The sequence below is a fragment of the Lacerta agilis genome, chromosome 8 (genome assembly GCF_009819535.1).
Source record: "Lacerta agilis isolate rLacAgi1 chromosome 8, rLacAgi1.pri, whole genome shotgun sequence".
NCBI lineage: Eukaryota > Metazoa > Chordata > Lepidosauria > Squamata > Lacertidae > Lacerta > Lacerta agilis.
In genome coordinates, this window is record NC_046319.1 from 44,317,193 (window position 1) to 44,461,371 (window position 144,179).

Sequence of the window (144,179 nt, forward strand, 5' to 3'; positions counted from 1 at the left end):
AGTGGTTGGCCATGCCCTGGTATGGATTCCCCCCCCCCCCATAATTCCTTGTATGTTTTGCCTGGGGAGAAATTTCTGGATTTGCTTCAGATTCTGCTCAGTCAAATTTTTATTGGCACCTTGAAGATTCTATGGTCAGGTCTCTTTTTACAGTGAACACATGAGCCAACCTTTCCAAAGAATCATATTACCTTTACTGTGTACTTCAGAGGTAAATGTGATAGAACTCATAAATAATGGAAAGAAAGCCTGGACTGTAATAGCCATTAAATATTAATACAACACTTTTGTGGTAAACCTTCCTGGTAATAAAATTAGGTCATCAAGAACCCATTATACTTTTCATAAGTTCTTCCATCCCCCCCTTCAGGTTCTGATGGCTTTCTATGTCAAAATAAAATATTTTAATCAACAATATATACCCTGGATGTGCTTCTTAACATATGCAACTGGAATTCCTATTTATAATTAGCATTTCAAAGCCAGGGCATTCCAGAAGAGGCCAGCTGGACCACAGCTATTCACCTCCAGGTAATCTATTTACTGAGCATACATCATGAATTTGTTTGCTTATGTAGAGGTTCAACTATAGGCACTTCCAGACTGTTGCTAGTTTCATGGGGGATTCAATCACCTACTGGAAAATCCAGATTGCACAATTCTAGTAGATGACTAGAATTTTTATGACAGCAAAGATGGAAGCTAGATGTCCACACTGAAGGAGTATTTGCTATAGGTGGCATGTGGCGGGATGGAGGGATACATCTACTCAATCTGAGTTGGGTTGCTTTGTTAGATATTTTCAAAGGTGAAGAGACCTGTTTTGCTTTGCTATTTTTTTTAAAAAAAGCTACCTTGCAGTTTTGCATTTTAGTGTTGACCCTTATAACCCTTTATTACAAATATAAATAAAAGGTGGACTGTTTTTGGAGGGATTTATTGCAAAAACCACTCTGGTTTTAAAAATGTTTTTTTTCCTTTCTTAAAAATATTGAACAATGTGTATATACACTTTCTTTTATTTCTGCAGGGATCATTTCTCAAAAGTAACTTGTCCTAAAGCACAGGAAAAAAGAGGACTGCTCTCCACGCACTTATTTTAGTGCTTTAAAGTTTAACTTTGATCTGGCTGAGTGTCGGAGTAGCCTGCCCCCTTTTCTCTTTTTATCTCCCCAACCCACAACCCCCCACCAGCAGAAGTTATTACAGCATATCTCCATCCCCTTGTCTCTTTTAAAGAAAAAGACATATCAAGAGCAATAGGTGCAATTTGAGTGTTGTATGTCTGATTTCCTATAGATTTCCTAGGGATGGGGGAACTTGTGAGATTACAGCTGCTGTTTAACTGCAGCTCCTGTCATTCCCTGACCATGCTGGCTGAGGCAGATCTACTTGGAGTCTAACAACTCCTGGAATTAAATACAAGGGGGAGGGGGTTGATGCATTTTTGATGGGTGAATTTGTCCATTTTTGTTTCTCACAGTTTCTCATTTTCCCCAAGCTTAAGTTCAGGTTCCCACATTTCCATATCAGTTCACAATTTATTTATTTTTTAAAAGCCCTCATGAAAATTCACCAGCATTATAATGCACATTTCTTCTAATATGCATGTTTGTATGCAGTTTTGCCTAATATATACATTTTTCCAATGCCCAATATAATGCATTTTTGAAGGATGGCTAGGTTTCAATATGTGCATTGTTTTGGAATGTTGAAATCAGGTAGGTTCACCTTTAGATGCAACGTGAATAAGAATTTTGTGGCGCTGTGGGTTAAACCACAGAGCCTAGGGCTTGCTGATCAGAAGGTCAGCGGTTCAAATCCCCACGACGGGGTGAGCTCCCGTTGCTCAGTCCCAGCTCCTGCCCACCTAGCAGTTCGAAAGCATGTCAAAGTGCAAGTAGATAAATAGGTACCGCTCTGGCGGGAAGGTAAACGGCATCTCCATGCGCTGCTCTGGTTTGCCAGAAGCAGCTTTGTCATGCTGTCCACATGACCTGGAAGCTGTACGCCGGCTCCCTCGGCCAGTAACGCGAGATGAGCGCTGCAACCCCAGAGTCAGACACGACTGGACCTAATGGTCAGGAGTCCCTTTACCTTTACCTTTACATATAGTAAAAACACTGGGTAAGTAAAAGATTTTGAAATAGCTCATCCGAAGGAGTGTGTGTTTCTAGCATCATCAAATCATTGTGTGTGTTTTTTTCTTTCTTCAAAATTCATTGGGTGTTTCATCAGCACTTTCAGATTTTAGATGAAGTGGGATTTCTGTAGCAAATTGCAATGTGTTGCAAGAAGCCTTCTTCAACCTAGTGCAGGGGTCTGCAACCTTTAAGACAAAAAGAGCCACTTGGACCCGTTTCCAAAGAGGAAAAAAAAACTGGGAGCCGCAAAACCATTGCGGCCCACAAAAATATAAACACCCAGAAGCTCATAGCACAATTTAGACAGGTAATGAAGAGCAGGTAATGAAGGCAAAATGGCAAAATATCACGAAACGCTCCCCCCCAGCCAAACAACAAGCACTGTATTAAAGGAACCGTCCGAACGCCTGACGCTGCAGGGGCAAATCTAGAAGGGGAAATCCAACCCCCCAGAATACTTCCGCCCCATGAACAGCACAAAAACCTCTTTCCCCCTTCTCTCATTGCACACAATTTGAAAACCAAGAAAATCTTTTTTTTCTTTTAAACAATTTGGGAATCCAGTTGCGGTGAGGTAATAGCCCAGCTCTTAAAGAACAATGTAGCTAATTCCAAGGCAACTGAATAACAAAGAGGCCAGCGATTAAGCTACAGTGCCTGGGGGGGGGGGAAGTCAAAGGGCAATTCTAAAATGCAGCAGGGTGACTTTTAAAACACGAAGTTTTTTACCCACCAAAAATGGTGACCTCCAATATGTCCCCAAACCACTGCCCAACACGGATGCAAGTACAGGCTCCAAGCACTATAAACACCCAGAAGCTCATAGCACAATTTAGACAGGTAATGAAGAGCAGGTAATGAAGGCAAAATATCACGAAACGCCCCCCCCCAGCCAAACAACAAGCACTGTATTAAAGGAACCATCCGAACGCCTGACGCTGCAGGGGCAAATCTAGAAGGGGAAATCCAACCCCCCAGAATACTTCCGCCCCATGAACAGCACAAATGCAACCCTAAAAGTTTAGCAAACTTATGCAAAAGCACACAGCATGCACACTGCCCCAATCACTATTGGCCAGCAGAGGGGCTGGGCAAGGCAGCTGAGAGGGGCTGAAGCAGGGAGCTCATCACGTCCCCCCTACAGGCGTGGGGAAACATTCCTTCAGAATGGATAAAACCCTTCTTTCAGTCCATGGGACTCCCGCTTCTAGGGGGGCAGGGGGCTTCTAGGGGGGCCGCTGCCCCCTCCTGCCCCCCGTCAGTACGCCCATGCTTGGGCCCCTTTCGCCACGCTGCTTAAGGGAAGTCTCCTGCGCGCCCCCGAAACAGAGCCCGGGACCGGTCGTCTCCTGAGCTTTTTCCCGCGCCCATCTCATCCCGTTGGGCAGCCCTTAGCTGAGCAGCCGGGCTTCCTTTTCCTTCCCAGACTGCCACGTGTCCTGGAGCCGGGCCCTTTCACTTTTTTAAAAGAGGGCTTCCCCCTCGCCCACCGCCCGCCCCTGGCCCAGCCCGCAGCTGCCTCCTTACCTCGTCGAGTCGTCGCGCCTCGCCGAATCACAGCAGCTAGCAGCTCCACCGGCAGCAGCCAAACACAAGCGCTGGGACAGGCGCCAAGGAGGGAAGCTGCTGCGGTCTGCTGCTGCGCCTGCGCTGGCACAAAACGAGGCACACATGAGCAGCACAGCCGCCGGCAAGGTAGAGAAGTGGGTGGGTGCAGGCGGGCCAGCAGCGCGGCACAGCGCCCCCTACATTTCGCCGCTAAATACACCGGCCCTGCCCGGAGCCGCAGCAAAGGTGCAAAAGAGCCGCATGCGGCTCCGGAGCCGCGGGTTGCAGACCCCCGACCTAGTGCTTCTGCCAGCATGGCCAATGGTTAGGGGACTGCAGTCCAAAACATCAGGAGGGCACTCAATTCGGGAAGACTGATGTGTTGGATGCTAAGAAGAAGATGCCAGTCACAACTAAACCTACCTTTGTCATTGCTGGTTCCCTGCCACCCTATTCTAGACAGTTGAATAAAATGCATTGCAGAAAAGAACATTGGTTTGCTTGCTTTTTGCACCGCTCCTTTTACCCTTGTCTTCCACTTTCATCACCCCAAGGTAGGGATCGCAAAATTTGTCCATTTCAGATTCTCTCATTTTTTCTAATCTTAAGATCAATTCTCTACATTTCCACATCAGTTTGCATTTTTTTTAAAGTTCTCATTAAAATTCACCAGTATTTTAGCATGAATTTCTCTTAATATGCACATATGAATGCAATTTTGCCCGTTATATGCATTTTTCTAAACCTCTCTCCTCTAATATATGCATTTTAGGATAGTTATTTGTTGCAGGCTTTTGATGTGTGCTGTTCTTCATCATTATTCCATTGTGTGGGAGTGGCCTAACTACCTACTCCAGAAAAAAAAATTATTATAGAATTGCTCAGTGCCTCAATGTACAGTATGTGTGTGTGTGTTTAAAAGATGTAGAACAAATTTATCTGCCCCCCTTCTCTCCACAAACATTTTTAAATCCAGAAGCTTCCCTTTTGGGGCTTATCTGATAGGTTTCTGATCTGGAAAGGAAGAAGATTGAGTGATTACTAGCACATTGCTTTATTAGCAAAGTTATTTTGTATGCCTACACCTTTATGAGCTGTGTATGTGGTTATCTTATTGTGTAATATGAAGTTGAAGGAAAATTGGTGAGATGATAGCATTAAACTGGAGGTTCTTTTAATTTAAATTCCATTAGCATAACACATAATCAATTAGGGTTTTACACTTCACCAATTCTTGATTCCCTGAAGAAAATTGAGAATACATAATATAATTTGATTTAATTTTTGGTCTGTATTGAATCTAACCTGAAATAATGTTGTATCGTATCTTTGAGGGAATTGAATCACTTATATTTTGAGGTGCATACAAATACTTTTCAGTCTCATTTTATTGGAAAACATAGGGTTGGTTTTTTTTTTTTTAAAAAAAAAAACCCATGAATTAGCCTTTCCTCAGAACAGTATAAATATCTATGCTCACTGTGCTTCTTCTCTTACATGCAACAACTCTTTGATGCAGGCCTAGGTGCTGCATAGTTTGGCCAGACTTAGGGCTACTCTGCTGCTACATTCGTGGGTCTCCCAGCAGCTGAAAGGAGGGACTGTTGTCTGCCCGCTATTTTATCCTTGTGTGAAGGATAGGCGTGCCTGGGTGAAGGATAGGCGTGCCTGGCGTGCTCTGGTCCATGGGGTCACGAAGAGTCGGACACGACTGAACGACTGAACGACGACGAACGTAAAGGAGGGGTTCTGCAAGAGCCTGGATCCCTTTAACGGGATGCCCCATTTTTGGGAGGGGAAGGCAGATGCTACAGACTCCCCTCTGTCAAAGACTACTCCTACACAATGGCTAAACTGCTAAAGTTGTTGTGATTGCTATGAAGGTGGCAAAAACAACAACAACAACAAAAACAAACAAACAGATGGCTGGAGCCAATTTGCCAACTGGGAAAATTCCAACCTGGTCATGAATATGGCAGTCAACAATGCCATAGGAAGCACAGCAACACGTTCCAGCCAAATAGGGAAGGAGGGCTGGAGAGCCAATGAGGGGAGTAACTACCAAAGCAATTCTTTCTTATGTGCCCAGGGAGTGAATTGAGCCTACCCCCAGGGAGTTACTTGCCCCCTTGCCTGCTCATGACTGAGCAAGCAGGCAGGATATGTTTCCCAGGCAGCAAGCTTGGCCCAGTAACCTCTTTTGTTGCCCGGTGTCAGGGACTGGGCAGAGGAGGGGGAGGAATGGTATATACCGCCTCCTCAGCCTGAACCTTCCAGAGAAGAGGAAGACAGTATAGATTTACAACAGTGATTTGTGGGAGGTCATAGCTCAGAGGCTGCAGAGGGGAGAAGCTGAGAAATATTGTGAGAGGAGTAAAAAGAAGAAGAAGCACCAGGGGAGAGACAGCTGACAGACTCAGTGTCTTTAGAAAGCATTCCAGACTTGCTCCCAGAACCCGGAGGGCATTGAAAGTAGGAGAATAGGAAGCTCAGAGGCAGAAAGCACAGATCAGCCAACGTGGGGATGACATATAATAGGAGAGACGGAGGGGGTGGGGCTTTACTCGGAGCAACGCCATTACTGTGAGAGGCACCTTTTCTAAGCCTCTCTCCATGAATATTGACTAAAAGACTTGGTAAGAACTCTCCTTGTTTATCTATGGCTGCCAACAGTGGAAGGGATCAGATTCCCTGAAGTCTAACACCTGGGAAGTGACCCAAGGGGCATCCTCATTGGATGGCAAAGGATGGAGGAGTGCCGGTCCACAAAAGCATCCACCAGGAAGGGTGAATGGACTTCTGTAATTCCCCCCCCCGACAATGGAACATAGGAAGCTGCCTTAAACAGAGGCTGGCCATTGATCCATGTAACTCGGGATTGTCCACAATGACTGGTAGCAGTTCTCTAGGGTTTCAGGCAGTGATATTCTGCAGCCCTATACATAGATGCTGGGACTAAAACTGGGACCTTCTGCATTCAAAGCAAATGCTTTACCAATGAGCTCTTTCCATTGAAGAGCTGATGCCAGTCAGAGCATACAGTACTGGCCTAGATAGGCAAACAGCCTCCCCTGGTATTTTATAGCCTTTCTATGTTCTCAGAACTTTAAGAATCACAGTGACCTCTAATCCCACATAATGTAAAGGCCCATTTGAGAAGAGCATGTTCTACAAGGCTTGTGTTTTCATTGTGGTTTTATTTCAGTGTCTGGTTATCTTAGGTAGCTTGATCAGCTATATTAGGAACTAATCCCTTAACAAAGGAAAAGAGAATTCAAGTCCCTCATTAAGGTGATTATATGAGAGAGAGAGAGAGAGAGAGAGAGAGAGAGAGAGAGAGAGAGAACAGTAATTCATCAGGTTTTTGAAAATATGATATTTTGGAAAATAGCTGTCAGGTAAATTATATTTTTTCCCTCCACAAGTTCAGCATAGTGAGTTAAAAATGTTCCCCTGTTATCATCTCATTTATAACAATTATGCCTCAAGACGACCACTCTTCTGAATGATAGACTTCCTGTCAACTCTCAATGCCAGGAGGACTAAGAGAAAAATGTATGACTAGCGGTCTGATCTTAAAAAGTGCTTTGCCTGCGGAAACTCCATTGAAAAGAATAATATGGTCTTTACAAGATGATGCAAAGATGGGAGTAAACGTTAGGCCATGACATGCCTGGGACATTGTCCCAGGGGCAAACTAGACAACATTCAGGAAATTAACCACTGCAGGGTTTGGATTGAGGTCACACATTTTTGCAAAGCAATTTCCCCTAATGTAATGCATTTTTAATGTTATTTTCACTGAAATATGCATTTTTCTGCACAATTTACCTTTGTATATCCATTTCTGTCCATATTCATTGATTGGAGAATTGCACTGCAGAGTTCAAGGAAATGTGAATTTTGAAGGTTGGCAATGTTTCAGTTTGCATGGCTTCAAAATGTGCAAATTAGGTAGGTTCCCCTTTAAATTTATTTATTTATTTCAGAAAATTTGCAGGCGACTCCCTGCTTATGTAGGGGTTATGCTCTGGACCCCCACGTGAGTAACTGACATCACATAAAATGTGGAGCACCATCTCTGCCACTCTCTCTTCAATCCATACTGTATCGAAAAAATATATACAACTAGAATTGATGCTCTGGGGCCAGAAGGATACCAGAGGACATGTGGGAAAGTGGCTGCTGCTGCTGCGCTACTCCACCTGTCAATTGTTAGGTAGGGAAGCTGAGCAGCCTAAACAAAGCCCTGCTGTGCCTCTCTTTGGTGATTCCTCCACCCTCACGGACATTCTCTTCAGGCTCCATGGAGGGTCTCCTCATGAGTCATGAGGACTCTCCAGCTCTCCCCCACCATTTCCAATGGCACATGAGTAGAACACACATAATGGGGGGGGGGGCTCTATATAGTTCTTGAATGTAGAAACTCAGGACTGTGACTTGAAATAAGGAAGTAGTCATTGAATTGTGTCATAAGTATAATGACTTAGGTAAATAAAATGAACATTCCATGCACAAAACACTTTTGTCCTAGCAACAGTTGTCCAGAAAATCATCAGTAATATTCAAGTAAGCCAATATTTGTACCCAAATGTCTGTTGAAATTCCATGACCTGGTTTTTCAACTGCATTTATTTTTTTAATGGGGTTTTGTCCTTGCCAACGAAACCCATTTCCTCCCCGGAGGCTTTTACATTTAGAACTCTTTATAAAGAGGAGTAAAATACTCAACACTTTATGTCAGAAAAATAAAATCCAATTTTCTAATTTATTGCTCTCATTTTTTAGATATGCATTTTTAAACTTGATTGAAATTGCTCTAATAAAAGATAATTTAATCACTCTGATTAAGCATTTTTATGTCATCCCTTCACTGTGGATCAGTGATCTTGCCAGATGAATAGCAAAGAATGAGTGATGAGAGGAAGAATAGATACAAATTCATCATTTTCTACTTGTGATCTCTCCCCAGATTTTGGGTGTCTGGAATTCTGTTACTATGGTCGCATCCACACCATCCATTTGGAGCATTCATATACCACTTTATAACTAGGATGGCTCCCCACACCACAAAGAATAATGAGAACTGTAGTTAGTGGGGTTATTTAAGGGAAGCCTTGAGGTGGTATAACTGTGCTTTAAATAGATGGTGCAGAGGTGCCCCTTGTTTGCAGAGAAGGAACAATCAGCAAACCACCATTTTTCCATCTAAAAACAATAATCTGGTCCTTTGTTCAGACTACTGTGTATGCACAGTCTGCTTAAGTTTAAAAGGATATTCGCTTTCTTACAAATAACTTCAGCACTATCAACTCACACAATTGTGTGTACACACTGTTTAATTCACATCACACACATGAAAAAAACGAAGACTTCATGTCATTATAAGTTTGCATGCACCAAATATGTCTGCAAACCTGACAAGATGGCTGGCAACATTTACCCCACTGTCTGGGAATCCCTTGCAGATAACAGCAATGCCTGGAAACAGCCATGTTGTATATCTGCAACAGTGATCAGAACAACACAGAAAGAAGAAATTCCATGGTACACCTGTATCAGCACAACCAGGCACCTTCATCAGCCCCAGCTGCAATAAAACATGCTCCTCCTGTATTGGTCTCAACAACCACAGCAGGCGCTGTAATTGTCCAATGGTTTGAGTTCACCCCTGGAGGCACATTCTTCCATTGTCCCCCCAAGACAGACAGATGCCAATCAACCAGCACCTTTAACATGCAGGGAGAGCGGGTGGATGTAAACTGAAAATTGTGAGAAACTACCCATGCACACATCCTAAAATTATAAATCTCATAGAAGAGAATGTGGGACAGAGTTAACGCATGTGAGGAATGAAATGGAAGAATGATCATCTGCTCATTTTAGGACTGAGCAACAATATTCCACAACCCCCACCATAGTAAATTCTTTCTGTTGTTCAACCTTAGATGTGATGTGTAGATGCATTCTGATCTTCAAACCCTGAAGAATTTATAATCCCTATGTTCTGTACCAACACTAGGGTAAGGAAACCCAGACCCACACTATCTATTATTAACAAATAATAGATAAACAAAATAAATAAAATGTGTGTGAGCACATGGTCATAAAGGTGGGATGTATCTGGGAGACCGAATTAAGTCTGTTATGACCTAAGCCAATGATGGCCAAACTTGGCCCTCCAGCTGTTTTGTGACTATAGCTCCTGTGGAGAACTAGCCTCATGCCAGGTAGGGGTTAATTTTTCTGACAGTTAGAACCCTCAGGGGCGGGCTTAGCCTGAGTATAAAACACCCCTCCCAGTGGGCAGTAAGGCAGTTAAGTGCGGGGAGTTAGAGTTGGAGTTGAGCAGTGTGAGTCACGAGCTAGAGCTGGGAGTTTAGAGTCTTAGGTGGATGTTAGCAGAGAGGATAATGAGATTGTGAAACGCGTTGTTATTGATATTTAGTTTACTATTAGAGGTATTAGGCCGGTAATATTTAGAGGTATTAGGCCGGTATAGGACAACTGTTTTAAGCTTATTGAACAACCTTTTATTTATCAGCAACCACAAGCTTTGTACGCAATAAACATCTTTTTAGTTCACAATATCCTCGTCTGTGGTGAATGAAGTAAGCAGGATCCAGCCAGTAGTCTGAAGGGCTGCATGCTGGGGACTGTTTGTCGTTGGTGCAGCACTCATAGACCGTAAAACGTCCGGGGGTGGGCTGTACAGGGCGAAGGGCCCGCGACATTAAAGTGGTGGCAGCGTCGGGACGAAAGATAGTCATAAAGTGGTGGTCACATTGAGATCAAAGATAGATCGAAAGTGTTGGCAAGTAGTGCCAAGGTACAAGAAGGATTTAAGGGTGACGCATTGTGTGAAGTGTGAGGCTTAAAGAGGATTTAAGCAAACTTCTGTGAGACTCTACAATCTAGTCAGGAAGGGGATCGCATACACCTGGAAAGGGAGAAGGGGAATTCAGAGAGGAATTACCTGGCCCTAGGGTGTGGTGTGATAGCGCCTAAGACTGTGAGATTGTGAGAGAATTACAAAGATACTTTGCGTTTGAAACTATTTCAGGCAGAAAGGTTTATAGTGAGAGGTCGGAAAAGTACGCTGGACAAAGTGCACTGAGGTAACTTTAGGCGTGACTTTGGACCTAAACTGTGGAAACTAAGCCTGAAGAAATAGTTTAACTGAAACATCCTTGATTTAAGTACAAATATAATACCACCAAATAACTAGAAAATGCCACCTAGAAAGACTAAAACAGCTCTTAGGGACTCACAAGTAGAAAGCTCTGAAGAAGAAAATGGGGTTTCCCAGATTGAGGAAACCAGTACTGAAACAGTTAACAAAAATCCTACTGAGGGGACGAGTTTTAAAGCCTCAGAGGAATTTGAAAAATGGAAACTTGAGAAGGAATTTAATTTGAAAATCGAACTAGCAAAGCTAGATATTGAAAGAGAAAGGGAGGCAATGGCACTAAAAGAGAGAGAATTAAAGTTACAAGCTGAAGCAAAAGAGAGAGAACTGAAAGAGAAAGAAATGACCTTAGCTATTGAGAGAGAAAGAGAACGGGAAGAAAGAGAATATTTACTAGAAATGAAAAGACTTGAATTATCAGCTGTAGAAAATAGAAACAACAACAATAGTTCCACACAAAATCCTAGCAGGGTGGATTTAAAAAGATTCCCTGACTTCAAAGATAAAGACGATCCTGAAGCGTTTATCATTTCTTTTGAGAGGGCTTGCGAAGATTTTGAAGTAAAAGATGAGGAGAAAATGCAAATACTGAGAGCGCGTATTAGTGGAACATTAACAGAGATTTATTCTCAAATGCCATCTGATCAATCTAAAGATTTTGAAGCATTTAAACAGTTGGTTTATGTTAGATTCGGAATTACTGCAGAACAACTGAGACAAAAGTTTAGAACAATAAAAAAGTGTGTGAGGAAACATTTGCTCAACTAGGAGCTAAAACTACAAATTATTTAAACAAGTGGCTAGAACAGGAGGGTGCCGATTCTGTGGCAAAAATAAAAGAGGTGATCGCATTGGAACAATTTTATGACACGATTAATAGTCATCTGAAGTATTTAATTAAAGAAAGACGCCCTAAAACCATCCTGGAAGCTGCTAATCTGGCAGATGAAATAAATGAAATCCGAGAACACGCTTATGATGCCCCAAAATATAAGGACAAACAGTGGGAAACAAATAAGTTTAAGAGAATGCAACAGCCCACAAAGTTTACCACAAAAACTGCCAAGAAAATTTTTCCCGCCAATGCAAATGTTCCCCATAACACGCCTATGACAACGGGGGGGACTGAGGGAAAAGTAAATAAATATAGTGAGGGTAAAAGGCCTGAATTAATCTGTTGGCAATGTGGGAAAAAAGGCCATAGACAACTGGACTGTAGAACTGAAATCAGAACTAGGAGTGCAAATACTATCCCTCAGAAGCAGACATATTGTGTCCAAACTGTGGAGACAGAGCCAACTGCCAACATGGTTGCCACGACAACCGAGGCCCAGTCAGAGGCTGATGAGTTACCAGTGGCCCAAGTTGTGAGGTGCTATATAATTCAACAAGATGACATGCTATTACACAAAACAGGAGAAGAAATTTGGGTGAATGGTAAACCATATAAAGGCTTAAAAGACACAGGGTCTCAGATTAGTATTGTACATCCTGATTTGTTAAAGCCAGAAGACTTTATTAAAGGCAAAACAATCAGTTTAAAAGGAATATCAAAACAGCCAGAAATCTTGCCAGTCGCATTAGTTAATCTGACATATAAACAATGGTCTGGAAAATGGCAAGTAGCAGTTTCACCAGAAATCCCAGCTCCAATGTTAATCGGGTGGGATCTCCTTGACCATGTACAGAGTGCATTTGTAATAACTAGGGCACAAAAACTGCGACAGTTACCTCAGGAGGAAAGGCCTGATACAATTGCTGAACTGACACAAGATACAAGTATAATGCCAGTTACAAATAGTCAAGCAGCTAGTTTTGCAGCCAAGCAGAAACTAGATACAGATTTACAGAAATATTTTCAAGCCACAGCCGTGAATACAGTATTAACCCCTGAAAGCCCGGAGCGGTTTATAGTCAACAATGGGTTGCTATACAGGGAGATTCTTTTAAAGCCTAATAGAGGGGGTAATGAGATCCACAGGCAACTGATAGTACCTACTGAATTTAGAACCAAGATAATACAACATGCACATGGCAGTATCTTTGGAGGTCACTTGGGAATCACCAGAACCAAACAAAGGGTGTCCCAAAATTTCTTTTGGCCTGGGATGGGCAAGCAAATAAAGTTATTTTGTCGAACGTGCCATACTTGCCAATTACAAGAACATTGCAAGGTTGCTCAACACAAACAGAAAGTTTGGTATGACACAAAAGCACATGAGAAATCTTTTGAGCCAGGACAAGACATTTTATTAATCAGACCAGTAAACAGTGACAAGTTACAACTGACATGGGAAGGTCCTTGTAAGATCATTTCAAAAATGAATGATATAAACAATATAATTCAGCATGGTGAAGGGAGGCGGGTCATGCATAAGAATATGATAAACCCAACCCAGTCACTAAACCATGAACCCAATCTAGACTACAGTAGTCACGTTGTTGAAAAAGCCTGTGATATTGGTAAAGGAGCGTCTACCTGCAATATGACCAGTGACCTATCTGTGAGGTCAGTTAGAACAACTAGTCATAGTTACGATAAACCAATCATCAGTTGGAAAGATAGAAAGAAAGACGTGCTAGAAGTTATAGCTGGCATGGGGTCCCATCGACTTTCTATGAAAGTGAAAGTGTTTCCTACACTAGAGATTGTGTGGTGGGAGGATGGGTACCCTGCTGCTCATGCAACACAAATAAATGTCCAAAATGAATGTGGTTACACAGCATTAACAGGACTACCACGTCAAAGGCAAACAAAAGTAATCTTAAAATTGCTCGAAGTGGGAACTGATAAATCAATACAGACCAAAGATGAACTGACAACAAGGGAGATTGCTATGAGCAATAAGCAATCAGAGCTTTTTAGCCTATTTTTATTAAGTGATCACGCTTGTCTAGAAAGCTTCAGCAAGCTGACTAAAAAAGAAGATATCCGCAAACTTCTGAAAATAGTTCCCAGTGCATTTAAAAGCCAGACAACCAGTGTTTATGCAGCTTATGATGACCTGGAGATGTGTGTACAAGTCTGCGAGCTTAAACATTTAACAGAGATCCTGAAGGAGGGAGAGGTTGAACTAAGAGAGCTTTTGACCCTGAGAAACAAGGACTCTACCCAGCTTGAGATCCACAATCGTTACAGACGCCTCGAGTGCAGGGATCGGAATGGGACTGTGTCATCTGGCCAGGGAAGACAGCTTACATCCCATCACGTTTGGCAGAGAAAAGACTGGTGCCCAGAGAAAGATACTTCTTGTGACGGGTAAGGACGATAAGGAGCGTGAGAGGATCCTAAACATCATCGCAGACGCCTTATCACGAAGACCCAAAGGCAAAGGTTAAAATGGACAGTTACGGGTTTTCTTGCAATAAAGACCTAATGCTGCATGAACTATTGTATATAATGTTCACAACTATATGTACTTTTACTGAAGATGTAATATTATGCCATAGTTAGGTAATATAGGTAAGAGTTATAAAATGTTTGTTTATGAAATGTCTATAGCGATGTTTAAAATGTTGTTTGTATCAGAGGGATACTTTGGCTAGTAACTCCTCTGATACAAACCTAAAAAGGAGGGAGGTATGTGGAGAACTAGCCTCATGCCAGGTAGGGGTTAATTTTTCTGACAGTTAGAACCCTCAGGGGCGGGCTTAGCCTGAGTATAAAACACCCCTCCCAGTGGGCAGTAAGGCAGTTAAGTGCGGGGAGTTAGAGTTGGAGTTGAGCAGTGTGAGTCACGAGATAGAGCTGGGAGTTTAGAGTCTTAGGTGGATGTTAGCAGAGAGGATAATGAGATTGTGAAACGCGTTGTTATTGATATTTAGTTTACTATTAGAGGTATTAGGCCGGTAATATTTAGAGGTATTAGGCCGGTATAGGACAACTGTTTTAAGCTTATTGAACAACCTTTTATTTATCAGCAACCACAAGCTTTGTACGCAATAAACATCTTTTTAGTTCACAATATCCTCGTCTGTGGTGAATGAAGTAAGCAGGATCCAGCCAGTAGTCTGAAGGGCTGCATGCTGGGGACTGTTTGTCGTTGGTGCAGCACTCATAGACCGTAAAACGTCCGGGGGTGGGCTGTACAGGGCGAAGGCCCGCGACAGCTCCCATCATCCCTAGCTAACAGGACCAGTGGTCATGGATGATGGGAATTGTAGTCCCAAAACAGCTGGGGGGGGCAAGTTTGGCCATCACTGACCTATGCCGTCAAAAGACCAATCTCCACTTTCTCACTTGTAAATTCCTGTTGGTCTACCGTCTACTGATGTCACAATGGTGAAAAAATGTCCTTGTTGATCTCTTCCTAGGTGCTCATCCTCCAGATTTTGTTGGACTCTGACTCTCATCAGCCCAATCTTATGGACAGGGATTATTAGAGTTGTGGCCTAACATCATTGAGACGTCCACATGTTTCGCACCCCTGCAGTGGAGAAAGGCAGATGTACTCACTCACAGACATCTGAAGCATTACAGGGTTTTTTTCATTGTACACATTTAAGTGAACTTAGGAGTTTTGTATTTATTCAACAAAAAATGAATTTCCATGACAGTAGATGGTCCTATCATGTATTCCTTGTTCTTGGGGTAACATGCTCCCTGACAGGCCAGGTTTACAGACTGAGCATATAGACTGAGAGGCAGTGCAGTGGAGTGGATAGTGGGTTATACTGGGATGGGGTGGGGGAGAGAAATAGACCCAAGTTCAGATCCCTACTCAGCCATGATGAGCCAGTCACTCACTCTTAGCCTAACCAACCTCACAGGGAAATTGCAATGATAAAGTGGATGTGAGACCAGACCATCTGCACTACTCTGCAATATTCAGAGGGCTGAATAAAAATGAATAAATTCAATAAACAAGCATGTTTGGATCCAGCTATTTTTGGGCAGAAGTGCTTTTTTAGTGTGTGTTTTTCTTCCTGATAGGCTGTGTGTGCCTATGCATATATTACAAAGTGAAGATGGGGGTATTGTGATTATTATTATTTGTATCTCATGATGTTGGGATACTTAAGGAAACTCACAGCAACAAATATCCCCAGCATTGTTTGAGGACCACCCATTTATCATTTATCCAAAAGATGTTTCTGTTGACCTGACAGATTCTATTTGTAAAAAGACAAAAAAAAAATCTCCCCAACAGAAAATTAGATTAACTAGGGGGGCGACTGAAGGCAACAGCCATTTGTGTTTATCTACTAAATATTTCAGCTTTAAATTAGCCCAGGATTGCCTGTCGGAATGCATAAAATATCATTGTTTGACAGGATGATACCCACCCCATCCCCAAATGATAGATCCAACCCAAATAAGATGGTTGCATTATTATGTCAACAGTTCATTTCATGATGCAGAACCTGATGGGAATCACATTGAGAGATGCTGACAATATAGGCTTTTTACTAATCCTGATAATACGCTAAAGCTAGTGAGAAAGACACCAAACACTTGCGCTTCTAATGCATTGCGGGGGGGGGGGTGTCAATACTAAAGGCTATGTAATAAATGACACTCCATTTGGACCTTTACTTTAGAAGAGGAATGGGAAAACTTTTTGAGACTGAGGTCTGAATTTCCTTCTGGCAACCTTCTGAGGGTGACATGCCAATGCAAATTCTTATTTAAAAAAATGGATGGAGCAATGAATTTAAATATTACCTTTGTAGAATAGGCTAGTGTATATAACACAGCCACAAACCTTGTTTTAACCTTCATCCAGAAAAGCAAAAGGCATTACCAGAGTTCAAGGGCACAACCCATCCAGACAAACACACTTCGGGAGGAGGCCACTTAGTAGGGGGTATGGTCTTCAGAGAACCCCAAGGGTCAGACAGAGATATCTGGGGGCTGGGTTTCCCCACCCCTGCTTTATAACATGATGCAGAAGAGAGATGGAAGAAGTCACACACTTCTTTTAGCACGTGGGATAATATTGAATGTGCCATTTTTAAAAAAATTCAGAGAATAGCCCCCGCCCTAAAAAAAAAAAAAAAGCAGAAGGGCAAAACCTTAGGCTCTGTATCAAATGCTGTGCAGAGCATGCAGTGAAATTCATTATTAATGGGTTGTCCTTTTTGGAGTGTTTGCTTAATTTGTATCATATACTGAAGGAGAAATGATAAGCAGCTAAAATACTTCTGAATGAATACAAGCATATCACCCACGGAATGCATTCATTCAGGGAAACATCACCAAGGACTGCAATTTAAACCCATGTATTTGAAGAACCACACCAAGTTAAACATTATTAGTAAGCAGTTTGCATGTGTTCATAACCTTGCAAAAATAGTACATGCAAAGTGCTTGCCATCCTGCCGCACATCCCAATGCCAACCTTGCCCTTGTCACTGTGTCTCCCTCTTCCCTGAGAGGGGAATGCAGTGACTATGACCCAACCTCCTTGAGTAATGGGCCAGCTGGTTAGCTCACAGCCGCTGTGTCTCCCTCTCTCAGGGAAAAGGGAGACACAGTGACAAGAGAGGGGGCTTGAGAGTTTGAGCACTTTCTCCATCAGCTGCTTCTCTGGCTCCCACTTCCCGGAGAGGAGCCAGCGGTAGCAGCACACAGTAGGCAGTGGCAGGCCCAGATCTGCCACCCCATGAGCTGTCCTGAAGCTGCTGCCCAAGGCTGCCACCTCACCTTGCCTCATGGGTGGGCTGGCCCTGTATAGCCCCTATATACAATGTCCATATATACAAACAGAACTTAGCTGTTTCTGCAGTACAACTGTACAAATAGCTAAAGGGGAAATAGGTTAGCAAAGGAGAAGGCCAACCAAGAGCCCATGAATCTTGACCCTACACCTGAGGAATATGACCTACTATCTAAGCTTGCCTGTCCTGCCAGGGTGCTCTTGGCCACACATCCCCCCACTCTCCCTAGTAGGGAGTGCCTACTCTGATCTTATAAACAGGCCAATAAAGCCTAAAACATGGATCCATTTGCCACTTAAATGTGGCTTACTAGACCTGTCTGCTCGGCTGGAGAGACACTCATTCCTGCACAATCCCAGGCCCTTCCAAACAACCTGGCTGTTATGTATTGAAGTTATCACCCTAGGCCACTAGGGGTGTTGTGTAGCCTATATAGTTTCAGTCTGCCTACTGTGGCTGCAGTTCTCACTCAGGTCTGCACAGGCAAATGAAGGATTGAGATTGCCGCTCACAGATTGGGTAGCTAGAGAGAGAGTCGTTACTGTTGCATGTTACTGAATACTATATAAGCAGGCTGGCTCAGCCCTTCAGTTCAGTTCTGTTCCAGCCTGAGAAGAAAGTGAGCTGCTTGAAAATCACTGTGTCGTCTGCTATGTCCACCCACGATTTAATATTGGCTGCTGGCCTAAAACTGTGTACAGCATCTCCAAGGCGTATTGGGCTCAAAATCATTGTTGCCTGTCCTGCTCTACACCACAAGGCCTAAAGAGGCCCTCCACCACCCTTCAATGATCCTGTCCATCTGCCAGTCAGAAGCTGAAGAGGATACATTGATAGGTAGAGCAGGTATTACACAGCCCACCTTGTTCCACCTCCTATTAGCACAGTGTGTGCCTGCATGCCATGTAGACACTGTCCTGCTAGTCTTCTGGACCCACCCAAAACTGTGTTCTTGCCTATTTCACAACTTGGTAACACAATGCAATTCTAAAATATTAATTTAGTGAAGCTAAAGAGTTTTGCTTCTTTGCTGCCCAGAATGAATGATTTCTGGCAAACCTTTTGCTTCTCCGGGAAACCATGACCTGTATCCCTGCTACTGTATGGAATTAAATCCAGGGTAAAATGCAGAATTTGCTTTTGCCTTCTGTGACTGTTGGATAACTGTTGGATAACACAGTAAATCTTACTGTGCTAGATTTACTTTGGTGCAACCTTGGTGTGCTGGACATTTTCCTTGTAATAAATTTAGGAACTTCATGAAGCTGCTAAAGCTGTAGGGTCCCTTTAAAGTGAAATTCCAGCAGAAAACAACAACCTGCACCTCAATATTTGACAGGACACTTTTTAAGAAGTTATGAAAGGAATATGTTAAATATAGCCTTTCCTTCTAACAGCAAGCAGCTGCAAATGGTTTATTTAAGGGTCAGTTACTGGTATTCTCAGGGTTTGGAATAAATGTATACACTTGTTTAACGAGCCAATCCATTCAAAGGCAGCTGATTAATTGAATAAAATTATTTGTATCTAGCTAGGGCTGCAGCTTCACAGCAACCCTGTGAGGGTGGGGAAGGTGAAGGATACCTATTCAACACAACAGGGGAAACTACACACACACAAAAAACAACCCACAAAAAACAGGGCAAACTCATCTTGGCATTGTTCAGAAGTAGACTCAGAAAGCTGAGCTGTTTCCCTAAAAAAATTCAGAAAATAGCTTCGCTTATTTTCATTTTTGTTCATTTTTTATTTTAGTTCAGTTTGTCCTATTTTTGTGTGAATCTTTTTAAAGTCAGTGCAAACTTTCCCACCCATTTTCATGCTCATGTCTCCTAATATACACATTTTTATTCACAATTCTGTCTAATAAACATATTTTTGCTAACAATTTTCCATAATGTAATGGAATTTCGCATGCTGTTTTCACAATGAACAGTTTGTGAAATTTCTCTTGTCCCCTCCAGATTAGTACAATTGCAAAGGCAGAACAGCCCCCTGTAAATGGTGAGGGAAATTCATCCCAGCTCTAGTCCACACAATGGACTTAGGCATCCTAAGATGACATCTCCCAGGAGCTCCTTGCACATAGAACAGAGTTATTATACCAGGGAGGAAAGGATTTGCAAATCTAAGCAGGGTCCTATATGGTTTCAAACTGGGTGTGGAACCATGTGTTGAGATTCCTGCATTGCAGCAGGTTGGACTAATGACCCTCAGATCCCTTTCAGCTCTACAATTCTATCATTCTACACAATATAGACCTTCACAGAGCTATTTTGTCATCACTACTTCTTTTCTATGGCTGCTGCCACCAAATTTCCACCAGGACTGTCTTGTAGGAAATTGAAGCAGATAAGCAGGTCCAAACTGAGAAAGTTCAGTTCAGCTCATTTGGGAGCGAGGCTTTTAAAACTGGGGTATTTTCTGTTTATTATTGAATGTTCCCAGTTTTGACCTCTCCCCTCCAAAAAAGAATTATCAAAGGAACATTTTGTGGGTATCACACTGGAGCAGTTTTTCACATCCAAAACCATGGTGCATGAGAAAGCATGGCACCTGAGTTCTTGCTTTTAAATACTGAAATGACAGTGGCTCATTGAGTGTATGGCTCAAGTTAGAGCCGATATCCCCAAATCATCATCTCCATCACAATAATGGGATTTCAACTACCTAAGCCCATGTTAAATTATTCAAGATATCATCATTAATAATGACTGCAGGAAGTATTACAATAGTGACTACGGTTTGATACCTTCAGATTTTTTTTCTTAGCAGGTTGTGTTATTGATTTATTTTTCAAGAATTGGAAACCCAAAAGGAGCAGGTTAGGCAATATCTGGAGAAGATTCATACCTATGAATAAATAATTCCATGTGGAATGAATAATGTTGCTTAAGAAATGATTCATGCACCTGAGTATGATGGAGTCTACTTGCTCCCAAGCTTGTGAAGAAAATGCTTCTGCAACAGGGTGTTTTTTAACATTGCCCTCAAGGAGGTCACCTCCATTCCATAGTTTTTTGTAGCTATACAACATTCTGGGAAATTCTGCTCTACAGAAGGGGAAGTGTCAGAGTTTAGAGGTGGGACATCTGTTTTGTATGCAAAAATCTCAGGTTCAGTCTCCAGCAACTCCAGGTAAGGCTGGTTATTCCCCCCCCCCCAAAAAAAAAAAAAACCTCTGGAAAGCCATTGCCAGCACTGTGCCACTTTACTCTGGCTTCTGAGATTTGAGGGTGCATGGGACCTACTTTATTTTTGTGGCTGTGGGTTGTTTTGAGCTGCTTTTAATATTGTGTTTTAATTTGTAACCTGTCCTGGGACCTAGGGTAAAAGGTGTGTAATAAAATAATAATAATAATAATAATAATAATAATAATAATAATAATAATAATCTGTCTTTTAATGTTATTGTAACATATATATTTTTTAAAAAGATCTTTGCAATATGTTTTTGCTAGCCGTTTTGTGAGATCTGCCTCAAAAGTGGTATATAAATACTTTAAGCAAACAAATGCCCCAAGGCCTGCTTGCCAGTGGTGGGCAGTGCCAGTAGTAGGCAAAAGTGGGTGGGGACTGAGGCAAATAGTAGGCAGAGCAACAGACATGACTCTTACCTTTGTATGGCAGGCTACATTCCAGCCATGCATAAGTCATAGGTTTGCAGTATGCATATACCTCTATCCTCCAATCTGAAAAGCCGGGAGCATTATTACAATCAAAGGATATAATTCCAGCAAGCAAAAGAACCTGAGGGTGCAAAGAGATATGATTTGGAGTAGAGGAGGTGACCTCAAAGGCTAGACAGAAAAGCCTGGAGGGCCTGCATTTAGACTCCAGGCCTAAAGTTCCACACCCATGGAGTAGATTCTAGATTGGGAGTGAGTGGCATTCCAGATTTTGTAGGACTACACTTTCCATCTTCCTCTGATATCTATCCATGCTGGCTGGGTTTCAAGGGAGTGAAGTCCAGCAACATCTAGATGTCCACAGGTTGCTCACCCTTACGATTAGATGTATCAATCATTTGACTGTAAATGGCACCGTCATCTGATTTTATGTTTAGGTTACACCCCATTCGTTTTTAAACAACAACCACCCTGCACACAGAATGACGGCTCAGCCCCGCTTCTCCCTGTCATGTTGCACCCACCCAATTTCAGCCACCATTTTGCTGAAAAGTGGGAGAAACCCTTTCATTTGCTCAGTGAGGTGGCCCTGCTATTTCAAAGCAGCGAAGCCATTATTCACTAGAAATCAGCGTAACAGCAAACTGACAAAAGCCAGAAAGGCAGTATAAGATAAACCTGGTGAGAGAAGATCTGAGGAATGGCACAGATTTAACTGTCTGATCTTCTCAGGTGTTCCTTGATACCACCTGCCAAAAAATATAATAACAGCAGAGGATAATCTGTTACTCTGCCCTGCCTTGATGAACAGTCCCTGAAATACTGTAGGTCAGGTATTCAAGGCTCCAAAATTACTAGAAAATTGATTGCCTGGAACTGAAGCGTGCATTGCCTCATCAGCATTCAGCAGCATTCCTCCGGCAGACAGAAGAAGAGAAACAAAACCCACACCACAATAAGGGCAGAGAAACAGAGGGCAACGTGCAGGGGAAAAATACATCTCCTAGCCCACCATGTTGGAGATTGTCTTGCTTTCCCCCTATTCATTGTTACTCTCCTGCCAGCCTTCTTTGTTGAAAGAACTGCTATATAGTGCATACTGTAAATGGATGAGAAGCGAGAAACAACACAAAGAGTTGTTTGTGTTCCACAGTTCTGCGCGAAGACAGGAAAACCATAGGCTGTGGTGTTGGGAGCAGAGTCCAGGTTTCCAAGAAGAGACAAGGAGAGAAATTTGTTTCGGATTGCATTTTAAATGCAAACCTATCTAATTAGCACTTCCTGAAACAATATGTAAAATGAAACACAGCTATCCTTCAAAATGTGTGCTTGGCTGAACGTTGTGGTATAGTTCCCCAGGCCAAAATTGTGCACAAACATGCATATATTATTGTGCATAAAAATACATAGGCATTTGTGAAGAGAGCATACAAAGTTGCATTATATTGAGGGGGGGGGAATAGTTTGAAAAAATAGTTATATCAAGCAAAAATGCATACAAAAATGTATACTTTTGCAAAATGTGCACTAAAATACTGTCTTTTTCCTGAGAAATTTGAAATTAATCATAAAATGAAGAAGAGATTTAACAAACCTAAATTGATTGGGTGAAGAATAAGAACCTGGGGAAAACAGAAATTTAGTGTTGTATCTATCCTAACACCAAGTCTCATTTTTATTCTTAAAAAAATGGTTTCTAGTCTTTATTGTTACAAAAATGTTTGTGTGTATGTGCTATCATGGAAATTTGGGGAATAAAATTGATCAGATTTCTGCCATCACAAATTGAGGTTTCAGTACCCATAATAATTTCCCCCTCCCCTATAATGATGGGCAAGGGACGCGGGTGGCGCTGTGGGTTAAACCACAGAGCCTAGGGCGGTTCGAATCCCGGTGACGGAGTGAGCTCCCGTCGCTCAGTCACAGCTCCTGCCTACCTAGCAGTTCGAAAGCACGTCAAAGTGCAAGTAGATAAATGGGTACCGCTCTGGCGACAAGGTAAACAGCGTTTCCAAACGCTGCTCTGGTTCGCCAGAAGCGGCTTTGTCATGCTGGCCACATGACCCGAAAGCTGTATGCCAGCTCCCTTGGCCAATAACGTAAGATGAGCGCCGCAACCCCAGAGTCGGACACGACTGGACCTAATGGTCTTGGGTCCTTTACCTTTATAATGATAGGCAGAATCAGGAAATAAATGAAACAAAATAAGAATATTCCATGAACTTGTATTTTATCTGCATAATTTATGCAGGATATAGAATCTACTTCTGAACTATGCAGAATTTTGTTACCTTGGTGCAGAATTCTGCATCAATAAATATTTCTGCAGAGAACATTCAAATAGGGATGCTGACATTTCCCCCTGCTGAATTTTGCTAGCCTTTTCAAAAATCTCTTTTGCTACCCTTGAAATTTGTTTGACATTTTATTCAAGCTGGAACTCCTGCATTTGTCTCAAGAGTACGGATGTGTGTGTTGGTTTGAGAGGGTTTGTTGTAATATTCAATAACAATTCCTGGGGACAGTGGTATAGTGGGGGAGGGAATCCCCCTGGCTTTCTGACTTTCCCTCCCCCCCCCCATTTTCCGCTTCCATTTCACCCCCCTGGCTTTCCTAGGCCCCAATTTTCTTTTGCTATATTGTCCCCTGGCTTTCCCCCCCCCCCCCGGTTTTCCTGCTCCATTCCATCCCCCTTACTTCAACACAGCATTTCTCCTCCATTTCACAGTGTCTTATTTTCTCTTCCTTTCCACACCTTTATCACTCCTCTAGCATGCTTTCACCCAGCACCCTTCATTAACTACAGTTCCCAGGGAGGAGCCATTTGGGGGGTTGACTCAGGCAGAAAAATGTCTTGGGCAAGCCCTATCTACCCCTGAGCTATGCTCCCACTTACATACATACATTTTAGCCTGTTCAAACGTGTTTTCATTTTCTTCTGAATCCCATGAATACTTTGCCTGGGCAGAAACTTTCAAATTCTCCTTGAAATTTCACTTTAGATGAAATTAGATGGCAGCTCTTTATAGTGTTCAAACATGGCAAACAGATTCAATGTGTAGCTTAAAGCTAACTGGCTGCCACAGTGCACATATATTTTGCAAACGGGGGGGGGGGATAGCCCACATAAGAAATGAGAGATTTGTAAATACTCTCTGACACTAGCTCTAATAACCTTTCTTCTCTGTATCAAGCTCAATAATTCAAGCTCACAATTCTCATCTATTTCCCCCCCCCCCTCCCGAGTCTCAGTGTCTCACAGATTTGGCTTTTGGACTTTTCTTCATTACAAGGGGATGTAAATTGCTTGGAATTTATTAATCCTGGCAAGAGTAGCAACACACAGCTGCCACGTGGGGTTTTCTCTTTAGCTCTTTGTGCAAAGCCGTACAACAGCCTTCCTTTTTGCCGACTGTCGTTTGCAGCTCATTAAATCAGGAGGATGAAAAGAATATTGATATTCATTTGTGGCAGGATAATAAACAAAACAAGCATCCCAAAATGCTACAAAGGCAGCTGAATCAAAAGGAGGCCACGGAAGGTAGTGCTGGAATGGAACAACTGCAGAGGAAACCTGAGGTTTTTAACTGAAATCCATACACACTGTGGCTGGACACATTGCGTCCTGTTGCAGCCACCACGCAAAAATAAAAATAGATAATTCCCTGTGGCTGGTGAAGGATTGGCTTCAACCAGTTCTGTAAGGTGCCTAATGCAGCTTGCTTCAGCTACAAGGAAAGATTACCCTGTTTGGATCTGTGACCAGGAGATAACATGCAGTCATTTTGCAGAGAAGCATTTCAAGTGTTGGAATGCAGTGAAAAATAGTTCGGTGCCATGACCTTCCTGTGTCCCTACATTTTATTGAGGAAGACTGATGCCAGAAGAATGCATCTGCAATGTTCCTTCCTACAATTTCTCCCCAGAGTTAACAGTTCCAAATAATTTGGTCTTATTTCTATAGTAGAACCAATGGCTCAGGAATCCTCAATCATTCCATTGTTTCTTCGGCATTTTGCACGTGAATGCTCTTATAGAAGTTTTGAGGTTGTACGTATCTTTCCCCTAGCTGGACATTAAAGACGCAGTACGAACATTGCAGAAAACAACAATCTTCATATAAATTGCATGTTCAACCCTAATAAAATTGACTGAACCGTGTACAAATTTGTCAATTTTAATTTCTCTCAGATTCTCATTTATCCAGTTTTAAATCTATTTTCTCATCACTTTAGATATATTTTCAACAATTTGCTTTAAAAAGTAAGCATTTCTGTACACACTTCTCCTAAGATAAACATTTTGTGCAGTTTAATATACACTTCGTATACACAGTTTTTGCAAGCAATTTCTCCTAATATTTATCTCTGTGTTATTTTCTGTTGGCATATTAGTATGTGAATTTGGTTGATTGGCTTTAAAATGTGAACTGAGTGCAGTACTCCCCCAACCTGGCTGAACACAAAACATCTGTATTCAGAAATTTATGTGTGTATGATGGCTAATTATGTTGTTTTGGTTTCCATTTTGCTTCTGGGAATGCATGGGGTCAAAACTGTCATACTGACATTATCAGCGTTGTGGGATTGGCTTCTGATCTGGATACAGGGAATGATGAAAAACCTGGAAAACCAAGTTTTACCTATACACAGGACCGCATATGTACATCAATAAATAGTTCCACACATTAAAAAATATTGATGCAGTCATGTGTATGACAAGCTCTGTCTGTCTGTCTCTCTGTCTGTCTATAGTTTTAACAATATGCCCACACATAGTCCTTTCGGTGATTGCAGCAAATATAAATCAATAGACCATAACATCTGTGAATATATCTAATATTTTTTTTTTAAAAATGTTCTTTTGGTGAGTGGTCAGCACTGCACAGCACTAGCAAATTTGGTAAGCTAATTGTTATGTGAATTCTTTTGTTTTGGCTGTCTTGCAGCTGTCGAAGGATGGGAGCATGTTCATATATAGCATGAGGAGACCACAAATACACCCTCCCCCATCAATGATCCTTCATCTGTTTGCTTCTATGGGCTGTGTGGCTAGGTAGTTGCCCTTTGATCAATAGGAGCCAACTCCTAGGGGCTGAGGTCCCTTGCCCTCCCCCTCCCCACAATAAATATAGTAAATCCTAAGCAGGGAAGTTATTAATCTGCGATATTTTAATGTATTTTAATCTTTGTTGGAAGCTGCCCAGAGTGGCTGGGGAGACCCAGCCAGATGGGTGGGGTACAAATATTATTATTATTATTATTATTATTATTATTATTATTATTATTATCCTTCTTTTCAACCATGCCTATCTTGAACTGGACTGAAAGGAGTCCCAGGCTGAAGGAAGGAACTCCCTCATACAGCTAAACAGACTAGGATGTCTCATCAGGTACACCCTGTCTAATGGAATTCCTTTTGAGTGGAATTGTTATACAAAAGGGGGTTGGACAGTAAAGAAAAGCCACACACCCAATCCATCATGCCAGTCCACAAGGCTTTAATGTGGAAAGGTGTAGCCATATATTGCATGTGCATCTTGCAAGTATGGAAGGTCCCTGTGTAATAATTAGGGTGGTATCATTGTGCTGTTTCTACCACAATCATATCTTGATCTGGTGCCTTCCATACATGGGTAATGTGATAGTGACAATAATTGCTGCTTCCTTCACTTTGTTATATAAGTGTATCTCCCCCACCCTTCACACCGATTTTGCAGCTGGGAATGCAAAGGACCACAATTATGTCATGCTAGCATTAGCCATAGTGTATTGTATCCATAGCCAGCCTCTGATCTGGACCCAGCTGGCCTCTGATCTGGACCAAAATAAAGTCAAAGAGCTATTTATAAAAAATAAAGTAAATAAAATCACATCTTCAGCATGTAAGCTTGACTTTCTATCATCAGTTCATGCAAGATATATATTTGTCTCTCTACAGCGTATGATGGTAGTGAGCAAAGCTATTTGTAAAGGTAATAAATTCATGCACAGCAATAAAAAAATAATTACAATATTCTTATGGGGCAGAATTGATTTTGGCTAGGTACATTAAGCTCATTTGTAACACTAGGCCGATCCTTCAAGTATGTGGGGATTCAGATATGTCTCTGCTATGTCTGTGAGAATTAACTATTTAATGAGTGTTTAAAAACAAACCAAAGGGCAGAGGGAAGGCAGAGGGTAAACACAATAAGAATACAAGAAGACATTTGAAGGATCAGGCCCATCTAGTCCAACAGCTGGTTCTTACAGTAGCCAACCAGATGCTTATGGGAAGCCTGAAACCAGGACTTGAGTGCAACAGCACCTTCCCCTCTTGTGATTCCCATCCAACACTTGATCACTCTCACTTCCCTACTTTACCACCTATTCTCTCATGCCTAACATTGAGTCAACTGGCATTGTCTGGGCAAGGGACAGAAGCAGACCTAGTATAGATATAGATATATGCCCCTTCTTATTTCCCAATTTGAATATAACAGGGATGTTTTTACATTCACTTGTCAATTAATAAATAATCAAAACCTCGGCTGGCACAAGCAGTTGGCGACAATGGCAAGAAGGCGGGCCCAGTCAGGGAGGAGGCATCCTTAAGTGCATATTGCCCAACTCCAATTCCCCTTCCCAAAAAATCTGGAGCTGACCCTGCTTGCCACTACTTGTTCATGCAGGGCTGATTCCCAGCAGTTCATAGAATCAAACTTAGCCTTGATCAACTTGGGACTGGGTTACCTGAAAAATGCACTGCTCTTGTGTAGACCTATAAGATCACTTCCCTCACCGGGGGTAATTTTTGGCACCATACCTTTCAGCATATCATGGAGTTGTGACCCTGAAAATGGGTATATTCTGCCGCTTCTTCTGCACTATGAAATTATTATTTGTTATTTATTAAATTTGTCAGTTGCTTTATCTTGAAGTGATTTTCAACCAAAGAAATAGACAATTAACCCTGCATTGAAACGAAGAGGAAAGGGAATGCCCTTCCCCCTGCCATAAAAAAAACATCATCATATCAAGAACAAATGACCAACACTGAAACAAATTAATTCTATAAAAATGCTTGGCTAAATAGAAATATTTTCACCAGGCAGCAAAGTACCAGAATTGTGGGTGTCTTTGATTTCCATCAGAAGTGTCCAAAGTATTGGTGCCACTATAATGAAAGCTTTTGTTCATGTATCTTTTTATATATGCTGTAAGCCGCCCAGAGTGCCTGGGGAAACCCAACCAGATGGGTGGGGTATACAGTAAATAATAAAATGATGATGATGATGTAGAAATTAAATGAATGCTAGATAACTGGGGGACAGTCAGGAGGGCTTCTCTAAATGATTACACCGATCTGGCCAGTGTATATAGGACAAAGCACTCCTTCATATATCAGTGACCTTCCATAATGTGGTAATTGTATGAACTAGGATCGAACTCTCCTGGAAAATCTAGATGTCTCTGCTTGCCCGTTACTGACTCCACCCCCCCTCAGTAAATTACCTAGAGGAAAACACAACAGAGGGGAAAGGTTGCTGTAAGATGATGTTCAGGAGTGAGTGGGCACTGCACCATGTGCTATCTTGCACAAGTGCCAATGTAGTTTAAATAATTGAGAGTGATATTTTGAACTGTTCCTCCCCCATCCCCTGAACCAGACAAATAATCTGTCACTCTAAGAATGGAAACCAGTCAGTAGTATAAATAATGCACAGATTTCAGCTTGGTAAAATATAGTCATTCATACCTAGCACAACTCTCTAACAATAATGCAGATATAACCCTAAGCTGCCCTTCCTGCTGATTCTACTTCTGCCTCTGATCCAAAGTCAGATCAGCAGTACTCTGGTGAATCAACTGTATTAAGGTTACTCACACTTTGTTATTTCTCAGACTTCAGAAATATAATTAGAGTTGGGCATAGGGGAGAGGGGTCAGACAATATAGCAGGGTATTCTGCACCAAGAATAAATAAAATATTTTGTTGTTAAGCAACCAGGAGTCGTGTGTGATCTTAATGATTAACATATTCCAGCTGAAACAGAGGAAGATGCCTTCTGTCAAAGCAGATCAGTTCCCCATCTAGCCCTGGACCACCTATCCTAGTTGGCAATACTTCTCCAGGCTTTCAGATGGGTTTCCTGCCCATAGCTACCTGGAGGTGTCAGAGACCTTTCACATCCAAAGCAAGCGCTCTACCACTGAGTTCAGTCCATTCATCATTACTGTGGCAAAAGCCAGGAGCACCATTTAGAGAGGGCAAAGGAGAACCATCTCTCCCACCTTTAGACCTCACATAGAATTGTAGGATTGGACGAGATCCCAAGGGTCCTCTCGTCCAACCCACTACAATGCAGGAATCATAGCTAAAGAATCCCTGACTGAATCCAACCTCTGTTTAAAAACATCCATTAAAGGAGAATGACTTCCATCCTTAAGAGCACTAATATACAGTGGAGGCTGGTTCATCGGTGTTACGGGCATACTGCACCAACAACCTTGATTTGCCTACACCCAGCCCACACTTGCCTGCCTTGTTGCTTATAGGGTGGTCTTGGCTGCCAACTTCCTCCTTATTCTCAGTTGGTGCCCTTGTACATCTCAGCAGGGAGAAGTTGCAGGGAGACTAGAATTAGTTGGTTCTGCATCCTATTGTCTCTGGCTCCACGTACTGCTGGCCTCTCTAATTTCTATTATACCTGCCCCAATGGGCACCAGCAACCACCACACACACACACACACACACACTCATTATATGCCATAAGTAAAGAACATTTTTTCATCCTGATGCCACATTCCATTCTGGGCAGCTTTTTGTGGCCGAAAAGCAATGGGAAGGTGGGGCCAGGGCAAAGGTGGGAAGAGCAGTTCATGGAAATTCTAACTTTGTATAGTACGTTAGTTTCCATGCACATTCACACAAACTACTCTATAGATGCAGCAGATGGTATATTCCTGAATGGTCCATGCCATTTCAGCCTGCAGGTTGCATGGTGTAATTTTTTTTAATGTTCCTCCATGAAACTCCACAAAAGCTCCTTTTAAAAAAAATCACATTGTGGTGGAAGATCCATGCCATACTCTGATGTTCTGGTTTTCTACTTGGAGAGAGATTTTCTACATGGGAATATTCAAAACTGTGATTTCTCCCACCTGCAGAGTCTCTTATATTGAATCTCAGCACTTAACAGCTGTCAAGAAACTAGGAGAAGGTTAGGCTGATTAGTTTCAGGACTACATTCAGCATTGCCTATGAATCAATAGGATGGAGTAATGCGTATGGCAGGACATTAACGCAGCAGGATGACACATATGGATTCGCACATTCACATCAGCAGCAAGGGCAGAGCAGTGGGATGCATGAAAGCATTCAATTTGTGAGACACCCCCTCCCACCATCTGATATAAGACAGCTGTAGCTGACGAAGCAAGGGAGTCTATTACAATGATAAAAAAGCATTATGTGGTGCAGCACTTCCTGGACTGTTCCATTTCAGGCTACAAATGGAAGAGCATATATCTGAATACTTCCACATGTAAAAACAAAAACAAAACAAAACAAAACAAAAAACCATTCAGCCCTTAAACATGGAAAGCTAACTAAGTGTGGAGAAACAATTAAAATGTCATTAAAAACATACAGCATCAAGACCATCAGCAATTTTCAAGTGGTCTGTTGTAGGGCGGTCAAAGTGGGGGACCACTGCTCTAGATCAAACTTTCCACAAGCCATGGGGAGGTAGCTTTCGAAAGAAGGAGTCCTACAAATTTATAATCCTCCACATGCAATCTCGATTGAAACAGTCCAATGAGGACTGGGACACATGATACTTTAGAATATGTACACTGGTTATTTTTTTAACTCATTACATTTATGTCCCACCTTTCCTCCAAGGAATTCATGATAATGTACATGGTTCTTCCCCATTAGAACCTATAGATGACCTTGTGAGGTAGGATAGTGACTGGTACAAGGTCACTCAGTGAACTTCACAAATTATTTGATCCCTGGGCTCCTTGGTCTTAGTTCAGTTCTCTAACCACTATAGTACTCTGTTATATATGTGACACAGCACTTCCAGGCTTGTCCCAATTTAGGCTTCAGAAAGTTAAAATTCTTCCCTTGGTAAAAACCAATCAGCCCTTAGACATGGAAAGCTAACAAACTGCAGAAAGTTAGGCTAGACAAGGGGTTCCCAAACTGAAACAATTTCTACTAAAATAAACCTGCCCCCCAAAAATCATTCTAATATAGCTGCAATACAAGAAGGCTCATTTTCATTTTCATTTTTTATTTTAGTACAGGGCTGATATAAACAGGCAAAGTAGTAGAGTGCTTTCTGAAACACATAATAAACAGCTTTTGATCAAATATTTTGGTCTTTGTAATTCCAAAAGCTGTTTCAAAAATAACTAGTCTACTGAAGTCCACCATGTATATGCATAGCTATTTGTTTCATTTACTATTATTTTCCAACTTTCCTCCAAGGAGCTCAATATGGCCTACAACACTAGACCACAGGGGCGGGGCTGAGCTGGCCCCTGTAGCCATTGGATCCCGAGTCAGTTCTACTGCCATCACAGGATAGTGTCAGGTCTGATCTTTGCATCTTGCCCTCAGCCATCATGTATGTTGGGCTGTGGGTGTGGTGTTGGCCCCCCTACTCTGTAAAGCCCTGCTGGATGGCATCTGGGATTTGGATAATCTATATGATTAATATTATGTGTGTACAAAGCTGAACATTAACCAGCTCAATGGTTTGTGCCAAACCCACCATTGATAGAAGAACGATTGCAGGTTGGAATTTAGCACTAACTATAGGTACATGCACAACATGAATTATAATTCCCTAAATAATGTGGAGGGTGGGGATTCCAGTGCAATAGGGACAAAGAGGTAGGGAACAGTGGTACAAGGTCACTCCTGATTGCTAGCCTAAGCATGGTTAGAATTTTATGTTTGATCTGGGCCACATAAGCTGCTGATAGTTAAAAGTGATTTGTCATTTCCTGTTGTTTTAAATAAGAACTAGCTGTTGTGTTTGTTTGCGGTCAGTTTTGTAAAGGGTATCAAAGTGAAGCTATCCATCTTGTCCTAAGTTCCTTCAGTTGTATGCTGAAATACCAGTTGCTGGGAAGTTTGTATTTAATCATCTGTTTATGGAGATATATAGCACCCTCTTCAGAAAATTGCACATGTCTACCTAGCCATGACAATCACACCAGCAAGCTGTCAGCTACAAGATACATTTCCTTTTCCTATCCATCTATTAACTCCAATGGAAAAGAAAATGATGACCAACTGTGTCCAGCACTATAGCAACAATTATTTATTATTATTATTATTATTAAAATAGTTTATGCTTATTATGATATGAACAATGTCCTGCCCCTGCAAATTTCCTAGCTGAGATGAAAAAGTCACTTGACAGTCTAAAGACTATTGGTCTCATCTGCTCAACCCAACAGAGCCTGAGTTCCCATGCAGGGCAAGTCCGTAACTCACCAAGGGCTTGAGACCCATCAGCTACCCTCACCTGGTTTAGCCAGCCAGCTGAAGCCATTCCTGGGATGCAGCCCCAGTTGCATCCTGACAGCTTCTAGGAGCCACAGGTAAGAGCTGAGTGCAGGGTGGGGACCAAAGGTGGGCAAACCACACCAGAAGGAGCATGGCATGCCCCTCAGCAGAGGTACTACCCCTCTTCTAACACCCCATACATTCCAGTTTAGAGATATACTGCACTTATCCATGGAAGTTCCATTGAAATACCATGGTTGAAAGACCTATCTTGGCTGTTCTTTTTTTTTTTTTTTTTTTTTGGCCATGTAAGCTCTAAATCTGCATGCTTGGTTAGTGATTCCAAACAGGAATCCATTCATGGAATGTCACTGCTACATGAAGATCTTCCTTGCTGTATCTGGGTGTTTCAGGAATTTAATGCAAGTCACTTAAAACTCAATCTTTGTTTTCTCCCCTCAGCTCTTTTTCAGTTAGATATTATCATGTACACATTATTTTACTTCACACTTTTCTTTTCTTCAAGCCTCTTATTATAACTTTCTCTAAATGCTTCTAGAGTCAGTGGTCTGTATCAGCATTTATAATCGCAAACCCTCATTTCCAAGGTTTATATCAGCTATAAACAATGGCAACTATACTGTATTTTAATCTATTTGGTAATGAAAGCAAAACCATTAAAACAACCAAAGATGTCTCCTAAGACAAAGGTCTTCTCAGTTTGGGTCTCATCTCCAAATGCACATTTAAGAAAGTTCAATTAAGAATGGATCTAATACCTTCTAGTTTCTCTGTAACTTTAATACAAACCTATATTGTCTGCAATTTGAAACTTGTTGCTGCAAAACAAAGTCAACAAAAAGTTACTATGAAGTGGGCTTTTGATATTTTGGGGAGTTTAAGAAGAGTATATACAGAATAATGCCGACTCTTACCTGGTCCGGAGCTGTATACGGCTACACATAACATATCTTGTGATGCTTATTCTGTCTGGTATATGGTGCAAATATTTTCCTTTCTATTGTATCTATTCATGACAGCTTGCAGCAATAGTGATTCACTTAACTCCAACAAAACAAGCTCTCCCCCTTTTTTGTAGAATAGTTATTAGGACTCTGCTTTATTCAGTTTTAATGCAGAATGGCTCAATGTTTTAAAGTAGGTATGTTCAATTGGTGACCCAAAAGGTGGATCCAGCCCTTGGAGAAATGGCAGGTGAACAATCGTACTGTTTGTTTGTTTGTTTGTTATTTAGTTTAGCAATATAATGCTGTTAGCAGTTAACAAAGTGTGGACGAAAGCTTGCCCATTCATGACCATTCCATTTCAATGCAATTCAGTCCTGATCATTTTCAAACTTAACCCCCTTCACTCCTGAGTCTCAAATTATTATGTTGTACCAGTTTCTTACTAAAAGCCACAGAACCTCCCCAACCTCAGAGTTCTTGTGATGGTGGAATGAGATTCAGTCAACTCACCTTTAACACAGGGTGACTGAGTAATTTCTCAACACTGACAAATTGCAAGATTCAAAAGTTCAGAATTATTTGGTCTGAAAGTTCAGTATCAAGATCTTTAAATTCACTGTAACTATGACTGCTGGTTATTTCCTGTTGTTGCTTTGGTTCACAGCTGGCAACCTTAGAAAAACTTCAAAAATCATATTGAAGAGAGATTTTTGTATGGCTTCTTGGTCAAAAAATAAATATTTTGGATGACAGATAATGATAGGGCTATTTTATTACATTACAGGAAATGAAAATTATATTTGCTTTACACAACTGAACTGGTAAGAAAATTCTCTGTGGAAAAAGGTAAATTATTCACATGCTTGTGAGTTTAATGAAAATGAAACTCAAGGCCTGATCTTACATCATTAATGGAAGTTGAAAAACAGGTTAAAGGGATATAATAAAGGTTATGCCAAAGTTCATTTTTGACTAGTTGTAACATGTAAGTCATCAGAGCACAAAGGGCAAAGGAACATTCTCAAGAATATTGTGGAAGGGTGAAATATTGTTTTCATAAAATAAATGCTCAGAGATGAATGCCATTGAGAAATATATTGCAGTAATAGTCAACGAACTTTCTCCAATGAGCCATAAAGACTTCAATGATCAATTATACATTAGAGAAGGGCTTCCAAGCAAATGAGGGGTGGATCCAGAAGTGGTCGCTCTTATATGGGTCAATTTGACATGTGGGAATACTGGCTCAGGTAGTGCAAATTAGGTAGTTGCTCATTAAAATGCTAAAATTTAAAAACAAACAAACCCAAAATCCATCACTGTTTGATGCAAAATGTGCTCCTGATTCTTCAACTGCAGCCAAAACTCACAGTTTTAAAAAATTTGGAGCCTTTTTCTGTCTCTGTATAGGGTGGCAGCAAATGGTGCCAAATTCAAATAATGTTGTATTTTGCTTGAGAAGGAACAATTGGGAGCAAACTCTTGATTCTTCTTCCTTTGCAGCCATGGCTTGAAGTTTTATTTCACAACTTGAACTTTCCCACACCTGATATATGCTGTGATGTCTGGGAAAGGTGGTGATGGTTCACCAAAAACAGCCTGGGAGGCGAACCTCCTGATTAGGCCTGTGGAAGTTCCCCAACACTGATGTAAAATATTGGTTCAAAAGTAGAGTCTGCTCCTATATTGATTCATTCAGGAAGAAAGCTCCCACTGTTCCTCTAACTCAGCTTTCCCTTCTAGAAAACCTCTGGATGCTATCCCTCCATGTTTGAAAAAGTGCCTTGTGTCATGCATGTCGGAGCCATTTGCACCATATTTTTTAAAGCAGTATCATGCCACCTTACACACTCATGGCTTCCTCCAAAGACTTCTGGGAACTGAGAGCTTTTAGGAGACCTATTCTCCTCAGAGAGCTACAATTCCCAGAGTTCCTAGGAAACTGACGGGTTGTGAAACCACTATCATCTCCTAACAACTCTAAGCACCCTTAACAAACCACAATTCCCAGGATTCTTTGGGATAAGCCATGACTTTTATATGATGCTACATTGATTGTATAGTGCAGGTGGGGTCTATGGCAGCCATGTATAACATTTTCTTCTATACCTTTCCTTTTGTGCTCTTGGGAAACAGCTTCTTGGCATACTTTTGAACATTTTGCAAAGTAGTAGGGCAGAGTTGGGGAACCTCATGCTTTGGGACCAAATGTAGGGCTCTTCATCTGGCCCTCAGGACTTCCCTTAGTCCACTTCCCAAATCACACTCCTCACTGACCTTGCTCTGTGGCCTACTGACAGGTAGGTAGCCGTGTTGGTCTGCCATAGTCGAAAAAAAATAAAAAATAAAAAACTTAGTTGGTCTTTAAGGTGCTACTGGAAGAATTTTTTATTTTTTTTTATTTTTTGTTTCGACTGTGGCCTACTGAGTGATTTTGCCTGACTGCAATATGCCCTTGAACTACAAACGTGGCTGAAATGTAGCTTACTGTGCAAGCATAAGCATCACATCAATTGCTCTGCAGATTTTTGCCTCTGATCCTAGCTACAATTGTAATGTAAATAATTCACATTAGAATTTTCTGTACATTTTCTGGGAAGGGTAGGAGTTGAAAGATATAATGGAGGAAAGAAAAGGATGCATCCAAGATGATGTCTTTACACTAATGTGATCAACTTAGGATATTAAGTGCATCACCAGCCCATAATGAAAAAGACACATGATCACTGGCATTCAGCACAAATGGCTTCAATAATGCATGGCAAAATACTATAGAAAATACATTATTCATGACATTTGCTTGCACACATTTGGAAACGGAATGGTTCATATTGCCTCAGGAATTTCTATCATGGTTTGCTACTTCATTCATAACTCACTGACCTGTAACCTTTTAAAAAAAAAGTTCTTTAGTGTAATGATACCCTTGTCCTAATCCTATTCCATCCTGAAGCAAATGTGTTAGAAGTTTGTAAACAAGGAATAGCCTCAGAGATCCTTCCTAAGTCCTCCTCAACATAAATAAATCCTCTTGCTACCCTTAGTAAGGTTTTAGGATGCTTCTCTAATTCTTCTCATCCCAATTTCTCCACTGATTCTAGTAGTCTGAATTATTAGTCCTTCTTATCTGAAATGGATCTGAGCCAGTAGGAACTCTCAACTGTTCCATTTTCTTTCCATTTTCAAACTTTTTTGTGCAAAGCATCTGGGTCTCAGTTTCTTCAGTCTTCTCTTCCCCACACTGCAGTGCACATGAATGTGCATCCCATGTGCACATTAGTACAACAATATCACAACAAACATGATATTATTGAGACACATGTGGGTATATAAAGATTAGGGCTACAGTGAGTTAGATTAATTGATTTTTTAAAAAAAAAATGACAAAAAGATGCCTCAAATTAGAATCACTGAATTGTTGAGCTGGAAGGAACCACAAAAGTAATCTTATCCAACCTCCTGCAGGATTTTTTTTTGTGCAACGTGGGGCTCGAACCCACGACCCTGAGATAAGAATCTTATTCTCATGCTCTACTGACTGAGCTACACCACAGGCATACTGTTGGCCTAATAAGAATTCTGATTTGGATGATGTATCAATCATCTCACTGGAAGAGGAACTCTGCATACCAGAGTCTGAGGATGATTCCTCATTCAACCTCTCCTGCTCCACCACCATGCTGGAGCATGCAACTGCTGAATTAGTTACAAAGTTACATATTGCAAAGACCTGTACCAGCAGGGTGGAGCTGCTGAAAGTTCAATCCCTGCCAGCATTTTTCAGGCTTCAGATGACTCTAAACCTTTACTGAGACACCATTTTACCAAACAGCTAGCAGGGGCCACTGGGTCCTCGCCTGGCAGAGGCTTTGGTATTTGTTATCACTTCCCCTGCAGCCCACAAGCTTCAACAAACAGCAAACAGTCAGAAGGCAGAACTGGCAAATCATCATTATCATCATCATCATCCATCCCTCCTCTTCTGCTGGTGGAGGTATCCAATGAAAGGAAAAGTTATGAGCATTATACCCCACCCTCTGATCTCTACTTTATTTGGATTATTCCAAGTATGGTACCTCATGTGGATGTACAGTGAGGCAGGTATTTCCTTAAACCAGGATGGAGAACCTATGTACCTCCAGATATTGCTGTACTAGAACCCTGACCACTGGCCATGCTGGCTGGGAGCTGAAATCTACCAATATAGTACCCCAGGATTCCCAACCTTGCTTTAAATAAACTCTAACATAGTGGCTTTGTCCTTTCATGGCTGCTGTTTCAGACATCTTGTGGTATTTTAATAGCATCTTCATGACATCTTCATGTTGAGAAAAGCTTCACCTGTTTAGTTTTCTGTCCATCATCCATCTGTTAAAAGGCACAGGAGGTCTGTTGCAGAAGAGGGGGAAAGTGACAACCATAGCGTTTTATTGTCTGGCCCAGAGCTCAGAAAATAAAGACACTGAGGATTAACGGAGTCTGTGCCAAGAGAAACAGACACATCTGATTAAAGGAATGATTTTAAACAAGCTCTATGGGCTTTTTACAGGTGACTGCTTTTAACAAGCACAACAGGACATGACACAGTGGAAAATAAAAAACAGCCGGCATTATAGGGGAGAATCTCTCCAACGGCTTTGAGGAGAATGGGTATGGTCGGCAGCCCAAGTTCCATTGTCACTGCCATCCTGTTGGATTTGTAATTGAAAGCCAATAACCTGGAAGACAGGGTAACAGAGCCACACAAACACATTTTTTTTAAAAAAAAGACTTATAAGTTAGACGAGTAGCTTTTACAAAGATGCTTTTGCTTTTGCTTGGGCAGATACTGACAATCAGCAAGAGGAATAAGGCTCAGCAGCAACTGTCACAGCAAAGAAAATATTTGAGAGTGCAGCTTTCAACAATATGGATCTGATTTTCCATGATTGCACACAATGGAGTAGTTCATAGGTTCAGTTCCCAATACACAGGAAGAATGCGCTTTGCAAAGAGGGAGCACAGTAGGGAAAGAAGTTGTGTCCTGGGTCAGACGAAACACCCTCTTCTCCAGGAGCAGCCAAGATGGTGCCCTCCAGATCTTGTGCACTACAGCTCCTATCAGCCCCAGCCAGAATGGCCAATGAGCAGGGATGGTGGGAATTGTAGTCCACAATGTTTGGAGAGCACCGTCAGGGCTACCACGCCTCTATTCCAGCATCCCCGTCCACAAAGTAGCCAACCAAAGGCTTGTAGAAAAACCTACACAATAGCTCTCTACCACCACTGTTCCTCACCACCACTCTCAGAAAATGGCATCCAGTGGCATATTCTCAACTTAGAATTAAAAGCATTGATAAGCAGAACAAGCCATAACTGGCTAGGTCTGCATTATCCTTATTTTTCCAGTACAGTTGCTAAAAATTCACTCCCTATAACCATGGTTTTGTAGGCAAAATGTGGCCACTGAGAAAAAAAGAACTGGCACATTTGAGGGGGACCATGAAGTTTTCAAAACTACAAAAATTGTTCCCAAAAAAACAACAACATAAAAGGATAAAAATCACCCCCCCCCCGCCACCACAAAAACCCCCACAGCCTTCGCAAAACCAACCTAATAAGGATTGAACATGATCAGCACTCGGAGAATGTTGGTTGTCGAGTGAGCAAGAAAGCTGGGAAACTGAGAGGTGGACAGACTGGAACATCTTTCAGCCTGACAGCCACATTCCTTCAGGGGCAAACCTCTAATGGCATCATGCCAGTGGAAGGTATGGTCAGTGGAAGGCCAAGAAGTAAGTCACTCGCCTGCACTTGAGCATTTCTTCACCTTAAGAGCAATTCCCTCCAGGCTCATTACCTGTGCTGATGGGTCGAGATAGGAATGCAGAACAAGATCAATGGTATGGAGGGGAAATAGTTCCTTTGGTTGTGTGGACTCCATATTAAGGTTACCGGGTTTTTTTCCAATTCATCTGGGAACACTTTTCAACTTCAATTGATTTTGTATGGGGACTGGTTTGTAAATCCAGGGACTGTCCCTGGGAAATGGGGACATCTGGTAACCTTGCTCTATATCCCCATGCCCAACAATCTGTAGCTCAAGAGCCTCTGAGCTGAGGGGTTGTCCTGATGCTATGGATTGGGTTAGTTCCCATCGTATTTCAGTCTGGTGCCACTGGTCCAGCAGCTCCTCATCTTAGAGTCAGAGCTTAGGTGTCTGCTCTGGGTCCTGACACCATTGTGCTGTGGCCTTGTGTGTCACAGCTGGAATGATATTGATGCAAGCCATGCCTCAGATGCTCACTTCCTGTTTCCTGTTGGTTCATAGCAGGTTCAGTAAATGCAGCTATGCTGCTAGCTGGCCAACAAGAAAAAATGTACAGAACACATCTTTAAGCATACACTGTTAAGACTTCAGAAAGCTGTCATTTCCTCAGCCTTGCAGGAGCCCCTTGGCATAAGACCCTAGCTGCTGCTGCTGCTGTTGTTTTTCCAAAGGATATAAACATTTAGATGCTTTTGAATGGCTCCCTCTCTCCCCACCCTTCGCTCTCTTTCACTCTTCCATCTCTGTTTGCTCCCTTGTCACAAGAGGGAGGGAAAAATCTGGCAGCTTTTTAAATGATTGCCTTTTGTTTTTCATGTATAAGACCCCACATGTCATTTTGTTTTCAAAAGATCTTATACAGCTCAACACTGCATCATCTCCAGTAGTAACAGATTCCATTTCTTCTCTCCCCCCCCCTTTCAGGTGCAAGCTTACTTCTGTATATATAATATCCTTTCAAATCTTTAACCATGCTGATGCCCTTCTGCTATATTCTTCAGTAATTCAACATCATTACTCTAGCTCCTTCCAGTGGTAAATCATAACACAGAACAGAGATGCCTCTATTCTTCTGAATCGTTCCATGTTATAGAAGCACTGGGCAAAGTAGTGGTTATAAGTCCATTTCTTCCTCCTTTCCAAGGTTTAAAACCCATGCCCAAATTGGAATTCTATGTAAAATTTCTTCACAACAGAAATGTAGTTGAATTTCTCAAACATCTATATTTGGAATCAGAGAACAAACAAACCACAAAACCTCTTTTTTGTGAACTCACCTCTTGAACCTTCCCTGAGCTTTGTTAAAATCCCAGCTGGGTACAAAAAATCTGATGGTATACCTATATATTTACCATCAGCATCAGCAACAAAAGACTTGATCTAAATGCAGACACAAACACAACAGTGCAGGTGGTTTTAACAATGAGAACCATGTGTATGCTTAAAGAAATCTAATGAGGTTATTTTATTCTCCTAATTTTTTTAAAGACAAAATTGGTTGGAAAGACAAAGTAATAAACAAACTATGTTGTTCAAATAGGCATTAAAAACAAATTATAGTCTTAAATTAGGTAATATTTAGCTTTGATACATAATAGAGAAACCCAGCAGGAGTTAATTGAAAAGGAAGTTTGTAATATCTCAGTAATAAAGAGAAGCTTTATTCTTTTTTATATTTTATATTCTAAAACTTATGGGTAATGCTTACAAATAGGAAATTTGTAAGTAAGTGTAAGTAATAGAAAGTGTAAGTAAAATAAGCTAGTATCCTTTAGGGAGCTTCATAGACATCTGTAAAATGGTACAAAGGGATTATTTTGGTCAGGACCATACGTATATCAAAGCTGTAACATAGCAGGAGCAAGAGGAACTTAAGTATAGAAGGCAAATCAAATCTATGGGAGAAACAATTCATTACAGAACCTTGCACACACATTAACAATCCTCGGCAGATCAGTAATCGCAGCAATAAAGTGTCAGCAGAGAACAAATGCGATCATTTATTTGATTATAAAGTGCCTAAGAGTGCTTTGCTGGCCAGATTCCTCAACAGGCTAAAGCTTCAAATGGCTCTTTTCAATCAGCGGGCATCGTTAGACCGTGGGATACTGTGGTGATGAGGGTCATAGAAGAGCCTTGTTGAAGAAAAGGAAGGTTCATGTGCATTTCAATACCACTCCATGCAGTGGCCCTTGCAGTTGAATTTTGCCCCTGGCTCTGGCACCCCCCTCCAGTCCCCTCCCAATAAATAAATAAACCACTCCATGCAAGGAGCACCTTTTAAAAACATTTTAGCATCTCTATAGTGAAACAAGTCAGAGGCCTCATTCATCAAACAGGATTGCTTTACAGGAAGTCATTAGACTGCACCTAAGATTCCTGCTGGAGGAGACTCTTGAGAGTCCCATGGACTGCAAAAAGATCAAACTTGTCCATCCTTAAAGAAATCAGCCCTGAGTGCTCACTGGAAGGGCAGATCCTGAAGTTGAGGCTCCAATACTTTGGCCACCTCATGAGAAGAGAAGACTCCCTGGAAAAGACCCTAATGTTGGGGAAAATGGAGGGCACAAGGAGAAGGGGACGACAGAGGATGAGGTGGTTGGACAGTGTTCTCGAAGCGACTGGCATGAGTTTGGCCAAACTGCGGGAGGCAGTGGAGGATAGGGGTGCTTGGCGTGTTCTGGTCCATGGGGTCACAAAGAGTCGGACACGACTGAACGACTGAACAACAACAACAAAGTGATGTTACAGCAGAGGTGGAGAGCATTGGGCCTAAGGGCCGGATGTGCCCCCTCATCAGAGCTCTCATTTTGGCAATGGGACTCTCAACAAGATTCCTGTGCATATTTGTTGATGACTTAGACTTGTTCTATTTACAAGAATCTGAATCTGTGTCTTCTAAATGCTATCTGTATAGAGTTGGGAAAACACTGGAAGTGCCCTGCAGTCTCATCATGGTACCAAGGTGTCCAAAATGAAGCAACCATAGGAAGTTCAAGGTAAGGGATAGCACAAATATGGAGCTATTAAATAGATTCAGCAAAGAGGGTTGCTACTGAATTTTGCCAGAATGACAAAGGGAGAACAACTTGAAGCATCCTGGTCAAGCAAAACTTCTGCAAGAGGTTCCAATTAAGTCTAAAGTATTAGAATAAGATTTGCTAGATTTGGACGGGAAGCAAACTATGGGTCAGGATTAGCCAAAATGGTGCACTCCAGGTGCTTTGAACTATAACTTCCGTTGTCTCTGTCCCTTGACCTGAACAAATTGACCTCAAATATTTCTCTGCAAGGTCAAAGTGGAAAACCTCCCCATTGTCTCTTTCCTCAGAAATCCTGTCCTCACAAATCCTGTCTTAAGGGCAGGGCCGTCTTAAAGGGATCGGCTGCCCTGGCGCGCCGATCCCTCGGCGCCCCCGGTGGGCCGCCTCTCCGCCCACCTCCCTCCCACGCTGACCGCCCCTCGGGAGGGGGGGTGGGCGAGCGGGAGATGAGGGGTGTGGTGCTGGAGCGGCACAGGGCTTTGCGCGCCCTTCCCAGCGCTCCAGCTGGGGCTCCGGAGGGCAGCCGGCTTGCAGCTCGCCCGCCCGCCCATGGGGGCGGGCGCGGGTTGGGGAGGGGGTGCCCGGTATGCCGACGGGCTCGCGGGGGCACCTCTAGGGGGCCTGGCGCCCTGGTGCACTGCGCCACCCAGCCCCTATGACGAGACGGCCCTGCTTAAGGGCACATTCAAGGTTTGAACAGTGTGTGAGCCTGTGACCTGTGACCTGGATTCAGGAACTAAGTAGTTATGATAACAAAAGAGTGGCCAAAACCCAGATAATGCAATGAGGTAACTTGCCAGACAGGAGATAAACAACACACTCGGATTTCTGTTGTAGACCGCCTTTTCTGTGATGTAGGTATGATGTATCTGGGGGGTGGTCTTGGGCTACGCCCCTTCTGTGATGTATGTATGATGTTTCTGGGGGTGGTCTTGGACTCCAGCGTGGGCAATTAAAAATGTCTATATAAGGGCTTGCACGCATGGCTCAGGGTCCTCCTCCTCCTCTCTCCTGCGTGTGGGGGAGCACCCTGTTGCAACAGTTAATAAAGATCAGGCTTACTTGCTGCTTTGCTTCTCAATATTCTCTGGTTGGTCTTTGTTATTTTCTCCTACCAATAGAGAACCTACAAAAGGACTCTGTATGGGCTCTTGGCTACCCCATAAGAGAAAAGGAGCAGTTTTTTATTTATTTATATCAGTTACCCCTACCATAGGATCAAACAACATCATAGAGAAGACTTGTGAAGAAACTACCAGATCAGAAATCAAGAACAATAGAAACCCAATAGCATGTGCTTTAATTCAAATATGAACCTACAGGATAGTCTGAAGGAACAACAGACAGAGCCAGAGCACATATTACAAGCATCACACTGAGACTTCTGGAAACAGTCTCTGCATGTTGATGACTTACCTCAAGCCATAGCATGTGGTGCCAGCCACCCCATCATTCTGGCACAGGATGCGGAGAGTTTCCATGCCAGTAACCTCCCAAATGTGGTAGTGCTGGCTTGGAAATTCTCTGCACCAGGTGCCAAAATGATGCAATGGCCAGCGCTGTGAGTAGGTCTCAGGGTTTGCATGATGATAATGTACAAATCATTGTGTGATGGCCTTTTCCAGCAGTTTCCGTGGTGTTTGTAATGTTTTCATTGGCTCATTGTCCTTTTCATGGGTGGTGTTCTATCAATCATCTGATGAACACATAGTTGGAAGGCATTTAAAAGAGAATCAGAATTCTGTACCTTGTCCCCTCTACATCAGCCCCAAATAAATCATTTATTTAAACTCTTCATTTTCCAAATTCTTATAATGGAACATTAAAAAAAAAATCAGAGAGGACAGCGATGTTGGGAACGCTCTCATGTGGGCTCAAAGGGCATATGAATTGGAGAGCATGCCTAGTAGTGGTGCTTTTGCACAGCTCTAGTACTGAAAAATGATGACAATTGTCAGTTAGAACTGTGAGCAGCAAATCAGAGATAAACAGAGCAAGCCTATGCATGCTTACTAAGGAATAAATTTCATTGGAGTAGCTATATAGTGTTAGCTATATTCAGAGTAGATCCATTGAAATTAATGGACATGACTAACTGAGGTCTAATCCAACGAGTCTACCCCAAGCATAACTTAGTTGGATACAAGCCATTGATTTCAATTGGGCTTACTCCCAGGTAAGTGTATATAGGATCGTGGTCTGACTTGGTGCATAACTGCAAATATGCAGCGAACAAACTTTTTCTTTTCTTTTTTAATTAATTCTTTATTTGAATTGTGTGTGTGTGTGTATTTGATATTACCCAATAAAACATTTCAGTTGTGCTATTAAACCAAACATCACAGCCTTTTCTAGTACAGTGGTACCTCAGTTTAAGAACAGTCCTGTTTACAAACTATTCAGTTTTAAAACTCTGCAAAACCAGAAGTAGTGTCCCGGTTTGTGAACTTTACCTTGGTCTAAGAATGGAATCCAAACGATGGAAGGGCACCAGTGGCAGGAGCCATCATGAGGGAAAGCATGTTTCAGTTTAAGAATGGTTTCACTTTAAGAACGGACTTCCGGAACAGATTAATTTCTTAAACCGAGGTACCACTGTACTAAAAAAAAACTTATCAAATGGGTCCATATGATCACCCTACTGGATCCAATAGTCAATTAATAAACCAATTCTGGGCAAATTTCTCAAGTTTCTGTCTTCCTTCTTTTAATCTTATATAGCTTATAAGCGTAACCATTTCTGCATATTCATACATTTTGGCCTCCCATTCTGTTATTGGTGGGATTTACATATTTCACAGTATTCTTATAATCATATTTACAGAACAATCCTACTGTTGTCTGCTCTGGAGAAAGTGCTATTGGATTAAATGGGACTTACTCCTAGGTAGGTTTTGGTGTAGGGTTGCAGCCTAAGCAAGTCCTATATCCAGTTCTACTTTTGTTATTTTCTCTACCACATTATTCATCTGATAGACTCCTCATATGAAATATGCTTAATATACACTCTGTTTGCACAACCACTAGATATGAAAGTAGTTTCCAACGTTTGATTCATATTTCCCGCATTTGTTATCTAAGGCTGCAATACTAATGAAACTGACCCAGAAGGGGTAAGCCCCATTGAATTCACTTTGGACTGTGCTGTAAGTTTCTATCTAACTCGGCATTATGCATCACCTGAACATATCCCATTTCTAAACCTTTATCCATGTGACAAGATATTTTAAAAATAATGCCAAGAATATGAAGGAGTTAAAGGGGGGGGATGTGATGGTTGTGGATCGGTATACCAATAGCCTCCCTGTACATCCTTCTTCATTCCTTTTGCTTCAGTGTGTTCCCTTGCTGGGTGTTTTCCAAAGAATATTTAATTGGCCTGTCAAGGGCAGCAGTGGCTTTTAACATTGCGATCCCAGTCCTCGTTTCCCCTTTATCAGAAAATCAGATGAAAGTAATTTGTGTGTTGAAGGAACCCCAACAACAGTAAAACTAAAAGTCTTTAAACACACACACACACACACACACCTGCCACACAGCTCTGCCTTAAAACTTGAAAACATTTCTTTCCCTTGGTTCAAAGCTTAGATCTGGCATAATATAACCCAGCCTGAATTTGAAAAGTTAATTACATTTTCAACCTCAACTGAAGATGTTTTGGGGGTTGGGGTTGTGGAGGAAGGAATGAGACAGTCTGTACTCAGAGCTCTGCCACAAGGTGTTCCATCTGGTATCCTTGAAAAGATGCCCACACAGGGGAAACAGTTGCTGGCAAATTGTAGAAGACTGGGAAGACCTGGCAGGCTTGGCTTGATATTCAGTGATTGGGCAGCTGAGGCACCAGTCAGGTTTATTCTGCATATCATTTTGGTAAAGGCAAGTGAGAACGGGGAGGACAGCTGGTCAGCAGAACAGCAAGGGGTAGTGGGTTGACAGAATCCCTCAGGGGTTGCTCACAGTGCAGCTACAAAGACAGAAAAGAATGGTTCAGTGCTTCATTCCTCCTCCTCTAGCTTTCCCATCATTCATTTTTCTCCCTGCTTCCCCAACAAAGGGCTACTTGGTGTCTTTTTGATTGCAGTGCTAAACTGTGGTGTAGTGCAGGAGTTGGCATCATAGGAAGCTGTCCTATAATAAGCCAACCCATTGGTCCACCTGGCTCATCACTATTCTGACACTTCAGGGTTCTAGGCAGCAGTTTTTCTTAACCCTGTCTGGAGACACCAGGGATTGATCCTGGGACCTTCTACACGTAAGGCTGATGCTCATCCACTAAGCTAAAGTCCTTTCCCACTTCCCAATATCCCCAGCCAACACAAACAGTGGCAGAGGATGATGGGAGTTGTAGTCCCAACAATCCCTGGAGGCCACATGCTAGTCTACCCGTACTTTAGCACTAGCTTCAGTGTCATATGTACTGCCATAATATCTGTGCCTTTGGCATGGCCATAATCAAAACTGATCACAAGCTGCCATAATGTCTAAACCAGTCATAGGCAAACTCGGCTCTCCAGAAGTTTTGGGACTACAATTCCCATCATCCCTGACCACTGGTCCTGTTAGCTAGGGATGATGGGAGTTGTAGTCCCAAAACATCTGGAGAGTCGAGTTTGCCTATGCCTGGTCTAAACTCAATGCAACTAGGGTAAGTTTAAATAATGGTTAGATCACACAAGCCAGGATCACTCTGATTTGTGATTCTGTATCATGGGTAGCTAGTATGGTGACCTCCAGATGTTGTTGGACAACTCCCATCATCAATCAGCACTGGCCATGCTAGCTGGGGATGATGGTTGCTGTAATCCAGGGTTTCCCAAACTTGAGTCTCCAGCTATTTTTGCACTACAATTTCCATCATCCCTGACCACTGGTCCTGCTAGCTAGTGATTATGGGAGCTGTAGTCCAACAACAGCGGGATACCCAAGTTTGAAAACCCCTGCTCTAGTCCAACATGTGGAGGGCACCACAGTGGCTACCTCTTTTCTAGATTGTTCATTAACCATAGCTAAACTATCTCAAATTGGGATGAGCCAAACCCTCCCATTAGTCACACCTCTTCAGGTGTTGAATCACTCTCATCTCAAGTTCAGTTATCCCCAATTCCTTGGGGAAGGAAACCTTAGACCTGAAGTGGCCATCCAGACCTCCATATATGGCCCTCAGGACTCTCCCTAGGCCCTGTCCCATTCCAAAGCCCCCACTCCTCACTAGCCCTTCCAAGTGCTTTTACTTGGCTGGAAAGTTCCCTTGAGCTGTGATAATGTATCTTGCTAGTCTGAGAGGAAAGAAATTATAACCTGTAGCTTTTTTGATTCTGCTTTATAGCATACTGTCCAAAAATAACAGTCACATCTAGTATTCTGTACACTTTTGACTGATATTTGCCACTATACCCATTGCCTTGCAGAATATCTTTGGAACCAGAAAATGCTCAGGAGTAAGCAATTCCAGAGTGGAGTCCCTAAGACAGTTGGATGGTGACTTATACACATGCTTCCGACAACTCCTGCAGCCAGACTAGTGCTAGATGTATTGCTCTGCTTTCCCTTGGATCACATCAATGAGGCCAAGGGGGGGGGGTCTTGTTGTCCGGGCAGCCTAGGACCTCCATACACAACACCCAAGCTTGCGCACCAGGGAGGAGGCACACTCCAGTTTTCTCAAGACAGGCAGATGTCAACAATAACAACTCCTTACTACTGCTATGTGGCCCCCAGAAGGGTTCATATGAAGGAACGTGGCCCTTGAATTGAAAAAAAGCTTTCCCATTCTTGCTATATCTAAACGAGACTGGTAGGCTCTAAGAAAATTCTATAACCCACATCAGATCCCACATTCTTGAAGGCCAAGTCTTTAGGAATCCCCAGTTACCTTAAAGGTGCCTCAGAGTGATCAACATACCTGTGTTGAAAATTTTGGACACCCCAAGCTGCTAACTGCCACATCCCAGCAACTGGGTAGTATAATAATAATAATAATAATAATAATAATAATAATAATAATAAACCCTGCCATTTTGTGCCATTCTGGTTGATAGGCCAGAAAACCTTATTTGGCCCATCAACAACCTCATAGTCTCGTCCTATGAACCAAAGAAGCGTGGATGGGACAGAAGCATAAGAGGGGCTAGCTAAGGGTGAATTGATCTTATTTAGCCTACCTTGGCTCCACTTTCAGTTGGCACTGGGGGAAGGATGTGGCCACATATACCTATATGGACTGCCCAGTATGTTTCCCCAACCTAACCCCTGTGGTTAGGTGCAAAGAGTGAAAAATTTGCTGGCAGCCAGGAATTGGGGTTAGATTTCTTCTGTTAACAACTGCATACAAATCTACCAAATCTACAAACCAAAACATAGCTCTCCTTCATAATCCCCAGTTCCCTGAAATTTGCAATACAGTTCTTAAAACAATAAATGTATACCAAAATGTGTATATTAGTGAAAAACACATGCAAAAATGCATATATTGGCAAAAGTGCATTCTATTAAGGGAAATTGCTTCAAAAATATGTATATAGGCAAAATTGTGTACAAATTTGCTTATACTGAGAGAAATGTGAATGGAAAGGCTTATTAATTTTTAGATGATATAAAAAAACACAACCTAAACATATGCAGAAAAGGAGTTACAATTGGAAAAATGGGAAACTGAGAGAAACCAAAATTGGCAAATTTGTCTGCCCCTACTAGTAACCCTTGTCAAAATATATAGGTAAATATTTAACAGGCCATTTGCTTTGGTGAATGTTATACATAGATGACAAAACAATTTATTGACACCTACACACACACGAAACAGGATGTCAGGGTGGTGTTCCTCTTATTCAGATTTGCTCGTGATTATTCCTGAGTTATGTAAATGCTACTCAGTTGACCCAGATGAAGTTGAAGAAATTTTCACAGGAGTGGCCAATAGAGATACTGCTATTTTCCAGTGAAGAGGTCATAGTCCCTGGGCTACTTGAAGACTCGTGGCCTTTTAGAAAGGCTAACTGACAATCCATTGGCCTTTGAAAGGGCAAGTTCCCCATTATATCTTTTGATCAGAATCCTGTCTTTGGTTCATAAAGATATATAACTCTTGGTGAACTCCATCACAGCAAATATGCTGAAACTCTGTTTTTTTATTGTATAATTACAATTACATATAAAATATTCAGTAAGGTCAAAGCTGTATTGGTTTAAAGTGTCCAGCACATAACACCTGAGCTGCTTTCACAGAACCATCTTGCTGTGCAATAGGTCTATAACCTAGTTTTGATATGCCCTGAATGAGTTCCCAGAAGCATTGTATTTTATTTTTTGGACTCATGACAGTCAAGACAATATTCTAAAGGAATCATATCACAAATATCAGTTGATATATATGCACACACACAAACAGAGTAAGATTTCCCCTTGTGTAACAGGGCGGAGCTCCCACATCTCTGATGTGAGTGAATGAGGTGTTGTTGTTGTTGTTGTTGTTGTTGTTGTTGTTTTGGGGGAGCTTTACACATGTGCCAGAACAATGCAGGCATCAGGAGTATGTGTGCAGACATATATTCAGATGCATAATGTGCTACATCAAGGAAGCAGACATGTGGATGTGCTTTGAATTTATGGAGTGGCTCTGCCCAAGCACCCTTCCTCTGCTCTTTTGCCTTCCACCGAATGCACTTCCTGCACTGGTGATCCAGTGAGGTACTATGAGAGGCCTCAGAGCAGGGGCGGAGGAAGGGGTGTGTGGTGGGGGTGGAACGCCTCGGTTGTCTTCGCTTAGTGGGGGTGACATTTGGCAGTGGCAGGTGGGCGGCGCGCCGAACGTCCACCATCGGCGTCTCACTCTGCCCCCGGCGCTCAGTGCACCTAAGCGGCTATCCTCCACGCCCCACACCCCTTGGGAGCATGCCTGCCCACCGCTGCTTTAGAGCAAAGAAATGGAAGGAATACTTGTGAACTGAAAAGTACACAGTGGCCACACCAGCTCACTGTTCACCCCAATGCCCATGCCAGGCCTAACGGACAGCCCCAATGACCCCATGCAAGGCAGTATAGAGTTACCCAATACTGCCTCAGATATTTAACCCACCATCTCTTGACTTGTGTTTCCTGTCCAGACTAACAGCCAATTAAACCAAACAAAACCCAATGCCACTCCAAAAACAAAACTCTAACAATATGAAGAATGTGAAAATGAAGTGTCTGAAGCCAGTGAGGGGTTCCTCCCAAAATTCCTTCTTAGTCCCCAAATGGGCAACAAGTCAAGGTCCATAGGAAGGGAAGGCTAGAGCATGTGGGGAGGAGCAAGGCTTAAACCCCTGCTGTCCCCTCTTCCATTACTGGCCCACACTGGCCCACCCACAACTCCTCCTCAGGGAGAGACCACCTGAGTCCCATTTCCCAGGGGAAACAGGGTATGGCAAAGGTAAAGGTAAAGGTACCCCCTGACCGTTAGGTCCAGTTGTGGATGACTCTGGGGTTGCGCTCCATAGGCCGAAGGAGCCGGCGTTTGTCTACAGACAGCTTCCAAGTCATGTGGCTAGCATGACTAAACCGTTTCTGGCGAACCAGAGCAGTGCACAGAAACACTGTTTACCCTCCCGCCAGAGTGGTACCTATTTATCTACCTGCACTTTGAGGTGCTTTCGAACTGCTAATAGCAAATGTACCCCCACTCAAATGTGGAAGCTGCATTCTCTGAGACGTTCTGAATGTCACCTATTCACAGCAAAATGAGATCCAAAGGGTACCTGGAAGTCCACCCCAGCACCAGATTTAGGGTAGTGTGGGCAGTTCACAGGCTGGTAGCCTGCCAGAGGACATTCTCTATGGCATCCCCTAAGCCTAGAAACACAAGAATCTTCCTTATAATGAGTCAGATAACTCACCCATCTACCTCAGTATTGTCCATGCTGACGGGCATTGACTCTCCGGGATTTGAGACATGGATCTTTCCCAGCCCTATCTGGAGATGCCAGAGATTGAACCCAGGACCTTCTACATGCAAAGCAGATGCTCTACCACTGAGTTATGGCCCATCTGTGAAAATTTTCCTTGACAGATATGCATTTGGCATCTTCTTTGTATAGCTTTTGTCATTTGCTGAAGATACACTACTTTGACAGTTGAGATACATATTTTTAGGACCCACCCTATGCTTCTGCTATAAATTGTTTTAACATATGTAAATATTGCATTATTACATTGCTGTAATCCAATCTGAGACAGTATGGTAAAAGGTGGGTGGGAAGTCAATCAATCAATCAATCAATCAATCAATTTTAATCATTCAAGACAAAGGACTACCCTTCTTGCGCTTCTTGTTGGCCACAAGCCAGCACTGAGTGTTACACAAAAAAGCCACCAACCAAACAGTAATGGGTTCATTTCATTTCATTCTTTCCAGATATCATTTAATGAGTTCCACTAGATACAATTTTCTGATTAAAATAAAGCTGATTAAAAAGTAAATTAAAAGTAAACCCCAGATTGATTGTTTGCTATTGTCGTGTTTTTAATCAGGCGTGTTGCATCAGTTTGAAATATGTTTGAGTTCAATTTTTATTTTAAGATCATGCCTGTCAAAGTACCTGATATTGTTGATTTCACTGCGGCAACTGGGAGCATGACAGAAATATTGGTGTCAGTATTCAGTATTCAGTTGTGGCCACAGAAATAGCATCTCCTATCTGGGGAATTGTGGGGAAAGAGACTTGTGTAAATCGACAATATGGCTTGGAATGTGTGATATTAATTAGAAGTTGATGTGGCTCCTTGTGCATTCGGTGCACAGTACATTTGAGGATTAGCAGAAAGCTGCTTTCATTCTTTCATTTTAAAAGCTTTGCAATGCAAATCTTTGTGCTTACTCAAAAGTAAATTGCTTTGAATTCAGTGAGACTTTCTCCCATGAAAATGTGAATGGGGTTGTAACCTTAGATTTTACCATGTGAAACAGCCTTTCATTTTTACTGGCAGCAAGTATGCTATTCCAGGTCAATGCCTTGAACAGGCAGCACACTTGAGATGTGTGGAGAGGTTAAATAGATCTGACCCATGTGTGGGTAATTAACAGAAAGAATCACCTGGTCGCTTCGATTCAAAATGTGGGGCTTTGCACACTGTTCGGTAGGAGAGAGCCCCCAGCAGAATTAAAAACACTCAGAGTTGACCAGCAGCATAGCATGGAATATAGGTTATTGAACCCTTTTGCATATCCTGTTTTGTCTGCCTTTAAATGTTTGACCCCTTACTATGCTCCTCTATATACCCTTGTGGTGTAGTGGTTAAGAGTGGTAGACTCATAATCTGGGGAACCGGGTTCGTGTCTCCACTCCCCCACATGCAGCTGCTGGGTGACCTTGGGCTAGTCACACTTCTCTGAAGTCTCTCAGCCCCACTCACCTCACAGAGTGTTTGTTGTGGGGGAGGAAGGGAAAGGAGAATGTTAGCCGCTTTGAGACTCCTTCGGGTAGTGATAAAGCGGGATATCAAATCCAAACTCCCCTTCTTCTTCTTCTTCTTCTTCTTCTTCTTCTTCTTCTTAACAGACCACACACTATTAAGTAAGTTTTAAATGCTTTACTGACTAAATCCAAAGGTCTGATTCATGTGTTGTTCCAGCAGCAGCAAGGAGAACACAGGTAGAATACTCTTGGGTGCAAAATACAGAACATAGTTTCAAGCATCCTGGTCAGTTTCATGGCGCAAAGAGGAGAGAGGAAAGAAAGAGATGCCGCTTCACTTCCTTACTGGAGGTGAAGGGGTATGACCTAACTGAGTCTAGGAACACAGCTCTGTGGTCTTAACCCTTTCATGTAGTAACTCGCATGCATAGTTATGTTTGACTGGAACTTCTCACAAAATGGCCAAATAATTTTAGAGTTAGAATGTACATTTTGTGGTGATCTAGTCCAACCTCCTGGCTCAGTACAAGAAACTGTAACTATGGCATCCCTGATAGATGGTCATCCAGCCTCTGCTTAAATACGTCTAGTGAATAAGTATTTTTAAGGCAGTCTGTTCTAGTATCACTCACCTCTTACCACTAGGAAGCTTCATGTAATGTTTAGCTGAAATCTGTTTCCCAGCAACTTCCATTCACTTGTCGCTTTGGAACAACAGCAAACAAGTTGCCTACAACTTCTGCATGATATGAATTCAGATAGATAGATAAATAGCTGTCTTTGACTATCAATTATATCTCACTCTTCCTCCTGAAGGAGACCAGCCACCATTCATCTGTCTTAATAATCTATTCTCCAGGCCCAACAGACCTAGCTCGTTCAATTATTTGTCCTAGATCTTGGCCTCCAGGTGCCTCAGCATTCTGGCTGCTTTCCTTTAAATCAGGGATGGGGAACTTGCAGCCCTCCAGTGTCAGGCTGTGCCAGCTGGGGAACGATGGAGTTCTGAAGGACTACAGGTTTTCCATACCTGCCCTAGGGACATTATGGTTTGTCAGTGTTACCACAGGCAATGAAAATACAGTATTTTAAAATCCAGAGCTGGGTCGGTACCTTTACCTACTTTTTCCTTATGGACCAACATGGCTACCTCTTTTTTTTAGGTGCAGTTTCATTTTACTGGGCCTACATACACAAGATGATTCATGTCCCCACCCCAACAGTACACATGGTGCAAAATAACAATTCATATTTGCATTCTTCTTCTTAGCGAGGTCTGGGCTTCAATTAGCCGAGAATGCGATGTGCAATTAAGTCTAATAACATGCAACAGTGACACAGATCAGCACTGTAAAAACAGCGTATCTGCTTGCGTCCCAACCATGCAACATGAAAATAATTGAATACATTTTACTCATACTCACTGTACTGCTTTGATGGTATTTAATGTTTTATTACACTTGCATATTTTGTTGTTCACAGCCTTGATATTTTATATGAGGGGGGTGGTCTATAAATATTTTAAATAAATAAATGTTATCACTGCTCTTGAGAAGGAGCAGTTAAATGGAGAGGGGTGGGGAGGTGGAGCACACAGACTCACTTTACCATTTTTCTTCTCTAGATTGCTATCAATAATTTAACAGAGCATATACTATGAAAAAGTGTGTGTCAGAATTAATTATTTCTTTGCCAGTTCCAGTGATTCAGAGAGCTGATTGTTATATGGTGGGGTGCAGTTATCTGAAACTTCTGACTGGGAGTACTCAAATGCTCTTTTGTCCAAATGAAACTTGTGTTAGGAACCTGAGCAGATTGCAGCTCTTGGAAGAAAGCCATAAACTCTGAAGGGGCTAGTTTTTCTTTTCCTTGCTGCGGTGCAACAATAGCTGAACAGAGCTGAAATAAACCACTTCAGTTCATGCTAGATGAAAATCTGGCAAATTTCATTACTGCATATGGAGAACAAACACACACATTTCTTTTTTTAGAACTTAACAGAAAGTTACCACCTGGGTGTCTAGAACTAGGTTCACAGAGTGTATACAGGCCTCTGTCCTCTCTTGCTGACTCCTACACATGAAACTCCCTTCTTGAACATGTCTGCGGTGCCACCTCTCTCCCTTGCTACCATAAACTCACTTTCTCCATGTGACCTTTGGCTAAGGAACATAGGAAGCTGAAGTCAGAGTATCTGTTAGATTTTATCATAGTTAACGTTGGTAACAACTGTAACAGCCCTGTTTAGGGAAGCTTGTAATCTTTAATGTATTATTGCATTTTAATATTCTGTTGGAAGCCACCCAGAGTGGCTGGGGAAACCCAGCCAGATGGGGGAATAAATAAATAAATAAATAAATAAATAAATAAATAAATAAATACAACAAAAAACACTTAATTGCAGCTAAAGAAGGGAGAAAATGGGGAAAGTATGTCAACTTGCAGCTCACTTACAATTTCTTAGCTGGAGTTAAGAAACACTGGAAGCTCCCTTGATCCATCATACATATTGTCCACACTGACAGGCAACAGTTTTCAGGGTTTGGGGAAACGTCTGCATGCAAAGCAGATGCTCTACCCCTCTCCTTAGGACCATAAAATGAAATGGGTTTAAAGATCTCTTAAACTCCAGATTAGGTTTGAGGGAGGAGATGCACATAATCTTTCTGTATGTCTCTTTCTCTTACCCACCCACCCCATGCTGCTAGACCCCCCCCCCCTTGGACTGCCTAGTTTGATCCAGGGCAGTCCAGAGCTGCCTCAACCTGATCAGTCAAATCCCAGGTTGAACTGAATCAGCCTGATTCATTTTGGGATCTGGGATTCAGACAGATTCCATGCACAGTCCTAGGTTTTTTGTGTGTCTGTGAATCACTTTTGGAAAAGGTGATTGATTGATTGATTGATTGATTGATTAGTAATAACAACCCTTTCCTGACATTCCTCAGAACCTAGATGCAGCACCCATTACAAACTCGGTTTGTATTAATGAGGCTAGATTTAGCACTGTGGAGAACTAGCCTCATGCCAGGTAGGGGTTAAATGTTCTGACAGTTAGAACCCTCAGGGGCGGGCTTAGCCTGAGTATAAAACACCCCTCCCAGTGGGCAGTAAGTCAGTTGAAGTGTGGGCAGGAGGAAGTTAGAGTGAGTTGAAGTTAAGTGCGGGGAGTTAGAGTTGGAGTTGAGCAGTGTGAGTCAAGAGATAGAGCTGGGAGTTTAGAGTCTTAGGTGGATGTTAGCAGAGAGGATAAAGAGATTGTGAAAAGCATTGTTATTGATATTTAGTTTACTATTAGAGGTATTAGGCCGGTAATATTTAGAGGTATTAGGCCGGTATAGGACAACTGTTATAAGCTTATTGAACAACCTTTTATTTATCAGCAACCACAAGCTTTGTACGCAATAAACATCTTTTTAGTTCAATATCCTCGTCTGTGGTGAATGGAGTAAGCAGGATCCAGCTAGTAGTCTGAAGGGCGGCAGCTGGGGACTGTTTGTCGTTGGTGCAGCACTCATAGACCGTAAAACGTCCGGGGGTGGGCTGTACAGGGCGAAGGGCCCGCGACATTAAAGTGGTGGCAGCGTCGGGACGAAAGATTGTCATAAAGTGGTGGTCACGTTGAGATCAAAGATCTAAAGTGTTGGCAAGAAGTGCCAAGGTACAAGAAGGATTTAAGAGTGACGCATTGTGTGAAGTGTGAGGCTTAAAGAGGATTTAAGCAAACTTCTGTGAGACTCTACAATCTAGTCAGGAAGGGGGATCGCATACACCTGGAAAGGGAGAAGGGGAATTCAGAGAGGAATTACCTGGCCCTAGGGTGTGGTGTGATAGCGCCTAAGACTGTGAGATTGTGAGAGAGTTACAAAGATACTTTGCGTTTGAAACTATTTCAGGCAGAAAGGTTTATAGTGAGAGGTCGGAAAAGTACGCTGGACAAAGTGCACTGAGGTAACTTTAGGCGTGACTTTGGACCTAAACTGTGGAAACTAAGCCTGGAGAAATAGTTTAACTGAAACATCCTTGATTTAAGTACAGAAATAATACCACCAAATAAATAGAAAATGCCACCTAGAAAGACTAAAACAGCTCTTAGGGACTCACAAGTAGAAAGCTCTGAAGAAGAAAATGGGGTTTCCCAGATTGAGGAAACCAGTACTGAAACAGTTAACAAAAATCCTACTGAGGGGACGAGTTTTAAAGCCTCAGAGGAATTTGAGAAATGGAAACTAGAACAAGAATATAAACTGAAGGAATTAGAATTAAAATTACAAGCTGAGAGAGAAAGAGAGGCAATGGCACTGAAAGAGAGAGAATTAAAGTTCCAAGCTGAGGCAAAAGAGAGAGAACTGAAAGAGAAAGAAATGACCTTAGCTATTGAGAGAGAAAGAGAACGGGAAGAAAGAGAATATTTACTAGAAATGAAAAGACTTGAATTATCAGCTGTAGATAATAGAAACAACAACAATAGTTCCACACAAAATCCTAGCAGGGTGGATTTAAAAAGATTCCCTGACTTCAGAGATAAAGACGACCCTGAAGCGTTTATCATTTCTTTTGAGAGGGCTTGCGAGGATTTTGAAGTAAAAGATGAGGAGAAAATGCAAATACTGAGAGCTCGTATTAGTGGAACATTAACAGAGATTTATTCTCAAATGCCATCAGATCAATCCAAAGATTTTGAAGCATTTAAACGGTTGGTTTATGTCAGATTCGGAATTACTGCAGAACAACTGAGACAAAAATTTAGAACAATAACAAAAGTGCGTGAGGAAACATTTGCTCAACTAGGAGCTAAAACAACAAATTATTTAAACAAGTGGCTAGAACAGGAGGGTGCCGATTCTGTGGCAAAAATAAAAGAGGTGATCGCATTGGAACAATTTTATGACACGATTAATAGTCATTTGAAGTATTTAATTAAAGAAAGACGCCCTAAAACCATCCTGGAAGCTGCTAATCTGGCAGATGAAATAAATGAAATCCGAGAACACGCTTATGATGCCCCAAAATATAAGGACAAACAGTGGGAAACAAATAAGTTTAAGAGAATGCAGCAGCCCACAAAGTTTACCACAGAAACTGCCAAGAAAATTTTTCCCGCCAATGCAAATGTTCCCCATAACACGACTATGACAACGGGGGGGACTGAGGGAAAAGTAAATAAATATAGTGAGGAGAAAAGGCCTGAATTAATCTGTTGGCAATGTGGGGAAAAGGGCCATAGACAACTGGACTGTAGAACTGAAATCAGAACTAGGAGTGCAAATACTATCCCTCAGAAGCAGACATATTGTGTCCAAACTGTGGAGACAGAGCCAACTGCCAACATGGTTGCCACGACAACCGAGGCCCAGTCAGAGGCTGATGAGTTACCAGTGGCCCAAGTTGTGAGGTGCTATATAATTCAACAAGATGACATGCTATTACACAAAACAGGAGAAGAAATTTGGGTGAATGGTAAACCATATAAAGGCTTAAAAGACACAGGGTCTCAGATTAGTATTGTACATCCTGATTTGTTAAAGCCAGAAGACTTTATTAAAGGCAAAACAATCAGTTTAAAAGGAATATCAAAACAGCCAGAAATCTTGCCAGTCGCATTAGTTAATCTGACATATAAACAATGGTCTGGAAAATGGCAAGTAGCAGTTTCACCAGAAATCCCAGCTCCAATGTTAATCGGGTGGGATCTCCTTGACCATGTACAGAGTGCATTTGTAATAACTAGGGCACAAAAACTGCGACAGTTACCTCAGGAGGAAAGGCCTGATACAATTGCTGAACTGACACAAGATACAAGTATAATGCCAGTTACAAATAGTCAAGCAGCTAGTTTTGCAGCCAAGCAGAAACTAGATACAGATTTACAGAAATATTTTCAAGCCACAGCCGTGAATACAGTATTAACCCCTGAAAGCCCGGAGCGGTTTATAGTCAACAATGGGTTGCTATACAGGGAGATTCTTTTAAAGCCTAATAGAGGGGGTAATGAGATCCACAGGCAACTGATAGTACCTACTGAGTTCAGAACCAAGATAATACAACATGCACATGGCAGTATCTTTGGAGGTCACTTGGGAATCACCAGAACCAAACAAAGGGTGTCCCAAAATTTCTTTTGGCCTGGGATGGGCAAGCAAATAAAGTTATTTTGTCGAACGTGCCATACTTGCCAATTACAAGGACATGGGCAAGATAAAACAAAAGCACATGAGAGATCTTTTGAGCCAGGACAAGATATTTTAGTAATCAGACCAATAAACAGTGACAAGTTACAACTGACAGGGGAAGGTCCTTGTAAGATCATTCCAAAAATGAATGATATAAACAATATAAGTCAGCATGGTGAAGGGAGGCGGGTCATGCAGGTGAATATGATAAACCCAACCCAGTCACTAAACCATGAACCCAATCTAGACTACAATAGTCACGTTGTTGAAAAAGCCTGTGATATTGGTAAAGGAGTGTCTACCTGCAATATGACCAGTGACCTATCTGTGAGATCAGTTAGAACAACTAGTCAAATTTATGATAAACCACTCATCAGTTGGAAAGATAGAAAGAAAGACGTACTGGAAGTTATAGCTGGCATGGGGTCCCATCGACTTTCTATGAAAGTGAAAGTGTTTCCTACACTAGAGATTGTGTGGTGGGAGGATGGGTACCCTGCTGCTCATGCAACGCAAATAAATGTCCAAAATGAATGTGGTTACACAGCATTAACAGGGCTACCACGTCAAAGGCATAAAAAAGTAGTCTTCAAATTGCTCGAAGTGGGAACTGATAAATCAATACAGACCAAAGATGAACTGACAACAAGGGAGATTGCTATGAGCAATAAGCAATCAGAGCTTTTTAGCCTATTTTTATTAGGTGATCACGCTTGTCTAGAAAGCTTCAGCAAGCTGACTAAAAAAGAAGATATACACAAACTTCTGAAAATAGTTCCCAGTGCATTTAAAAGCCAGACAACCAGTGTTTATGCAGCTTATGATGACCTGGAGATGTGTGTACAAGTCCGCGAGCTTAAACATTTAACAGAGATCCTGAAGGAGGGAGAGGTTGAACTAAGAGCGCTTTTGGCCCTGAGAAACAAGGACTCTACCCAGCTTGGGATCCACAATCGTTACAGACGCCTCGAGTGCAGAGATTGGAATGGGACTGTGTCATCTGGCCAGGGAAGACAGCTTACATCCCATCACGTTTGGCAGAGAAAAGACTGGTGCCCCGAGAAAGATACTTCTTGCGACGGTTAAGGACGATAAGGAGCGTGAAAGGATCCTAAACATCATCGCAGACGCCTTATAATGAAGACCCAAAGGCAAAGGTTAAAATGGACAGTTACGGTTTTTCTTGCAATAAAGACCTAATGCTGCATGAACTATTGTATATAATGTTCACAACTATATGTACTTTTACTGAAGATGTAATATTATGCTATAGTTAGGTAATATAGGTAAGAGTTATAAAATGTATTGTTTATGTTAATGTTTAAAAATGTTGTTTGTAACAGAGGGATACTTTGGCTAGTAACTCCTCTGATACAAACCTAAAAAGGAGGGAGGTATGTGGAGAACTAGCCTCATGCCAGGTAGGGGTTAAATGTTCTGACAGTTAGAACCCTCAGGGGCGGGCTTAGCCTGAGTATAAAACACCCCTCCCAGTGGGCAGTAAGTCAGTTGAAGTGTGGGCAGGAGGAAGTTAGAGTGAGTTGAAGTTAAGTGCGGGGAGTTAGAGTTGGAGTTGAGCAGTGTGAGTCAAGAGATAGAGCTGGGAGTTTAGAGTCTTAGGTGGATGTTAGCAGAGAGGATAAAGAGATTGTGAAAAGCATTGTTATTGATATTTAGTTTACTATTAGAGGTATTAGGCCGGTAATATTTAGAGGTATTAGGCCGGTATAGGACAACTGTTATAAGCTTATTGAACAACCTTTTATTTATCAGCAACCACAAGCTTTGTACGCAATAAACATCTTTTTAGTTCAATATCCTCGTCTGTGGTGAATGGAGTAAGCAGGATCCAGCTAGTAGTCTGAAGGGCAGCAGCTGGGGACTGTTTGTCGTTGGTGCAGCACTCATAGACCGTAAAACGTCCGGGGGTGGGCTGTACAGGGCGAAGGGCCCGCGACAAGCACAATGATGGCCAGTTGCCAGCCCCAGGCAAGAAAGACGGGAAGGCAAGTTTGCACGGTGGCATTGAAAAGGAAGCCAGTCGGATTGGGGCAAGAGCTTTTTGTTAGGTACGTGCAATAAATTATTCTTTTGTGTTAAAGTCAACTGAAATATGTACAGGCTTCTTAGTACTTTCAAATCTATAAACAAATAATCCCATTTTCCCCATTTTCTTTGCTATGAAAGAAAATAATAATAAAGGCTGTCACTTCCGTGTTTGATGCCTACAACGTACACAATGCTGGTACCAGACACCACAGAACTATCAAATAATATATACTTTGCTTTGCCGCTACCTTACTAATTTAAAGATGGGCCTTTGTTGTCAGTTTGTGACAAAGGGGAGGATTTAAAAATAGGATGATGCCTTTAGTCTTGTAAATTTATTTCATGGTAAAGGAGAGAAGGATGTGCTTTTGTGAAATCATCCAAGAGGCAATTCCCTTTGACGGTGAAAAATAAATGTATTGCTTTTGTTCAGAGGCAACAGGGAGGAAGAAAGAACTCTTTGCTAAAATAAACAGTGATAAGACTATAAGCCAATCTATGTGGAGTGTCCAGAGAACCCAGAAACTATCCTTCTGAAGCTAAAATGCAGTTGGAAGGAAGGTTCAGTCAGATGACCTGGAAAAAAGGGGCCATGTGCTGTCCTATTAGGCGAAAGATCTATTTCACCTCATGAAATGTCTATTGTCTATGATATAAATGTGTCCTTCATCAAATGAAACAGGATTAATTTTATTCATCCCCCAGCCTACTTTATCCCTACATGGGCAGAGGAAATCCCATACATGCGAGACATGTGCAGGCATTTGCCAGCACATGAAGGATTCAGCTGGGAGTGGTGCATGGGTGTGCAAGACCCACCCCACAACATCTCCAGGCCTGTCGGCAGCTGTTTAAATATTTGTGATTAGCATCAATGAGTTGTAGCCAATGTTACCCCTACTCAGACCCATTGAAGTTAGTGGACATTACTAATTTAGGTTCATTAATTTCAGTGGTTCTACTCTGGATACTGCTTAGTTGGATGGAACCCAGTGTTTGAAGGGTTTTGTTTTGCTCTTTATGAAAAGAAGGTTGCTTATCCCTGATCTTCAACTGTAATTGGTCAGATAAATATTTTTTCCCCAGTACTATTTATGCTATGCCAACTGTTCAAAGTTTAGAGGTAGTGCACTTCTGTTCATAGGCCTTACAAATATGCAGTGAGAAAGGTGGTGAGGATGAAAAGTAAGATATAGGTAGTATTTGATATTTATTTTATTTGATGGATTTCTAACTCACAATTTAGGATTTTGTGTGTCCACACACACACACACACACACACAGCTGCAGCCCTGCTCACTCTATTTGACAATCCACCACCCCTTCCCCACACAACTCCCTAGAGCTTCCACCTCCCATCCCATGCAACTACTAAGTTCATTTTTCACTTTCCCAACCCCATTTCTGAAGCCACTTCTCACTTCTGTTCTGCAACCCTGTTTTCACCTTCAGCACCATATCCATGCCTCCCCACCTCCTTTTTTTGCAACCCCACCTTGCACAAAACCGATCCCTGTGGTAACCTCCTGCATCTTTATCGTCTTACACATCACAACTACTAAGCACCCTTTTCACTTTCCACCCAGTTATGAAGACTCCTCCCTCCCAGTCACCTGCTGAAGGGGCGGAATGTAAATTTTTGTGGAGGTTTCCCTAATGGGCTTTTGGGTCCCCCCATTTTTTTGCCTACTCTGCACTTCTGGGATGAATTTGTTTGGCTTTATGGGAACAGCATGGCAAGGCAACCTGCGGCTGGCACTGCGTAGAGGAAGGTGATAACAGTAGGTAAACTGAAGCATTATTGGATTAAAGGGCACCCTTCAAAAATCCGACAATGCCTGGCATGCCTGGTGGGACTTGGGGTGCCCCCTTATGCCTGGCATGCACATTTTATGTGCACTCAACAATGGGGCCCAAGTGTGATTGCTGTGTTCATACTCAAGAGTCACCCAGCAACGAGGGTGTTATTTCCTCCTCATCCTTAGTTGGGAACACGTAGCATCTTGCTTCATCGCATGCCTAATGGCTGGAGGGATGTTTCCCTACCAGAGTCAGATAAATCCTCACCTGCTTCTACTTCTTTGAATTTGGTTAATTGTGTTAATGCTGGTTGGCAGTTCCTCTGACAAGTTCTATTTTAATAAAGAGAACCTCTATTCCAGATCTGTCTCATGAATCTTTTTGGGCAATTTTGAAGGATGCCTGTGGTCTTTTATTGTTTTAGAAAGTACAGCTTAGGATGGTGTAAAGTGAATCCCCTGCTAAGTGTGCATATATGAATGACTGAACTAATAAATAAATAAGTGGAGGATAGAGGGCTTCACGGAGACCTCTGCTAATCTCCTCTTTGATATATGCAGCTATGCCTGCAGAGGATGGACCACGCTTGAGCAATTCATTTCTCTACCCTCTTCTTGGCATCTGATCAGTCTCTATTCACAGCTTCCATTCATCATCATATTACAACAAACAAAAGGGTTCGTTCCTTATTAGTAGAGCCCCCCCCCTTTACATCAAAGGCTTTGTTTTGTGGGTTATATTTTCTATTCCTTTTTCCTCTGTACCCTCTGCTTTCATAATCTGTCATAATTAATGATGCTTCTGATAGGGAAACAAGGGTTCTGCTTATTATTAGCTTATGCAAAAAAAGATAGCTCGGTGTTTATGGTTCCTTTCTCACACCTATAATCTACTGCAACATTTTAAGATAGCTACTTGTTATGTGATGAGTTGGGTCAAGTTACCTGAAGACAAATGTTTCCTGTTCATTATCACCTAGCAGTAGATTCACTAACTGCCTGGCACTTCTTTGGTGGCAGCAGTGCTTCCCCTCCGCCCCCCTACAAATAAAGGTGCCGATACTCAGCATGAAGTTGTTGCACCAGCATCATTTAGGTCTGTGGCCTCCCGAGGCAAGAAAATGGTTTGCAAAACAAAAGTTACTCCAGAATAATTTTGATAGCAGCAAAGCAATCAGCCAGGAAGTGGGACAAAACCTTTAAAGTGGTAGGACATGCATAGGAGGTTTAAAAAGGAACACCACTCTGAGAAAAGAAGATACCTAGGCAGATACCTAGTGTGACTGGACATGCATCTGACCCCTCAGTGGGGTAGGGGGAAGACTGCAAACAGCAATGCCCTGCACGGCTTTAGTGGGGATACAACTCGGACCTTTCTCTGTCGCAGGAGTGAGGCAAGCCACTGCCTAGCTGTGCACAGGAGGAGATGTTGAACAGGTGGCCAGAGGCAATGGCTGGCACACCAGGACAGGACCAAGGTGAGCAATGAGCAAGCATGTGTACCCAGTTCAGGCAGCAGAGGCAGCCCGTCCCTCCTCCCTCCCACTGCCTGCCGCATGTAAATGGGGACCTGTGCCTCCACCTTCTCACAGCAATGAGACTCCACTGTCTTGGCAGCCACAGACCTCTCCAGCCGCCCACCCTTGGGCCGGACTCCCACTTGGTGCTGGTGTCTGGGTGTGGAAGCAGGGAAGTGCAAGGGGAGCAGGGATCACTTCCTCTTGCCTTTAGTTGTCTGCTGCTGCCTCTCCCTTCCCGCGCCCCAAGCTCTTGTATCCATCCCTGTTACTGATCCAGAAGGAAGAGAGGGTGAGTGAGAGAGTAGGTGAAGGAGACAGAGCACGGGTGGAAATGGAGAGCTTCCAAAGTTTGGGCTGGGTGAACATTGTGACTCTTTCCTTCTCTTTTGTTCTTCTTAGCTGAGATTTGTGGTTGATTGGTTGTTGTTTCCGGGGCGGGGAGTTGCTGGTACTGCAATGGTATATTGAGTACTGCCAGAAAAAAAAAGATATCATATAATGGCATCTGTTTTAATGCCTGATCCAATCTGTAACCTCTTTCTGTATCTGGAAGGCAGTCCATAAACAAAGGGTGGGAAACCTTGGCGGACCCTCCAAGTGTCCCTATTTTCCAGGGACATCCTTGATTTAGAAAAGCCGTCCTGCTTTCTGATTTGATCCAGAATATCCTACTTTTCCTTAGGATGTCCCTATTTTCATTGAAGAAATGTTGGAGGGTATGGAGTTATTTTTTAATGTTTAATGTTCCATTGTGTTTTTATAATAAGAAGTCGTTTTGGTAAGTAAGACAAGCTGCCCAGAGTGGCTGGGGCAACCCAGTAAGATGTGTGTGGTATAAATAGGAAAAGTACCATTGTGGATATTTGGCCCTTGAGGTCTTTATACCCGGTCGTGAGAATTCTCCCCAAGCCATACCTGAGTCTTTTCCAATTCTTAGGTTCTTGTAACCAGTGAGGGTCAGAATTTAAGAGAGGAGGTTGCTAACTAGTCAGCCACAATTGGGGTGAAGATTGGGGTAGTATGTAATAATACAATGCAGATAAAATCAGTTTAAAATTATAAAATCGGAGATCACTGAAAATGCCTACTGGAATAAAAAGGGGGTCTTTAGGGGGGTATTCAGGTCACTGAATACCTGAGCAGGGATCCAAGAGGTGAGATTAGGGAGTAATCCAGTCAAATTTAAGCATCTTGAATTCTCAATTATGTCAGCGGAGGAGCTAAACATGCTTAGCTTTGAGCAGGCTGTGCCTGTACTTCTAAACTCTTGTTAATGAATTTACCAAATTCTCTCCTGCTACAACCTTATACAGAATAAAATGAAAAGAAAAAACTTTCCTTAGTGGATTTGGGCATACATGCACTATTCATAACTGGGGGGAAAACACACAGAAATACCACACATACTGATGCTTGTCAAGATGTTGGCACTTTTTAAGGCTAAAAATTTATTTTGTTTGAAAGAGAGAAACTTAGGTCAGTCTCTCGCTAAGCAGAGAGTGCACATGGATCACAAAAAAAGAATAAATTTTGGTAAGCAAGAACTTGTCAGTCTCACCTTTAATGTGATAATTGTGCTTGGATAGTTCCCCTCCCCCTGTGAATTTCGATGGTCATTGAAAGTGCTAGACATCAGTGCGTTGACCTGTGAATCATCTGAGAAGGGCTGTTTTCTTTTAACAAGAAAGCATAACACCATTAAAAAAATAAATTAACATTTTCAATTGTCTGCATTATTCAGAGAATAAAGCAATGTGGTCTAAAAGAAGATTGTCCCTTCTTAGTATCCTCTTCTTTTCTATGAAAATATTTTGCAACTTTTGTACTTTATCTTTGAAATATATATTTAAAGAAAGCCTAGTTTCACAGCAATTGGTGGCAACTGAATTGAGAGCAAGGGGGTCAGCAATAAGCAAGTTCGGCTACTTTTGGTTCCTGAACATGGAGAACACACTTGCACAGATATTTTTCCTTAAATTCTGATCCAGATAAGACAGTCTGGATGAATAGAAGCTCAATTCATTATGCTCTGTGAATGAAAAAGAATTTCCTCCCTGTTTTTAAACGAACTGACCTAATTCACATGTCCCAGACTAAGATAGAGATCAGAACATAATTATAATTATATTTATATATTTTAATATATTTAACCCATTTTTGTACATTTTTAAACCCCTCAGATTATCATGGAAAGATAATTTATGAATGAGCATCAGAAACAATCTGATCTGTCCATCTGTATTCTATGATCAATCTTACGAGGTAGCCTGATTTGTAAAACCAGTCAGGTAATTCGTAATTTTGGCATCATCAGTAACAAGGATATGTTGCATGGAGGAATCCTTAAGTGAGCCTTTGCTTGTAAGCACCAGGTAATGCTATTTTGTCACATGTATGGGAAATACTTGAATCACTGCATGGTATCATTACACTGCTGAGTCTGCCATTACTAATTTTGCCTGCCACTTTGGGAAGAAAAGATTCACTGTGGGAGGCTTCAATGGGGAGTATCACTTACACACACAAATCTGCTTAGTCTTGACAACAGAGGCTGGCAAGGAAAAAAAACCCACTAGCATGCCTTGGATAAAAATAAATCAATTTAAGTTGAAAATCGCACAAATGTAATAGTTTATTTAATTGGCTTGGCAAATTGTCCCAGTTTGATGTAATTCTCTGTCACCCTTACATACTGACTTCCTAAGACCCTGCACAGGAGATTAAGCTACATTTGTAACCACATCTTTCTCAGTCAGGTTAATTATTTGGGAAGAAGAGACAACCTATCCTTTCCATTGCAGCCACCAGGCCAAAGATTTTATAAAGTGGAAGGAAACGCACTTATTTGCTTTAATTTTATGGAGTACACAAGTCCCCATTTAAAATGAAATGGGCCCATAAACTTAAGTCAGAGTAGTGAAAACTGCAAGATCAATAAGGGCAACCATTAAAATGTATCAATCTCGGCAAACAGCAGAAAGTGGATAGGGGAGAGAAGAGTCAATACTGCATGCACACATAGAGTCAGTCCTTCTGTAACAAGACTGTTCCTGCTATAGTGATATATATATATATATATATATATATATATATATATATATATATATATATATATATATATATATATATATCATATGGGTAAATTTTTATTACTCGGGGGAGGGGGAGGGGGTTATGTTTCTCTAGACTAGAAGCAGCAACTGGAACCATTTTATTTTCCCAGAATGCACAGGATGTAATGTTATTCCTGGAAATTTGAGAGGGGTGTGTGTGATGGCTCCCAAAAGTGAAGTGTGTGTTTATGTGTGTGTGCAGTGCTAGGGATGTTTGAATTTCACTTTCTCTCTGCTTCTCGTCCCCCCCCCCGCCAGAAATTCAGGTCTCCACATTTCCATATCAATTTGTTGTGTTTTAAAATCCTTATGAAAATTCATCCTCAGTTTTGTGGATTTCTCCTATCATAAACATATTTGTAGGCAATTTTTGCCTAAAACACACACCTTTGGAAAACAGCTTTCCCTAAAATTTTGCATTTCCCTATGTTGTTTTCACTACTCTTTAAGGACCCTTTACCCAAATATATGCATTTTTCCCCCCACATTACTTGGCTGGAGAACAGCATTATGAAATTTTGAAGAAAAGCTGTGTTTCCGTTCTCACATTGTTTCAGAAAGTGTGAAATAGGTAGTTTGACCTTTAGATGCAAACTGAATCAAATCCCCCCCCAAAAAAAATCCCTGGCTGTGGCTGGCATTTCCTACCCACCCACCCCACCCCACCCCAAAAATGTTCTGGAATGACACAACATAACAAGCATTCTGCAAAAATAAGTGGAAAGTCACTAGGAACAGCCACCCATACCCATGAATTTGTATAGAAGTGAGTTAAAGCTTATGACAAATCAAGTCAGTTTCCAAGATTTATAGGGTCCAGTGGGGCTGTAGTGGCTGCCTGACAGCTGCTTTGCTAGGTGCCTCATACTCTGACCAGTTGTATTGCTGCCACTTAAGTACAGGGGTGAGCAATTTCCCCTTTCTCAAAAACTCGCCAGGTAGCACAAAGACTAACATACCTGCTAGCGTCTCTATGCCAGAATCCCTGTTTGAATCTGCTACTTTGAATATTTTAGTGATGAATGGATCAGCATATTTCCATTCCATGTCATTTTCTCATGCACTCAGTCATAGATCCTGCTAGATTTTGTGCAGATTTCTTTTCTTTTGCACTTTTGCTCCCCTAAAAAAAACCATTTTTGAAAGTTTTGAAAAGCACTTATTTTTGTATGCATTGTTCCGTGTAAATGGAGATTCTTGGACATTTAACCTGGCATATTTCACCTGAGATTTCCCTGCTATTCTAGTTTATGCAACAAATAATCTCTAGGAGACTTGACTGTGGTTTATTGCAGTGGTAGTGCTAAATGTTTTTTAAAAAAATGTTTTTATGGTTATTGCTGTTTTTCCTTTTGTTCTCCGTGTGAACGATGCCATGGCCTTTGGCTAACGCAATAAAGTTTATGAATGAATGAAATGGAGATTCTGTGTGTGCATGTTTTGAACCAAAACTGCATCACGAAATTTCAAGAAGTGGAAATCTAATTGATAATTGTGTCATGATCTACATGTAAATCTAGGTGTGGTGAATTAGGTTGATTCACTTTATAATGCAGGCCAAATGAATTTCTCCTTCATAGTGTGTGTGTGTGTGTGTGTGTGTGTGTGTGTGTGTGTGTGTGTGTGAGAGAGAGAGAGAGAGAGAGAGAGAGAGAGAGAGAGAGAGAGATTATAAATACACACATACTTCAGGGCTATCTTTGTAAGATGCCAAAATGGTCCAGAGCAGGAGCTGGTATCCTTGCGCTTGATGAAACATTTGACGTTCTAGCAAGCAGCCATTTCCTGCAGAAGCATCAACAGCATACTGCAGCCTCTCTTAACGCATGGCAGGCTGACCTATATACTGAATAGGTCAAACTTCTAGGCAATCAAATGCTGTAACCTTCTGGGGCATCTCCTCAGCCTCTCCTTGTCACAATTCATCCTTGTTTCACTGTGTTCCTTTTATTATAAGGGCATGGAAATCCTTGCTTACCATCACATTGTCCCTCTTTTGTTGGTTCTCTTTGGGATAGGCACAGGAATCATTACTATTCCTATTACTAAATACAGTTTGTGTATAAAGTGCTTACATGGCTTTCTAAGAAGTCTAAAACAAACAACAAAAAAGAAACAAACATACATAGCACACCATCAAAATTATTAAAAATGATAATTTCTTGTTTGTACCACATCCATCTGACTGGGTTGCCCCAGCCACTCTGGGCAGCTTCCAATAGAATGTAAAAATACAATGAGGTTTGAGGTTTTATATGTAATTATATGTAATGACAGTGGTACCTCAGGTTAAGAACTTAATTCAATCTGGAGATCCGTTTTTAACCTGAAACTGTTCTTAACCTGAGGTACCACTTTAGCTAATGGGGCCTCCCGCTGCCACCACGCCGCTGCCACACAATTTCTGTTCTCATAATGAAGTAAAGTTCTTTACCCGAGGTACTATTTCTGGTTACAGGTGTTGGTCTGCCATTAGCTGTCTTAATACAAAGAAATTTCAGAAATAGACTGGAAAGAGAAGTGGCTGAATTGCAACTAATCACCAAACTTAAAACCATGGAGAAACCTGGTCTGAACAAAGACACTGGATTCTTATCTCATTATACATAACAAAGCTATCTTTAGCCATCTCACCCCTTGCCTTTCCCTGCAAGACTAATTGCAGCCGTTAAGAGTCGTCAACAGGTTTTCCACACCTATCAGCTGATCACCCATTCCCACCACCCTTCTGAGTAATACCCCTCCCCACTCCCTCACTATATTTAAGGATCTGGTGACTTCTGTTTCAGTGTATCTGAAGAAGTGTGCAGGCACACGAAAGCTCATACCAAGAACAAACTCAGTTGGTCTCTAAGGTGCTACTGGAAAGAATTTTCTATTTTGTTTCTACTATTTCTGGGTTAGCGGAGTCTGTAACCTGAAGCATCTGTAACCCAAGGTACCACTGTATCTTGGTGGTAAGTAGCGAAGGTCTGCAAGAGGCTTCTATTCACAGTTGCTTGTACGCAGTTAAAACCCTTCGTGTGACTAGGCAACCTGATAAAACAGGCTCCCTCATCAGATGAGGTGTCCTACCCATGTTCAAGTGAACACAAGTAAATACCTTCTCCACTCCACACTCTGCATGTTTACATCGTCAGGTGAACTAGGTGTGGGAATGTTCAGGGTGGCAGGACAGGATATATTGTTTATTAATATCCTTCCTAACTTGCGTTAGCAAGTTCCTTTACTTTCCCCTTTACACAGCAGAAGACTTGTTGCAAACTCGTGTGAGTTTCTTAAGACAATACGCAATTCAATCTGGTTTGTCCAGATTGAAATGTGTTCTAATATTTTCCTGGTAAGGCCCCTTGAATCCCTCCTAAAAGAATAAAGACACCACGGTCTTATTCATAAGTAACAAAAAGAAAGTTTACTCACGATCAGGCAGAGTACAGTGTGATCTCTGAGGGCAGGCTTTAGGCTTAAAGTTTCAAACATATACAAACAGGTTAACTCCACAAGGGGGATTTACCAAGTGACTGCAGGTTAGCAGTCCAGCATTTCACAGGATGAAAGGAAGATGGAAAAGAGAGAGAGAGTGGCAGCATGCCTTGTCCTTTTTCCAGGTCTAGACAGGTCACACCCACCCACTAGTCACATGCAAGGAAGGATGCTCCAGGCCAGGAGGACCAGGAAGTTTTGACTGCCTTGACCAAATATTCCCTTGCATGTCCACTCTAGGAAAACAAGCAATGTTGTACTTGACTGCTCCCAGTGGATTTCATCCCACACTAGGGGATTGTACACAGGCTTCACAGAATTGGTGTGCTTCAAGGAGGTATTTGGGATGGCATTGCACATATGTTCCTATTTTTAACCTTGGATCTCCAACCATTCCATGAGGAATAGTGTGGAGGGTTTATCCAAACTCTTACTGAATTCAAAACATAGCAGGCTCAGTTATATTACAAATTATTTGATTGACTACTTATCCAAATCTATGGTGAGGTCACACTTGGAATTATGTGTCCATTTCTGGTTCCCTCACCTCAAAAAGAATATTATAGAGCTGGAAAAGGTTCAGAAAAGGGCAACCAAAATAATGAAAGTGCAGAGCAACTCCTTTATGAGGAAAGCTTACAACTTTGGGGTCTTTTTAATTTGGGAAAAACTGTGAGTAAGAGAAGACGTGATAGAGGCATGTAGATTTATGCATGGTGTGAAGAAAGAAAATGATATTAGATCTTGGGGACATCTAGTGAAACTCAATGTTGGAATATTAAAGATTGACAAAGGGTTATACTTTTTCACACTGTGCATAGTAAACAATGGAATTCCTCTCACACGCAATGTGGTGTCAGCTACCAACTCCAAGCCCTGTATTTGGCTGGCCACTGTGAGAACAGGCTTTTGGACTAGATGGGCCATTGGTCTGATCCAGGAGGCTCTTATTGTGAGATAACTGTTTCTCTCTCTCTCTCTCTCTCTCTCTCTCTCTCTCTCTCTCTCTCTCTCTCTCTGTGTGTGTGTGTGTGTGTTTGTGTGTGTGTTTCTGTGTAGAGTAAAATGCAGTTAGGCTTTATGGTGCAAAAGAAAATACCATGAATAATATTGCATCACCAGTAGTAGTGGTAGTAGCAGTTTAGCATATTAGACTGATTCTGATGAGCTACTCGGGCAAGAGGTATTTCTCAAAGTATCTGGTGATTCTGCAGATTGCTTTGTAGCCTCACTGTGACAAGACTTCTAGTCTGTAGACAAAGGAAAATAAATTTTCTCAGCCAATTTCTTATGCTAACAGTGAGCTGTAAATCACAGCTAACATGAGAAAAGTGTATCTAAGTGTTCAATGGTTCTGAAAATATTTGCCTTTTGATGCTTTCTAAAGCAGACAGGAAGGGTGGGGAGACACCCTCAGCAGTACTTATAGTCTGTGTTATAGGCTAATCGAGCATTTGGACGATGGGTAATAATCAAGTTTGTTTCACTCTAACTTGGTGAATGAGCCAAACAGCCCCCCGTGGTTGTTCATTAAACTTTATTGATCTATGTGACAATTACCAAATTGCTTGAACAAACCTAGAGGTGTATTATCTTTTAGAAAGCCAGTGTCATCACCAAAACAGAGAATAAACCATTAAAAGTGATTTTTGTGGCTGAAAGTTCATTCAAAGTACTATTAGCTCTAAGTCCAATTTAGAACTGTCAGGGGGAATATTTACAATAGTAATTTCAGATCATTATCTTAGCATTCCAATGCAAATAGCCACAATTTAATTCATTACTGCTCACATTACATCTTTATTTTCCACCAACTGGTAGCTGACATTTTGCAAGCTACAAGGAAGAAATGCTAATTAGACCAGTGTGCACCCTTACCCTTTCCAAACATTATTTGTTTGCGTTTCAGTGCAGTTACAAAATATATCCCTAGCCCTGGGGTCACCTCCATTCCCTCTGTTCTTTCACCCCTAACCTTTCCCCAAACAGGTTGAACAGAGGCAGGTAGTGGAAGAGGAGGGCATTGATCAGATGCATCTCCCCCCCCTCATATTACTGGTCTTCCCCGTGATAGGTGTCTCAGGTTGATGTAGCTGGTGGAACAGAATGACCCCCTTTTCCATCAGCCCACCTACTTTAATTTAGAAAATCTAAAGAGATCTCTGGAGTGGAATAGGAGAGACATTAATATGTAAATGAACTGCCAAGAAAATTCAGATTTGCATTTAGACTGGACAAAGGAGGGAGGAAATGGCTTTCCCATGCTGTTCCCTCACACTGCCACAATTTTGCAAATTACTAATCCCAGAAATGATGCCAGGAGGGAATCTCTCATTACCGTTCATTCATTCGTTCTCAGATATGTTTGATTCACCTCACTATAACTAGTATTATATTGCAAACCTGCTTATTTTGAGTATAATAGGAGGCCAGTCTTGCCAAGAAAGAAATGATGACAGACGGATGGAAGGAAGGAAGGAAGGAAGGAAGGAAGGAAGGAAGGAAGGAAGGCAGGCAGGCAGGCAGGCGTTCCTTTATTTAAAGGACTTCTATGTCACCTGTCATCATTGACTCAAGGCTGCTACGCAACGTATTATGAAAAATGAAAAGCTATTCCCTTTTCCTGATGGAGAGAATTTGGAGCTCTGCATGAAAAAGCTCTGAAAATCATCCATCCTATTTAGGGTTGCCAGACCTTCATGTCTGGCCTGAAGTCTCCATGTCTGTCTGCCTCTCACCCCCTGGTGGCAAATGGAGGGCTTGAATCTTCAGGTGGGTGAGAATGCCTTTAATATTATATATGTGTGTGTGTGTGTGTGTGTGTGTGTGTGTGTGAAGAAGACTGCATGTAGCTTGCAAGCTTCAGCACCAGCAGGAACTGCCTGAAAATTATAGTATAGACAGTCTCCCCTCTCCCAGTTGACCTTCATTACAGGGCCTGTCTGTGACATCACTGGGAAATGCCACCATGACATCACATTTCCTCCCATGACATCACTGCCAGTGTTTTCTGTTGTTGTTGCTTTCAATCTGCAAAGAATAATTAATTGATTACATTTACCCCCAGAATTGTTTAGTAGACAACCCCTCTTCCCTGGGAACACTAGGAATTGTAGCTCTGTGAGGGGAATAGGAGTCTCCATACAACCCTTGGCACACTTAGTAAACTATACTTACTAGGATTCTTTGGGGGAAGCCTAAACTAGTTTGGCTTCCTAAACTAGTATGATACTGCTTTAGATGTATAGTGCAGATGGGGCCTAAGCAAGATCTGAAAAGGGACTACAAGTGCATTCGGTTGTTTTTCATTCTTTTTTTCCCTTTGCCCACGAAGCACTGAACAGTTGATTGCAATCAAAGCCTAAATTATGGGGAAAGAAATTTTTATGATTGATGAATAAACACAATGAGGTTAAGACACTTTAATTCCAGAGATTTACAGCAAATAGCAAAACAAATTTTAAAAATGATGGTGATGAAGTGGTTTTTATGACAAACAAGTTCTGCTAATGAATTCAGGACATTCTTCCACCTCTTTTCCTACAAATCTGTATGCTGCAGATGAGCTATGACTGAAGGACCTGTGAATGGATAGGAGTCTATTTAGCTAGAGGTCATGCAAATACAGAAAACTTCTCTGCTCAGTGAGAAATTGGGCTGACAGAGAAGTGATATGTGCAGCACTACCTTGCTGGGTCATTGTGAAGATAAAGTGAAGAGGAAATGAACCATGAACACCACACCACCATGAGCTCACTGGAGGATAGATGGCATATATGTACTACATAAATAAATGTAATAAAACAAATAATGCACATGCATAGTCCAGCTCACAAAACTGGGTGGTCATTTTTGGAACACAGAACAAGTAGCTAGATTCAGTCATGAGAAGAGAGAAAGGTGACCTAAAGGTGTACTGAGAACAGTGTCAAAACAAAACAAAAAATAAAAATAATTCCTTCCAGTAGCATCTTAGAGACCAATTAAGTTTGTTCTTGGTATGAGCTTTCATGTGCATTTTTATTTTTATTTTGTTTTGACTATGGCAGACCAACACGGCTACCTTCCTGTAACTGAGAACAGTGTGTTAAGTCCAGTGAATTTTGAGTTATTCTCATAGCATGCAACAAGGCTGGGAGCCACAGGTCTGAGGGCCAAGGGCAGGACATCTAAGAAAGAAAAGTCTGTGCTGAGAGAGATGATCCTGTTAATGCAACCTTGACTGCATTCATCTTATTGCATCACAACATCGCGCTGTCCAGGCTTGCCTACTATGACCCCTAAATCCTTCCCAATATACAATGCTTCGCACTGAAGAAATTTCAGATCTCAATCAATAAATTTAAAGGTGAGGACGGGGCGGACTTCAGTAGTAAGGCACCCTGAGTGAGGACAAATATTGGTGCACCCCCTTAATATTTCTTATTTTCACAATAATTCCTTTTGGTACAGTTGCTTTTTTCTGGACCTTCTCAAAAAAAGGATTTATATTATCATTATTGTTATTTTGCACCCCCTCAACTCATCACCCTTTGCAAGGGAACTGCAACACCACTCTAAATCCAGTGCTGGTGGGGGAGTGGCATGGGCTCAACTGAGGTAGCATATGCTCTGATTGGCTGTGTGATTCTGCAGTAGTTTTTCTTCTGTAAGTTTGGTTCAATATCTACCTGCTATGCACAAGGCCTGAAGTAAGAAGGACAAAGCCACTGTGTTCCTTTCTCTGCAGATTATACACTGGGTTTTGTTGGGTGTTCCCAGTAAAGTGTTATCAGGATTTTATTTCCTTTCTGGACTCCATCAGTGTTATTTTAGTGACTTTGCTAACACTTTATTTATACAAACACCAAAACAAAGCAAGAGCAGATTTGCCCAGGGACAGATAGGGGTAACCTGTGGCTATGCAAATGTTGTGGGAGTCCATTTCCCATCAGCCCCAACCAGCCATTAGTCGAATACCACTAGAATGTTCACAGCTTTCCCGTTTCTGCATTGAACCACAAGTGAATGCAAACATGAAAATGATTGCAGATGTAGAGTGCTTGAAACTAGAGTTTTCCCCAGCATCTAATCTCAGCACTGCCAATTAGAGGGGGGGGGGCTGATGTTTTAGTCTCTTTTTTCTTCTCTCAGTACTATCACCTGTGCCATCTGTGATGTTTATATTTCCTAGTTTTTCCAACAGCTTCCTACCTTATTTCATTTTTCTGTATGAGAGAGAGAGAATTCTCCAGGGAAAGCTGTCTGGCCATATGGCCATATGAAAAGCTACAATGTGGAAAGCAACATTTATTGTTGTCTGTCACATCAAAAATGCTTCCATTTGAGCATTTCCTCTCCACCAGCTTTCTCTTCATATTGTTCAAACTGACAAAAGTGATATAATTCAACTGTCTGTGGCTAGTCAACCATTGAAAGGGGGCACTATTATGGATAATGATGAACGGTGTTTGTACATTGAAACATGCAATGATTTTGAAAGAGCAAATGATGTGCGTAGATGTTGTAGGACAGGGGTAGCCAACATATTGCTCTCCAAATGTTTCTAACTAAAACCCCAGTCAGTTTGGCCAACATCCCTGTAGTAGGACATTCAGTCCTGCATGCTAGGAAGAAACTGGTCCAAAATCACATGACCCCTGTTCTAAACAGCTGCACTCCACCTTTTCTTTTTCTGGGCCCAAGTCAAGGCGCTCACATTAGTGTTTAAAGCCCTAAACAACTTAAGCCCCAAATATCTGAAAGGTTGTCCCTTCTCAGTTGTTATATTTGACAGAGGGGACCTTCTTGAATTTTCCACAGTGGCTCCTTCAAGTGGTCACTGGAAAATCTTTCCCCTTTCCTGATAAATACAACTTTATTTTGTTACCCAACATATGCCCATTCACAAAAGCAGCCCTCAAAAGTTTAATCTCTGCAACTAAGTTCATTTCCTTCACTGAATTCAAAGCCGGAGCATTTTTTAATCAAGCAGCATGAATGGAATATTTAATGAAAGAGCTTAACCTTAGATCAATGCAGCCGATGACCTGCTCTGTTTATTGTGCTCAAAAGAACAGGAACCTGAATCAAATTTGATAACGAAAATGAACAATAATATAAGGCCAAGCCATCAGCCTGCATAAATTGCTGCAGCCCCATTGAATTAATTGAAGTTCTATTGATTTAGCAGCCGAAGGTCCGGACCTTTTGTTCTGTAATTTCAGATTCCAAATATTGACAGAAATGGGGAGTGAGTCAGGGAGGGGAGGGGAGAGAGAATGTGCCCCTGCCAAATATTGACCCAAAGTCATTCACTAATTCTTACTGTTCTATCGGTGCCAGAGTTGTCTCCCGGCAGCAACTTCAACCTGTGAAAACAAGATTAGTTCCCAGAGAGGCTTCCTTGCATGGATTTTTCAGTGATTTGTTTCAGGCATTCAAGTGAAAAGAGAATATGGAAAAACTGGGAATGAGTGAAAACAATGTAAAGGCAGAGTTGCTTGTAAATCAATAAATATTACATCAGCTTTTCACAGTAAAGCTCCACCAAAGGGCATGGGATTAATGCAAGTTATCAGAAGGTTGAGTGGAGGGAGAGAATGAAGCTGAGAGAGAACACGTTCACCTGACCTGTAATGCAGGTATTGATTTTAAACTGTGAATCCTTTTTAATGGCATGTTGCTTGATGTTTACTAAATGAAGCTTTATTTCTACCCAGTATTCATTAAAAGGGGGTGGGGAGAATGAATTGAATCTATTTCGTGATCTTTTCAAAATAGTCATTAAGTATTAGAACCCATATGTACAGTAGCCTGTGGTGGCCTTGATGAAGAGTTACGGACCCTTTCAAAGCTTGAGTCATTTACTGTATGTCATTTTAAATACATTTTATTCTGACAATTGGCTCCAGAGAACCCCTCAGTATCTCAAACATGGAGAAAATATACATGATAAAATGCATCATGATAAAAGAACCAAACTTCACAAATGGTCTACAAGGAAGAATAAAGACATCTCAATTTGCAGCAGCTGACAGCTTAGTAAAAATTCAGCAATTCTCCCCACCACCTGATGGAATAGAGATGTTTTATCTGCCTATTCAATTGCATGTACAGTGGTACCTTGGTTCTCAAACGTCTTGGTACTCAAACAACTTGGAACCTAAACACTGCAAACCTGGTAAATGTTCCAGTTTGCAAACTTTTTTCAGATGCTGAACATGCTGCGTTTTGAGTGATACACTTCCATTTTGAGTGTTACACTGAGGTCTGTCTGTTTTTTGCTATTTATTTTGCGTTTTTGTTTTTGTGGCTTTTTTGTTTTGTTTTTGTGACTGTCTGGAACCCAGTTCAGCTACTGATTGATTGATTGATTGATTGATTGTGTGACTGCAGTACATTGTTTATTGCTTTCATTTTATGCATCAGTAGTCTCATTAGATAGTAAAATTCATGTTAAATTGCTGTTTTAGGGGTTCTTTTTAAAAGTCTGGAACGGATTAATCCATTTTGCAATACTTTCTATGGGAAAGCGTGTCTTGGTTTTGGAACGCTTTGGTTTTGGAACGGACTTCTGGAACGGATTAAGTTTGAGAACCAAGGTACCACTGTATGTGGAGATCAACACACAGATGGGCAAGTGCCTTCACACCCATTGGGCTTCCTCCTTATCTATATGCTCACCTGTAGAGGTTTGGAGCTTTTAGAGTTAACAAGCTCAACCAGATTGTCCCACCCACAGGAGGAAGAGCGTCACCGGATGCTCTGTGTACTGTTGTACTGTGTAATGTGATATTTTCTGTTTCTGTGTGTCCGGAGAACGGAGAGAAGGGAGAAGCCACCAACATGGCTTGCGACTCTCCCGGAATGTAATGATTTATGCCTTGTAAAATAAAGCTTCTAGATTAGAAAGAAGCCGGACTCTGTTGTCTGTAATATGCTGGCATACACAACCCCGCTGCGTGAGAGAAGATAAGAGAAGATAACTCTGCTGAATAGCACAGGAGACGGCAGCAAGGAGAACGTACAGGAGAGGTACGTGCGCTGAAGGAAGCGTGCCGGGCTCCAAGGTGTACTAAGGTTGGTTTGAAGTGTTTCCAACAATCAAAAACACTTCAGGTTATGGGCCCAAGCTTTTCCCCATTCTGGATTGATTCTGGAGCAGTTCCAAGGATCCAGAACGTGTGTGCCAAGCTGAGAAGTGCCTCCCTGGTTTGGACTGTGATGGAGCACCCAGGGAGTTTGCTTTGCCAGCAGGAGCATTCAGCAGTCTGCTGAATGGCTCAGGAGCCTAAAACCTGCTGCCAGACGTTGGAGGGCAGCAAGAAAGTCCAGATCGAGGTGTGCCCAAGCAGTGTACCCTCTCTGGTGAAACCCCCATCCGTGGAGCCGGGTGAGAAGCTACAGATTCGTAAGTACGCTACCCCTGGGCAAGATGGAGGGAGCCATAGCATTCCCAGCAAGGAGGAGGGAAGCTTTTGTTTGCAAGCACCCCCAGCCTCACAGCTTCAATGCAGAGGGCTGTTCCCTGAGAGCGTTGATGTTCTGGCCAACGCCTGTGAAGAGGAAGGTCTGGCCAGTGCTTGTGAAGCCTGGAAGAAGACCCTAGCCCAGTTTCACGGGGCTGAGGGACTGGCTGAAGTGGCTTTGGAAAGCTCGCCCCCAGCTCGGCTTATGGCTGTTGAGAAGCAACAGTGCCATTGAAAGCAGGAGGGGGGCCAGATCGCCGTGGGCTTTGCTCCCAGAAAGGGAGGGGCTGTTTCCAAGTCTGAAGCCAGTGTAAAAGCCTTGAATGTGGAGCTGTGTTTTGTCACGTAGCCTGCACCTGGTTTTTTGTTGACGTGCATGGCTGAAGATAAGGGCAAGGCCGTTTCTCACAGCCATCAGGTCACGTGCCCAGCTGAATGAGAAGGACGGAGCCGAGATAAGCCCTACTGTTGTGATGCAGTCACCGTGGCAACGAAGGCCAACCCTGGTGGGCTGCGTGTGATGGTTGCCGTCGTCATCGTCATCGTTCCTCCTGGTGGACATGTGAGGAACTGCGAGTCTCCTATAGAGCAGTTTGGAGAACTGACTGTTGGAGGCAAGAAAAGGCTTGACTTTTTGCTAACAGTCAAGGGACAGATCCAAGGGACAGAACTGGCGTTTTCTGTGGCTGTTGACATAACTGTGTATTTGTTTGTGTCAAACCTTCTGTCCAATGTTTTTGCTGTTTGTTTTGTGCTTATCACCTGTTCTGATTGCAGGGGCCAGAAGATGCTTCTACGCGTGAAAGGCAGCCAGGACGGGCTGTTTGCTGTCGAGGGGCCTCGAGCAAGAACAGGGGGAGGTGGCGCTGATGGAGTGTTTGCTCAGTGCACCAATGTGCCCGTGCACCACTTATGTTTGTGTCAGTGGTACCAAAGGCTGGCAAATCGCCACTGGGACAGTGTGCTGAAGCAGCCTGAGTTCTCTGAAGGGTGCAAGTTAAGGGCATGTAACAGCTTTCTTGATTGCAGGGTTTGCAAGGTCGAGGAGTCGACATCCTGCTACCCCGCGTCTGAAAGGGAAACCACGCGTCCCTTTTCCCTGGTTCATGTGGCTGTTTCTGAAGGGATGCCAGAAGCTAACCTGGGGGGAGCGTGTTGTTCTGAGTGTTTGGCTGATGCTTTCTCTCACCACATGTGGTCTGCGTTGCTCAAGGAGGCAACTGAAGCAGCACCACTGGTTGCAGTGGAACAGCAAGTTTCTACTGGAGTAGGCTGTTCCCAGGTCCTCAGTGAGAGGGGGAGTAAGCACAGTGTGACTAACCTGCTTTCTTCACAGGTATGTGGTCTTGCAGAGAGGCAGCAAAGGATGCTGCATGCTGCCACTGAAGACATGCTCTTGGATGCAGAGCTTCCACAAGGGTTCCGGGTGGAACTGGGTGATACCAAGGTTCTGAAAGTGTCTTTCTGTGGGTGCGAACCCAGCTTGCATAGCTGGAGGTTAGTTAACACAGATAGTGACCAGACCCAGGTTCTAGTCAGCAGGAGTGCTGAATTTTGTGAGCAGAATGGATTGGAACACATCCCTAGAAGCCCTGATGTTCTGGATGGTCCTGTCAGTGCTGGACAGGCCAATGCGCCACCTGCTGGTGGCAGTGGTCCAGGTGGATCAGCCCCAAGAGGGGGTATTGCTGTGGCTTTGGCAACTGCTGGTGGCTTGGGCCGAGTTCCCGGCCATCACCAGGGTGCAGCGCAGCTAGGGGCAACTCCAAGGCAGCAGCCTGGGAGTGCACCCGCAACTCCTATGTCACGGACTAGGAGGCAGGCCACGCTTGGCGACTCTTTGTGTGGCAACTCTTCTCCAGGAGAGCCTGACGCAGGTCTCGTCCCGGAGCAAGAGCAGGGTTCTTTGGCAGGGAAGCAGGAGCCCAAAGGCGCGCCAATGTCATCCTTGAGTGGTTCAGTTAGGATGCACAGGCGCAGTAAGTCTGTAGGTGAGATGCCTGATGTCAAGGACGTGCAGGTGGAGTCCAGTGCAACTGGAGCAGAGGGAGAATCTGAAGTGGTATCACAGCAGTATGCACGATCCACTGAAGAGATTCTGCCCGAAAGGTTCACGGCCACTAGCGTGAGTGCTTGTTTGGTTCAGTGTGAACCGGAGAGCCTTGTGAAGGTTCAATGGGTATCTCAAGGTGAGGCCCAGAAATGGCAGGATGCCATGGTAGAGCAGGTAAGCTCAATGAGGTCTTTGGGTGTGTGCACAACCACGACGCTGTCAGAAGGTCGTTGGGTGTGCAGACTCAAGACGGCAGCAACTGGCGAGTTGCAGTGCGAGGCTAGGTCAGTAGCCAGAGGTTTCACTCAGGAGGAGGGGGTCCATTGTTACGAGGTACTGGACGCGCCCTCTCTCAGAAGCGAAACCACGCGCATGCTGTTAGCGGTCGCAACTCAAAGCAGCTTTGAGGCAAGCCACTTTGGTTTGGATGCCTGTTTGGATTCCGACCTGGATGAGGAGAGGTACGAGGTACCTCCGCCAGGGTTCGAGGACAACGGGCCAAATCAGGTGTGGAGTTTGCACGAGGCAATCACTGGCTTGAAGGAGTCAGTCAGAGTTTGGTCCTCAGGCGTGCAAGAAGCTTTGAGAAAGCTAGGAGTCAGCCAGAGTTGTGCTGATAGCTGCCTGTTTCTGGCAGGAGTAAGTCCAGAGCAGGAGCTAGTTCTGCAGTCCGGTGCGGACATGCTTTACCTGGTGGAGACCAGGGGACAGGTGCAACGGTTCGCAGAGGAGCTTGGTCAGTCTTTCCAGCTCAGGAACCTAAGCCCTGTTGGTGTTTACCTAGGTGTGCAGGTAGACAGAGCCGAAGACGGTAGTGTCTTGCTCAATCAGACTGGCAAGGTAGTGCAGTCGTTGAAGAAGTTCAGAGTGTCTGAATGTGCTAATGTCAGAACACCCATGGAGACGTGTCTAGGTGAGGACAGTCAGACCGGGGAACGCTCCGAGTTCGAGAGCCCCGAGGTGTTTAGGTCAGCTCCTGGGAGGCTGTTGTTTCCTCCATGGTTGAGCAAACCTGACATAGCATTTGCTGTGGATCTGTTCAGCAAGGTGGCTGCAAATCCCAGCATGCATGCCTGGAATGGCATGGTGAGAGTGCTCCAGAGTTTGCAGGAGACTAAGGAGTTTTGCCCGGAGTTGTCAGCTACCGGTGAGCCCCAGCTCACGCGCTGGTGCGACGGCGGTTGGACAAATTCCGAGGACAGGAAATCTGTGTCTGAAATGGTTGTACAGTGTGGAGGAGCTCTAGGCGGGCTGAAGTCCCGGTGCCAGAGCCTCATTGCTCGTTCTCGTGCAGAAGCCAGGTACAGTGCGTTGTCAGTGCTTTGCAGGGAACTGGAGTTCTATAGGTGTTTGGTCCAAGAGATCTGCGTTCAGAGTTGCCTGCCCGTGACAGTTTGGGAGGACAACCAACTCTGTTTGTTGGTGGCAGAGTCTGGACAAGTCAAGGCCAGACCCAAACACCTAGACGTTCTCTTTCGAGACGTGTGCGTTCAGACCGGCTTGGAGAAGCTGAAGTACTGTCCTGGTCAGGTGAACCAGAGGGTTGGGTTCACGAAGCCCCGGAGCTTCCAACGTCATGGGGAGTTCTGTGAGGGTTTGTGTAGGGTAAGCTGCATGCTTACAACGCCCCTGTGTGCGGGACAAGAGGGGGTGTAGAGGTTTGGAGCTTTTAGAGTTAACAAGCTCAACCAGATTGTCCCACCCACAGGAGGAAGAGCGTCACCGGATGCTCTGTGTACTGTTGTACTGTGTAATGTGATATTTTCTGTTTCTGTGTGTCCGGAGAACGGAGAGAAGGGAGAAGCCACCAACATGGCTTGCGACTCTCCCGGAATGTAATGATTTATGCCTTGTAAAATAAAGCTTCTAGATTAGAAAGAAGCCGGACTCTGTTGTCTGTAATATGCTGGCATACACAACCCCGCTGCGTGAGAGAAGATAAGAGAAGATAACTCTGCTGAATAGCACAGGAGACGGCAGCAAGGAGAACGTACAGGAGAGGTACGTGCGCTGAAGGAAGCGTGCCGGGCTCCAAGGTGTACTAAGGTTGGTTTGAAGTGTTTCCAACAATCAAAAACACTTCATCACCCAACAGTGTGATCACACCTAATCATCAATTGTGCATAAACAGTCTGCACACACATAATTTGTAACACCCAGAACTGGTTTATGGTTCACTCAAGGAGCAGAAAGAGGAAATAACCATTGAAATGCCCCAATGAATGGGAAATCTAAAATAGTGTCCACCTGCTCAACAGAGATTTGAAGAGCTTTTTCAAGTCCATGCTAAATGATACTCCACAATGCGAATGATGAACGATGGTCTTACCCCCTTCTTCACCACCCAACTGTATCAGCTTCAACGTCAATCCCTTTTGAAGCCCGAGCCATCGCTAATATGAACTAGTATGGTCACACTGGACTTCTGTACTGTACACTCCCCTTGGGAGGCTGGTTGGAGGCAGCTGCCAAAGCACCATATGATGTCCTACCCTGCCATGAGTGGCAACTCCCTTCAGCACCAGCAGGCTTACCAGCAATGATGGTGACAATGAATAGTTGCAAGCCACCCATTCCCCACTCTGCACAGGCATGATTTTGCTTGTGGGGGTGTATTGTGGTAAATATTAAATATTAAAATGTGTGTGGCTTGCAGCCAATGAGTTAATGAGTTAATGAGTGTTCCTCAAATGGTAAGCTGAAACAGAATAGATATTCAAAGGAATAAGAAGATGACACTGTTATATATACTTTAACTGAATTCTATGTTGTGTCTTAACTGAAAATGATCTTACGCTTGCAAGCCTGGTTTGCTACTAAACAAACAAAACAAAACAAAAGTAAAAAGCCTTGCAAATCAATGACTAGTTTAGAGTTTTATGTAGTAGTTCCTAGCTTCTTAAATATAGTCTAAAAAGCCCAGCTACTGTAAGCCGGCAGAACTTATTAAAAGTCCTATTGTAAATCGTACCCTTAAAAACAACGTTTTTCCTCATTTTTACAGGATGAATCCTGTAAAGGGAGGGGGGGATAGTGAGTTAGAAGGGCCTTCAGAGAGTTTTCTCCTCTACATTTTCTTTTGAATGTAGTTTTTTCTACCAGAGAAAGGGTCTTTGTTGAAGTTGCATCCAATTTATCGAACTGTTCCTTTAAAACATGTTCACCCTGTTGCCATATTTATTGTATTTTAGGCATCAGAAAATGTTTCCGCCATCCTCCCATGCCGCAGTAGTCTTTTGGAATATTTTAATGTACTTTAGAGTCGGACACAACTAAACAACTAAACAACAACAACAAAATTGTCTTTTACTTTGCTGGTTGTTATTTTGAATTACGTTTCTATATGTTCAGAATATTTTTCTATTATTTTGTCATCATTGTTGTAAGCCACCTAAGGCTGCAATCCTAACCTCCCACACACCAACAGTGCCAGCAGAGTTTTATGTAATGGTGGAACCACTGCTGCATCTGCAACCCTGCAGTGCATGGTAGCCAGGGGGCAGTAAGATGTAGTACCAGTGTAGAGATGGTACAACCATCAACCTCAATTTTGACACACAAGGATAATGAGACTAGCCTGGAATGCAATGACTCATGGGCTGGCTCAACCCTTTTCCATCTCCATAATGTCTCATTTCAGGGCCTTTCATATGCTACCATTGTCAGGCATCACACCAACAGCAATCCCGCCAATGTATTCACAGGGTGGAAGGAGCAGAGCAACACTGGTGAAGTGACTTCTGCCTCACTCCTTCAGCAGTAGCCAACAGGAGGCCAGCTTAACCAAGAGAGCTTGGTAGAAGAACTCTTCCACCTGATCCACCAACACCCCCAACCAAATTAAAGGAATTATTGTTCAATGCTCTTTGCAACAAAGGACATAATACAAATGAATTAATACATGAAATCATTATGCAGTTCAGATTTATGGCTGAAATACTTGGTTTGGACACTCACGTAGCAAAGTTTGTCTGTTACACTTCAAACTGATAGGGGGGATTGTGTGGTTTTATACTTGTATCTTTTAATGTATTGTTGTGTTTCATGTGTTTTTGAATTTTGCAAGTTTTGATACTGATGGTGTTATGGTGTATTGTGTTGTATGGCAATACCACTGTTTACTGCCTTAGGTGGACAAGGTCCAGAAATGCAGTTAATAAACATTTAAAATAAATAAATGATTGCATCCTCACCTATGTGGAAGGAACTTATGATGGGCAGAACTTTTTTTTACTAAATTAGGGTGGATAATCATGGGCAACAGGAAATGGGATCTGAATATATGGAACTGTGTATGAATTAATGAATAGACAAGTAAAGAACTATGGATTATTATTCTAATAATGGATGTTGGAATTTCTTTGAGATAAAGTCATCATACTGGATTAGAAAAGACTATTCTGGACATTTAGCAACAACAACAATTGAAGAGCCCCTTTTGGATTTTGTGTGTGTGCGTGTGTGTGTGTGGAAAATAAAATAAATGAACTTGATGTGTCTGGTGTTGAAGATTGGAAAAATCTAGCAGATTGAAGTGTATTTTTCTGCCTTTTTCTCTTTTCTGTATTATTTATTTGTTTGCTTTTATTTACCTGCGATGACCATTGGGCATTGGGGTTCTGTTCCTGGCCCCTGCACACATCAGTGCAGCTCACATAAGCCCAGCCCACCCTGTTCCGCCCTCTTCCATGTCCAAAAGGACCTGTGTTTCAGTGCTAGCACATCAATTGGAGACTCACACAATGGTTGCTGCATGCAGATTCCTTTTTTTATTGTATTGTATGCTGAAAAGTTTCAAGAAAAAAGAAGAAATAAAAGTTCCATGCTGAACTTTCTTACCTTTATAATGGAAAATGCCAGTCTTCCATAGCACTTTTGTTTTGGAGGTCCCATTTATGAGAATGTTTTGTTAATGAATATCTCCTTCCTTTGTCTGTCCTCTCCCCCCCTTTCCTTTGTACTGTTGTAAAGTCATGTCAGCTGACACTCTTCAATAACGGAAGAGCTTTTAATTCCAACAGCAGCTGGCTAGGCACTTCTTCTAGTATATCTTGTACTCCTTTTGTATTCTACACTTCAGCTTTCTTTGTCTTATACTTTTTAAAATGACAAACAGCCAAGGGGTTTTTAATTAGGAAGAGAACTTAAGAAGGCATTTTTTGCTTTACCTTGGAAGGAAAAATTGAGCGTTGACATTTCCCATGAAATGCGCCAGAGTTATTTTCTGCTGTTTTGAAACTAGTCTGTTTCCTAGAACAATTCAAAGACACTGCTTTTGACCGTTAAGGTTCTGGGTGGCTTGGGAACTGCACACTTTATGGACCATCTTTTTGCTCACGATCCTGTGCAAGTACTAAGTTATTTCCTGAACCTTTTTCTGGGTCTAATCAGCTTCAGAGGTCGAGTGGGTAATGATTGAGGAGGGGCCTTTTCGGTTGTAGTTCCTCGTCTCTGGCCAATCTGGGGCCAAGTCTGGTGTCCTTTCAATGGCAGGAGTAGACCTTTCTTCCACCTAGGACTTAATGAGTTCTAATGCTCTGTATTGGCTCTATATGTACCCAAAGCAGTGAGGTGATACAGGACAGACTGTCATGTTCTGAGTCATATTGTGCCATTAAGGAGGCATGTTGAGATGGATCTGGGAACCCACGGTACTTGAGGTGGAACATAATGGATCAGGCAATCCTCAAGGTCCTTGGGGCTTTGTGAAGAACCTTGAAATCAGCTCTGCACCAAATCAGCAACCACTGAAGTGCTCTTGTTAAAGAATAATGTGTTGCCAGTAACATCCTCCTGTTACTGGCTGCTGCTTTCTTTGCTTGTTGCAGCTTGCAGACCAGATACAAGGGCAGCTTCATACAAAGTGTGCTACAGTAATCATTGAGGGCCACTGCAACTGACTAGTATCCCTACCAGCTACACCTCCCCTTGCAGAGTAAGGACTCCCAAGGCTGACTAAAGTTGTTGGGTGGAAGAAGGTGGCTGTTCAAATAACCTAGTCTCAAGCCATTAGGGCAGGGATGGAGAATCTGTAGCCTTCCAGATGTCATTGGACTCAAAAAATGGACTCAAAAAATGATAATTAGCATAGCTAATTATCAGGAATGCTGGAAGTTGTAGTCCATGTTCCCCACTCCTCCTTAATGGACTATATGCCTCTATTTTATGTTTAGTTGCTGGGACTATGCTGGCATAACAGTAATATGCTCAAAGACACTCAGTCTGCATTTGAATGCTTAAGTCCATTTTTTTATTATTTGCAGCTAAACCTTTGCATTAAAAAAAAAATGTTCAGAGATATCCGACACTTTAGTCTATAAAACACTGTATCAAGAAAGATTGGATTCGTTTCAGCCTGTCACTTTAATGAAATGGATCTCATTTCACTTTAATGACGCTAACCCAAGTTGAATATTTTGGCATGAAAAACTATTCCCCCTATCTCCATGCATGCAAGCGTAAGAAATGAATTGTGGGGATCTTCTTTTATGGAGCTGCTGAGCTATTCCGACCCTTTGTTTTGTTTCTAAGTGATTTTTCAAAAGGTCTGTGCAGGCAACTAAAATATGGAAACAATGCATGGAAGAGGAAGTGGGATAACATTTGCTTGCCCAGTTCCCAACCGTATCATAATATCATAGAACTGTAAAGTTGGAAGGGACCATGAGTATCATCTAGTCCAACCCCCTGCAATGCAGGAATCTTTTGCCCAACATTGGGCTCGAACATACTATCCTGAGATTTAATCTCATGCTTTAACGGCTGGGTTATCCCAGCTCAGAATCCAAAATGTTAATTACCAAGACCCTTTCATACCCTCCAATGTTCCTCAAATGAAAATAGGGATGCACTATTCTACGTCAGGAAGCTTCTTCCCCGTTTGATCGTACTGCATACATATACAGTACGTCATATAGACATAGACATCTGTCGTCTTGAGCCTATTACAACCTCTCAGCCTAACCTACCTCACAGGATCGTTATGACGAAAATAATGTGTGATGGAAGGGATTATGTACAACATCTTCAACAGATAAATGAAATGGGGGGGGGAATTAGCCGTAAACTGCCTTGAGTCCCTGTCAGGGAAAAATGTGGGGAATAACAATGACAACAACAGAAACTGTGAGAGTGATCAGGAACTTAATAGAGAGTAAATCTTTTTGAATACAGTGGGATTTACTTCTGAGTAAAAATGCTTTGGACTGCAGAGTAAGACTGCACAGTCTTCACCCAGTTACTGGTGCGCCAAGTTCCAAACGAGCAAAGCTTGTGGGTTGCCCCTCGTAGTCTCTGAGCCTTGTTTTAGGATGTTGCATTCCAGGACCTTTGCTCATATGAAAGTGTGCATAGGGTCTGCACTCATAGGAAATGTATAAATCTCCCAATTAACTCTTTAACTATAGATACATAGTGATATGTTTTGTCCTGCCCATGAAATGTAATTTAACAGAAAACAGTTACTGTAATTAATAAGGGAAGAGAAAATCAAGAAAGGCGGGAAAGAAAGGGGAGAAGGAGAAAGGGGGAAGATGAGAAAGAGAAGAAAGAAAAAAACAGGAAAGGGAGAATGGGAGAGAGACAGAGAGAGTGAAAAGTGAAGATGACGGAAAGAGGGAAATGAAGAAGAGAGGAATAAAGAAAGGGGAAATGGGAGAGGAAGAAAAGGAAGGAGGACTGGGGAAATGAGAACAGGAAGGAAAAAGGGGGAGAAAGAGAAAGAAAGGAGAAACTGGGGAGAAAAGAAGACTTGGGGAAAAGAAAAGGAAGGAGGCAACCCAAGGGAGGGAGAAATGGAATGGTGGGTGAGACGGGATAAGGACATTTTTTGGAAAAGGGGGAAAGAGGATCAGAATTGGTGATTGGGTGGGGAGCAAAGGAAAGAGGGGGGAGATGGGCTGGGAAAAGGTGTGTGGGGAGAAGTCGGTGCAGTTATCACAATGGGAAGGCATTTAGCCAAACAAAGTGAACAGTGAATGGTGCCTCCCCACTCTTAAAGGGGTCAAAATTACATCTTTGCTGAAGCTGCAAGCCAGCTGCAAGCCCACTGCCCCTTTAAGAGCAGTTTAAATTGAGACTCCTCATGGCAAAGGAAGAAGCTGTGATAGATTAATTGTTTTCATGGCAGTCCTGGAAAATTCAGGGCAGTTGGAGGGTATGCCCTTCTGACAATATGTTTGCCAAGACCTCTGTGCCTCTTTAATAGTGAGGCAGTTGAAACACAAAGTCTGAGCTTTGGATAAATCCACCGGACAGTGGTTTCCTGGATTAATACCATCTAGCAAGAAGGGAAGGTGCTAGATTTTGCCTTCCTGTAAACCTGAGTCTATCAGGATCCTATTTGATTGGATATTTGGTTTGCCCCTATCCAAGCCTGGCCCATTCCTAGCCCTGTCATTCCTGGTGTAGCCCAGGTTTTCCTCCCTACCCATAGTTAGCAAAGCAGCTGGTGCTGGAAGGCACTCCTGGTCACTGTAAAGTGACTTTGAGACACTTTTATAGTGAGCAACAAAATAATAAAAAATAAAGCAAGCAGTGGGTGGGGAACCACATTCAGCCCAAGGGAGGCATTCTTCTGTTTTTGATTTCTGAAGGCCACATATCAATGGTGGGGGTGGCCAAAGGTAAGAGTAGGTAGGACAATACATACCTTTATAGAGGAGTCAACATTCGAATCATGCAAAACATCAGAGGTCTCTACACATGCTCACCTCTCTCCAGGCAAACAACGGCAAATTCTAGCCAGGCAAAAGGGCATGTAGCAGAGGCAGTGAGGAGTGTGGTCTGAGATGAAGCATGGGCAGAATGGAGAGGTCTGGACAGCCACATACAATCCCTGGGTTTGAGGTTCCTCTCCCCTGCCATCAAGTCACCATTTCTCATCCTCCCTAACAGGGAATTTAAGGTAAGAAGACCTGGGTACAGTTTACCAATTCAGCAATGTGACTACTGTGGACATAAGTCCTGCAACTCTCTTGCCTCTGCAAAAGCTGCTGTCAATAGAGTCTAATTGCTCCAGATAGATCTTTTCCTTCCTTGAAAGAGAGAGGCAAGCTCATTTCACTATTCATGATGTACCCAAATGGATAAAAGCAATCTTTATTCCTCCAGTGCTTCTAGTCGAACAGCTCAGCCATATATATTGGATATGCATGACAATCATTTTTAACCTTGAAAGAGTGAGTTTCCAGCTGAGAGAAGCTTAACATACACTTAGCACCTGCTGGCATCCCTGGAGGATAGGTTCCTGTTTGGCTGCTTTACCAGATAGCCTGCCAAGGCACCTCATAGATCCAGTTCTGAGTGTCAGGTATGGCAATGCATAAAGCAATCGTACTGTGTGACCTGTATTAATTGGTCAACTCTCCTCAGTGACTCATCACCAATTTGGCAGACAACAGTTACTTTCCATATAGTACTCATTTTCTCTGCCAGAGAGAGGGGTGGTGGTTTGGTGGGGAGATGACTAGTGATTTTTCTCATGTCACGGCACCAATTTGCACTTGTTTCAGGGGCATACTGCCTCCAATATGACAGGAGAAAACTGAAATACAAGTCACTATTACAATCAGGATAATTTTATGTTGTGTGATCAACTGAATTCATCTATTCAGGAGTGCCTTCTAAGAGACTGTAGTGCCATGTTCAAGACAAAAAAAATCCCTTCAGAAAGTTGTCTGGGATGCCAGAGACCTGACTGTACCAACTCTTCTGCTTTCAGTGGGGACCTGATCTGACCCATCTCTGCCCACCTAGGATGGACCTAAGTTGGAGGGCCAAGAGAAATGTTAATTGTTATTCACATGGGAATTCCATTTCTTTGTCTAAGAAACAAATACATTTGAGAGCCAATTTCAAGACTGTTCTTACTGTTCTTTGAGTCAGAGTAACCTATCAAGAATTTTGCTGCTGTGCCACACTCATTGCAGGTAAAATTATTCCTTGGCTGTGCTGGCAGAAGTGTTATCTGGGATGGTGTTTGAGTGACCTCAGCCATTGATATTATGGGATTTCAGCTTTCACAGCATGCCTGCTTTTCTAGGTCAACTCTGGATTTAATGGCTGCCATGCCATGACTACCATGTGTCCATTTCAGTACATCATGGACCCAACATTCCTGACATGTCATAAGTTTGATCTGGTTTTTGTTACAGAGTAGTTTGGGAGTGAGTCAGTAGTGGGAGAAATGGCCCTTACCCCTTTGTCATGAATGGACCATGGTCTCCCAGATGCATATGGAAAACAGGGACTAGATAGATCTTTGCTCTTATCCAGCAGGACTATTGTGCATTTAACCATCTTGTAATATTATATATACATATATGTATAAATATAGAGAGTAGTTTTCAGTGATGACCATAATGGTTCATTCTTGTTTGGATTTCCTCATCCAAAAGGAAATGACTCTCAGCAAGCAACAGAGAGAATATGCAACGTTCTATAAATCCAGTAACAATGTGCCATTATTGAAATGTGTAATGTGTCATGACTATGTGCAAACATAATCTAGCAGGTTTAGACAATACTTTATTCCAACGTGGATTAGAATAATTTGGGTGACCATGGAATGATTCATGGGCCAATTTGAATGTACATTGGCAGATAACTGCAGAAGAAAAATCCTGTCATTCAAATGAAAAAAAAAAATACATGCTCTATCATATTGAAAAGCCTTTATCTTTACTGCAAAGCACATCACTTCTGGCACCTCTAAATATACATTCACTGTTGACAGGACAGTGCACACAATTGTCACAAAGTACTCTAAGTACTAAGATCTAAGTGATCCTAATATTCTTGGTAATCATTTATCTGCAAAGCCACTTTTGTTTCTACTGAAAAGGAGTATTCAATTGGTAAAAAATCAGATTAATGTGCAAAAGTGCCCTTTGTTAAATCCATCATCAGCACTACACAGGATCAACAGAATAAGGCTTACAGATGGAAGAACAATGCAGAGTGACTTGGGTACCTCATGTTTCATAAGCAACATATGTTTGGGGAAGTGAAGAACAGATGTGACTTGTTTAATTGAGGAAGCCATAGCCATTTTGACTTACTGTCTCATCACATCAACATTCCTAATTTAGGTTGCATGTAATAGTGTGGCCACCCTTTTTTTCTCCCCAAAGCATACTTAGGGATGCTGTATGTGGTTTTGTGTATGTGTGCGTGTGTGTGATTTCCAATACCAGCTGACCTAATCCACAATTCCTGGACTATTGTGTTCTCTGTATTCCAGACATAATGGTGTCACTGCACAGATTAATGTGGAAATGGATTTGAATGGAGTTCTAGGTAAACACATGACAAAGTGAGAGAAACCAGAAATAGGCAGGTTCTCCCATCCTTAAACAGATTATTCCAATCTTGAAACAGCTCCATGAGCTCCCAGTAGATTTGTAATCTACCTGCAGGCTTTGATATTTGATCTCAGGAAGCCTCTGGCCAACTTTGGTGAAGCCCAGGACCCAGTCAGCTTTCAGGCATTTGGAAAGCACAGCACAAACTGTTTTGCAAGCTTGGTTATCGGCACTTCCCAAGCCCCAAGTATAGAGTTGCCAGGGTCCCTTGCACTGTACTTTCCAAGAGCACAACCACCAGCTGACTTTTAGGTGCTAGGGAAGTTCTGCTCAAAGGACTTTCACATGTGGGTGTGCATCCTGTAGTCTCCCATAGAAAATCAGTCTCCCATAGAAAATCAATCTTGCCAATCCATCTGGAGCCAGGTGTGAGGGTCTACACCTAGTGTTTGGTTGGAGAATTTTCTGCCCAATCTCTGAGTTTTTTTCTTCAAGATTTTTTTGAATTATGGACTGACAAGACTGAGCCAGCTGAATATACAGTCTTGGCAGAGTTTCAAATGTGAATATCTAAGAAGTTCTATTTCCTTGCTCTCTTCCCTATTATTGATGTGCATAATAATTATATATCTTTTTAAAAAGACAAATCTACCCAAAAGGTCAAAATCATTGATGCTTTTACAGATGGCACCTTGGGGAATTCAGAGTGTAATCTTAGCTCATGTTTGTCTGAAACTGTTACTTGAATGCTTTTTATGAGATCCATCAATTACTTAAAAGGCAACCTTGCTGAACGATGTAGACTTTGAATTGCTTACTAGATTGTAGCTGACTGTGGAAAGCTAACAAACATCTGCATATATTTAAAAGCTTCTCTGTAATTTTGTGGACTAAAAGTTAAGCAGGAGGATGGTCAACAATACTAACTTGTTCAGGGTTATTAAAACAAAAAGAGATTGTGAAGAATCTCTCCAAAGTACAATGATGAACGCAATTCAGTGTAAACAAGCGTAAAGTGGTGCATATCAGCTCAAAAAGATAATAATCTGAATTTCACATATACATTCATGGGGTGTAAACTAGCAGGGACTGACTCAGGAACATCATCTTGAGGTGTCGGTAGATAGCTTGATGAATATATCTACCTAGTGTGTGCCAGCTGTGAAAAAATGCAAATTTCATGCTTGAAATCATTAGGAAAAGAATTGAAACTAAAGCCACCAATATCATAATGCCATTATACAAATCTATAGTGTGACTTCATTTAGAATATTGTGTACAGGTCTGGTCACCCCACAGAAAGGGCATTGTCCAATTAGAAAAGGTTAAAAAAAATGGCAACCAAAATGACCAAGGGGATGGAGTGACTCTGCTATGAGGAAAGTTCGCAGAGTGTGAGACAGCTTAGAAAAAAGGCATGTAAGAGGTGACATGAAGCAAGTTTATAAAATTATGCATGACATGGAGAAACTGGATGGTAAAAAGTTTGTCTCCCTCTCTCTTTGACACTAGAATGCATGGACATACAATGCAGCTCAATGTTGGAAAATTTGGGACAGATAAAAGACAGCACATAGTTGAACTATGGAAGTACGCTTCCATGGCCCCACATTTCAGCTGCTGCAAAGAACACAGGAGCTTTGAGGGCTTCTAGACAAAGGCAGGGGGCATTGGAACACCTCTAATAAAGCAGCGAAAGGTGGGAAATCTACTCAACACCACATCTAAACTACTACTGAGCTAGAAGATGCACAATGCTGGTAAATAATGCATGAAAAATAACTTGGGTGATTGTCGGCGAGAGCTAAGTTACATGACTTTAAGTATGTGCAGAAACTTGGTGGGGACCCCCACTTTTAATGACTTCATCTTGGTTGATCTTTGGTATCAAAGAATTTCTGAACCTTCTCCCCTCTTGCATATGAAGAGGACTGTTATGGCTTTTTAATGGATACTAATTTATTTTATTTCTCTTAAGTGTTTATTCTCTCTCCCTCTCTGCTTTTAAGGCATGCATGTCTCTAGGGGGAAAGCAGCACAGTACTTTAAATGGTCTGGATTTGCATATGAGCGAGTACAGCTTTTGTAAGCTGCAAAGTACTTTGGATTTAAAATGAAAGTAAATCCACTCATCTAGCTGGGTACTGAATAATGGATGGTATGCTCATCCAGGCTCAGAGCAAAATTCAGACATCAGTGCGGAAGCACTTTGCACCTTACGTCTATGTTCAGTGGCTTCATTTCAACTAGTCTTGTGGGAAAGGTGGCAGTTTCTTTTGTTCCCTCTTATTGGCTGTTTGCAGTGTGGACTTGGCCTTGATGCTGACATTCTTTGGGCCATGATAGCGAGCAAGATAATTGGCAGATAGGTAGTGTCTCAAGGAAATCGGCCCTGAGTACTCACTAGAAGGGCAGGTCCTGAAGTTGAGGCTCCAGTACTTTGGCCACCTCATGAGAAGAGAAGACTCCCTGGAAAAGACCCTGATGTTGGGAAAGATGGAGGACACAAGGAGAAGGGGATGACAGAGGATGAGATGGTTGGACAGTGTTCTCGAAGCTACTAACATGAGTTTGGCCAAACTGCGGGAGGCAGTGAAGGATAGGTGTGCCTGGCATGCTCTGGTCCATGGGGTCACGAAGAGTCGGACACGACTGAACGACTGAACAACAACAACAACAAAGTGATGTTACAGCAGAGGTGGAGAGCATTGGGTCTAAGGGCCGGATGTGCCCCCTCATCAGAGCTCTCATTTTGGCAATGGGACTCTCCCATGCTTCACCATCCCTGCTTTACAATTTCCTTACATTTTGAAATCTTATAATACCACATGTTTGCCTGGATGGAGGATAGAGAGTGGTATGAGCATCTGTAGAAACTAGGCTACTGGACAAGGGTAAAATTTAGATTTGCTGCTCCACCTACTTTAGCCTCTGGCCACACTCATCACTGACATGTGGTCTACAGAAGGTTGCCAAGAGAAAATATGACCTTCAGGCTGAAAAGTGTTCTTCACCACTACTTTAGAGGTATTTATATTGCCATCTTCATGTAATTGCCCAGTGCACAAGAGAGTTATGGGACTGTGGTTAATAGTCCAATTTGGCCAATGCTGTACATGCCAAACACAACCCACACTGGCTACATATTTGCTGCCTGAATGCCTCAAAGAAGACCAAACTGTCCAAGGAAAGCTCAAATGTAAAAGCAAGTCTTTCCTTCCCCTTCCTACCCAGAAGGATCCAGTTGTCAGGTTAGATGGGCAGAGTCAGTCTGGAACATTCTTCCCTAACAAGGCTGTCACCTTCAGTTCAGCGGCTTGCCAGGTGAGGTAGCCACACACATATATCACAGCAGCCACTAAACACTTACAGATGTAAAGCTGCAGCAAAACGAAAGCTGCATAGGCTTTAATCTGGAAATGAATTCTCCTAGTTAACACCAGCATTCATGAACGGTGGAATGCAAAGCAGAGCAAGAGCAGAGAAAAGAAAAAAAGAAAAATGAAAGCGATCCACTAATCATAAATGGAAATGTGCATTGTGTCTTATATTTTTCCAGCAAGATCATTTGGCTACCCTTGCCTACCACTGGGGTTGGAGGTGGGGGGAGGAGGGATATATGAATCACAACAATGGCACAATGTCATTTATTATTTATTTTTCTTTTCATCCATTTTTAATGCTATGTCAAATCAAAGGCTGATGGGGGATCCAACGTGTTCTGTTTTAACATACTGGCTTTGTAATGCTTTCAGTAAAGTAATTATTTATTCCAAGTTTTTACTAGGAGAAGAAAATCTAAGAGGTGGAGGGAATTCAAATCCTATAGTGCATTTCATATGCAGAAAATCTCCCCCTAAAATGTATATACTGGGCAGTATACCTGTGTGTGCTCATTGCTGTCTTTGCTGGTCAGTGATTGGGACTTTTTTGGTTTAGAGAAAGGCAGTCAGTGGAAACATGATAGAGGTATATAAAATTCTGCATGTTGTGCAGAAAGCAGCCAGAGTAAAGTTTTTCTGCCTCTCTCTTGTCATGCTAAAACATGGGGTCGTCCAATGAAGCAGATTGTTGGAAGATTGAGGACAGACCAAAGAAAGCACTTTTTCCACACAGTGCATAGTTAAACTATGTAATTCCTAGTGACGGCCACAAACTTTGATGGCTTTGCAAGGTGATTTGGCAGATCCATGAAGGATAAAACTATCAACGGCAACTAGTCACAATGGCTGTGTTCTACCTCAGCTGTTGGAGTTGGTAGGCCTCCGAATGCCAGTTGCTGAAAACCATGGGAGGCAAGAGTGCTCTTGTCCTTGAGGATAACATATGCTCATCTTTTTACTATGTTTCTTCTCCTCTCTCCTGTCAAAACATACTGCTTCTCTCAAATCCACTCTTTAACCTTACTTTCCCCCAACTGATGAAAACTTAATCTAAAAATAGGGAAAGTCTATGTTAAAAAAAATACTTAACCTCGCACAGTAACAGATTTAAGCTACAAGTTTGACCCCAGTGTTAGAAGGGTTTTGACTGCATTGGTACTATGCTTCACATTTATGGGCATTTGACTTAACAAGCCTGACTAGAACAATGCTTTTCACAAAATCTGCTCAGTAACTCTACAAACAATACAAGGCTTTCATGGAGAACAGAAGGACTTCCAACATAAAGAGCTGGTTACTTTTCTTTTGGACGCAGCTCAAAGCTGGAAAAAGTTAGACAATTTGCAAATTCATAAGTGCAGACAGAAAGAATGGGAAAATTGCATGCATGGAAAAATTCACAAAACTGATGAAAACATTGAAAGACAACTATCAGTTGACAACTTTACTGATACCCTTTTATAGCACATATGAACAAACACAATCAGATTTGCCCCTCATCATCGACACACTTTCATCTTTGGAGCAATGTGCTTCAATAAATCCTTGTTTGGCTTTGGGGCAGAGGAAAATACCTTTGTCAATCTGTGTACTGTTGTTTTGTATTTCGGTAACTTATTTATTTATTTTTAAAGGAGGAGGCAAGGCAACTGATAGAATTTACTGCCTGTTTATATCAGTTAAATTCTGGCCACAGCAACCTCTTAAGGTTTGATGTTTGGCCTTTTGAGGGTGCAAACCCTCTTAGCTGTTAGCTAGAATTATTAAAAGTAAATGATTTGCAGATTAATCTCCATATCAATAATGAAGATGTCCTTTCCAATTTATGTAGGGTATTTTGATGCAGAACCCTTATTTATGTGGTGTCTTATTGTTTAATTAAGTCCAGAGATAAACTTCGCTGCAAAAGAAATCTGTCTAAATCAGGCAAACGAATCTTTTGGTTACCAAATTAATAACTTCATTGATGCCAACGGTCTTCCATTTTCACTCCATTACATTCTGAAATTTATGTTCAAATGGCATAGCAAACAAATGAGATTTTCATTTAGAAAAAATAAGAATGATAAGATTGGAAAGGGGGGGGGAGAAGCAATTTAACTTCAATAAATTATTTTTAAAATGATTAAATGACGTATTCCATTAACTATAAAAAGCGAATTAAAGGGCATTGGTTTATGAACAGTCAGTCATCTGGAGACCTTTGTAACTCTGGCCAATTGTACCTGTAATAATTGCATGAGAGAACTTTATGGTGTCTCATTCGATATTTCTTTTCTTCTTCAAAGCTACCACTCTCATCAACGTAATGATTAGAATGTGACAATGAAAAGACTAGAATAAATTATATTTTGTTCCCAGAGTGCACAAGCTAAATGTTTCAAATGGTTATTTTGCTTTGTGTGCTGCATGAATACAGATAGCTGCCTGAACATCACGGAATACCCAACGAGTCTCATTTAAAACAGAATACGAGCCTGCAGAGAGGTGACCAAACTACTACAGAGTAACATAGGTTACAATCCTACACATTCTGCTCTCACTTTAGGAGCACAGGAACACAGGAAGCTATTTTATAGCAAATTGTACCATTGGCCAATCTAGCTCAGCATTGTCTATACTGGCTAGCAGCAACTCCCCAGAAGTTCAGGCAGGATTCTCTCCCAGCCCTATGGGAAGCCCACCAATGTTAGAAATGTTGTTATTTATTTCATTTATGAATTGCTTCCTATGAGGCATAGGAACATATGAAATTGTCTTATACTGGGTCACAACACTGGTTCTTCTTGCTCACTATTGTCTACCAGACTGGCAGTGGCTTTCCAGGGTTGCAGACAAAGGTCTCTCCCAACCCTACCTGAAGGTGCCAGGGATTGAAAGCAGGACCTAATATTGGAGGTAATGTTGTGATGTTGGACTGGAAGAAAGCTATTGTTGACTATTATATTTAACAACAGTTGGAGAATTACCTTTGGACTTCTTGCATCGAAATAAAGGAATGAACCGGAAAGTACTCGACTGAAGACTGGGAAAATATCACCTAGCAGAATATTAATCTAGATTGAACATTTGAGTATTTTGAAAAATTATTGCATATATAACTGACAGATGGAAAGTTGGAAGTCCTTTTTACCTATCTCTTTTCTTGTTATCTTTCTTCTCTGTCTTCTTTTTCTATTCTCTCTTATTGTATTTTGAAAAACACTAATAAAATTGTATTTTTTTGAAGAAGAAAAAAGAAACAAGGAGCTTTTGTGTACAGAGCAGATGCTGTCCCACTGAGCTATGGCTTTTCTCTATCTCAAAGTGATTTATAATACAGTAAAAACAAGTGTTGGTCTCTCTGTCTTCTGCTCTACCATTCCCAGTAAGATCCAGTCACACACATCTCCTCTCTAACACACAAACATACATAAGTGAATCAACTTGTGTTCTGTATTAGAATGGCAAAAGGAAATCAACATGTTCCCAAACCAACTGGATATCTCAGCTGGTTAGAATATGGTGCTGACAATGCCAAGGTTGTAGGTTTGCATTGCAGAGGGTTGGACTAGATGATGCTCCTCATGGTCCCTCCAACTCTACAATTCTCTGATTCTGTGAAACAAGCATTCACTCTCTAAACTCAGTTCTCTTCTGTCATTTTATCATTGATATTGTTTGACTTCATTATGAACTGCTGGGCTTTTGTGTAATAAAAAGCTTTTGGGGGGGGCAGAATGAATATATGTAATATTTATCCTTTCCTCCATCTATCCCTTTGACCTCCATAGCTTTGAAATCAATTTCAAAATGACTAAGCAGCTCTGTTCATTAAACATATGCTCCCTTTCAGCATTTAAAAATAAGACTAATCCATAAATACTTTTATTATTTTCATCTACAGTAGAATGAAGATAATTTCTTACAAACCCAAAGAAAATATAATCAAACAAAACACTTGTAATTCCTAAAAAAGGCTCAAATGTGATACACACACACACACACACACACACACACACTTTTCAGCACTGCTGATTCAATTGAAAAATCCTGCTTCGCAGGGGGTTGGACTAGATGGTCCTCAGGATCCCTATCATAGCTGTCAACCTTTCCCTTTTTTGCGGGAAATTCCCTTATTATAGCAATGGGGAACAGCACGGAGGGTTGACAGCTATGGATCCCTTCCAACTCTAGAATTCTTTGATTCTCTGAAAATAATTGATTAAGTGAACATGGGAAAATATGAAACAAAGATGGTGCACCACCACCACCTCACTGAACTTCTTTCTCAGTCAAAGCAAGTGCTAACAGCGGCATTAGCCATATCAAGGCACATTGGGTTGTAATCTTCTGCCCAACAACATTAGGAAAATAAGCAGCTGCCTTATATCAAATCAAACCATTGGCCCTTCTAGCTCAGCATTGTCTTTTCTGATTGGCAGCCAGGGATTGAACCTGGAACCTTCTGCATGCAAAGCAGATTCTCTACTGCTAAGCCATGGCCCTTCCCTTCTCACAGGGCTGCTCATAAGCTGTAGTGCAGGGATGGCTGGAGAAAACCAACACACTCCCTAAGGTCAAAGTAAATGTCACAGTGCACATTTTTTTCTTGTGTTCTCATGTATAAAGTAGCAGCCATAAGAGTTTGAGCAATAATGGGACCACAGTAGGTGGGGAGGGAGAGCTGCTGCTGCTTTCGGTCTGCAAATGATATGTACTGTAATTTATTATGTCATTCTCTCCCCCCCCCCCACACACATTTGCATTGCATATTCTTTGCATTGAAAAGAATGGGGTGGAATGATGTAATGGCAACATAATTTATGTCATTCAGATTGCATTTAGTGAAACAAATAGAGTAGTTTTGGGTGAATGATGAACTGCAGAAGAAAGAAACCACACTGAATTTTATAAATACAGGGTGGGGATAGGAAATGGTGCCTTCTTACTTTGCCCAGTGGTGAATCAGTCTTTTCTGGATATAGGATTAGGCCTTAAAATAAACCAGCATTTATCTGAACACACCATGGTTTATTGCTTTCTTCCCCATTAAAACTGTTAACTTCCTTGAGCCTTGGGAATAGATGGGACAGACATGTAAAACAGTAGGGCTGCAATGCCAAACACGCTAACCTGGGAGCAGGGATATAGGAGAAATTCAATTCAGTCCACTTTCCAAAACAATACGTAAATTGCAACACAGCTATTCTTTAAAATGTGGACTTCTCTGAATTTTGCAATGCAGCCAAGTATAAAAATTAGGGCAAATTATATTAAAATGCAATTGTTAATAAATAGCATTGAAAATGCACTACATAAGAGGACATTGTTAACTAAAGATGTGCATAGTAGGCACAATTCCATACAATGATGTGTGTATTCCAAGAAATTTGTACTAGAATACTAATGAATTTTGATGAAGACTTTGTTTTGAAAAGTGCAAATATATGTAGAAATCCCAAGGATTGAACTGAAGACTAGAAAAAATGAGAGAAACTAAGATTGAAAGATTCACTTATCCCCACCTAGGACTCGAGGAATTTATATATGAGTAGAGATATATAAGCTTAGACTATAAAATCATCAATTTGCTGCCGATTTATCAAATTCCTGACATCTTGAGAAAGAATTAAGAACCTCATGAGAAAGAAGAAGAAAACTTTTTGGTTTTTTAAAGTTTCAGTGAAAGTTGTTTGTTGTTTTGGCTGGGGGTAGAATCTGCTTTTTATTTTATAACTTCATAGTTAGGATTTTTATTTTTATTTGTAAAACCTTTTGAAGCTCACTGACACATGACCATATGAGTGACCTGTTTGACATTTTCTTTACAACTTTCTTATCCTTATACTAAGCAAAACAAAAGATTTTAAAGAATCATCAAAAATACCCAATGGAGTGAAACTTTTCTGAAACATGCAAATACTCATTCTGTTCTTTATGATTGTCCTAAAAATAACCATACTGACTCTTGTCATATATATTTTTTGTTTTAATTAGAATAAAATATTACTCAGTTTGAAATGCACCAAGCTAAGATTCAGCCCAGAAAGAAGCTTTTATCCCCCCCCCCTTTGCAAGCTAGGTTACAAACTCTAAAATCCAAGTTAGCAACAAAAAGTGCTAACTCTACTTTCTCCACAGTTTCATGAACTTTGCTGCTATAAAAACACACAAAATAAGTAGAGAAGGGTGGATAGTAAAAATGTCCTCAAGTAACAAAATGTCCAAGAATGCATAATTACGGATTTCTCAAGGACTTGTAAACTCTGCACATATTTCCAGGTTATATTTCACTCTAGAGTAAGCAGCTAGAGGACCTTTTGGCAGTACGTTGTCAGTGTTAAGAGCTATAAAATGTTTCAGACAACAATAGCCAGAGGCAATTTGTGTAATGTGTACTCTTTTACAAGATGCAAACAATGGCAAAAACCCACAGACAGGAATTGACTTGAAAGCAAAGGAGATTTCACTTTGCTTAGGGCATCTCTCTCTCTCTTTTCAAAGCAGTCGTATCAAAAGCAGCAATTTTATTCATTAAACAGGATTTTAACCTGCAGCAACTATGCTTCGTCCTGTTAAGTGCCAAAATTACATGAGGACAAACTCAAGAGTTTATTGTAAGAAACAGAAAATTGTTTATTTGGTGCCAACAATAGACTTTTTAAAGTGTTAAATGGAATATAGGCATGTGTTCACATCACTACCTTAGAGCACAGTGGAATTATTCTGACTATTTTTGGTGTGCTTCGCGGCTGTTTCCCCTCAGCGGTTCAGATCAGCACAACTTCATTAGTGTCAGATTCATTTCTGTTTGTGTGCACACTTGTGGGGGGGGGATGATGGGGCAGGGATCTTTTTACCCTAGGTAAAGGTTTCAACACCTTGGCTAGAGACAAATTAGGAATGGTTTAAGGACTCCAGTTGGTGTGAAACTGATTTGAGAAACAACACATCAAACAGATCGTATAACAAAAATACAGGGTACATATGCATTCTGGATATCGTCTGAACACAGATTAGAAACTCAGCCCTGAAAACACAGTAAGTGCACAGTAAATGGGAATGTGAACAGAGAGCTGCTTTGGACATTGCAAGGAAGTGTGGACCACAAGAAGAGCCCTGCTGGATCAAGACAATAGTCATCTAGTCCAGCATTCTGTTTTCGAAGTGGCCAGCCTATAGGAAGCCTGCAATCAGGACCTGATTGCAACAGCACTCTCCCCTCTTGAGATTCCCAGAAATTAGCATTCATACAGTGGCCATTGAACATTGCCATCATGGCTACAGGCCACCTATATCCTTCCCTTCCATGAATTTGTCTAATCCTTTTTTAAAGTCATCCACACTGATAGCCATTACCACAAAGGGAAAACTTAGGAAGTTGCCTTACACTAAGAAAGAGCCTTGCTTCCCTCTAAGTCAATACTGTCTACACCAGAGCTTTCCAAACTGTGTCATGACACATTAGTGTGTCGGCTGCAGTGTGTAGGTGTGTTGTGCGATCGCTCCCCTCGGGGCTGGAAAGGGGTTAGTTTAACCTCTGGTTTGCTAGTAAAACTGAATTACTGTGTTGCAAAATGGTGCATGTCTAAAAAGTGTGTCACCAACATAAGAAGTTTGGAAAGCTCTGGTCTACACTGACTGGCAGTGTCTCTCCATGGTTTCAGGCAGGAGTCTCTCCCAAGCCTACCTGGAGATGTTGGGAATTGAACCAAGGACTTCCTGCAAGCAAAGCAAATACTCTACCACTGAGCAACAGCCCTTTCACAACTCCCACCTCTTGAGGAAGCAAATTCCATAGTTTAACCACACACTGTGTGAACAAGTACATCAATTTGTTTGTCCTGAAACTTTCAGCATTCTGCTTCATTATATGGCCCGGATGTCGTGTTAAGGGAGAGGAAGAAAAATGTTTATTTCTACAATTTCTCCACATTATGCTTAAAACCTTTCTGCCTTGTTTGGGGGCAAGGCCTGCTCAGTGCATGGCTCTAAAAATGCAAGGATGCTTCATCCAGAGATGGTTCCAAGGGGGTAATTTGAGTATATGTGGTTTTGTACATACATGCTCATCCCTGGAACATAATCCCACCTCAAGACATGATCATACTGCTTATCCCTGGAACATAATTCCACCTCAAGACATGATCATACTGTACTTCCATCCACTCACTCCCATCTATAGAATAACATTCATGGTACTGTGTAACCTCAGCACCTGATAAAGGAACAATTAGCACTGGTAACAGACATCAGTCTCACAATCAAGGTGGCCATAAAGGTCACCATAAACTCACATTGGTAGCCAGTCTGATTTCACCTCGCCTTTTCCACCAGCAACCTGGCCTGATTCACCTCTTGCTCCACTGATGACTTGCTGGCTAGCAAACCAGGCTGAGAGCCATAGGACTACAGCCCTTTTGTGTTGGCTTATGCCAAAGGGTTTGGTTTCCTCCAAATGAAGAACAGCAGAGACTGTGGTGTCTTTAGGATATATGGTTTATTTGCATATATTTACAACCTGAGCCTGCAATGGAGGAGCTCACAGCATTAAGGGCCATTACCCAAAACACGACCTGGATATTCTAGCAATTGAATCCTTGCTGGATCCATGGATTAGAAGGGACACAGGCATACAGCCTAACACCTCCTCCCCCCCCAAAAAAAACCCTCACAACAATACAGTACCTGGGGATGTGGGGGAGAAAAGAAAAAGACAGTCTTCAGTCATTAGTCCAAGTGAATCTTCTTCCATTCACATACCAGCCCCACCCCTCCCTAGAATTTGAAACATCCCTGGAAGTTGATAGTGAAGGGTGGTATATAAACATTTCAATTAAATAAATAATATTGTTATTAACGTATGCAATATTTTAACCATTTTCCACAAAAACCATTTTCTGTAGTCTTGTAATATCATTCTATATCAAATGCAAGCTAAGAAAATTACACAGGTTTACATAGGCGTTAAGACTACACCTACATAAACCTGTGTTAGGCTGGTCAGAGGATTTCCCACAAGAATCTACAGAGCAGAAATGAACTGAATTCCTCTTGCAAGTCTTATACATGACTAGAAAGTGGCAAGACAGTTTGCAAATGAGCAGGTGTTTGGAACATGTAACCTTAATTGATTATTCTCTCGGGCCCTTTGTGCAATGGAGGCAGACTAATCTGTGTTTTTTGCTTTGATTATTTATATTGGAAATGGGTGTAAATGGCAGGCTAATGCCTATTTCAAAGGGAAAGCAAACAAGGAAAGAAGCATTAGTCATTTCACCACACACCAAAGGGTCACTCTCCCTCTCTGACTTCCACACTGTGTCGGTATGTAAACAGCAAATGGAAATGGGCAATATATTCTCATCTTGAATGCCTGGGTCATAAAGCCTTAGGGCCTACTTTTTCTCTATAGATCTGCTCATGTTAAATCTGTGTAGAAATCAATCCATGGGGAGAGGAGCAGTTGGGAGGTACGCAGGGCATAGCAAGGGGGTGGGGGGCAGGCCGCCCCAGGTTCAATAATGGAGGGGGTGACAAATTATCAAGGAACAATTTAAAAAAAAATTGAAAATGCCTGCTCCGAAGGTCTTATATTACTATACTAGGGATTATATAGCTATATATGAAATTTCATGCATATTGGTTAATATCTTGACCTTCCTCCACCAAAATAGCTGTTTACTTGGCTCTTTCCCTCTGTTGTGAAGGCTGAAATTTTAGTTCAGTGGAGCACTTACTGTTCCCACCCTGTGGAAAACCATCTAATTAGACTTTAATTTGATTTTGAGATGTTTTTAGGAGGTAATTTAATTATTGTTTGATTTTATACCAATGTTATGTATTTGATGTTAGCCACCCTGAGCCCGACTTCAGCCGGGGAGGGTGGGATATAAATAGAAGTTTTTTATTATTATTACTTGTTATTATTCCTTTGTAAGGAAATATGAAATAACGTAAAACCATTTTTGCAGGGGGGGGAATCAATGGGGGAGTTGACAAGAAATGTTCTGCACCGGGTACCACCTGACCTTCCCATGCCTCTGGGGGGGTGCCAAAAAATTGTTTTGCCCCTGGGTACCAATTTACCTTGCTACGCCCCTGGATGTACGTATTGTTAGCTGATTGTTAACCCTGGGCCTGATGGAGCAGCCTGTGGCCAAGGAGGTGGGGCCAATAAGGTCACATGGGCAGGAACCAATGAGGTCACATGAGTGGGGTTGAGTTGTTCTGGCTTTCTTCCCACCCTCCTTCCTTGCAAATGTGTGGATGCTAAAGCAATGCAGGTGTATAAGTATGTATTTACTAACTAAACTGGAAAATATCTAACCTTGGTTTAGGAGGGTTCCCTGCTGACATAATTTCTAGTGTGGCTTAATGTCACAATAACTATACATTGTTCAAAAAAAGCACCACTCAATTCCATGGGGACAGCTCCCAGCTAGGTACTGGGGCCTGAATTAGCTAGTCTTAAAGGTGTCACACAGAACTGTTAACAAGATCTGCACCCCAGACTTCCAGTCCTATGGAGAAAGGTTACCCCCACCCAATTTATTCATTTCTATGCCTTCTTTCCAGAATGTGGAGGGATATTAAATGGTTTGTTTGCATGAGTTCATTTATTTTCCAGGCACAAGACACATCAGTTCTAAATGAAGCACTTGCAAAATTCCTGTTCCTTGTTTCTGCACTAGAACATTGCCACCAGAGTCTTACGGCTACCACCAAAAGTGTGATCTCAAGGCTTCCTTTGAGTAAATGAATATAAAATTATAATCTTCTAGATGCTGCCCCAAATATTGCTAAGCCCAAGTCAAGAGGATACTTGTTAGATATGGATAAAACATTCTGTACACTCCCAGATTGCTCAGATGCTCCTCAGTGATTATTGCAGCTGATCCTAAGCACATTGTTAAGATTTATTAGCTACCGGCAGGTTTTGTTTCTGAGGGGGTGATATTTCAGAATCTATATATCAGGATTTTGCAGGAACGGAAATCGTGCAAGCATTTTAAATCCAAAGGGGCCCCTGGAAATAGAATCACACTAATAACGCCAGTATTAGTTGCAGCTGATGTCTCTTGGAACTCCAAAAGCTTTTTCAGTCTTTTTATAGGTGTAAAAGGGAGTAATATCCTTGTAACTTTACCTACAGCATCTATCACTTGCCACCACAAATAAAAGATAATTTTGGACACTGTTTTATTTCTTTATTCCAGATTGGTAATGCTATCCTAACATTGCGAAATGTAAAGCAACATGTGGCGGGTTTTTTGGTTAATAAAAATAAGCCCCAGAGGTTGGTGCCCAATTGACGTTGCCGGGGCAGAAAGCAAGGAGGCCAACACTAGGTGGAGCCAGAGGCAATGAATTCTAGTTGTGTCTCCATGCTCCCCCTGGCTGTGTTTTCCAAGGGGAAAACTCATAGACGGTGCTACCCCTGTTAATTGTTGCAATTAAGAAGCCAGGAAGCCAGGAGGGGGCTAGCTGAGGGTAGAAAGAGGCTGTTTGGGCAGTGTGCCACTTGCCCTAATAACCCAGCTTCTACTGAAAACAAGCCAACCAATTACCCTTTCAGATTACACACACACACACATATGTGTGTGTGTGTGTGTGTGTGTGTGTGTGTGTGTGTGTGTGGTGTCTGGATGAATAATTTCCATTCACTCAAGGCTGAAAAACAGAGCAAAATAGATTTCCAGAACATACAAGTACCAGGGATGTGATTTTACTCAGCAATGATAATCTTGTCAGAGCTGTCAGTGCACTCTTTTATCCATGTGACATTTTAATAGGCAGGAAAGTCACGTTAGGCTAAGTAAGCTATAAAGCACTCAGTCTGAAAATGACTGACAACAGCAGGCTCACACAGGGAGAGCAGACCATTTACACATTCCAGAAAACATGGTTCACCTGTTACAAAGATTTGGCTGACCCTTCCCAAATCCTGAGTGCAGCATTTCTGTTTTATCTAAGGAACAATGAGTGGAAATATAACTTAAAATTATGATACAGCTGAAATCCTATTATCTCATTCACTGTAATCCACTTTTTCTTTCACCCTGCTTTTTAGTTTAAGTTAATGCTATTGTATATAGCACTTTCACATACAATAACTTCTTTTATCTTCGTGTCTCTACAGCTCCCCTCATATCTAAATAGGATCCTTGATGAAACAGACAACTTTTCCCATTTGAAATATTTGGATGACTTGAACAATCCAATTTTGAAAATTAGTTGCATTGTAAAAGATCTAGTAATGCCATTTTAGGTTATGTGGTTGAACATTTCAGACTTAAGACAGCAGAAATTAAAAACAAAAACAAAACCTTTGTGTGTTACTGACTGGATTCCACAATTGTTTTGCTATCTTTTGCATTTTAATCCTAATGTTTTGTGATGGCCCTTGGTTGAAATTTGAATAAATGCACCAATGTTAATGTTCAATCCACTGATCCTTGGTTAATGATTACAAAGTATGCAATGCAGCATAGCTCCGAATAATGCATGGGCCAAGGATTTCCCACTGACAGTCTGACCCTACAGAAACCCCACTCGCACAATTTATCTTCGTCAAAATGTGAGGAGAGTGAGTTCACATTAAGGGTGTACATTCATTTGAAATGCAACCTGAGGGGGGGGGTGAATGAATGAGTACTGTTGGTTCCATTCATTTTTTATATTGAAAATGAATGGGAATTAAAATGAATGAGAAGCCAATGAAAATCCCAATCCTTTCTCATTCATTTCTAAACACTTTGCATTGGAGACGTAAACTGGAACTGCCAACTCAGTTCACAGAGAGGTCATAGGGATGAGAGCAGTGAACTTGACATATACAAAATAGGGTCTTTAGAATGGAGTACCTTTGTTCTGTGTGTTTGTGTGTATGTTGCAGAATTGATCCTTTGGAAGAAGAGAAGAATGCTTGGTTTCAAAAAAAAAATCATTTGAATGAACACAAAGAAATTACAAGCACAATAACTGCAATTGAGTCTCCCATTTAAATCAAAGGGAAGCTTATAGGATGTGTGCCTTTTTAGATAGCTTGTAAAATGAGAACTCGTTCCACAAGCTATCTGGACATTTGGCAAATCTTTCCCTTGGTAGGTAGCAGAATGACTTCTAAAAACTATGTCATTTGGAAAGCCAACTCTGGAGTTTCTGGCAGTATGATATTGGCTGGGTGTCCCAATGAAACCAAATGGGGAGAAATAGAAATGAATGGAAAAAAAGTTAAAGTACATGAACTCATAACAAATATGGGGGGTAGTGGATTCTTAAGAACGTGATAAAGTTTCGGGTCATATCCTGCATATCGGATCCTCTTCAAGGAGGGTACGCATTGTGCTCTGGCCCGCAGGCATCTCCCACCTCCTGGTGTGGGCAGGGCTATGCCCTGCTCTACTCTGGTTGGACGTTTTGCGGTCACTTGGTTCCTAAAGTCAATGGCTTGGCTTGGGGGGGTGGCTGAGAAACATTTAATCCCTGTGCAATGTTTGCTGGACCTCTTTGCCTTTGCTCAGCAGATCACCCCCTCCCCACCCCACCCCTTTATCTGGTGTGTTGACCTTGCTATGGACGTTGTTGGTCACCTGTTTTGCAATGGGGGCCCGTTAGGATTTTTTCCATCTGGCAGATTGGCAGAGCCATTAGGTTTTCACCTACCACGTAGCAATCGTCACAACTTTGTAAGGTTTGGCGGTTAGGCATTGCATCAGCAATGTGTGGGGAGGGGAGGGGAGGCCCCTCCAAGCTTAAGGGTATTCCGTTAAAGGAATCTGGGGTTGGCCTGGGTCTTGTCTGAAACCCTGCAGTAGAGTTTGCATTGGCAGGGCTCCCTCTGATGGTGTTTTACCCTTTTATCAGAATCCCCAGGATGCAGGTGGGAGTCTGATATAGTTTGGATGATTCCAATGCCTAAGCCAATCCCACTCACATTCTGTATTCAATAAAGTTGTGGCCTCAATTTTGCCCAATCACTTAAACTAAAATCCTGTGTCACTGTGTCTTCATTTTTTGGGGGGTGGTTGGGGGTCTTGAAGCACAAATGGTTTAATTTCCTGCCCCCTATGCAGTTGCATAAGTTCACTGTGGTCATATGTTATATATTTACTCAATTTTTGTGTCTTATCTCATTATTTCTGGTCTCCCAATGCAAAACAGAATCAAGTACTGTCGGAATGCAACCACAGTGTATAAGAACTTTTATTTACCTACCTCTATCCTTTAAAATGCCTTTAATTTTATGTACCCAATTTGTAGCTCCAGATCCATCAGAATATGTAATTTCCTTTCACAGTTGGTTCCTTGATGAGCTATTCTTCAGTGTTACAGTTTAAAGCATAATGCCATTTGATGAGATCAGCATTCTTCTGTGGTATACAAACCATTCATTACCTTTGGACAAGACATTTTTATTTGAGAAGTAACTTGAAATTAAAAAAATAAATAGGCATAGGGCATTTTTGATAAGGGAAAATGGGAGAACACAAACTTGAGCAATTCAGATCTCTAGAGGAATTATTAAAAAGTGGTGCATGCATGTGTCAGTGTGCACATGGTCTGGAAAGCAAAGCTAGCATTATTAATTTGTGCAATTCTAGGGATGTCTACTCAGAAAAAACCTAGGTTAATGTGCAAAATATTGCAACCAGGTAAATCAGCAGGAAAAAAACTCCAACCTAGACTTCTAGACTTCAATGCTGCATTTTAAGGAATTCTACCACCCATTCAAAAGATTGATTGTATTCTAGAGCTGTGTACATGTATTTTATTTTCTTCATTTTCTTCTATTTATTTATCACTTCCCATAAAATATCTAAATGGTTTCACAATAAAAACCATCAGCACGAAAAACAATTACATGAGTCCATGCATGATAGTAATTTTAGCAATAGGGGGGGTTCATATGTAAAAACAGATTTCTATGCTTTTCTGTTCATTTAAACGGAGGAAAGTGTTAAATGGATGTTAATCAGATGTCAGTGCAGGCTGCTTCATTTGTTGCAATCAATGGGGCAGCCCTTGTGAGCACATAAGAGTTGACGCAGGAATTCTAGAAACTCAAATCCTCTTAAGATTCATAGCTGTCAACTTTTTCCTTTTTTTAAGGGATATTCCCTTATTCCGAATAGGATTCCTCGCAAGAAAAGGGAAAAGTTGACAGCTATGTTAAGATTCATATAGTGCAATGATAATTATAAGAGCCAGGGTTAAATAACAGGAGTCTGAGGAAGAAGGAAGGGAAAGCTTGATAACATTTGAAGCATAAAAAATATTTTCTGGACCTCTTAACAGCATAGCAGACACATAGTTTTTATTGATTTTTATTTTTTAAAAGCCTGCTAACTAGTTGCAGTTGAGTTGAAGCTGAAGCTTTTGAAATACATAATGCTAAAAGAAATAAGATGTTGCTGCAAAGTTCTTCACTTTATCTCTCTTTGCATTCTCACCAGCACATGTTCACTTTTGCTGTCTATGCATTAGACAGAACCTCCTGCAAACTTCATTAGGATTTTCTCCTCTGTTGGTCTCACAATAAGAAGTCCTTAGTTTTCACAGAGATATGATCAGAAAGAAATGTTAGCAAGGTAAGAATCTCCCTCTCTTATCTCTCTCATTGTGCATCTAGAAATCCTTACACTACTCAGTGACCCTGAAGTCAGGCAGAGTTATTGCTCAGTTGGCTGCTAGCTGGCTTCCTTTGATAGGATTATGTGTATGTAAAATAATGATGTGCTTTACTGCCTGGGATTAAAAAAAGTGATAATGGCTTTTCCATAAGCATAGCAAGATGGAAATATGCATGATTGCACTGGAAATACTATGTAGGTTTTGAATTAGATGATGCTGAATGCACACCTGCTTACTCTTGCCTTCGACACTTGAGGTGTGCGTTTTCAGGAAACCTTCCCCTTGCACATTCATGTGACTGCAATTTGTTTTAACTGTTTTTAATACTAATTTTTAATTTGTTGTAACCCACCGGTGACAGAGAGGTAAATGATGATGATGATCACAAAGGATTAATTGACACATTACCTTTTTAGGCATACTGATAAAAAGGGTAAGATAAGATTGCAGTTTCTTCCCACCTCCCCTCAAATGTTTGATACATACAGGTGAAACTAGAAAAGTTAGAATATTGTGGAAAAGTCCATTTTGTAAGCAATTGTTTTCATTAGCTACTGGAGTTTAATATATGAGATAGACTCGTGACATGCAAAGTGAGATATGTCAAGCCTTTATTTGTTATAATTTTGATGATTATGGCGTACAGCTGATGAAAACCCCAAAGTTGAGGTTGTTAATTTGGGGTTCTCATCGGCTGTACGCCATAATCATCACAATTATAACAAATAAAGGCTTGATATATCTCGCTTTGCATGTCATGAGTCTATCTCATATTAGTTTCACCTTTTAAGTTGATTACTGAAAGAAATCAACCTTTCCACGATATTCTAATATTCCGAGTTTCACCTATATAACCTATCTGACATGTGTTTGCAAACTTATTGAAGAAGGACCATGTATCCATAGTGCAGCTTCTGTTTACATGCGGAAGGCTCCAGGCAGGGCTGGGGAAAACTTCAGCCTGAAATTGCAATGAGTCCCGTGCCAGTCAGTATGGGAAATATTGAGCTAGATCAGGGATCCCCAAACTAAATGTGGCCCATGGAGGGTCCAGGAATCAGCGTGTTTTTACATGAGTAGAATGTGTCATTTTATTTAAAATGCATCTCTGGGTTATTTGTGGGGCCTGCATGGTGTTTTTACATGAGTAGAATGTGTGCTTTTATTTAAAATGCATCTCTGGGTTATTTGAGGGGCATAGAATCACAGAGTTGGAAGAGACCACAAGGGTCATCCAGTCCAACCCCCTGCCAAGCAGGAAACACCATGAAAGCATTCCTGACAGATGGCTGTCAAGCCTCTGCTTAAAGTCCTCCAAAGAAGGAGACTCCACCACACTCCTTGGCAGCAAATTCCACTGTCGAACAGCTCTTACTGTCAGGAAGTTCTTCCTAATGTTTAGGTGGAATCTTCTTTCTTGTGGTTTGAATCCATTGCTCTGTGTCCGCTTCTCTGGAGCAGCAGAAAACAACCTTTCTCCCTCCTCTATATGACCTCCTTTTATATACTGTATTTTTCGCTCCATAGGGTGCACCGGACCATAGGGCGCACCTCGTTTTTAGAGGAGGAAACAAGGGAAAAAATATTTTTCTGGTTTTCCTCTTTTAAAAGCCCTGTTTTTTGAGGATCAGCTAAAAGTTTTGCAGCTTTTTTGCAAAGAGAAAAGCCCTGGTTTTTGGAGGATCAGCTAAAAGTTTTGCAGCTTTTTTGCAAAGGGAAAAACCCTGTTTTTTTAGGATCAGCTAAAATTTTTGCAACTTTTTTGCAAAGGGGGAAAAGCAAAGCTCCTTTTGCAAAGGGGGAAAAGCAAAGAGGAAAAGCCCCATTTTTATGGGGTTCAACTTCTGCAGCTTCTAAAGGAAAGGGAGCCTTTTCTACAGTTTCCAGACAGATAATCTAATCAGCCAATCACATGTCGCTGGGGAAACAAACAACCTCCCTCTGCAGCACATTCAACAATGGAGGGCGGGGCTAAAAGGGAGCCAGGACTCTTATCTCTCTCCTGATCTCTTGCTGATCAGCTGCTGAGCGGGGTCCTTCCAACACTCCCTTTTCTTTTTGTAAAATAAAAAGCATGATCTTCTTTTGGCCCCTGGGCAATTCAGCTCCAGGGACCACCATTCGCTCCATATGACGTACAGATATTTCCCCTTACTTTTTAGGAGGAAAAAGTGTGTCTTATGGAGCGAAAAATATGGTATTTGAACATGGCTATCATATCACCCCTTAACCTTCTCTTCTTCAGGCTAAACATACCCAGCTCCCTAAGTCATTCCTCATAAGGCATCATTTCCAGGCCTTTGACCATTTTGCTCTCCTCTGGACACGTTCCAGCTTGTCAGTATCCTTCTTGAACTGTGGTGCCCAGAACTGGACACAGTATTCCAGGTGAGGTCTGACCAGAGCGGAATACAGTGGTACTATTACTTCCCTTGATCTAGATCCTATACTCCTATTGATGCAGCCCAGAATTGCATTGGCTTTTTTAGCTGCTGCATCACACTGTTGACTCATGTCAAGTTTATGGTGTACCAAGACTCCTAGATCCTTTTCACATGTACTGCTCTCAAGCCAGGTGTCACTCATCCTGTATTTGTGCCTTTCAATTTTTTTTGCCCAAGTGTAGTACTTTACATTTCTCCCTGTTAAAATTCATCTTGTTTGCTTTGACCCACTTCTCTAATCTGTTAAGGTCATTTTGAAGTGTGATCCTGTCCTCTGGGGTATTTTTTTCAAAATATAGTCCCCCCCCCCAAGGTCTGAGGGACAGTGGACCGGCCCACAGCTGAAAATGTTTGCTGACCCCTGAGCTAGATAGACCAATAGCCTGATTCAGTATGAGGCAGCTTCTTATGTTCAACACACCAGTAAATTGTGGGGGAGCTGTGATGGGTTGTAACTCCCTATTGCATCTAGTAATTGGCGACTACTTCCCCTGATGTTTGGTAGGTAACTAGATGTGGCAAATCTATTTCCCTGTTGTTGTTGTTGTTGTTTTAAGTCAGAAATAGTTCAGTTTATTCTAAGCCACTTACAAACCCAAATCAGATCCAAAACATAATCAAAAGTGCAACTTGCTCTGATTCTTCCAAACACCATCACCTGGCACACTCCCTTCCCTTCTGCTCTACTCTCTCTCTCTCTCTCTCTCTCTCTCCCCAGACAAATAACATTTATAAGGCAAGCATTATTAATCACTGAGGTTCAAATTATAAACCAAGCAAGTTATCATGAACTTTGGTGGCTATCGCCAGCTGAGGGCTTACCTACACTTCACTCTTTCCAGACATAGCCTGTGCACCCTCACCTTTGTTTTCCCTTCCTGCTCTGGTGCTTTTCCTGTGAAAATCTGTTCTTTAAAGCTCAGTCAGAGGAAACAGCAACCCACTTAAAACCTGATTTGACATTTGCTCTGATTGAGTGCTGAAGAGCAGATTTTCACAGTGAAAGCTCCAGGGCAAAAAACAACAACAACAACAACAACAACAACAACAACAACAACAACAACAACAACAAAAACCCTCTTGTACACTGAGCTCTTAAGGGCAGACCTGTGCCTGGAAAGAGCTGGGGAAAAGTTAAATGTGCCCTGAGTTTACAACTAGTGGCAAACTTGTTTGCTTTCCCGTAGCATGAAATGGCCTTTGTTTGAAAATTAATCCATACATTCACAGCATTATATACTTAAAACAATATAAAACAGTGATATTTTCTCCCAAAGAATCGCAAGAACTGTAATCCAAGGGTGCTGAGAGTTCGTAGGAGACCCCATTGCCCACAGAGCTACAGGTTGTCGGAAACAGGGATTGATCAGTCTGGGAATAGTATGGGTTATATTCTATGCTCGTCTACTCAGAGGAGAGTTAATGGACATGATTAACCTAGGTTCATTAATTTCAGTGGGTCTACTTCAGTGAGTAGGATTTAGTTGAATCCAGCCCTATGTTTCCACTGGGCATCTATTGGAAAAAGAAGGTGCCAGATAAGGCTCCCACTACCCAAGTTGGTGACAAAGGTGTGGGTGGGTCAAAGAACTAGAGAAGAAATCAACCCTTTCCTACTTCATCTGTAAGGTAAGCCCTTTGACAAATTCTCTACATTTTGCACCCTCAAAAAATGTGAAAAGTGATTCATTAAGGTAACAGCCAGGGTGCAATCGTAGAAGGCACTTTGAGCTCTATCTGATTCTGGTATTGAATTTGCATGTTCAGATACAAAATACATTATAATACAGAGAAGAAACGGGGGTGGGGAGAAGACCCTAAAAAGAACTCTCCTATGACAATCCTAAAATACTTTAATTGCCTCTGGGCATAGTCAGAAAGGTCTGTTATTGCAAAAAAAATCTGTGTAAATTTTTCCCCAAAGGAGTATGATTATCCTTAGCAACTGAAGGGTCCAAATGGTTGCCAGCCCATCCATGACGGCAGCAGCTACAAAGGCTAGATTTATTAATGACTTCAAACCCAAATTACTGCATTTTGTTACACTTGATTTCAAATAGTGTGGATCATTATTTTGCAAATTATTATTAATAGAGTTCACCCTGAGTTTTGAAAGGCTGGAGCGCTACAGCAAAGTACTAATTGAAATTTGACTTGCAATTTTGCAGAAAAGAGCTGTTCAGTCTGGAGTGGCTTGTGGTCACGGAAATTCAGATGGAAGCCATCACCAGCTTGTGTCTCAGTTCCAGTTCATATGCTGAATGGAGATAAGTGAAGTAGTTCAGGTGCCTTTTTAATTATTATTTTTTTCCTGGGCTTCTGGAGGATGTAACTGCAAGACATTTTTTTTTTTTTTTAGAACAGGGGTAAGCAAACATATGAGTGTGGGCAGGAATTGAGAATACCCTGCCTGTGGACCTAATCAGGTCTGGCAAGAATCCCAATTTGAGCCCTTGAGGCAATTTTTCCTAAACCACATTCACTTGGACTGCCAAAAATGATGTCAGGTAGAAGGCAGGTAAAGGCATGGCTTCCACTCTGGAGTGCATTTCCAGGATGATTCAATAAATGCAGACATCTGTTAAATTTGCCTTAAAGGGCTTTTAGATACAAGCTTCTGGCCTGTAAAGCTTCAAAGGTTCCCCAACCCTGTCATGGGCTACATATTAGTGACCACCAGAGACTGAAAAAGGGGGATAGGAAGATCCCTCTCTCTTCCCCTGCCTCTTCATTATTATTCATTCACATTTCTGCTGTGCCCCCCTCCCCTTTCACACAGATGGGGAGAAGAATTTGATTCAGTTTGTATTTAAAGGTGCTACCCAATTAACACTTTCTACATGAACCAAAGGATGGGGTGCGGGTGGTGCTGTGGTCTAAACCACTGAGCCTCTTGGGCTTGCCGATCAGAAGGCCAGTGGTTCGAATATCCACGTCAGGGTGAGCTCCCATTGCTCTATCCCAGCTCCTGCCAACCTACCAGTTCAAAAGCACACCCAAAAGTGCAAGTAGATAAATAGGTACCAGTCCAGCGAGAAGGTAAACGGCATTTCCGTGTGCTGCTCTGGTTTCGGTGTTCTGTTGTGCCAGAAGCATCTCAGTCATGCTGGCCACATGACTCCGAAAAACTCTGCAGACAAACGCCGGCTCCCTCGGCCTGTAAAGCGAGATGAGCACAACAATCCCAGAGTCGTCTGCGGCTGGACTTAACTGTCAGGGGTCCTTTACCTTTACCTTTTACATGAACCAAAACAACCATCCTCCACAATTCACATTTCTCCAAATTTTGAGATGTAGTTCTTCAGCCAAGTATACAAAGATGTGCATTCCAGGGTAAATTGTTCATAGAAATGCATATAGTAGTGAAAATAACTGTCCTGAACCCCCAGCCTACCTGGCGGCAAGTCCCGCTGGTGTATACAGTAGGTCAAGATCAAAGTTCAACGGTCAGGAAACAATGTCTGGAGACAAACCACATAAGCCAAGTCCAACAGCCCAGAGGATCTGGAGAATCCAAGCCAAAGTCCATCACCTAGGGCAGTTGAGTAGACACAGCACCAAAGTTCTGCTGCTCTCCTTTACTCTCTTGTCTTGATTTTAATAATAATAATAATAATAATATATACCCTGCTCATCTGGCTGGGTCTCCCCGGCCACTCTGGGCGGCTTCCAACAAATATCAAAATACAATACAAAGTCACAGATTAAAAACTTCCCTAAACAGGGCTGCCTTCAGGTATTTTCTAAATGACAGGTAGTTGTTTATCTCTCTGACCCCTGATGGGAGGGCGTTCCACAGGGCGGGCGCCACTACCGAGAAGACCCTCTGCCTGGTTCCCTGTAGCTTTGCTTCTCGCAGTGAGGGAACTACCAGAAGGCCCTCTTAGCACCTGGGCTTGATGAGGCATGTGATCCTCACCTGTCCTGAGCCTAATCCAACTGAAGAATCACTCACCTATTCCCAGAGCTAATGAGCCCCACCTGGCCAGCTAATGAACTAGACTGTGTCCTTGCCTCCTTCAACCTCCCAAAGTGTACCCTAGCTGCTCCATGTGCCTCAAACCCCACCTTGTTCGTGGAGATGGGGGCCTCTCTGGCTCTGATGATGGGTCCTGCTCTTCTGGCCGCTGCACACTGAGCCCCATCCCCTTGCCATCCCGTGATTACTTTCCACAATCCCAACCTCTCCTTTCCCATCCCCAGCTTGTCCCGGTGAGTCCCAGTCACAGCTGCACCCCTCGCCAGGATCATCTTCCTCCTCTCTGTTGTCATGCCAGTTTGTGACAATAGCATACATTCAACATGCATTGCTTTGCAAAAATGTGTGTATTAGGCAAAATTGCATACAGATGTGACTAAGGAAAATCCATACCAAAATGCTGATGAATTTACATAATTACTTTTTATGCAAATCAATGTGGAAATGTGGAGAATTGAAATTAAAATTATGAAAATGAGAAAACCCAATTTGTGGATAGATTCATCTACCCCCCCCCCCTCACACACACCAGTTCATCCATCATATCTGGGAAGAAGAGAAACAGGCTAAAAAGGGACACCTCTCCCTGTTCTCATTCTGTCATGCCACCTTCTTTCACTTCCCTCTGTCTTCCTTGCCTCTCCTCTCTCTTTCACAGCCACCCACATTCCCATGTTCACACATTCCTCATTCCCACAAATCCCTTCCATTAGCAGCTTGCCATTCACATACTTCCCTTCTGTTAAGCTTTACACCCACATTTTCTTTTTCTTTCAAGGAAGGAAGGAAGGTTGGAAAGGTGGTTGGTTCTAAGACAGGAGGAGAATGATCTCCATTTTCACTGACAGTTCACTTTTCCTTCCATGTTGAGTGGCACTTGACCCAAATTGAGGCTTAGAAGAGGTTGTGGGGTTGTCCAAAGCAATGCAGCTTGTGGGCAATAAATTGCATAGATCTGTTCTAGGGTAGAGAGACTTAAATGCAGCAACTAATCCACATAAAATGTTGCAAGTCAAAAGAAGGTAATTGTTAATAGATATCAACAACAGATCTTTGGAAACTGATACTATCTCACTCAGTATACACCAGTTTCCTATATCCCTAGTGGTATTTTCAACTCTCTTAAACTAAGCCTGCAAATCCAACTCAGCCCAATTCAGCTTATTTCTGAGTAGGCAAGCATGGGATTGCTCTGTCACTTCCATAAACCCAGTCAGGAACATGGGTGCTAGTTGGGAGTTAGCAACCAAATTGAGAAGGCAAATCATATGTGTTCTTGACTGGGATTAAGGAATGGACTAGGCAGAAAAAGAAAGCATTAAAGGGGAAATTGTTGTGATTCTTCTGTTCAGAACATCTATTTAACTGCCACCAGGTTTTAGAATTGCTGTGGCTAATTTCTTTGAGACACCCTGCTGCTGAGACTAATCACCTTTTAAGGCAAGCTTTATGCTACTTAAAGCTGATTGCCAGCAGTTTTATTATTCATCTTCAAACTGCTTCAAAGGAGGATATAAAAATGTTGCTTGATGAAATTGATAGAGCTATTGAGTGTTGCAATTTGCTTTGCTAAACACCTTTCCGAAACATGCATTCCACAATCTGCATATACAACAGCTTGGGAAAGCTTTCCCACAAGTTAACAATTGGGTCAATGAGCAGAAGTACTACTATGGAAGGGATATATTAGGCAAAATGCCCACCCTTTAAAAAAATGACCACTTCACCTGTCTCTGGCTTCTTCTTCTCCAGCTCTCACTTAAAATGAAAGTAAAGAAAACAACCAATAAATGAGAAACGGGGAACTCCTCTGTACCATGTTGCGGCATTTGCACTAGTTTTAGCTGACCTATCATTAGCTGCAGGTGCTAGAATTCGGACCCTATTCCTCTGTGTACTCCATGAGTACCATCTTTGTGAGAGAGCACCCTATTTCAACAGAACCCAAATCACACCAGATGCCCTATGAACCATCACTAGTGGACCTCTAATCTTTGTTCCACTGACCCATGAAATGACAACTCATAAGAATGTAAGAAGAGCCTGATTGATCAATGGCCCATCCTGTCTTGCATCCTTTACTCAGAGTAGCCAACCAGATGCCTATATGAAGCCCACAATGAGGACCTAAGTACAGCATCACACTCCTCATTTGTGATTTCCACTGCCTGGCATTCAGAGACACACTGCCTCAAAAGTAGAGTCCAGAAACTGAGGGAAAGCCCCAAACGTTCTCCTTTTTAACAATCCTGTTGTTGTTGTTGTTTTCTAATTCTGGGAGCTCCTTTGCTGACAATACACCATTTAATGATGTCCTGGAGATCCAGCACCCTGTTTGTTGGTTTGTTGTTGTTTATATCAAGTCTTTTTCCTTGACTGGGACTTCGGGTGGCTTCCACAGATTAAAACATGACAGATGCAATACAAAAAGCTAAAAACATGTAAAAGATTATCATTAAAAAACTGTAATATAATTAAGACAATACAAAAATTCATCCTTTCCTTTAAAAAAAAAAATGTTCCTAAAGGCCTGTCAGAATAAAACAGTCTTCATCTGCCAGCAGATGGACAACAGAGAGCGAGTCAGTCTAGCTTATCCAGAAAGAGAATTCCAGTGCAGCCACTGAGAAGGCCTTCTTCTGTGTCCACACCAAGGGTGAGGGTGGTGGGACTGAGAGAAGGGTGTCTCTTGAAGATCTCAGAGCCTGGGCAGGTTCATGTGAGAGAATACAGTCTTTCAGGTAGCCTGGGCCTAATCTGTATATGGTTTTCTGAGTGCTCACTAGAAGGACAGATCCTGAAGTTGAGGCTCCAGTACTTTGGCCACCTCATGAGAAGAGAAGACTCCCTGGAAAAGACCCTGGTGTTGGGAAAGATGGAGGGCACAAGGAGAAGGGGACGACAGAGGATGAGATGGTTGGACAGTGTTCTCAAAGCTACTAACATGAGTTTGGCCAAACTGCGGGAGGCAGTGAAGGATAGGCGTGCCTGGCATGCTCTGGTCCATGGGGTCACGAAGAGTCGGACACGACTGAACAACTGAACAACAACAAGGTCATAACATAACCAAAACTTTGAATTTTGCCTGGAAACAAACTGGTGGCCAGTGGAGCAGTTTGTAACAAGGATTTTAGGATAGAGGTCTTGTGTGTTCTAAATGGAACCCCTGACAGTAATCTAACTTCTGCATTTTGGACCTGTTGAATTTTCTGATTCTATCATATCCTTCAAGTATGGACAGAATCTCCCTCACTCACCTCCTCCTATTTAACCTCCAACGTTGCTTTTAGGTGAGATTTAGTGACAGCTCTGCTTCAGTGATTTGCACAGGAGAGCAGTCCTCTTGCTCAGAAAAAAATAATAATACAGAGGCAATTTCTTCTGTGAAATAAAGAGTTGCTGATAACACCTTGCAAGACCTCATCAGTTGTTTTGCCTAATTATCATAGAATTATTAAATCGGTTGTCAGCAGCTAAACCATTGCTTTTCTTCTAGTATGGATTTTCCCCTGAAGTGCACTGAATTAGCTTTCTTGTTCTCTAATACAAAAGAACACAAAATCTATACTCTAATTTATGAGCAATGGATAACAATAATAAGACTTACTTGTTATTTATAAAGAGGCATTGTGTCTCTAGGCCAAAAAGTTCTTTTGCAGCTGCAGTCATTTTACCCCCAGAGATGTCAATTCAAGATTGCACTTAAGCATAGTTTATTAGTCCAATTCCCTACCTAAACGTCAGAGAATTTTCATGCGAAAGAGCATACCCATGGCATGGCAATATTACCATGTGTTTCCTAACTCTTTGTTGATGCTCGCAATGACAGATATTCATGCCTCCAACCAATGCTTCCGATTCACTCATTCCTGGACATAATGGGAGTCTTCAGCAACATCAAAGACTTAATGGTATTATCCTTGTGATGCCTTTTATCACACTGCTGAGAATGACCTAATTAATTGTACTGCCTAAGAGAGTTTGAATTTGGCTAGTTTTACTAGAATCTCAGCATGCAGAACAGCAAGACAGAGAAATGTGGCTTAGCCCCCCTGAATGTGGGCCAATTTACATCGGTGTGGCAGATCTGCTACCTTTCTCATGTACCGTGTTTCCCCTATTTTAAGACACCGTCTTAAATTTCCCCCCCCTCAAAAAAACACAGGGTGACTTATTTTCAGCGGATGTCTTATTTTTATTACTGGTAATAAATATTGATTAAAAAGGAGCAGCTGGGGCAGGACTCGGGCCAGAGGCTTTTATTTTGTAGTGCCTCTCGCTTTCTGTCTCCGTGCCTGCCAGGCTGCAGGAGTCAGGTGAGAGGCATTTCCCCCCAGTGCCTCTCGCTCGCTGTCTCCCTGCCCGCCAGGCTGCAGGACTCGGGCGAGAGGCTTCCCACCGCCCCCGTGCCTCTCACTCGCTGTCTCCCTGCGCATCAGGAAGAGGTAGGAGTGGCTGAGGAGGCGACGGGGACGATGGTGGCACTACGGCTTATTTTCGGGGTACGGCTTATTTTTCGCAACTGTGAAAAAAACCTGCTATGGCTTACTTTATGACTACGTCTTAAAAAGGGGAAAACATGGTAGTAGATAAATTTTCCCATACAAATGCTTCTTTATGCCTTTGATTTTCTTGGTGACCTTAATATGTCTTGCTGCCATAATGTAAGGCAGTACCCAACATAAATGCATCTATTCGTTCTGTATTAACATTCTCAGAGGTATATACATTTAAATATGTTTTAATAGTGTAAACATTTATTGCGCTTAACTGCACAGAGCATCAAGCTCCTGAATAGTTTGGATCCAATTCAATATAAAGTTAGGTAGATTTATTTGTCTCTGAATTTTAGTTTTTCGCACCAATGGGGCTGACATCTATGGGGACTAACGTTATGTTTGGTTGGATCTTGGATTGTCAGGAAGCAGCTGATACGTCTCAAGGTGGGGCTAGAGATTATTCCATATCATAAAGAATCATCTGAAAACTGGTTTCAGAAAACCACAGAGGACAGAGATCACTACCTAAACTCAAGCCCAGGTCCTGAAGCAAGGCTGGGTTCAAATTAGAAGGGATTGCCTCTCACTGGGAAATGTACAGCATAAGGGGAAGTGGTATCTGTTTTAAATTGATTTATACATGCAGTTTGGTTGTTCCAATCCAAAGGCATCTGCCTATATCCAACTGTCTCTTCCATCAAGCCACTTGTGCACTGTCGGTTAAAAAAAACACATCAACTAATTATACGCATTTTTTATTCAAAAATACACATTGCACATTATACCTATAACATGCATAAAAGCCTCAAGTTCTGTGCAGTATATTTCTGCAACATAATTTTGTAAGAATCATATTTGTATTCATGAATATGCAATATTATAATATCTGTTTATGTGCTGGCTACTTTAGGAAATCTGGGACTTCGCCTGTCCACGCAATGGTGTAGAGTTGGAAGGAGCCCAAGGACCATCTAGTCCAGCATCCTGTTCTCACACTGGTCAACCAAATCGGGGTTGTTGCTGCTGTGAGATTTGCAGTTTGAGTTCACTGTGAAAAGAAAAAAAATCAGTTGAATATGAATATGTGACTGAAAAAGACAGATGCTCCATCTTAAATCTACATGAAACATTGCAGCCAGGTATGCAGGCCTTCAGAATGGAAGAAGGTTCTTCTTTGTGTTCACATTTCCAGCTGCAGCTGCAGTGATTTTCAGTAAAAGAAATAAGTACTTAGGAGTAGGAGACTAAATACTGTCCTCTCCTATCAAGTTCTGACTAGGGGCTGATTTTTAGTATTGCATACAACAGATGAGTTAACCTTTCTGTGATAATAGTATCAATAAGGGAAAGGAAACCTTTGGCCTTCTGGTTGATCCAGCTGTTGGACTACAATGTCCACCACCCCTGACAACTGGCCAAAGAGCGAGGATAGGTAATATAACTGTGAAGGGGGTTGCATGCTGTGCATATCAATCCAAAAATTAATGAAAGGGACCATCTTTCTATAAATTTATTTTAATGTTAGTTCTTAGGCAGCATATCAAGGTGGGTGATTTGTTTGTTTTCCATCCTTGTGCCCATCAGAAGAATGAGTTACTGTAGACCTGTGTTCCTCACTTCAGACTAAGATACAGTGTCTGTGTATTTAGAGTTTAAATGCAATTTAATAGCTCCATCCAGTGTTTGCTAATGGCATATTCTTATCAACAAATGTAACATGAGGAAGGGTAGGGGTGGGAAAATGAACTTGACCATGAAAAGAAGCAGTGTCATATATTTAGTTGTTGGGAGGTGCAGGGGACACAAATGAAATGAGGTATCTATTGATCTGACTGCATACAAAGTCACACTGCAGAGATAGGGAATTTAATCATGGCACCATTCTTTGGAATACGATTAAGCTCCAAATGCTTAGAAGTATTGATCTCCCTACAATATCCATATTTAAGCTGTACCAGCAAACATATAATTCCCTCTGATTTACAATCCCCTATCACATTTGCTTGAATGCACCCTCTATTCTCTAGTCATCGTGCTCATTGCTATAAACCCTTTGCAAGGATGTTTTGGGGTTTCTTGCATACTGAATCTTGTGCTTTCTAAGTCAAAACACAGCTGACATCTTTAAAATCATTTTATTTAGCAAAGCATCAACTTCTGATCATTAAAAAGTAAATAAAATGAGCATTAACCCAACAAGACCAATAAAACAACTAAGTAATCAAACTCATATTAAGAGATGGGAATGATTCAGAATTCTGTTTACAGAGTTACCATGGCTGAAAAGACATACAGTGGTACCCCGCAAGACGAATGCCTCGCTAGACGAAAAACTCGCAAAACGAAAGGGTTTTGCGAGTTTTTAGTTGACTCGCAAGACGAATTCGTCTATGCCTGTTTTTCGCAAGACGAATTCGTCTGGCGAGGTACCACTGTAAGCTGACTTACCTTTTCGCTCTGGTCGGGAGGGGTGATGTCCGCGTCCGCCATTTTGGATCGACTGTGCATGCGCAGTCGATCCAAAATGGCAGACGCGGACAACATCCCTCCCGACCGCAGCGAAAAGGTAAGCTCCGCTGCCGGTCGGGAGGGGGCCGTGGGATCGTGCCCAATGTCGGGCATCATCCCACGGCCCTCTCCCTCCTTCCCGGAGCCCCGCCGCTGCGTTTTAAGACTGCAACAATCGTTGCAGTCTTAAAACTCGGCGGCGCGGAGCTCCGGTGCCGGTCGGGAGGGGGCCGTGGGATCGTGCCCAATGTCGGGCATCATCCCACGGCCCTCTCCCTCCTTCCCGGAGCCCCGCCGCTGCGTTTTAAGACTGCAACGATCGTTGCAGTCTTAAAACTCGGCGGCGCGGAGCTCCGGTGCCGGTCGGGAGGGGGCCGTGGGATCGTGCCCAATGTCGGGCATCATCCCACGGCCCTCTCCCTCCTTCCCGGAGCCCCGCCGCTGCGTTTTAAGACTGCAACGATCGTTGCAGTCTTAAAACACAGCACCGCGGAGCTCCGGTGCCGGTCGGGAGGGGGCCGTGGCATCATGCCCGATGTCGGGCATCATCCCACGGCCCCCTCCCTCCCTCCCGGAGCCGCGGAGCTGCGTTTTAAGACTGCAGCGATCGCTGCAGTCTTAAAACACAGCACCGCGGAGCTCCGGTGCCGGTCGGGAGGGGGCGTGGCATCATGCCCGATGTCGGGCATCATCCCACGGCCCTCTCCCTCCCTCCCGGAGCCGCGGAGCTGCGTTTTAAGACTGCAGCGATCGTTGCAGTCTTAAAACTCGGCGGCGCGGAGCTCCGGTGCTGGTCGGGAGGGGGCCGTGGCATCATGCCCGATGTCGGGCATGATGCCACGGCCCCCTCCCTCCCTCCCGGAGCCGCGGAGCTGCGTTTTAAGACTGCAGCGATCGCTGCAGTCTTAAAACACAGCACCGCGGAGCTCCGGTGCCGGTCGGGAGGGGGCCGTGGCATCATGCCCGATGTCGGGCATCATCCCACGGCCCTCTCCCTCCCTCCCGGAGCCGCGGAGCTGCGTTTTAAGACTGCAGCGATCGCTGCAGTCTTAAAACACAGCACCGCGGAGCTCCGGTGCTGGTCGGGAGGGGGCCGTGGCATCATGCCCGATGTCGGGCATGATGCCACGGCCCCCTCCCTCCCTCCCGGAGCCGCGGAGCTGCGTTTTAAGACTGCAGCGATCGCTGCAGTCTTAAAACACAGCACCGCGGAGCTCCGGTGCCGGTCGGGAGGGGGCCGTGGCATCATGCCCGATGTCGGGCATCATCCCACGGCCCTCTCCCTCCCTCCCGGAGCCGCGGAGCTGCGTTTTAAGACTGCAGCGATCGCTGCAGTCTTAAAACACAGCACCGCGGAGCTCCGGTGCCGGTCGGGAGGGGGCCGTGGCATCATGCCCGATGTCGGGCATGATCCCACGGCCCCCTCCCTCCCTCCCGGAGCCGCGGAGCTGCGTTTTAAGACTGAAGCGAGCGAACAGCAGCGCTGCTGTTCGCTCACTGCAGTCTTAAAACGCGGCTTGGCTTGGCTCCAGTGCCGGTCGGGAGGGGCCCCCGGACTTTTCCCCCCATAGGAACGCATTAATTAAATTTTAATGCGTTCCTATGGGAAAAGGTGCCTCGCAAGACGAAATTTCCGCAAGACGAAGAGTCTTGCGGAACGAATTAATTTCGTCTTGCGAGGCACCACTGTAATTTTCACATACTAGGGGACTGGTCTCTTCCTAAGGCAGGGTAGGGGAATGGGAACCCTTTTGAGCCAGAAAGCCACACTGACTTTATGGCCAGTCTTCTGAGGCTGGATGCCAGGGGTAGGAGAGGTGAAATTTAAGTGGAGCAATGAATGTGCAGTACATGATATTCTGGTCATACAAATGTTAGGAGGCTTCTAAGTGCAAACTCACATAAATCTCTTGAGGAGGGTGCCAAGCAGATGGCCCCTCATTGACAAAACAGAGGCTACAACAACATTGTGGTGTTTTTTTTTGGTTTTTTTTTTTGTTTTTTGCTTAGGCTTCCACTATGGGCTGTGTCCCAAGCTTTCCCATGCCAGATATGATTATGCACAGCTTTGTACCTGCCTAGACATGAGAACATAAGAAGAGCTCTCCTGTGTCAGGCCAAAGGCTCATCTAGTCCAGTATCGTACTTTCAAAGTGGTCCACCAGATGCTTATTGGAAGCCCATAAGCAGGACCTGAATATAATGGCACTCTCCTCACGGAATTCCCAGCAGCTGGTTTTCAGACAAGGGATGGTTGGATCCGTCAATTTTAGTTCTCTCAGTTTCTCATTTTTGCAATCATATATACAGGTCTCCACAATTTTGCTGCAATTTGCAGTTTTTAAAAAAGATAAAAAGTGCTCGTGAAAGTATGTCAGCATTTTATTGCAAATTCATACTAATAAACCCATTTTTGTATGCATTTTTGCCTAATATACATTTTTAAAGCATCTTTTCATACTATAATGAGTTCTTGCATGTCATTTGCACTAATGCCTGCATTTTAGGCACACTTTAGTGTCACACTTTTGTATGCATTACTTAGCTGCGGAATTGCTCTACAAAATTCAGAGATGTGTGAATTTTGAAGGATGACTGCGTTTTGGTTTCGTATATTGCCTTATAATGTGCAAATAAGGTAGGTTCATTGTTAAATGTGAATATAATAGAATTTTCCCCTCATTCTTCGTTCAGCATCATTTCCCCTCTGACAGTGGAGGTAGAATATAGCCATTGTAGCTCATAGCCACTGGTAGCTTTTTCCTCCATCAATTTGTCTAAACTCCATTTGAAGCAATCCTAGTAGCTATCACTTACTACATATTGTGGAAGTGAATTCCGTAGATTAACCACAGCAGAGGTACTTTATTTTGTCTGTCCTGAATCTTCCAACAACTGATTCTTTACCATTTAGCCTATGATCACTGAAGTAGTCCATCTTCCTGCTACCCAAGGGCTCTAACTATTCACTTTGGAGTCAGCTTTACTGTTTTCATTTTTAGTGGAGCGGTATTTGAATTACCGTGAATGGAAACAAAAATCTCAAAAACAAAATAAATTGCACCCATCAGCTTTAGTCTGTCTCCAGAAGTTGCCATTCTGTTGAAGATGAATAAGAGCAAATGAAGTCATGATGAACTTTCTAAAATAGTGGAATTTTGTATAGTTGATACTATGCTTGGGTGTGTGTGTGTGTGTGTGTGTGTGTGGAATATGAGCTTTAATTATCCAAGTATCAAATTTTAAATATCTGATTTGACCAATTATGAATATGCATTACAAGCTGTGATACTGCAAAGTTCCAATTAGTTTGTGTTTGAAATTCAAATTCTTTCAAAATAGTTTTTACATTCTGTACTAAATAATCATAACAGAATTATCAAAGCCATCAATAGCAAATGTTAAAGGTGTTGCCAATGAATGGGAACATCAAATTATCAATGTGACATGCTTGTCACCTCAAACCAACTAGTTTTACATGGGCTTCTGAGTTATCAAAGATATTTTAAAAAATCAAATGTTATATTAAACAACAGATTAACATATCAAACAAATTTTAATACAAGAAAATAACCAGCTCTCCTCCACAAGCAAGATCCACATCTAATTTAAACCATTTCTTTAAAGAAAATGAAATTATATTCCAGAAATGAAGCATACAAACTGATCTTATGCATGCATTCAGGAGTAAATCCCACAGGCTTCAATTTGGCTTCTACCCTATAGAATCCTAGAACAACAGCACAATAGAGTTGGAAGAGACCCCTATAGTCCAACTCCCTGCAATGCCACACATCAAGTTAATCATGCATAGAATTGAACCCTTTGTGCATAAGGTCTCTTGGACCATACTTGGATACAACAGTAGAGACAGGTCCAGGGGCCAAATGTGTCCTCCAATACTTTTTGTCTAGTTCTCAGGACTCTCCGTAAGCCACATGCCCTTGCAGCAGTTGCTTCCCAGCCTTTTAGACACATGGAGCCTTTCCCACTTATAACTGGAGGTGCTAGGAATTCAACATGGGACCTTCCACATGCAAAGTAGATGCTATTCAACTGAGCCAAAGCCCTTCCCCATAAGGATGTTGAATTTCTCAATAGATCTGAACCTGGAACTTTCTGCTTGCAAAGCAGATTCTCTACCGATAAGCTTTCAGATGGGTCCATCCCTACACAGTCACCTGAATCAGTACACAGTTTCAGCATGGGACTTTCTGCATTCAAGATACAGTGTACCATTTAGCCTGTAAACCTTCTGTATATTTCTTCAAACTAATAAAGATAGACCACATTATTCTCATCGGTGCTTTTTTTTTCTAGAAAAAGAGGTGCTGGAACTCACCACGAACACCTTCCTCTTTCTCTTAGAATGGCAATGGCACCCACCTGAGAGGTGCCGGAACTGAGTTCTGGTGAGGTCCAGCTGAAAAGCCTGCTGGAAAATGCACACCTTCTACATAGACCAAGTGCAGTATGTCTTGCTGAATCTGAGACTTGGTTACTGGATGTGCCTGTCATCTGTTATGACAGATGGCAATTGGATGTGACACCTTGTACAATAGGCCATCACTCAGCACAATTTAAGAAGGGAATTTCACACAAAATGTAGGCGTTCTAAGAAGCCATTTGTTCAAATGGGAACTGCCATGACTTCTTGATCTAGTGAATTGTACTGCCCAGGCCACTGTGCACTTGCCAAGCACAGCAGCTCTTTTCTGGACTTCAGAGTGGAGGTTATTTTCTGCTTTTGGGGCTGTGGATGAAAAGTATGCCTTGATATAATAACCTAGGCAGCTCTCCTAAAATCCATGGTGATTGATCCTCTGAGAGATCAATACTAGTTCAACAGAACTGATGAAGCTTCCAGACAGCACCTGAGCTGAGATGACTCCATTGAAATATTATTTATTGCTGAGCTACACTCAATATTCTCTACTTTTGCTCTTTGGATAGAAACTGAAGATGCATGCTCAATCATTTGCCTCCCCCGCCCCCCCCCCCAAAAAGCATTTAGATTGTGTAGACATTCACTTAAAAAGAAAAAATCTTGTTCAGTTTCATTCTTTTGGCTCCTGGATTGAATACACAGCTGATCGCTCCCAGGTAGGGACCACATAAAATGTGATGATACTCTAACACTGTGTAGCGCTGTTTAGCAGGAATGGATGCATCAGGAATGGGGAGCCCTTGAACATCAAGATGCTGCCATACTCCAGCTCCCATCATCACTGACCATTGGCTCTGGTGGCTAGGGCTGATGAGAGCTGGAGTCAAGCAATATTTGGAGGGCCACAGGTTATCTACCCCTGTCCTACCTGATAGCTCACCATCTTAAATGGAGAATTACATGAGTTAAATTTGCAGCCTCCCTAACTAGAAATGCAAACAAAAGTTTGCATAGGACTGCAAGAATATCAGTCCTTTCTAGTATAAGGAAAAGTTTTTTTAAAAATCCCCTCCCCCATTTTTGCTCCCTTTCTACCGAAAACATTGATTCAGGACACCCTACAGGTAGAAATAATTATTTTCTTACCTGATGACTCTTCAGGTATTCCACGACAAAAGAGATATTTTAGAAACAGCAAGGCTAATGCTTTCAGATGGGAACAAGTCTATCAATAAAGGTCAGTGTGACAATGTGATTTATTGAAAGACTCCGCTGCTCCAAGCTGTTAGTATTTCAACATTCCATAATACATGGCAGGAATTTGTTTATTTGTATTTAAGTTCCCTGCTGAACCCTTGTTCAAATTCAAAAAAACATTTCATTATTTATTGCTGCCTTTTAGAGATGAGGGAGGTGACATTGTTATTCAGCTTTCATAACTATTCCTAACCAGTATAGAGCAGTGAGGACCTGTAAGAGGGCAGGAGGAATAAATTAGCTAATAAAATAGCTACTTGACTAAATGCTTCTTCCAACAGCCTAAGAGCAACAGAACAGCGTTTTTATCAGAAAAGCTAATCCCTCCATGAAATATTTCAATGCACAAAGGGTTGAATTGCACAAAAGGGAGATTTAAGGAGTGATGCCACATAGATCAGGCGCTGGAGGCTGGTCAGGCAAGGGATGACATCTTCTCAGTGACAGGGCGAAACATGGGTGGCCCTCTTATCCATGATGTGGTGTGGCCTGTAGATAGTATCAAGGACCACACAGAGAGGTCTAGAGGGCTACATTTTCCCCTCAGACCCAAGGTTCCCTATCTCTGATTTAATATATTAATATTTATACAATTTCAAGCACATATTTATAGGAGAGCATCTCTCAGCAGAGATCTATATTTTGCTTCTCTTTCTAAAGCTATGCGCGCATTAGCACAATACATTATTTTACTATGATTTCATTGATTTTATTACATCAGCAAGAAATGTTGCTAGCAATTTAATGAATTGACTTAATAAGACATTGGATTCTTATCTCATTATACATAACAAAGCTATCTTTAGCCATCTCACCCCTTGCCTTTCCCTGCAAGACTAATTGCAGCCGTTAAGAGTCGCCAACAGGTTTTCCACACCTATCAGCCAATCACCCATTCCCACCACCCTTCTGAGTAATACCCCTCCCCACTCCCTCACTATATTTAAGGATCTGGTGACTTCTGTTTCAGTGTATCTGAAGAAGTGTGCATGCACATGAAAGCTCATACCAAGAACAAACTCAGTTGGTCTCTAAGGTGCTACTAGAAAGAATTTTCTATTTTGTTTTGACTTAATAAAGATAGTGATAAATGAATATTGTATATTTATGATGCCAATGCACTTGAACACGTCACAGATAAAAGGTCCCTGCCCAGAAGAGTTTACATTTTAAATCCCCTGATATCAGGCCATCTGTGGCTTGTGCTGCTTGATGAAGAAGAAACTGCTAATTTCAACTTGTTCTGTTTGCTCTACAGAAGAAAGCAGCTTTTGAGTCTTTGGTTAGTGATTTACTCGGTCCTTCAGCAAGTGCAGCATCATGATAGAGGGCAATGTGTGAAGTCCTTACATCTCTGAGTAACTCATATCGGCTTTTCTTTGACACTGAAGCAGGGGGTGCAAGGAAGGTGACTTTCATTAAAAGCCAAGTGCTGCACTGGAACTCCAAATTATGTAGGAGATAAGAGTTCGATAGAGAGGCTGCCTTGGTTTGCTGTTAATTATAGGATTGTTCAAAGTTCCAAAGCTATCTGATTACATTAATTTATCAAAATCCTTCTGCTCCCTAATTAAAACATAAACATGTAGTGTGTGTAATTCAAGTTGTGGGTTTTTTTAAAAAAAAACAACAACAAACAAACTGCTGAGGCCTCATTTCCCATCCATTCTGTGTTCAAACATTTGCTTCTTTCTGCAATTCCTTACATGTTGCAGTATTTATTTTGCATATTATTTAAAGCATTTCTGTGCTGCCCTTCTTGCATCATGAATTTTCATTTTCATACAGACCTGCTCACCTCAAAAAGATTGCAAATATATGTGGAAAGTGGGTAACTTAAATACTTAAATAGGGAAGACTGAGAAACTGAAATTGATAGATTTATCCATACCTGCTCCACTATGGCTTACTGTTGGGCATTTGTTATGTCAGTAGCATAGCTCCTCTTTTATTTCTTAAGGATTTTAACCCACTACTCTATATAATAGCAGCAGCAACTGTGCAGCCTGATCACCATTTTGCATCACTTCACAATGCCTCAGAGTTGGCACAATCCTAGGGCATTCAGGGATGGTAGAGGAATGACAACCACCACTAAAAATAGTGGAGAAAATTCCACAGAGTGCTGTTCTTTTTTTCTTTTCTTTTTTGCTGGATGGGTGGGCAGCAAAAAGAAAGGGGGGGGAATAGAAATCAGGAAAATGTCTTCTGAGAAATTTCTGTTCAGCTTTAGTCCAAACAGTGCATTCTAGCAGAGAAAGAGCATCAACAACAATAATAACTTCATGTTACACGCTGGATTAATTGTCTCAAGTGCATAGGTTTGGGATAAGCGGTGCCTGATTCCTGAAAGGCAGAAAAAGGATCAGTGGTGCTTTTTCAGTTCAGTGAGCCGCTTCTCTGATACCCCCCTTCCCCCCCTCCCCAGCAATTCGCCTTTCAAAGCAAAAGTCTTAATCCCAGTTTCTGCAGTCTATCATCATATGTAAGCCCTCCATATGTCTAACTGGCACTACAGTGGATAATTCTTAGTGAATAATTCATCAGACAAACTCAGCTTTTGTTTTGGCTTTTTGGTTTTATTCCCCTGCTGGTGGCCTAAACCCTCCAAAAGGCCAGAGTTGCTTAACAGAGCAGTGCTTGGTTGTTGTTGTTTTTTTAAAAAAAATGGTGGCTAACACTTTTTCTGTGGAACTTGCAGATAAGTTAAACCAAAGTGTCTACCAAATGCTTTTTATCAATTTATTAAGAATTATTCAAAAACAATCTCAAAATTCATATAAAACATGCAATGAGCAGAGAGAAATTGATCCATACTATTTTCAAGTCCCAGTAGATAGCTTTAAGTGAAAGTACAGGCTCTTTCTAGACATGTTTACTCAGAAGTAAATTTGAATTATTGACTTTTAGATCAACAGAATTGTAGTGTCCAGACCATTCCATTCCATTGCAATCAGGAGAGGCTGAAGGTGTTGGACACATATCTGGAAATAGTGATGGGCTTGATGGGGGTTAATAACCTGAGGTTGAATAAGGCAGAGATTGTTGGGATTTTATGTAGCCAAGCTGGCTAGTGTAATTACTATGAGTTTGTCTGAGTAGAGTGTGGGAATGGAAGACTGTTTTATCTTTTCCATCTGAGAGTGTACTCTACTTTCACTTTTGGTGTATGCAACCGATTGTTCTGCCAAAGCTTGGAGAACACAGACGTGATTATGGATTCTCTGTATATATTGTAAATAAAATGTAGTTTAGATCTACGGGTGTTTCATTCTTCTTGCTGCGTGATGCCAGAAGACTTGTGTGCCAGAAGAGAAGTGTCACAGAGAGGCACTCTGGAGTGAAGGGACATGCCATTCCAGAGACGTGCTTACTGGGAGAGGCACTAGGGTCTGTCATCCCCCCCCAGGAGTGTTTGCCAACAGAGATGTGGGGTGGGTGGGTCCTGAGTCCTGGAATTAGTTGTTCAACTGTTATTGGAGAGGCTACACTCCCCCTGAAGGAACAGGTTCATAGTCTTGTTTCGTATAAGGCAGCTTCCTAGGTTCCTATGAAACCTTTTTAGGAAGGAGCATTTCTCCAATACATCTGCTTCAGGAACTGGTGCAAAACAGACTATTGCAAAGTGAACACCAGGCAGAGAAAAGCCTTAAGTATTAGTAGGTAAGGCAAGACTCATGAAATGTTCATCGACGTGGCCCTAGGGCTGGTTCAAGTACAAAAATTACCTTCATGTTCAGCTATCTGTGAAGTGTTGGAGTATATGCCACCCTCATTACAGGTCAACCAACACACCTGTTCACCTTTTGTATAAAAGTATCTATCCGTCTTAAACAACATTTAGCACTTGTATGCTGCAGAGAGAAAGCAGAATCGTTTTGTTCTGAAAAGTAGCTTTCATTCAAAATACATTATTGAAGATTTGCATAGAAGAATGACAGATGCCTGGAAACAAATAGCAATAAATTACTACCACTTAGTCACCCTTTCATGAGTGACCACTTAATGTCATGTGACCCCCAAGTGATTGACAGGTCAGTGCTTGTGAGTGGGAGGGAAATGAATACCTGTGACCCATGTGTGTATGGTAAATAATAAAAGAATTGACTGGATGCCTGGATTCAAAATGTGGGGCTAAACAGACTCTCCAGAAGAAGAAAGCCCCCCAGTAGCAGAGTTTAAATTCACAAAATCAAGCAGCACAATGAAGCATTAGAAATGTAGGCTGTTAAATCTTTTGCATATCCCATTTAGTCTGCTTGAAAGGTGCTTCCCTTTTTCAGTGAACAGATTAGCCACTGTTAAGTAATTTTAAAAAGCTTTACTTACAGATTCAAATTTCTCATTCATGGATTTATCCAAGCAACAGCAAGGAGAATGGAAGTAAAAATGTCTTGGGTACATAGCTTCAAAAATGTACTCTAAGCTTGGAGCAAAGCTTAGACACATCCTCCTTGGTTGATTACATGATGTGTAGAGAGGGAACAGAAAGAGAAAGTTTCACTTCCTCATCAGAAAAAGATATGTGTGACCTCAGTCTAGGGTCAAATCTCTAAGATCTTAACTCCTTCATGCACTAACTAGCACTCATGCGTAGTTATATTTGACTTCAATTTACCACATTCCTCCCAACTATAAAAAATGACCCACTGAGGTTGGGCCAATGCAGAATCCAACCTGCTAGATGGTTTAGATTTCCACACTCCAAAAGGGGGTCTTAGTAACTAGGTTGTAGTTATTAACAATCTCTAGGTCCATGGCAAAAAAATTCAGGAAAGGATGCACCTCCAGTTCCTTAATGGCAGCAAGTACATGTCACCACACCATAGACCTGATATAAGAATTAGAGACCCCAGGTATATATTTGTATTATTTTAATAATGTTTCAGTGTTTCACTTTAATTGCATTTAACCTTTTAGAACGTATTAGGCTTGATTTTTATGAGTTCTGCATTTGTGAGTCTCCCCCTCCTATGCTGCATTGCATCTCTCCTTATCTACCCCTGAAAGTGGTACAAATGGCAGGATGTTTTAGTACCAGAGTATAAGTCAGCTATCCTTGAAGCTATCTGAGACCCAGGAAGAGGATTCTATGATGCTCTTCTCTCACTGATGGCTAGGTTCCCAGGGTAATGTCAGACATCCGAGACCTAAAATGGTCTGGGCACATTGGGGCCACTCCAAAGTGATTGTGGGGATGAAGATATCAGTATGGAGACATGTGTGCTTTACTTCTCATGACCTGTAGCCTTTCCTGACACATGGGAAGATGTTTTATGACTCTTTGTTAGCTGTGTTTGAACTACTATATAAGCTTTTGTTCTGATGTGCCTCGGGGCAGACCTTCTCAACTGGCATGATGACTTGAATGAGCTCTGTCCTATTGCAATAAATACTGAGTCCCTAAACCTGGATGTTGGACTTGAAAATAGTTTGCTTGGTTCTGTGGTTTATTGAAAATATGGTTGTTCCTTACCTGGGTAATGAATAAGGTGGTATAGAGGTGAATTCTTACCACAGACCCACATGATCAATCCCTAATCAAGCTTGAATTAGTCAAGATGGGGAAGAGTCAAGAGGGCATATAGTTGGATTGAAAGCTGCAAGTGCCTCTCCCACATTGTCATGTTGCAATAACTGAAACTGATCACACAAAACTGAACCAGGTGGTGTGTTGGACCATGGTGTTCTAATAATTGTGAAATGAGAAATTTTTATACCTTCTTATTCCATAAATAGCCCAGGGCCTCAAAAGGATCATAAGCTATGTCCACTGAGAGATTCCCCCTGAGCATTCAGGAATACTCCATACTTCAGGAATCCATGTCTCAGCAATTAGACCATATAAATGGGTTCACCACCCCATAAGAGGCGATTGACACCAGGAAATGATCTGCCCATTATAATGGAGTTATCTCATTCCCCTCTTATATGCAGTGTATTCTTCATACACCACCAGGGCAGAGACCAAATCAAGGATGTGTCCCACTCTATGTATTGAATGGATTTTGAACTGAGATAGCCTGATAGTTAATTTGGAGGCCAGGAAGTCCCAAGCTGCCCCCCTTAAGAGTGATTTTGGTGTGGATGCTGAAGTCCCTCTTGGGACTAACTTGGTCAGGGTGGCCTTTTTTGGGGGGGGGGGGCTTCCCTAATCAAGCTTTGAATTTGCTCCTTAGCAACTCAGTGGGACAGATGGTAAAGTGTGTTCAGTGATTAAAAACCACAGATGCAATACAGTGGTACCTCGGGTTAAGTACTTAATTCATTCCGGAGGTTCGTTCTTAACCTGAAATCGTTCTTAACCTGAAGCACCACTTTAGCTAATGGGGCCTCCTGCTGCCGCCGTGCCGCTGCCACACGATTTCTGTTCTCATCCTGAAGCAAAGTTCTTAACCCGAGGTACTATTTCTGGGTTAGCGGAGTTTGTAACCTGAAGCGTCTGTAACCTGAGGTACCAATGTATTAATAATTCATCATAGGTCATTCATTTTAACCCAAAGCTTTGCTACCAGCTCTGATCCTCTATTAGGATACTGCAATATATATTTTGATAGCTTCATATAATTGATCAACAAATGGCGTATATGCATAAGGATTCTTATCGGGTTGTCAATGCACAAATTCAAACCCTGAGTAGAGGAAACAATTAGCATTGGTCTAGGAATTGGCCAGGTAGACCAATTGGAGCCAAATGATAACAGCTGCTGGGCAGCAGGGTGGGTGGTACACCAGCAGCTTCCCCAATCTGTTTCTTTGGCCCAACCCCAGATGCAGACCTCATAGCCTCCACTCCAAAGTGAGAGGTTTTCACATGAGAAAAACTGAACATTTCTGAGGTGCAGCAAGTTCAGTAACTTCCAACCCTCTGGCCTGGACTGATGCTTTATAGAGTACCTGGATAGACACAGCTGGGTGAGATCTACTCCAACCAGCTTACCCACCTAGGTCTTGGTGATACATGTCAGGTTTGAACCCTCATCCGAAATCAAATTGTGGATAAGTGAGGTGTTATATACCAACCAGGTGTTCAATAACAGCACCACCACGGTGAAAAACCATGGGGCTTTTCTATCAGGCAGAGATAAGGAGAGATGATCTGAAGAGGGCTAGTCCATAAACACCTACTCCAGTTTTCTTATCAGATGATACCCTCTGCCCTCAATGCCATATTTACCCCTGCCAAGCACAACCAGAACACAATACACACCACCAATACAAACCATTCACTAGGAATCTGACTTATTGATTTTGCCTTATTTGAATTGTTAGGTTTTGAAATGAAGTAGGCTTATAAATAAATAAATAAATAAATAAATAAATAAATAAATAAATAAAGTGTGTGTGTGTTGTCATTTGATATTTGTCTGTTATGAGCTTCTCTGGGTACAATCCACCAAGGAAGAAGCTACGTTTTGGAAACTAAGCTAAAACTGAAAGCAGGAAGCAAACTGCATGTTCATTCTAGAATTGGTGCTTGAAATGTTCCTAATTAACCCAGAATTCCTCTTGAATCCTCTTCATTCTGCCCTGCATTTTGCTCCTCTTTAATTCCTCTTGAAGAGGAGCAAAATGCAGGGCAGAATGAATCAGATGAACAGTACAGGAATAATACAAGGAAAATGGCCTTTCCCGTTAGCTGCAGGCTAAATGTGGGTACAACCTATTTTTTTAAATGCACTTCTTGAGCCCAAATACATCAATATGACCGCCTTATTTAGACCTATTTCTACTATTGGCAATATCTACAAAAATCACATTACTATTTATTTCTATTTACACAATGCTTTGCAGCAGTATTGAATAATCTATCAAAGCCCCAAACAAGGTTTTCTGATCTTTGTTTTGAAATAATGCATTTCGAAATAACAAGTTTGGTGGGTGGGTTTGTATTATAAGAGAATTCTATAAAAGTGCCCTCCAGGAACTGATATGCTTTTTTAAAAAAAATAAAAAAATAACAACCCCTAAATCATACAACTCTAATTGCAAAGCAGCTAGTTGTAGGTGGTACATAAATAATAATATAAAATCTTGAAAAATTCCTGTGAGCCGTGTTTCTAGTAAATGACAAGTAGCTTGACTTATGATGATTAATTTCTGCAGGACCAAAAGAGCTTGTCTATATTTTTGTTCTTGCGCATGGAAGAGAGGGATAAGCACAGGATAGATGGAAAGCAAGTTGGATGAAGAGGGGTAATGAAAATAAAACCATTCATCTGAAATGGAAAACTGTTTTCAGCTGTGCTGGAACACTGGCTGCCCCGGTTAAGAGAATTAGTTTAATAAGCAGAAAATGAAATGAAATGTCAAAAATATGCTAATACAGAGTCCATTTGTGAAAGGTCTACTTTATATCAGCTTATGAGAGGTTATCATCCTGCCTACGCTTTCTAATGATGCAAAACACTAAATCACAATATGTCTAGGCACCATTTGGAGATCTTAGTATATACAGAGGCATGATAGTATAGCTGTAACATCCTGGGGAATGGTCTAAATTGGGGCGGGGGGACGACCCGTGGCCCTCCACATGTTTTTGGACTTCAACTCCTTTCAGCTCCGGTCAACATGACTACTGTTCAGCATTGCTGGGAGTTGAAGTCCAGGAATATCCAGTGGTCCTGGTCTATTCGGTAAGACTGAACCAGCAGTTACAGCAGATTCCACAAAGAATAACCTGGTTTATGGCACAATCTTCTGCACATCTGCTCACCAATGAGTTCTCCTTGGTTCAGTGTATTTTATTCCTAGCTCAGTGTGTTTAGGATTACAGTCTTATTTAATTACAAATATATGGTTTGAGATATGCATTTTATCACTCAATTTGCATGTAAATATAGGGATAGTATGAAACTCTTAATCTCAGGGTTGTGGGTTTGAGCCCCATGTCGGGCAAAAAGATCCCTGCATCACAGGGGGCTGGACAAGATGACCCTCGTGGTCCCTTCCAACTCCAGAATTCTATTTTTCTATCTCAATGTATGCAGTTTTATGCATTTTGGTATATTTGAGCCAAAAACTATATCATAAAATGCAGAGAAATAAGAAATAAAATTAAGTCCTGTCACTTTAAAAAAACAAGGCTGAATGACCAGTTGGACTCATACTGCATACTGAGATGGAGGGCTGGGCATCATGTTTCAAAAGATGAGGAAGAAGAGGAGGGGGGTGGGTAGGGGCTTCAAATACCCTTCTGCTTAGCTAAACCAGAAATACCATCTGTTTTTCTGCTAAGCCAGGAAAATCCAGTTCTGGGAGACCAACCTGTGAGGTAGGTTAGACTGAGAAATAATGAATGACCCAAGGATAATTTAAAACAAAATCGAAAATTCTTTCTAGTAGCACCTTAGAGACCAACTGAGTTTGTTCCTGGTATGAGCTTTCGTGTGCATGCACACTTCTTCAGATACACTGAAACAGAAGTCACCAGATCCTTAAATATAGTGAGGGAGTGGGGAGGGGTATTACTCAGAAGGGTGGTGGGAATGGGTGATTGGCTGATAGGTGTGGAAAACCTGTTGGCGACTCTTAACGGCTGCAATTAGTCTTGCAGGGAAAGGCAAGGGGTGAGATGGCTAAAGATGGCTTTGTTATGTATAATGAGATAAGAATCCAATGTCTTTGTTCAAACCAGGTTTCTCCATGGTTTTAAGTTTGGTGATAAGTTGCAATTCAGCCACTTCTCTTTCCAGTCTATTTCTGAAATTTCTTTGTATTAAGACAGCTACTTTGAGATCTGTGGTTGATTCAAGATTTCAACGGGGCTTTTCACAGTATAGCAATCTGAACCAGGATGAGGAACCTTTGCTCCTCCAGATGTTGCTGGATACCAACTCCCATTTTAACTGATCATTGTCTATACGGGTTCAGGCTTATGGAAATCCAACATCTTCTGGAGGGCCAAATGCTACTCACCCCCACTGTAAACCATCAGCAGACAACATGGTGCCTTCCAGATATTGCTAGAATCCAATTCTCATAGGATCCAGCGAGAATGGCCAGTGAGCAGGGATTATGGGATCTGGAGTCCAAAATACATGGGCAGCACCACATTAGTTACTACTGTTCTAATCACTACACCCTACTGCCTCTCAAGAAAAGAACAGAGAGCATTGTTACATCTGTGTTGCATTATATGCTGTATTCCTTTGGTGTCTTCTGGTTAGGAACATAATAGGCTCATGTGAATTCACTCTTCACATAGTGGATTGTTCTTAATGATATAATTAACTTGTTTATTGTTGTTGTTTATTAAATTTGTATACTGCTCTTCATCCAAGATCACAAGGCAATAACAACATAAACCAGGTTTAAATCACACTTTGGTTAAGGATTTACAGAAACAGCTGGATGTTTTTTGGCATGTTCTGGCAGTTTGCCTTGTAATTTTGTAGATGTTTTCCCTGTGCAAGTACCTCCAGATTTGTTTTGCAGTTCTGCTTTAGACAAAACCTAGATGAAATTTAGATGCAGGAATTTTTAAACTCCAGATATTTCCCTATACAGTACTGGTTGGAACATTTTTTGCTTCCTTCAAAATTTATCAGCTATTTCACTAGGGAAGAGTCCCCCAAATTTGCTTTGAATTATCTGTCAGGGAAAATGTTGGTGGTAACTCACTTGGTGATTAAATGATTAGTGGAGAGGGAAAGTTAATTAACCACTGTATCTTAGGAGCATGTAACTTGATACACAGTTGCTTAAGTAATAACCTTGATAGGTATCCTTCACGGAAGCATCATCCTTGGGTTTGGTTTTGTAGAGCAACTTCCTTGCTACATCCTCTTAAACTTCTCAGTCCCATGAGATTGCTTACACAGTGTCCTTTAAATTAATGTGATGCTGTACTGCATGACATTATAGCTGAAGTGGATGAATGAGTATGTTGGATTTTTATTTGGAAGTGAACAGAAAAATCAATCTACAGTACAAACAGGGAGGCATTATCTCACTCTCAGAACAAACCTAGCCTTAACTGCCTCTGGTTGAAGGATGTGCCACCAGTCTTTGTCGGGTAGATGAATGCTGGTTCTCCTATCATTTGCAAACACCCCATTCAACAAAGCAGTCAGTCCCAAACTCTTAGATTTAAACAGGTTGAAGGTGCTTCTGTCGGCTGCTTCTACAAGTGATTCATTTTGTTCCATTTATACCCCACTCTTTGTATAAATCCCAGGACAGGTAACAACAATATCAACGCTGTCAAAATAAAATAGAACATCTAAGAAATCAGGTCCTCCATTAAAGAGGGCACATGTTGCAGTGTGACCTGGCCACCTGACCCGGTGTTGTGGGTGGGTAATCCTGGAACAGCCACAACCCCTGATAGGTGGGTCCTGCGTTGTTTGGGTACAATCTGGCCAATGGGGTACTTTGAAGCAGCAGCAACGCAGGACCTATATAAACCCATGTGAGGCTTACGAGCTTCCTCTTTGGGGCTATCACATCGGAACATGGAACACTGGATCGTGGATCGCTGCTGCTCTGAGAGACTTCGATCGACTTTTGGTGATCGCTTCCCCTTTTACCCTCAATCTTCCCTTTAGTTTTTCCCGTAATTGTCCTCTTTCCCTTAATCTATCCCTTCGCCCATTCACAGAGCACTTGCTTTGTGGGCTTGTCCCCCCCCCAGGCCCTGTGGGCCCTCGCGGATAGACCCTTCTACCCCCCCCCCCAGTTTATCCTCCCGGGTTGTGGGGAGTCTGTTGGGGGGCGGATTTTAATCCCTCCGGGAACCGTTTTTCCAGCGATCGTCGTTTCCACCTTGGCCTTGATTCACCGGGCATCAGTGCCTTCAGCCTCGCCAGTCTTGCTTTTCCTTGAGGCTGGTGGGGCGGGTGGGCGCTGGTGCTCCGTTGGGATCAGGTGGAAGGTGGGGCGGAAAGCTTCATCTGCGAGCCCAGTTCTCCTTGTCCCTGCGTGCTTCGGCTTCGTGCGGCCTGGGCTGCATACTTGGGTGGGAACCTTCTTCGGCTGCCATTTTGGGCGACATTTTAATTTGGCGTGAATGCCAACTTCCGGTGGGCGCCATTTTGAGTTAGTCTGAGCACCATTTTCTTTGTACGGTAATTAAGTTTTGATAAGTTTTGAGGCCTTTTCCCCATGCCAGTTAAGCACATCACACTCCCGGGTCAGCAGGAGAGGAGAGTTACGAGGGGTGCGTCTCAGACCTCGTGCTCCCGTTCGCGGCCAGCTATCCCTCAAAACACTTTAGACCATATGTCTGCATTATTGGCCAGAATAGGCATGGATCCAGCAGCTGTGGGCAGGATAAATGCAGAATTGGATAGCCTGGCGCTGCAGTTTCCGGAGCAGCTGGCTTCTCAGCCGGGCCCTTTGGCCACTCTGACGACTTACGAAGTCCAAGCCCCCTCAGATGCCAGCTAAACTAGTGAAACGCTGGATCAATTTGGGTGCTGTTTTCTCAGTTGCAACAGCAGCAGCTTGCTGTAGCAGTTCCCATTAGCCCCGGAGCTGGGGGGAGCAGTGTGGCAAGTTCTGGGCAGACTTCTCTATGGGAAACGTCATCCTTCCAATCAGCCCCGCCAGTGCCAATAAGTCCCGCATCTCCCAATATTCAATCGGGGAACAGGCCTTCTACTTCTCGGCAGGGTTCCTCGCCCTCATCTGTTTCTCCTTCTGTGCAGGTTTGTTCACCCACAGCCATGGAGGCGGTCAGCGTTCAATCATCTGATGAGGATCTAGCAATGCCTGCAGTCCCATTGCATGGTGGCAGGAAGCACAAGAGTGGCTGCTGTCAGAGCAGGGCCAAGAGGCGCAGGGATGCTGAATCATCCTCTTCCACCGGTACATCCTCCAACACTAGTGGTGAAGAATTGGATTCCCCTCCCATCCTTTATTGGGGCCATATGGAGGGGTCCTCTGGGCTCCCTCATTGGGCGTGGCTAAGGAGAGCTAATACGCACAGAGCCAAATATGGGCTTCCTCTAGAGTGCGTCAATGGTGCGCCAGTAAAGGATACCACATTCCCTACCAACTCAGCTAGAGACATAATCCAAGGTGCACACTTCTAGGATCTGGAATAGGATCCTGAAAGGTAAATTTGTGGATACTGAAGGAAGCACCACTGTATTAATTACAGTCAAGATCTTGATTTGATTTATTAAATGTTTATATTGCTTTATACTAAGGGGGGAACGTTTTTGACGCAATTTACAATATCACGAATGAGAACATAAAAACAACAAATTATGTACAATATCAGTAGAATAACAATTAAAATAATGCGTAACAACACCCCCAAA